The sequence below is a fragment of the Cibotium barometz genome, chromosome 61, assembly GCF_041138505.1.
Source record: "Cibotium barometz isolate CiBa-2024 chromosome 61, ASM4113850v1, whole genome shotgun sequence".
In the NCBI taxonomy this organism is placed as follows: Eukaryota; Viridiplantae; Streptophyta; class Polypodiopsida; order Cyatheales; family Cibotiaceae; genus Cibotium; species Cibotium barometz.
Genome location: NC_141106.1, coordinates 13,366,923 through 13,511,101, shown reverse-complemented (window position 1 = coordinate 13,511,101; position 144,179 = coordinate 13,366,923). Strand labels below are relative to the sequence as shown.

At 41.7% G+C, this 144,179-nt stretch overlaps 2 protein-coding genes across 2 annotated transcripts; both read right to left on the bottom strand.

The window, feature by feature from the left end:
• Positions 1-19,438: 19,438 nt before the first annotated feature.
• On the bottom strand, positions 19,439-22,671 carry LOC147604575 (uncharacterized). The gene is made up of 3 exons (XM_086794983.1): positions 22,346-22,671; positions 21,206-21,379; positions 19,439-21,122 (listed from the first exon to the last, which is right to left on the bottom strand). The coding sequence occupies exons 1-3, from the start codon at positions 22,556-22,558 to the stop codon at positions 20,055-20,057; spliced, it is 1,455 nt and encodes a 484-aa protein (XP_086651109.1). The 5' UTR covers positions 22,559-22,671; the 3' UTR covers positions 19,439-20,054.
• A 29,161-nt stretch (positions 22,672-51,832) lies between these two features.
• Positions 51,833-87,562, bottom strand: LOC147604574 (sm-like protein LSM1A). The gene is made up of 5 exons (XM_086794748.1): positions 87,082-87,562; positions 70,642-70,710; positions 70,428-70,543; positions 69,670-69,732; positions 51,833-52,297 (listed from the first exon to the last, which is right to left on the bottom strand). The coding sequence occupies exons 1-5, from the start codon at positions 87,137-87,139 to the stop codon at positions 52,220-52,222; spliced, it is 384 nt and encodes a 127-aa protein (XP_086650874.1). The 5' UTR covers positions 87,140-87,562; the 3' UTR covers positions 51,833-52,219.
• Positions 87,563-144,179: the final 56,617 nt, after the last annotated feature.

Below are 144,179 nucleotides of genomic sequence, written 5' to 3'. Positions count from 1 at the left end.
CTCTGCAATTGGATGTGGCCACAAGGGTCATAAAAAGCTATCTGCCCACATCACAACCTATGACCCGCTGGACAAATTGGTTCCAAGAGGCTGCAACATCATTGCAAATAATATGATCTACCCAAGGAAAGAGGGAGCATGTACTCACGCTCGACATTCTAATGCTTCCTCCTTAACCTTCTCCCCTGACCATGTAATTGCCAAATTCAAGGGGATGTATATATATAGCTTCATACATTTTTTTTTTAAAACAAAGAAAAGAAAAACAAAAAATAGTAAAAAGAGCAAGAGCACAAAAACAAGAGAAATATCCGTATACAATCAAGAACTAGATTGACCTGTCATAAACCTATTGATGCTATATCTGTGTTTGCAGATATGGCAGATGCCCGATCATCATACACTTCATCCACTCCTACCTTTGGTGAGAGGTATCATCTGTACTTTTCTTAGATATTCCACATGTGCTATCCTGTAATTGAAACTGAATGGGATCATATAGATGTACTAGCCAGAGAGGAAAATGTTGAGGAATTAGAATGGCTAATTTGCCTATTGACCATGACTGACCCCTACTCTGTAGAGGATATATCCCCGATAGCCCAATGCTTTCCTTTTCTACAAGATGACTATCCTCGCATGGTTACATTCTTGATGAGTTTATGTGGATAGAAAAATGACAAGGAAATATCTGACAATGATGAATGGACGGATGAAACTCATGGCACTACTGAGGTTGACTTTATTTGTTTGGATGATGCGGATAGAGGCTTAGCCTTAGGACTAGAGCCAGGACTCTACAACATCCTCTTACCGTATCCTCAGTAGTAGTGTGGTGACTAGTAGGTAGGTTAGTGTTTTCAAGTTTTTTCTAGTTTGGATTCCTTAAACACGAATCTTTAATTTTTCACACTGATGTGCCTCTCGAGGTATAGTGCTTGTTTACAGGTTGAAAAGTTTGAGGTGGGTTCGCTTTCAAGTCCTGAGACTGCCGCAACGTTCATCAAAATATATCTACATCAAATTGCAAGCTGTCTCGTCAAATCGAGGAGATCTCCAATTACAGGTGTAATTCTTCCATATCCACTCTCTTTCGTTTTTACTGTTCAATTAATTGCATAAACTATAATGCATGACCACATGGAAATTGTCAATGTACTACTTAGTTTTTGAAGTTGCTTGCATGCTAGTGTAAATCATTAATGAGCTCAACTTTATTGGAAATATTCCTAGGCAGCATGACATCTATAGTTAACCTAGAAATATGATTGTCTTAGGTCTAGGGTCAAACCATCTTAATGTTTGACACCTGGCCATGTGTGTGTTGACCTCTAGGACATAGCTATTACTCCTTTGTCGAAAGGATGCAAGACAAATTATAGTTCAGGAGCGAAGATCAAAACAAATAGATTTTAAAAAAAAGGAGATGCCTATAATAAATGGCAATACAAGTCTATGATGTGCTTTAATGTTGGCCTATCGCCTTATTGATACTTGGCAGGCGAGGAGTATTCTACTCTAGACCGATGTCTTGGTTGGTAGGGGGTAGCCTTGCCTAAAGTGAGATAATAGATTCCTGGATAATGCTTTGTGTTAAACATGGTACCAGGATCGATGTTAGTTTTGCCTTAGGAAGGTCGCCAGTGTGTGTAAAAATTGTCACGTGCATTAAAAAAATAAAGGTAAAAGGCTCCTGTAACTCTGATATTTCTTGTGTCCCTAGGCTTGTGGTATTAACTTGTTCTTAGAGTAGACATGGTGTGGTCAGCTGTTTATTTATTAAGCTTGGTTATTTTCCTTGACTTAGACCAGTTATAAACCTTGATTAACCTTTGACACCTTGCTTACTCTTGATTTACTTTCAATAATTTTAAACTCCTGTTAATTTGCTACACTAGCTCATTCATGTGACCCTTAAACTAAGTTCTCATAGCAACATCCATTGTGGTCTAACATGCTTGAATTTATACACTTTATATCTTTTGAATTCCAGCATACTTTCACTCTACTTCCCTGTGCTTCCGAGGAGGACGGAATCTACATCAGGAAGGGGGGCATGTTAAGACGGACATTGAGACGTACTATGTTTTACGTCATTAATTTAAATATTCTGAGTCATGGGTCGGGCTTGTCGGCACCATATGTTAAGGATGAAGGGATTGGGTGATTGTCGATGAGAGGCGCACCTTGAATATTAGTAGGATAAGGGTTAGGATCGGCCGGCCATGTATGGGCGCCCAAGTGTGAACGGCCAAGTTACCTATAAGAGTCAAATGTAACCCTAAAATCCTCATTCTCATGTGTTGTGAATACAAGAGTGCTCTTGCCTTATCTCCTTGGTTTCCTTCTCCTGCGTGTGAGAGAGAGAGAGAGAGAGAGAGAGAGAGAGAGAGAGCGATCGAGCATTGTGTAGCGACACGGTGGCGGAGAGGCAGTAGAGCGGCGACGGCGGCTCCTTCTTCACTGCGACGCGGGAATCCTTCAAGGCGGCGATTGAGCCACCTTTTGCATTCTGTTTGAGCTTCCTTCCCTGGTTGTATGCTTGCAGCCATTCGTGGCTCGCATACGGTGCTCGGTAAGTCCCCAGCTACGACCTGTGCGACAAAAGTGCACACTGTGTCGAGGATCTGGAATCTGAGATACGGAAGGAAAGGGAGGAGGAGATGGAAAACGCGACGCTAGAGAACGGGTACATTCTTCCAGAGCCAAAATCTGCGCCTTCTGCTCTTTCAACTTGGTTGTCCGATCTGCGATTGCTCGCATCATCTGCTGGAACATCTCTGCAACACTCAAGCCTGGTGCCCTAGCTGGGCTGCTTGGTGCACTCTGGTCCCAAGGTTCTTGGTCTCTCTCGTCGTCGAAGCTCGCCATAGCAAGAAAATGCACTTCCTTTCCGGAGCGCAATCTGACCATCCACTGTGTGTGGGAGACGTCCGGAGGCAGAAAACCAACCGTCCTTCTAGGGACATGAGTCACTCCGAAAAGGGTAGTCCACCGGCGTCTGAAAACCAACCACACGAGCGAGAAAAAATTCTGGTTTCTTTGCTGAATCTTTGCACTTGAAGTAGACTCTGATACCATTGTAACACGCGGAAGCTTTGAGAGTCTTCTTTCAGCCCTAAACACCACTTAGAACATGCTGATGCAAAAATGCAGACAGAAGGTAGAGAGAGAGATATAGCTGGAAATTCAGTATATTCATATGGTACAAAAAGGTACTCTAGATCTACAGCCATGGGCTGTCTTCCTGAAAATGTGGAAAACACCAAAACAGTCCTACACTTGGACCCACTCCCTAGTGGAGTGAATGAGTCTAACCTTGAGCACTATTGCCTATTTATAGGCCCTTTGGACCCTTGGAGTGCTGGCCGACTGCTGGTCAGCCAACCGACTGGACTATAAATCATAAAGTAGTGATGCGCATGTCTTCCATGCAGTCGACAGTCCTCTTTGTGCAGCCGACAGCAATCATCTTGCTCTTCTACGCATGACTGGTCCCCTTGGTCCTTCTCCTAGTCCAATGCTTCCCACTTCTGCACTTCAATTCCATATTCTAATCATTCTTTTTTTGGCTGCCTCCTTCTCTGGACTAGCTCTAGAGAATGTCCATGGCAATTCTTGCACATGACAAGCCTATTGCTACATAACATTATTTTCATTGTCTGATGTCTCTCTCTCTCTCTCTCTCTCTCTCTCTCTCTCTCTCTCTCTCTCTCTCTCTCTCTCCTTTGCTCTCCCTCTCTCCTATGTTTTGCTTTCGCATTGTGCAACTTTATCATGGTATCAACCGCTTCGGTGACCGGCACTTCAAGGCGGAGGCGGCGAGTTTCCTTATTCCAAGAAGTTTAGCGTTTTTGGGAGCAAAAGAAGGCTTGCGTTTTTGCTACATATGCAGAAGAGGGCTGCGTTTTGTGCAATTTTCCAAGCGGCTACGTTTTCCTCCTGAAGGCTGCGTTTTCACATTGGTGGCTGTATTTTTTCTTCTAGGGTGCTGTGCTTCAGCTTTGGTGGCTGCGTTTTTTGTGGTGGAAGCAACTCTCTCTCCTATGCTATCTTCTCCATCATCCGTTGGTGGTGGTGCGTGGGCTGTGTTTTCAGCCCTGGGCAATAGTGGAGGTGTTTCTTCCCATATGCTTCAACCTTGCCTTCGCTTGAGGGGGGACCGTCGGTCCTGTGCTTTCGCGGTGTTGGCGTTTGGAGCAGATCTCTTGACAGCAGCTGGTGGTCCTCTTCTTCGCGTGTGGAGCACACAGACTTGTGGCATCTTCAGCTTGCCTCTTCTTCGATGGATCTACCTACTTTGTGGGTGTTTTTCGGTAAGTTTTTGTGGACTGTTTGCTACTATCCAGCCCCTTCCTCTCTCAGTTTTGAGAGGGGACTGCTTGCTCCTCGTACCTAGTTCCGTTGGAGAAGTGTTGGAGATTGGTTGTCGAGTGTTCAAATCATTAGTGGCACAAGGGCTTGTTTGTAGAGGTGTGCTATTGCCGCGGATATGGGTTCCCTCTTGGAGGAGGCATCTATCCTTGTTTCTCAAGAGCAGGTAAGGTTCCCTCCTAGTGGACAGGATCAAGCACTTGCTACAGTGCAACAGACAGGGCGGTGTGATTGCTACTCTTCTGGAAAGCATGCTCATTTGGCCAAGGATTGCAAGACCAAAGGTACAGCCCAGGCTAGGACTAAGTTTTCAAACACGAGAAATGATCATATACAGGATGATGACTCTAATACTTCTAGTGTCCCCAAGGCTGCAAAAGCTAGGGGGGACTTGGATGTCAGCTTCTATAGTTATACAGATAGTTCTTCCCCATGTTCTTCCAGCCAGAGGAGGCTTGTGGCTAGGAGAGGGGGCTGTTAGTTCTGATGCATGGGAACTGTGAGTCGCAGTTCCAAGGATGTAAAATATATGGCGAGACAAGTTCATTTTTTGGAGCTATGGACTCGATGTGTCCCAAGTCTATTGCTTGGTGTAGTAGAGATTATGGACTAGATTAGTTCCAAGTTTATTATTCGAGGTTTTCTGGGACGTGATGTGTTCATTGTCCATTGTTGGGGGATAACAAGCACCATGTGTCTGATAGCTCATCATTCTATTATTGGAGTTCACTGCACACTGGTGTGGGAATTTAGAGCCAAGCAGATTTCTTTGTTGTTCAGGGTGGCATTTTGTTTTGAAGAGACAGGTTGGCAAGTGCATCTTCCGCTGTGTATTCAGTATCCGGCCGGTACTGGGGTATCCATGGTCACATCTTCTTCATTAGTTTTCTTCTTCCGACTTTTGCACACACTGAGTTGCAGAGGGGGTATTAGAATTTGTGCATCTAGTGGAATTTGTGCATCTACTGGAATTTGTGTGGGGTTACACATGTATTATCTCATTTGTGCTGGTCGTGGCGTTATCTCACTGTGTGTGGACACTGGAGACTGGGCCTTTATTGGCACACACATGTATTTATCTCATTTGTGCTGGTCATGGGGTTATTTGCTACACTCGGCCAGCTCCACAGGACAGTCGGCCAACTTCACTCCTTCCCTATATAAACGCCACTTCCCTTCTCACTTATTAACTCAGTTCAGTCATCCATAGGCACATGTTCTACACCATCTGCTGGTGGTATTGCCATTGTAAAAGCCTCTTTCTACATAACATGATGTTCGTTGTCTGATGTTTCTCTCTCTCTCTCTCCTTTTCTTGCTCTCTCCTATGTTTTACTTCCGCATTGTGCAACTTTATCATACTGGACAGAACTCTCTTTGCTTTTTGGCTATTGGCTGGCTGCGAGTGCAAGGACTGAACTGCTCTCTCTCTCTCTCTCTCTCTCTCTCTCTCTCTCTCTCTCTCTCTCTCTCTCTCTCTCTCTCTCTCTCTCTCTCTCTCTCTCTCTCTCTCTCTCTACTGGATGCATGCAGGTGGGCAGTTTGCTGGTGGCCACATAAGTGCCCAGTTGACAGGTTTCTGTAGGCATATGCTCACTTATGGTAGTGCTATACCATGCATCAACAAGAAGCCATCTCTGAGAGTATAATGATCATGCCGCTAACCCTCAAACATATGATCATAGACCCTGCCAAAATCCTCATCCTGGGCATACTGCTCTTTCATCTCATCAAGCTCATGATGATAAGCAAATGAAACTGTTGAGACCTATGGCTTGCGTGACAAAGCATCTACCACAACATTCTTTTTGCCTTCCACATGTACAATTTGAAAGTGGAACATAGACAAAAAGTTGGCCCATCACATATGCTTCTTAGAAAGTTTAGTTTGCGTGAGGAAATAACCCAAGGTCTGATGATCTGTCTGCACAATGAAATCAGCCCTAAGCAAATAGTGTTTCCATGTAGAAAGAGCATGAATTATAGCCAACATCTCTTTCTCATAAACTTGTAAATGCTTCTCGGCATTCTGTAATATACAACTCTCATAGGCTATCACATGTTCTTCCTGGATGAGAACTGCCTCGATGATGTTCCCACATGCATCACACTGGACAACAAAAGCCTTTCGGAGATCTGGCAGTACCAATACGGGATCTGAAGTAAGCTTTTCTTTAAGCTTCTTAAAGGCTGCGATTTCCCAATCAGCCCATCGAAACAGAGTTCCCTTCTTTGTTAAAGCATGAAGGGGCAAAGTAATCTCAACAAAATACCATATGTACCGTCTGTAATAAGAACACAATCCCAAAAAGCTGCGTACATCATGCACGGTCCTCAAATCTAGCCAATTGAGAATTGCTTCTACTTTCGAAGGATCCATATGGACTCCATCTTTAGACACGATGTGCCCCAAGAAGTGTATTTCTTCGAAGAAGAACTCTCTCTTCTTTCCATTTATGACCAACCTATGCTTCCGGAGTTCTTCAAACACTGTGGCCAAATGCTCCTCCTCCGAGCGTGATTGCACAATCATATCATCAAAGAATGTGTCCAAAAACGATCTATGAGGCCGGAAAATCCTATCCATCATCGTGTTAAAGGTGGCGGGAGCATTTGTCAAGCCAAAGGGCATGACCAAGAACTCATATAGCCCAAAGGTGGTCCGAAATACTGTCTTATGCACATCCTCGAGTCTGATGCGTATCTAATGATACCCGCTTTTCAAGTCTATCCGACTAAAAGTGTGGAGCCCTGTAAGCGGTCCAATATGTCATCGATCCTCGGAATAGGCAATCGATTCTTGATGGTGTTCTTGTTTAGTGTCCTGTAATCTATACACATGCGCCAAGAACCATCTTTCTTTTGCACTAAGAGCATAGGCGAGCAAAAGGGTGATGAGCTAGGTTGAATCAACCCCTTTTTCAACAACTCCTATACCTGGCTCATAATTTCCTCTTGTTGGGCTGCACTAATATGGTACGGTGGTCTATTTGGTGGGGTACTCCCCAAAAGAAGATCAATAGCATGATTTTCTGGCCTTTTCGGAGGAAGTTCTCATGGCAATGACTCGGAAAAGCAATCTTGATACTCACGTAGGAAATCAGTCCTGTCTTCATCTAACATAGACAAATTAGATTGAGATTCCTCATCTTTTGCATCCTTTACAAAAACCAAGTACGCGGAAAGATGCTTTTTCATTACTGATGAAATGGCCGAAGCCGATACAACAGGAACAGATTCCCCTTTAGCACCCTCTTCCACCGCTCATTGTACGTATTGCACACCCAGATTCAGCTTTTTAGTTCAGTACTTTTTCATTCTGTTCTTGAAAATGCATAATGCGTTTCATGTTGGCTTGCTGAGGCCCTATGTGGAACCATCTCCTATGGAACCAGTTTTGGAAGGTCCACTAGAAGTGGAAGGACTTGAGGAGGTATTGTAGCCTGAGCTGATAGTTTTTCATAAAGAGCGTAAGCATGCAAGTGGCAAGCTAGTACATAGGTATCTTGTGAAGTTTAAAAACTATTCGGCTATGGATGCAAAATGAGTGGACGAGGATTATTTTGTGGATTATCTGGAGCTTCTGAAGGCCTATTTGAAAGCTTTTCAGTTGCGGTAGGAATGTCACAAAATTCCTCACAACTTCTGTTTTTTACTGTTCATGTGTGGCATGTGGAGCCTGACATGACATACATGTATGGTTGGTGGAACCTAACATGGTGTGTCTGTGTGGCATATGGAGTCTGACATGACAGTATATGTATGGCTCATGGAGCCTGACATGATAGTACATGTGTGGCTTGTGGGGCCTGACATGGTATACATGTATGGCTCATGGAGCTCTGACATGATGTGATTCCCTGGGACTAGCTATCTTGGAGATTTTCTGTATTTATGTTCTGGGAAGGTTCCGGAAGGATCATGAGCCCTGGACATTTTAGCTGATACGACTGAGCAGATGTGTGTTTCTTCTAGTCTAGCTGCACTCGTGTGTGCATGACTTTGATTTTACCTTTGGATGACTTGTCTTGTTTGCCTGGACAATGCTTGAGATTATTGCCTGCGTTGTCCATGGGACCGAGGACGCCTGGGCACCTTGTGGACGTGTATGTGCACACCTGTTTGGGACTGACAGGTGGTCTACATGTGTTTTGCAGGTGGTAAGTGTCCCTAAAAACCCAATTTACAGCTTTACGTTTTCACATACTAATAATTATGGGTGCAGGTTCACACATACTTATAACCCTACTACTAAAACATGCAAGGTCCATAGTTTGAATCCAACTAATGAGCTGGCGCTATAACTATGTAATAACTCTTGTTACCAATGTGGTTGTCATACAACATGTAAACCACTGGTAGGAGCAAAATGGTTTTCAAAACCTTGTTGGTTTTGCTTTACTTAGAGGAAATTCACTAGAAATATTCGAAGGCACTTAAAAATGAACAAAATCACCAAGAGATAGTAGGGCGATTGACCAACCCTGGGTTAAATCTGCACTCCCCTGCATGGCTATCCTTTTATAGGAGGCAAGGCTGGACAGTAGTGTCCATATGTTGCAATCTGCGTGTAGCTCTGTCGAACATTGTTCCACACATCAAAAACTGCACCATTCTGTTGGCTGATTCTATTGCGTTTTTGGCGGCTCATGACATTTGGGGCCCAACTTTTTGTTCTAAGTTTGAAAGGCTATGTTTTAGGTTGTAAAGAAATTTTAAACTTGAAAGTCCCACACAATTTGAAATTCAAAAAGGCCTGACTTGCAAGCACTCATGAGTCATGATTATCTTGTCATATTTTGGAAAAGAGAAAGTGAGTAACTATGGTCCCTGGCTTTGAGACATAGTGGCTTTGAAAATGGACACGCTACCTCTTTTCCCATTGGTCTATCTTTTTGGCCTTTGTCATTAGGCATTTCACTAATAAAAGGCTCTTTCTGAGTCCATTTCACCCCTAATATAGGAGGGTCTAGGTGGTGTCTTCCCACCTACAAAGTGTGCTTATGTGTGGCTTCTCTAAGCATACACATTACAAATCTCATGTAAGTAGATTGTGTCGGAATGCACAACGAAAATGAGACAAACTGCCATGAGAGAGAAAACGCAGAACTGTAGGAGAGAGAAGCTGTATAAACTCTACTATATACACAAGATCCGATACAACAATGGTATGGCGGGCAAGGGTGGTATTTATACCACCTTGGGCTGCTGGTCGGCCCTAGCAAAACAGGCCGATGACAAGAAGACATCTCCACGACTGTAAAATACCAATCGGCCAACACAGAGCAGTCCCCCACGACCAGACAACAAGGGCAAAACATGGACAATGAGGAAAAATGGAGAATACTCATAATCGGGCAGGCACACCGACAACAGAGGCCCTCACTCCCTATTGAGTAATATGGTATAGAAAGGAGATGACTGCTAATACCCCCTCTCAACTCCTGGATGTAGAACCAACCCCAGTGAGCTAGAGTGCTGACGGAGCATCTACTGAGGTAGAGACTTCGTGAAGAGGTCCGCTGCATTGTCCTCCGTCGAACAAAACTCTAGCAAGATGTCACAAGACAAAATCTTCTCACAAACAAAGTGATATTGGATGACCGTGGGTTCCTTTTGTGGAAACCCAATCTTGCCAAGTAACCTCCACAGCCACACCACCTTGCAAGCAGCACCACAAGCAGCCCAATACTCTGCCTCAGTAGTAGCTCCTAAGACAAGGGTAAATCCGTAGCTTGATGTAGATCTCCTCCTGTTTGGATCTCCTCCCCAATCAGAGTCACTCCAACTCGGTCCTTCGTTCCCCATCCAGTGTCATAGAAGAGTCCAAGATCCTTCGTACCCTGTAGATACCACAAGATCCGCAATCCTACATCCCAATGAGTCTAAGCTCAATAGCCCCACTAGAAAACTCAAAGTCCAATCGGGTGTTCAGCAACCAAATCAATGAACCAACAAGCTTCCGATACAAGGAGGCATCAACCTGCTCACAAGGATCATGTACTATCAGTTTGGTATTCGGGTCCGTCGGAGATGAAATAGGCTTGGAGCTTTCCATCCCAAAGGCCTCTAGCAACTCATGAACATACTGCTGCTGAAAAGCAAGGAACCCCATGTGGGTCTGCCAAATCTCTAATCCCAAAAAGAAATGGAGTAAGCATAAATCCGTCATCTCAAACTCCTTTCACAAGGTAGCCTTCATCACAGCTATGTGCTCCACATGACCACCAGTGAGAATAAGATCATCCACATAGAGGATAATCAAGGTGACCATACCGCATTCTCGAAAGAGATACAAGTTCGGATCTACAATTGATCTTTGGAAACCCTTTCTAAGAAAGAAAGAATCAATCTTCTGATTCCAAGCCCTGGGAGCCTGTTTAAGACCATACAAGGTCTTCCTTAACCTGTAAACGATACCCTTTGATCCCGGAACCTCAAGGCGTGGAGGCTGCTCAACATACACCTCCTCCTATAAGTCACCATTCAGGAACACAGATTTCACATCCATCTGATACACCGGCCACCGCTGAGAAGAGGCAAGGGCAAGAACTGTCCGAATTGTGATCATCCTAGCTATCGGTGAAAAAGTGTCCTCATAGTTGATGCCAGGTCGCTGAGCATAGCCCTTAGCCACAAGTCTAGCCTTGTGCTTGTCCATCGACCCATCAAACGTATACTTGGTCTTGTAGACCCACTTGACACCAATGACTGACCGTTTTGACGGCCTTGGAACCAACTCCCAAATGTTATTCTTCTCTATGGCTTCAAGTTCCACTTGCATGGCTTTCGTCCAAGTCTCCTGGGAAAGAGCTTCCTTAACGGAAGTGGGCTCTGTCCCGAATGATACGAGACATCAAAGCATAGTTCACGTGTAATAGCTCCTCTGATTGACTTTCATCACGAACTCTTTACAATCTTCGAGGTCCATCCTCTATGGTCCACTTGAAGGGATACTCCGTAACTCCTGACTCCCAAATGGTGTCCAACAACCACTTTGGTACTAGAATAGAATACGGAGCCTCCTGCTATTGTTGGGGCTCATCTCCAACCTCGGGCTCAACCTCTACAATTGACCGAGGCTGGCTAGTTGGAACAATAGCTTGGGAATCATCCTCATACTCATCTGGTTCTCCAAGGAGTGGTGGCTTCTCAACAATGAGCTGAAACATGCTCATCAAAGACAAAATCTCCTCTGCTACTACTGACAACAATCTCGTTCTGCTTTGTGTCATATAACTTGTAGCCCTTTGGAAAGAGAGTTATATCCCACAAATACAAGCTTTTGGGACTTTGAGTCAAGCTTCCCCCTCTGCTTCTTTGGAATGTGAATATAGGCATCACTCCCAAAAACACGAAAATGGGAGACATCTAATTTCCTGCCAAAATAAGCCTCATATGGAGTCATCTTAGGTACTGAAGTCGTTGATCGATTGAGGGTATGGACAACCGTAGCCACAGCCTCTCCCCAAAGTGGACGAGGAAGATCACGATGCTTCAGCATAGTCCTCGCCATCTCCACCATAGTCCGGTTCTTACGCTCAACTACTCCATTCTCTGAAGGCAACCTTGTATTGGCCAGCTCTCGCTTGATGCCATGTTCCGCACAAAACGTACAAAATCATTAGAAGAAAACTCCGCTCCTTTGTCAGCCTGAATAGTTTGCACCTACAATCCAGACTCCTTTTCCACCATAACATGCCACTCCTTGAACCGAGCAAAGGCTTGGTCCTTTTGGGAAAGAAAATAAACCCATGTGAACCTACTACAATCATCCACAAGCAGCATGAAATACAAGGAACCTTCCAAAGATGAGGTCTGCATAGGTCCACACAAGTCAGTGTGTACCAACTCCAAAGGTTTCGAAGCCCGCCGAATAGCCTGGTTCGAAAAAGACTCCATGTGTTGCTTACTATGAATGCAAGAACTACAGTGTCCCTACTTGCTACCAACGTCTGGCAAGCCATCCACCATTTGGTCCCGGAAAGCCCGTCGCAGCTTATCCACATTCAAGTTGGCCAAAACGGAAATGCCACAAATCACCAATCTGAGTACCTATCAGAGAAGACAGTGCTGAGAGTTTGTAGATTTCCCAAATAGTTGCTTTGTCCCAAAAAAGAACAAAATGCTCATCAAACTCCACCTGCATGCCAGTCTTGCAAACCTCATGCACTAACAAAAGATGAAAGCCAAGGGATGGGACATAAAGAACCCAGGAGGCATGTTTTCTCCCTCTGCCATTGGGAATGATCTCCAACTTGCTCTCACTGTGAATCGGGATAGTGGGTTTGTCACCAATAAAGATGTGGCCTGTCTGCCATCGAAGATCCTGTAATAACTCTCGGGAAGGAGTCATGTGCCAAGAAGCACCATTGTTGAGAATCCATTCCCAAGCATCCCTAGCGGTGAGACCAACTGCCGAAGATGAAGCTTTGGTGTCCATAATCTCCAAGTGCACAAAAGTTGGCGTCTCTGTAGCTATAGCTTAGGAATCAGCACCTTTCTCGGTACTTCGTTGAGGACCCTTGTGGCTACAATGGTTACAGGTCCGCTCAGCCTTCAGAGCATCATGCTTTGAGTCGGGCTTCTTCTCATAAGACTTCGCCGGTGAAGACTTCCCTTTGCCCTTCTTGTTGTTGTTGTTGTGGCCCTTCGACCGCTGGCCAGTCAGGGCCTCAGAACCTCCGCCCTGTGGAGGGTTCGTAAACTGCTCTTCTTGATCCAAAACCATCAGCACAAGCTCCTCCCATGTGATGGTGTTGAGCCTCCCACTGGTGATCAAAGAAGAATAGAAAGCTGAGTACTGAGGGGTAAGTTGAGACAGCAAAGTGATGGCCATATCCTCTGAAGATATCTCCTTCCCAGCCTGAAGAACCTCTTGCTGAAGATCCGGGAGTTTGTTGATGTGCTCTCCCATCGTCGAAGACTTTGCAGGATTCATCACTCGCATATGCACTATCAAGGAAATCCTCTTCATGGGTGATACCCTGTTATACAAAGACGCTAACTGCTGCCAATTCCCTTAGGCCAGCGTCATGTGTTTAATGTTATTGATCACTCGAGGTGTGCAATTAAGGAAGATGAAAGAATGCACACGGGCATTGAAACGATCCCACAATTGTGCCTGAGTCTCCCACGCTTTCCTAGCAGAAAGTGAAAGCTCCTCTTCCAACTCTGGCCGTGGAACTCCAACCACAATGAAATCAACCAAATCATAAGACTCTAAGACAAACTCCATCATTACCTTCGAGCTGCCATAGTTGGTCCCGTCCAACTGTCAGTCCACCAGGAATGTCGGGAGGGTGGGGATCTTGACATGCTTCTCTGCCATCTTGGGGGTTCACAAGGTCTTGTGAAGGGAGGGTGGTTGGGAAAAAAAAATGAAAAAGAGGCTGCAACAACTGCTATGCAAGGTGGCTGTCCACTTGTCCTGATCCCATTTTTAAGCTAATGGCATATCCTAGACCAAGCTTTCTACTTGCAAAATGATTCTATATTGCACTTTGCTTAAGACTTTGTATGAATTAGGGTAACTTAATATATGTGAGAGAGGAATCGCATTGCTATCAAGCTTGCCAATAATGGGGGGAAAAAACACTTTAATTTTTTTTAAAGCCTTAGTTGACATAGGTCTGTTTTGAGCTGCTTAAATTGGCATACGTAGGGTCCAATGAGGGTTAATAATGTTTGTAGCGTGATTAATTTAGATTTTCCTTTTCCCTTGCAAATGTTATGTATAAACGTGGTTATTTATTTATTTAGTTATTTTTGACGGGATTGTGGGCATTTATCTTTTTTGATCTTTTATCAACCGAATGTTAGGCATGTGAACTTGGCTCAACTGATGTAAGAGTTATAAGTGAATGTCATGAAAGTCCTTGTAATAGTACACCAGGGGGTCAAGAAGACCATGGAGGCCATAATTTAGGGGCCTCAAAAATCTTTTGAGTGATTCTTCATTACCTGCTTGGAGAATTTTCTATATATAATTAGATGCAGATCACAAATCTTAATTTAAATCTTGATAAGTTTTGCTTCTTTTAGTGTCGTTTTTTATATACTTCACTATTTTCCTCACTGACTTGCACTTTTAGATAAAGTACTTATACAGAGTAGACTTTTGTCTGTTGAGGTTGTGTTTTTAAAGTGCAGCTTCTCCAACTCATTTGGTGGTTGACATTTTTAGCACAAAAAGTGTGTTTTAGTGCATAAATTGATGACTTCTTATAGGAAGCCTAAAAAATAATCCAAATTATATCGTTATTTTTACCTTATTGTGTGCTATCAAGACATGTAGAGCTTTCTATGCTCTTCTCTAAAGCATCAAGGTCATTCCATTCCATCTTTTATGTATTTTTCCCAAAAACATGCATTTTTAAGGTCCTCTAACAACCTATAAAATTGAGCTAATTTCTCCATAGTAATTCAAAAAAACTTTTGGGTGTCACCTCCAACTCAGTTGTAGCATTGATGAATCAAACACGTCATCGCTAGGTAAAGATTGTGGCACTTGGATCTCATCATTAACCTCTAGCAAGTAGAAGGGGCAAATACATGGGCCTGCTTTGGCCAATATGCCTTCAGTATTTCTTGTATACTAATAAAGGGTATGACATTATCATGCCAATCTAGGCACATCATCATCAAATGGGTCCTTTACCTTGAGCAATCTCTACTCTCTAGCATGCTTCAATCTAGTTATAACTAATGTAGCTCGTCATGACCCAACAAATCCACAACAATAGCCAAAATACACCATCATTATAGCAACAAAGAAATGCGTGTCTTTCGAAAAGAAACATACTGGACGTTTTTTACAATAAGAAATGTTTTTCATTAAAAAAAGGTGAGGTAAGGGTTAACGTTTTGATGTTTTCAATCCCATGCGCGCTCTCTGTGTGTTGCGTGTTCTCTGAGTCCCTCTCTCTCTGCTCTCTTGCGATTCTTCTTCTTCCTTCCCTCTTCTTCTTCTTCTTCTTCCCCCTTCTTCCTTCCTTCTTCCTCTTCTTCTTCTTCTTCTTCTTCCCTCTTCTTCCTCTTCATCCCCATATCATTCTCAATTGAAAATTGAAAGCTCCAATTTTTCCCAATTTTCAAACCCTAATTTTCCCAATTATGGGATTAGCCCCAATTTTTAGCCATTTCTCAAAATTGCTCCAATTTTGAGCAACTCCATCTACTAAGTGACAATGACAAGTTTTAGCTTCTTACTACTTTAGTGTTGCTATAATGTTTAGGTTGTTCGAAGCTAAAATTATATAGAAAATATTAAAAATCTTTTTAAAAAACAATGTTTCTTATTTTGGTTCGAATTTTAGAAACGTTTCTTACGTGTTTCATACGTTTCCATTTCATACATTTTTAGTTGCTATGACCATCGTGCAACAATGTTGTCACATAAATTTGAAGTTGATAACTATATGCAACATCAATATATCTTTGTTTGATACTTGCATATTAGCATATGCTACCTCACGTTTCAAAAAAAAATGTTCAAATTGTTGCATGAGTAAGCAAGATTATGGCTTATGTGTCCATTGACTTAGATATTCAATTGGTATCTTTCTTAATGATGGATCATGCAAGCTATCTTTAGCCATGGTTTATCTACTAAGGTGAAGTAGAGCCTTTCTCCTCTTTCACTTTAAGAACAACGAAAGTTATTTTGATAGTTAGAGCTTCTATAATGATTGCCACCTCATTGAGAATGGTAATAGGTGGAGCAAACCTTTGGTTAGCCATATTCATATTAAGGTGAGATTTTTGTAATCCTTGTAGCCTTTGCCAATGTATTAACTCCAACTTATCCAATATATTCACTTTGTTATATAAAATAATCCAAACAGTATGGGACATCTAGCAATTAATTAATAAATATTGGCAACTTCATACCTTTGAACCCTTTCCAAGCTACTCGGTATTTTGGAAATTCCACCTTTCTCTTCTTTTGATCTTCCAATCAAACAATTACCTATTCAAGTTCATAAATCTATTAATCCATTGTAACTTCTTGACCATATTCTTTGCACTTGGTATCTTTTAGCCCTTGATTAATTCAAGCTTTAGTTTTCAAAAAAAAAATCCATCTCCTCTATAGTTCTCTGTGCCATACTAGTGTTTCAACATGGTTTGTTTTAGACCTGTCTTCCTGTGTGTCTTTCAAATTTTGCTCAACTTCTTCAATTTTTTCTCAACTTCTTGCCTCTGATGTCCTAGATCTTTCAATAGGTTGAGTGTTCTTGACTTGTTCTCCAATTTCTTGACTTGACAAAACACCAACTCATTGGCCTCAATCTTGGATTCCACTTTCATTATCATATGAATTTGTCATAAATCTAGTGATTCACTTATCATAGCCACTTTTCTTTTCTTATTTTTTGTATTTTAAAATTTACTCTCTCACTAGTGATTGGCATGCCTAAAGGTGGGGACAATAGCCTAGAGGTGGGGACAATAGCCTAGCGACAAAGCTGGGAGCTTTACTTTGTTAGGCTATTGTTCTTTCCCCCACCACTCCACCAAGGGGTGGGTTAAAACCCAAAAAAAAAAACACATGCCTTAGGCTCATTGCTTCTTTATGTGCAAGCATGGAGTCAAAATATCAGGAGTCATATGAGGAGGAGTGCTACTTTGAAGAAGAAGACAATGATGCACGAGCAAGAAGATAAGAAGAGAAACGAAATCCGCAACAAGCAAGCATGCATGAACCTCACAAGGATGGCATGAACATCAAAGAGCAAGCCGAGGCCTCAAATGTTATGAATCCTTTTGTAGTTGCAAGTGTTGTTTTAACCAACATAACCAATCAATAAGTAAACAGGAGAAAGAGAAGAAGAATGTGAAGAGTTGAGGTGACAGAGGACAATCCCCCTGCTGCGGACATAGCACCTCTAGATGAGTATTCAGATCCCACCACTAATTCAACAATCCTCAGTCTGCTCCTGCATAGACCTCTTCACTGTCATATGCTCTTGAAGTCTACCTCGCTCTCAGCCTGCAAACTGCACAACTACCAAGATTCTTTTCCCTAACTATAACATTTCCATGTGTTCAATTGATTTGGAACGGTACGTCTTGTACTTACTGGGAGCCACATTTTGGCAGATGTACACTCACAACCATTCTAGGGGGAGAATAGGTGTTAGCATAGGAAAACATCTCTACCCACAAACATGAACACCTAGGAGTAATCTGCCACCACTAAAAGTTGTTCATTCAAGAACCTAGGAGATCATGCACATGATGGAATGTAATATGGCACGTCTAAGTAGGCAATTTGTGTGTGTGTGAACACTTACTCTTGCACCCTTTTGAGGAGTGTGGGGGAGAATCAAATCCGTTTCATCTACTGTCCCCTCCCCATAATGTAGGGCATATTGAGATTTATGTTGAAGATAAACAAGTGCAAGATGAGTGTTGGTTGGAACCATCTCTCTTGACACTTCTCCTTAATTGGAATAGTTTACAATATCTCGGCCTCTTCCAACAGCTCCTCTCCTAATGCTTTCACACTTTCTTTAAGTACATCTAAAATTTCATCTTGTTTATCTTCTCTGAGACTAACATATGGTGAGGAATCCCTCTCTTCCTGCTCAACTGTGTTCACTTCGCTCCTGTGGTCTTAAATGTCCTGTTTTAGGGGTTCTTTTCTCTCTTATAGTACCTTCCATTTACATCATTTTTATGCTCCATCTTGGACTTCTTTTATGCTTTATTCTACTAAGTAGATTTCTCATTTTTGCTCTTAATTTCTTCCTTCTACTAACTCTTGGATTCTAATGTTTTACTAAGCTTGTTGGACTACATTCCCCCTATTAATTCAAGACACAAATCTTAACTAAGAATATGCTTTGATCCACTTAAACTTCACAAACTTGTAAAAGAGTTAGCATTGGACACCACAAGATAAGCAAGAGACTTAGTCATAGAACTATAACGGGACATAGCACAAGAAAAACTAAATTGAAAAGTAAAAGAATTAGATTAAAAAGCAAGTACGAACGATACAGTTCACACAATTGAACATAAAAAAAAGATGGCCTCGTATAGCCTTACGGGTCTACTTGTTGTCCATGGTTTCCTGCCTGGAATCTCAATGGTAGTTGGACATAAATGAAGCTTCTTGGTTAAAGTACAATCCTTTAGTGAGGTAAATTGATGATTTAGATGATTATAGGGTCCCAAAGGCTTCTTGGTTCAATGGCCTACTGGGCCTGACTGATTTTCACTAGTGTAGCCCTTTCCACTCACCAACTCGAATGCTAATCCTTTGTGCTGGAGAAAGCCTAGATGGCAAATGTCCCAAATACGCTTGCGCTTGTGTTAAGTTTGGGAAGCTTGTGAATCTCATTCCGAGAGTGAGAGCGAGAGAGCATCTCTTCAATTTGGTTGTGGGCATTTTACACCATAAATGGCTGTTGGGGTTTGGACACTCTTGAGCTCCTCCTTTTTTACTTTGGATTGTAAAATAGAAGAATTTCCTTAAAATAAGTGGCAGATTTAAACATAAACACATTCTTTGCAAATGGTACAACACTTAGGTCAGGCTCCCATTTTCATCTAAGTGGAATAACACCTTAAAAAATTAAGCGTGTGAAGTATCCTCATCTACCTGGACATACATTAACATGATTCCCTTTAGATTCCCTGATCGAGCTGTAATACATGCGATTGTAACACACGCACCTGTGCACACACAGCACCCATGCACTCCAAGCACCTTGAACTTCATGCTTGTGTACTAGTTGGAACATGTTCCATGTGTCATAGGTAGGCCTAATTAACGTAAGTGTACCATCATACCTTTCTATCAATCTATTATATTTATGTGAAGTGCCTGCACAGCACATCATTTTAAATAAGCACATACCGTTTGGATGTGAAATAAATGCATAAGCAGGCCAGACTCAAGTCTCAGAAGGCCTGCAAAAGTGCAGGCAAAAAGTAGAGAATATGCCAATCATCATCTGCATCAAGGAGGTGTGATATCACACCAAAGCTCTCAAATCTACACTTATTTACACAGTAAGGAAGTATTCACATGTCTACCAGACAGAAGCCCTGCTTTCGTGAAAAAATACATTCAAACATAATGTCAGCCACTTTTCATCTTTACATATTCCTCAGACATGTGAAGAAGGGCCCGATATCCCTGTGCAATCACAGACAGTGTGACTTAGAAACTTGTTTGGTATGGGCAGGCCAGAAGCACTGCCGACATAGTCAATGGTGGGGTTCGGGCCACCGTCTTCACCAATTCAAGGCAAGAGCTTCAACCACTTGGCCCACCAAGCCTTGTTGAAAAGGAGAGTCGAGGTATCATTGATAACCTGTGTCCTTGCAGCCTTGTAAAAAGGGGGACACAAATAAATCAGTCCAGGATACGTGCCAGACATCTTGTCAGTGGGCTTCACCTGTCTGCAGAAGTTTGTTTTCTCCCTCCCTCTCTCTTTCTAAACGCTGCCTATAGCGCGACAAGACAATGGAACATGCTTATTAAGATCTTGACAAGTAAAGAGCTAATCCTGTTAAAAAGTAGGTGTCCATGCAGATTACCTTACCCCTGCACTAAAGTGTCGGACCACTTCCAATCAAAGACTCAAAACTCTACCAAAGCAAGATGTCTATGACACTTGATAAGCTAAACTCATCCAGGAAAGAAATCATATTTAAGACCAGAATTAAATACTTCTGAAGACATCCTTGGCAGCAGCTATTGTGAACTTAATGTCATCCTCTGAGTGGGCCAGACTGGTGAATCCGGCCTCGTACTGAGATGGGGCAAGATACACACCCCTTTCAAGCATTCCTCTGTGGAACCGAGCAAACTTTTGTGTGTCACTCTTCTTTGCATCAGCAAAGCTGTACACTGGACCCGCAGTAAAGAAAAAACCAAACATACCACGGATATGGCCTCCACAGAGCTCATGCCCAGCTTCTCGTCCCACCTCAAGTAACCCTGATACCAGCTTTCCTGTAATGTTATCAAGATACTCATATGTTCCAGGATTTTGAAGACGATTTAGAGTCATAATTCCAGCAGTCATTGCTAAGGGATTGCCACTTAATGTGCCTGCTTGGTACATGGGTCCAGCTGGGGCAACCATCTCCATGATCTCCTTGCTTCCACCATATGCTCCTACTGGCAGCCCACCACCAATGATCTTCCCCAAAGTTGTAAGGTCAGGAGTAATATCAAAGTATTCCTGGGCACCCCCATAGGCAAGCCTGAAGCCAGTCATGACCTCATCAAAGACTAAAAGAGCCCCATCAGCTTTGGTGACCTCACGCAAGCCTTCCAAAAACTCCCGCTTGGGAACAATGAAACCTGAGTTGCCCACCACAGGTTCCAGGACCACGGCCGCAATCTGCCCCTTGTGAAGCTCAAAAAGCTCCTTCACAGCATCCAAGTCATTGTATGACGCGGTCAGAGTAGCGGCAGTGGCCGCCTTGGGGACGCCCGGGGAGTCTGGAAGGCCAAGAGTGGCCACCCCACTTCCTGCTTTGACTAGAAAAGAATCTGCATGGCCGTGATAGCAACCTTCAAATTTGATTATCTTCTCGCGTCCTGTATAGGCTCTTGCCAGCCTCAGCATGCCCATGCAAGCTTCAGTGCCCGAGTTGACAAAGCGTACCATTTCAATACTAGGCACCGCCTTGATGACCATTTCGGCAAGAGTGTTCTCCAACAAGCAAGGTGCTCCAAAGCTAGTACCTTTCTTCAAAGCTTCTATCAAGGCTGCATTCACCTGTGCCAACAAACCTCTTGATAGCAGTGAAGACAGGACACATGCTACATGAAAGAGACTGAAATATGAGACTGCAAGATTACCTCATCATCTGAATGGCCAATGATTGCCGGACCCCATGTGCCCACATAGTCAACATACTTGTTGCCGTCCACATCCCATGCCTTAGATCCTTTTACCCTATCGAAAACAATAGGCTGACCTCCAACTGACTTGAAGGCTCTTACGGGTGAGCTCACACCACCAGGCATCAAGTCCTGCACTAAAAGTGGTCTTGAGAGAGCTGCATAGATTCAGGCATTCTATACAATCACATAATCAACATCCAACTAAAAAAATGAAAGAAAGTGAAAAATAACTCCATCTGAGACCCCCTTCACGGCCACTCAAAGGGTGTCTGCCACCGCTGCACAGACCCCTCATCTGCTCAAGATGGACAAGCTGAATGAAGTTTTTCTCAATGGTTTTCTTGACACACATGATGTGTGGGCCAAGTAGTTGGATGACAGAGGTTCACAAGTTCAAAACTTGCTGGATTCACAATCAAATCTGTCCAACGTGTGACCCAGGTGTCCGAGCTGGATGAATATTTGTAAAAGTCATCCTATGACTTGGCAACTTTAGTGGGGCCATGCAGCTGACATCCACGGAAAGTGTTGAACTTTGAAGTCCCATGCAAATGGGTGTTCCTTTTGAACAATTACACAGGTGCTTTACACACACGCTTAAGAGAGGCATCTTGGGTAAAAGCCATTAATCTACATTGCTATATTTATGGAAGGCCATATAGAGGAATTGTTGAAAATAGCTCGATCAGAAAAACCACAGTTCCACACCAACAAGCAGGTTGATTCTGTGATTGCAAGCCATTTAGACGAAGTGGGCACTGGGTTCTCCCACTCAACACCACCTCATGGCATGTATGTATTTGCAAGGGGGTGAAAAGAATAAACCCAGATGGGAGGAATGGGGAAATTTGGAAAATGGGATGCATAAACCCACACTGAAAAGGAGGCATAAACCCACAATGAGAAAGAGGAGATATGCTGCAAAATAGACTGTAATTTTAAAAGCATAAGCCCACACTGCCAAATCAGGAAAACAGGATGTAATTGTAAAAGGCACAAATCCACGATGGAGATTCTGAGAATCAGAGTGTAATTAAGAAAAAGAAAATCATACGCCCAAATTGAAAAATAGGGAAAATTAGAAGAAGAACCAACCTTGGCAGCGGTGAAGATCTCTTCTGATTTCTGGGTCACATATTTCTTCTCCACGGAGACGGCCATGCGGACTTCGAATCTGGAGGGAAGAGGGGTCTGCCTCCTGCTGCTGCTTGTCGATGCTCTGCAGGCGGAAGCCTCCCGCGGCCGGAGGCCTGCCCAATCACAGGCTAGAGTAGAAGTGGCAGACGAGCTCGCCAAATGGGTCGCCATGAGAAGCAGGAGATCAAAGATGCGACAGCTTCTTCTCCCTGTCTTGATGTAGGCCTCCTTCCCTCCTGCTCACACAGGGCAAAATGCAACCCCGTTTTCCTTTATTACCACCATATCTTCCTCCCTCCAATGAGGTTGTAGAAAAGTATCACCCGTTTCACACATTGGACTTGTCATGGCCGCCCACCCGCACCAAGCCCTCTTTACTTTAATCTAATTATAAAATTATCACTAAATCTTGAATTTCATAAGGATGAATTTTTCCTTCTCCAATCAAAAAATAAATAAATTTCATGAGGCCTTATTCCATTCTTAGTCGCACACGGGAATTTCACCCGGCTACTAACCCCCTCCCAAGTACCACAAGGGGGTACCACCCTTCCAAATATTGGCCACTTTATAGGCGATGGACAAGCCGCAGGACGAACCCCACAAGTTAGTCACTCAGCCGATTGGAGTGAACACCCTGCACGGCTTTGGTAGAATTGGGCGTCGCAAGTTGAGTCATCATCTTTGATGTCCATGGCAACCATCGTCCCCAATCTAGAGCGTGAGCTTGAAGGGTAACCATTGCACACTGTTGTCGCCGCATGATCACCGAAGAGGAAAGTAGAAGCAAGCGCTATGATGATCGAACAATGACGACCTAAGGAGTACGGATGGCTGTCTACGTGGCCACCTGCACGTGAACACAGCCTTAGTATAAGATGTCCCAAAGAGGATTTGAACCCAAGACCTTCGGCAAAAGGTCCAAAGTCTTATCCTCTAGGCTACCGCCTTGGGGACCTTCTCCCATCAATTTTGAAAAGGCTTTTTTCAAGATTGAGCAAGTTCTTGGCTAAGTTGAACCTATCTTTCCTCGCATGCTCCTCTGCAGCCTCCAAACCTGACCTTATGGACCTTATTCCTCTCACTACACATGTTCCAAACTTGTCCAGCAAGTCTAGCCATGATAGCATCAAACCCCATCATGGTAGGACATGCATGCACCCCAAGCATGTGTGTAATGAGCCTACTAACACGTGTGCACAATGTCTCCTGACACAACATGTTTAGAAATTAGTAGCATTAGTAGCCTATACTACTCGACCTACACACTAATAACTCGTAATCTAGGTATGTGCTCAACCTTGGATTATATCAATTCCAAAGTTTAAGATTGATGAGTGAAACTAGAATAAAGACAATAGACTTCCTTTGCTCATATCTCACCTCTATAAGTGAATCTTCTCTTTTTTAAGAGCACCCTTCCAACAACCTTAATGATCAAATAGATTTGTCTTAGTCTTCTATTCTAACCTAAAACAAAATTTAGTTCATGAGGTGTTCTCTGAATCAAAACTCTCATCCTAGCTAGCTTCTCTGTGATAAATCAATATATTTAAACTTTTTCATGGAGTTGGAGCTTATATGTTGCTTTACTGAGTATCGAGAATGATAACCCTACAGTCTGTCCATAGTTTACTTTTAGTGGTCAAGATTAGAAGTTTAAGGGTTGTCAAGTGATTAGAGATTACCCTAGCTCCACCCATAGGAGGATGGGAAATTCTAGATCGGAATTTGTTGAAATTGTACATGAAAACTCATAACCCTTGTCTTAGATTTGAGTGACCAATTAGGTGACCGATTTGTATAAGTGTAGGTATGTCTAAAAGTGGTAAAAAATGCATAGTAATCTAGTGACTTCTTAGTTATATTGATAAGAGTTATGCATAAGTAATTCTATAATGATGGCAAGGTATGATTAAGAGAAAGTAAAGGCTAATGAGAAGCTTGGGAATTTAGTGTTAATTTGGTGTTCTAGTCATAGTTTTGATGTAAGGAGATTAGAGAAATGACCTTAAGATAAGAGATTAGTTAGAGTGAGATGTGTGGCACCTTTAGTTCAAAAGCTTATATTGTAGAAAGGAGAAGTTGTGGACTATCTAAAAAGGTAAATTCTAGGTAGGTAGGGTAGTCCCCTTGTGCCTAAGATCCCTAAGGAAAGATTTAAGATGTCTATGGCCCTTAATGAAAGTCTATTATTATACTCATGAGGCTATAATTAAAAGCTAAACAAAAAGAATGATAAAGGACACAACTCGCCTTGTAGACCCTTGACACAACTCACCTTATAGACCCTTGAATGATTGCCTTTAAGGGGTCTAGAAATGAAATTCTTGAGTCCAGTACTCCTATGGACTCATATTGTTTGACCTCAACACTTAGTTTAACATTTTGTTTGCAATACATGATTTGAGTGTACCATTCACTTGACTTTCATATGTGGATGCTTATTCACTTCTCACTTCAAGCAGCATGAAAGTTGACCTTACAAATCCATGATTGTCCTTGAAATAGTATATGAACTTGACATAACTTGAGAAAGTCATTTAATACTAGAAGTTCTAGTGAAATAATGGGTACCACATAGGTTGGACTGATGTCATGTGGATGTTATCACAAGGTGCATTACATGAAGGAGGTCGCTCGAGACCTTAACCCCTCTCAATCAAATGTGGGTGGACTCAGTTCATAGATTTTATCAGGTGTATGTGCGTTAAAAAAAAGCAACTGAGTAGAAAAGTGATAGTAGAAATAAGTAGTGCTAGAAGTTAACTTGGAGGAATTGCCTATGATTCTCAGCGTCGAGGAACATTTCTAGTTGAGCCTTGGGTGTAGCTATTGCTACTCTTCCTAGAAATTGTAGGGTAGTCCCTGAGTGAGTGAGTCACTCTACCCCTATAGAACAGTTTCGCTGCCCAATAGTTTGAAATTAGGGGGTAGGGATCTCACATTCGGTGTCAGAGCATGGTTTTTGAATTTTAAAATTGAAACTTACAATTTTGTTACTAGGTTTCTTTTTTAGATGGCTCAATAGATAATGTGGCCGAGTTTAACCAAAGTCCCAAGGATTTTAGAGGACAACATGATAGCATTTACTTTTTAGCACCTTTCCTTCTAGAGATTACAAGGCTCAAGTGGAGGTTGCGAGACATTCCAAGGACATCTACTTTCCCACCTCAACACAGCAAAGACTCAAGTGGTGGTCGGGACAATGGGTTCTTGCTTGCATAGACAAACAGATTAAGGGAGTATTTCCCTTATCATGATTTTAGAGAGGCTGGGAGTTACACAACAATTGGTACTTCATGGATCTCGATCCCATAGTCTCAGACTCCATTATCAAATGTACAACGCTATTAGTTAGTTTATTACTCCATATATGGTTATGGCTGCTATAGCCATAACCATATGGTTATGGCTGCTATAGCCATGCTTCAATCTATGTTTAGCAAGGGGTGTCATCTTATTTGTATCGTCGTCGCTCCATGAGATTGAGACACAGACTTTGAGATCTAAAACCATAATGTCTTTTGTAAATATATAAACATAATAAAGAAACGTCTTGTTTTTCAACACACATTGGATTTCTTTATGTTTTCTTCAATATATATAGTCTTCTCAACATAAAAATTGCACATAGGTATTATGGCCACCTTATCACACCTCCCTAGGATTAATGAGTGGCAGGAAGATGGGATAGCCTACCAAAGGTTATCCCATAGCCCTCAATTAACTAGGCGACGTGTTATGAAAAATATATGAGATAGCCTTTTTATTTCAAGATCCCAAGATAACACTTCATGTGGGAGAAGCTAGGAGAGTCGAGCCTCAAATAGATTTGTTCTTAATATAGACATAAGTTCTTAATCTTATATTTAAGAAAACCTAATTCTTACAATGATTATGGAAAAGTTGAAGCTAATAAAGTGATATTTAATTTTGGAAACCAATCCTTGACTATGGGCAAAAGTTTAGAGACTCCATTATTTAAGCCTATATCCCCCATAGGATAAGTTTACTTGAATTAAGAAAATATATTACCTACAAGTAGAAGTTTTGACGTATAAATGGGTTGTGAGTGATTGCATACTCTTAGTTATGGCCCAAGTTAGTCTCTTACCCTTGAGAATTGGCGAAGCTTTTGAACATATGGGCAACTAGAAAATAAATTACCTATAAGTAGAAGTTTTAATGTATAAATGGGTTGTGAATGATTTCATACTCTTAGTTATGGCCCAAGCTAGTCTCTTACACTTGAGCAATAGGCATAGCTTTTGAACATATGATTCAAGATAAACACCTAGTTATGAAGATGTATCTCAAGCTTAAGGAATTTTCTTTTGGAGAACCTTTCATACTTTTTTTAAGGTGACACGAGTGGGTCTCTCAAAGGGCTAAGCTCATCCTAGATATAGATGTAGATTTCATACCACACTAAACATCTAATGTACTTTTAGCTATGCTTATGGATTTAAAGCTAGATCTAGTAAAAGAGAATAGGATCTTAGGCACGGTGGTCCTCTTGTACCTAAGCTCCCTAATTAAAGATTCAAGATGTCTATGGCCCTTCATGAAAGTCTTTTATTATAATCATGAGGCTAGAATCAAAATGGTAGACAAAAAGAATGATAAAGGACACAACTCACCTTATGGACTCTTGATACAACTCACCTTATAGACCCTTGAATGATTGCCTTTAAGGGGTCTAGAAATGAGATTCTTGAGTCTGGAAATGATTGCTTTACGAGGGGTCTAGAAATGAGACACAACTCACCTTATTTACCCTTGAATGATTACCTTTAAGGGGTCTGGAAATGAGATTCTTGAGTCTAGTACTCCTATGGACTCATATTATTTGACCTCAACACTTAGTTTAACATTTTGTTTTCAATACATGATTTGAGGGTACCATTCACTTGACTTTCATATGTGGATGCTTATTCATTTCTCACTTTAAGCAAAGTGAAAGTTAACCTTACAAATCTACTACGATTGGTCCTTGAAACAGTATATGAACTTGACATAACTTGAGAAAGTCATTTAATACTAGAAGTGCTAGTGAAATAATGTTAGTGAAGTAAAATTCTTCTAGAGTGCTATTTAAGACCTTAAAAGAGACCATGGTATCGAAACTACTATAAGAGTGCTTGGAAGCACTAAAGTTACAATTAGGTAATTTTGAAGACCGCTATCATACCATTGAAGAACATCTATCATACCTATTGGGTAGTTGGGTAATTTTGAAGACCACTATAAAACCTATTGACATCTTACCCAAGATGAGAACATTATTGAAAGAAATGGAGTCTTATTTCTTGTCCTATTAGCACTTGAATATCTTCCATGGATCTTAGTCTTGATTTAAAATCTAAATCCTAATAAGTTGGGTAAGGTGGTTGGTATTTTAAGACTATGAGAGGTTGAGATGATTCTTCTCGTAGTGATTGAGGAATTTCTTATGAGAAAAGGGCATCTAGGATGTTGACCTTGGAAAAAGACTAAAGAAACCTTGTTGAATCCTTGAAGCATATGAACTAGTGTTGTTATGGAATGTTCTGTCACACCCTCACATTGGCTAGAAGGGGTACCACATAGGTTGCATTAATGTTGTGTGGATGTCATCTACATGCTTGCACGAAGGAGGTCACTTGAGACTTAATCCCTGTAGATCAAATGTGGGTGTTATCTTGGTACGTTTGAGTAATGGCTTGGCTAGAAGGGGTACCACATAGGTTGCATTAATGTTGTGTGGATGTCATCTACATGCTTGCATGAAGGAGGTCACTTGAGACCTTAATCCCTGTAGATCAAATGTGGGTGTTATCTTGGTATGTTTGAGTAATGGCTTGGCTAGATGAAGTGGACAATCTCCCTAGTGATGGCTTGGCTAGATGAAGTGGACAATCGCCCTAGTGATGGCTTGGCTAGACCAAGTGGACAATCGCCCTAGTGATGGCTTGGCTAGACGAAGAGCTGACTAAAGAAGTGTTAGGTTAAGAGCTATCTAAATCTAAGATGTCAAACAAGGAGTCGTCAAACAAGGAGCTGTCAGATTAGAAGCTGGTCAGGTCAAGAGTTAGTAACATTAAGATTGTGTAGAGCAAGATTGTCCAGAGTAGGGTAGTATCTGAAGCAAGAAAATGTAGCTAGTGTAAAAGCTGAGGAAGCAAGGACTACTAAGCTGAAGAGAGAGGCAAGCCAAGACCTTCGTAATGAAATCTGTTTTATGATAAAGGATAATGTTTATTAAGACTGAATCAGAACTAGTAGAAGCGATAAGTGTTAGGATTAGAAACATTAGAATCATGAGCTTTCTAATTCAAGAAGAGTGTCTAAGGGGGTTTAGGAGTCGTCTGAACTAGGAAGGTGTATGATTCAGGAGCTGTCAGGATCATGAGGTGTCCGGAGCTGCATTTAAGCAAGAACCATTGAGCTGAAGAGAGAGGCAAGCCAAGACCTTCAGTTTGTGTGGTTGTTTTGTTTGGTGTTTGGGAGTGGTGTCTTGTATACCTGATCTCATCAAGCCTTCTTATAGTTGTAGCTAGTTATTGCTAGTGTGGGAGTTAAAAAATCTCTCATCAGATCCATGCCACAGGCACCAAGGATAGAACCAATAGTTCTTAGTAATTCAAATGCCCACAAGCTATCAAGGTAAGGATTTCAATCTTTCAGTTGATTTTGATAGTACTACCCATTCATTCATATCACATAACATATCACCTAGATTCTTGTGTAAATTAGTTTTAGATCAAAAGGCAAGAAAATTCAATGCAAGTGGAATTGGCTAGTGGGAAACTTCTTCACTCGCCCATGAGATAGACAAGATTCAATTTCTTACTATATGGTAACTCTAGTGAATGAAAATTCAAGGTCTTAACTTTAGGATTGTATAATGGAATACTTAGAATGGATTGGATCACACTGAGAGCCAAGCTAACATCCATTGTCACAAAGGACTATTTCCTTTCTAGATATTAGTGAAAATAACATGCGAGAGTTTGGGAAATCAGGATCTCCACTAGGTTGCCAAATTACTGATAAGACTTTAAAAAAAAACTATATGTGGTCACACAAAAACTTAATAGGCAAAGAGGCAGATACCAAAGAACGAGAATGGTTAAGTGAGTATGTGGATGTATTTTCTAAAGAATTGACTGTGATGCCACATGCTAATTGGATGTTCCTAAAACAATAGAACTCAAGGAGCAATTAAGGAAACTTCTCAAACAAGGGTTCATACAGCCTAGTGTATCACCATGGGGAGAAATAGTCCTCTTTCAAAAGAAAAAGGATGGAACACTTAGGTTATGTATTGATTACAGGGGATTGAATTAGTTGACCGTCAAAAACAAATAATATATCCCTAGGATTGATGAAATTCTACATTGACTATATGGTTCTCATATGTTCATCAAGATTGATCTAAATTCAGTATTATCAAACAAGATCAAAAGCAGCAAAATCTCCTAAAGATGATCTTTAATACTTCTAGGATTGATGAACTTCTAGACCAACTACATGGTTCCTGTTCATCAAGATTGATCTGAAGTCAGGATATTATCAAATCAAGATCAAAAGTAGCAAGATATCCTAGAGGTGATCTTCAATACTAGATACGGACATTATGAATTTATAGTGATGCCCTATAGATTAACAAACTGATGCAAGAAATCTTCAGAGAACACTTGGATGATTTTGTTCTGATCTTCTTTGACAATATTCTGGTCTCTAAGATGTTGCCGATCATGAGAAACATGTATGCAAGGTCTTAGAAATTCTCATAAAGCATAAGCTCTTTGCTTTATAAAAAAAGTAGTAGAATGAGCATGGCCTCTTCTTGCGTCAACAGGCTTATGGGTGGTTTTCAGGAAGAAAACTAAGGGTGGCCTCCTTTCATGCCAAATTGTGCTCCTCCTTGGGCTTCGATTTTGACCCTTGTCCCAACATTTTGGCTTATATTTCAAAACCGATTAAACGATTGTAACTCCCAAGAAAATCATGTGTATTTGGAGTGGGGGTTATGGGGTTATGGGAAGTTTTTGGGAAGAAGAATGAGTGTGGCCTCTTTTGACATCAATGGGATTATGGGAGGTTTTCCAAAAAGGGAGTGAGCTTTAAGAATGGAAGTATGACACTTGGTGCACCTTCTTACTCACATTTTCGGAAATAGGGACACCTATATGGGCACAACTAGGGTTCTATTTTTGTCTTAAATCCTTTTTCTTTTAGTTCAAAACTTCTCATTTAAACCTTTACACCATACAGCTTAACCTTAATTTTATGTATTCTATAAAAATGAAGTAAGGGAGTGCATATACACGTAGCCCATCAGGTTTTTAGGAGGCCTATATACTGGAATTCATCCCATTTTATGCTTCAAGAACCATGTAAATTTGCATTTTCCCCACACAAGATATTTCCCAAATCCCATTTAATTAAATTAACTCCTCCTAATATTGGTACTTTTTGGATGTCTATTTTTTTAATTTTTGATCGACCCCGACATTGGGTTCTCGTTAAAGTTGTAACTTTAAAAATATAAGTCAAATGAGGTCCAAATTGGAAAATTAAGCACATGCACATATTTCTTAAGATGAGGAATTCTCCAAATGAACACTTTGTCAAATCTACACATTGTCTCTCCAAACTCATTTTCTCTCTCTAAAAATTTTGACTAAAAAAGATGATCATTTACACCTTTATGGTATGCTTGGGAAGGGATCTTACATTCTCTCCCTCTTGAAGATTCAAGATGGTTCCTCGTCTCATAAGTTGGGGACGGTCCTTCAGCAACTCTACCTCTTTTTCTCAAGTGGTATCCTCAATTGGATAGAATTTCCAAGTGATGAGATATTCCATGAAGACTCAATTCCTAAAGATTTCCCCCAAATGTCCAAGATGGTTTCTAGAACTAAATTTATCTAACCTTGGTATGGAAAAGCTCATCATTAAGGATTTGGTACATACTTCTTGAGTAAGCTGATATGAAATACATTGTGAACTTGAAGATGTGGTGGAAGCAAAAGTTCATAAGCTGGACCTCTAACCTTCACATATGGTTCACAATGTCTTCGTGATAACTTTTTATTTTTTCCTAAGGAGATAGAACTTCTCTTTGGTTGTATGCTAAGAAATACCATGTCACCCTCTTTAAAATCTCAATGAGTCCTCATTGGATTGGCATACTGCTTTGACCTATCTTAGGTAGCCTTGATATCCTTTTTGAATGGACAAAAACTGATAATCCATCTCATCTAGCATTTGCTTAGGTACCTCAACTTTAATCATTAGATCTAACCAAGTCAAGGGTGTCAAGAAATCTTCTTTTGTTAAACGCTAAGAAAAACCACGTCACCCTCTTCAAACTCAATGAGTCCTCATTAGATTGGCATACTACTTTGACCTATCCCCCAGGTAGCCTTAATATCCTTTCGAATGGATAAAATTTGATGATCCATCTCATCTAACATTTGCTTAGATACCTCAACTTTAATCATTTAGTCTAACCAAGTCAAGGGTGTGATGCAATCTTGATTATAAAGTGCCCTAATTGTACTTATCCCAATAGTGTAGTGATAAGAATTATTTTAGGCAAATTTAACCAAATACAAGTAATTCATCCTCGGCCATAATAAGATCAAAGGATATCACTTAATTCACCCTTTTTATTTAGTCATACCCACCACTACTACAAAGAATGCTATCCTCTAGACACAATAAGATCAAAGGATATTACTTAATTCACCCTTTTCATTTAGACGTACCCACCACTAGTACAAAGAATGCTATCCTCTATACAATCTATGGCCCTATTTTGACCATTGATGTTCCATGTGTGAAATTACCTCATAATAGGAGGAAAGGAAACAAATAGCATGTGTGCTTACAAAGGAAGCCACTCAAACAAATAGCATGTGTGCTTACAAAGGAAGCCACTCAAACAAGCACAAAAGGAACCTTCAAATAGAAATGGAACCCTTGGTTAGGATACCATCCAAGAGTAAGAAAACTAATGGAAACCGTGCATGGATTGCATCAAAATTCACTTAAAACCCCATGGATTCTATGACAAAAATGAGAGATTATGGCTAATACCCTAAAGATAAGAGTATACAAATGATCAATCTCTTAGAGCTTTGATTGAGTCCCGTAGACCTTCTCACACTCTCAAAAGTGATAAAAAGATCTCCTTAATTGGAGTTATGATCTCGCCAATTGTCTTCCCTCCGCCCCTCCATGGTGCTCACCATGGCCAATCATCATCATTATTTCATCATCACCATTTCAGCATTATTATTTCATCATCATCATTTTATCATCATTAACAACATCATCACTATTATCACCCTAAACACAAACACCTTCACTATTATCATCATCACCCTAAACACAAACACCTTCATTATAAAAAAAAGGTGCCTCAGAGGAGGCCATGCCGACACGGCCTCCTTTGACGGAATTTAAAAGAAAATGAAGGTGTTGGCGTTGTGGTGATGAGATGATGATAATGGTGCAACAGTGCCATTTTTTGCAAAAAAAAAGGCCTTGGGGAGGCCGCGCTAACGTGCCCTCCCCATGGCTATTTTTTTGGCAAAAAAATTTGTCTTCCCTCTGCCCCTCCATGGTGCTCACTATGGCCAATCATCATCATTACCACCATCATCACTATTTCAGCATCATTATTTTATCACCATCATTTTATCATCATTACCACCATCATCACAATTATCATCATCTCATCATCATCACCCTAGACACAAACACCTTCATTTAAAAAGCAAAGCCCTAAAGGAGGCCGCGCTGACATGGCCTCCTTTGAGGTAGTTTTTTTAAAACATGAAGGTGTTGGTGTGTAGGGTGATGAGATGATGATAATGGTGCAACAAAGCCAATTTTCTACAAAAAAAAAGGTCGTGGAGCAGCCATGCCGACACGGCCTCCCCATGGCCAATTTTTTTGCTAAAAAGAATGTTCCCCCCCCGCTCCTCCATGGTGCTCACCATGGCCAATCATCGTCATTACCATCATCATTTTCAAGGCAAGCATCATTTACATCATCATCATTACCACCATCATCACATTATCATTATCTCATCATTATCACCCTAAACACCAACACCTTCATTTTAAAAAAATTACCTCAAAGGAGGCCGAGCTACTGGGCCTTTTTTTTCAAAAAAAAACCCTCTGCCCGTGGCAACCATGCCTTGGCATAGCCATGGCTTTCCACATGGGGGGGAGAATGTTAGCACATTCATCCCCAGTTTTTGCCCATTTCTGGTGTCCTTTTGGTCCCATTTGTATGTGCGGGGGGCCTTGGGCTCCCTTCCGTCCGTCACCCCTGCTCACAACCAACCTACTTTCGTCTTGAAATGCCGCCTTCTAAGGGCACTTTCCTCTCACTAAGTGGAAAGAAAGGGGGTTTGGGAACGCTAGAAAACTCACTCCAAATTGGAAAGGACCTCTTCAAAAGCAAACCAATGGTATGCTAATTCACTTGGTCCTATCGATTTCCCACGTTAATAATAACCAAACGTGAAGCAGATGGCCCTTGATTGTGGGCTAGCCACCCCTTTTTTCCATATTTTTTGGGATTTTTCCCAGCCTCTGGCATTTTCCAGTTAGCCAATCCAGTGGCTCTAGTCGGCCAGTCTAGTAGCTCTAGTCGGTCTATTCTGCAGCTCCAATCGGCTAGCTCAACTCAACTATAAATAGCTCCAGTCGGTCTATTCTGCAGCTCCAGTCGGCCAGCTCAACTCAACTATAAATAGCTCTAGTCGGTCTATTCTGCAGCTCCAATCAGCCAGCTGTTTCTTGGGATTGTTTTGCTTCAGTATATTCAGCATAGTTTGCTCCATATCTCTCTCTCTCTCTTGCACTCTCTGTTCAGCACATTCTAGTGCCCCTTTGCTTCCACTTTGTGCACTCTTTCATGGTATCATTGGTCTCGATTTAGCAACCTCTTTTGCTACCCTAGATTCAGCCCTGTTTTCCACACTCTCTCCATTGCGTTTTCTCACAAATCTGCAGCCCTTTACTACTGCGTTTTCTGGATTGAACCTACTGGTCACTTCACCTTCATATTGGCTTCATCAACTCAGCCATCAGGTACTTGTTGACTAGCGTTTTCTTTTCCACGTGGAGTTTGGGACATAGGTGGCCTATTTTCAGGACAGCAGCCTTATGTGCTACGTTTTCCTCTCCAGTGGGCTTGCTCCTTTACAGAGGGGGTCTTTGGTGTTGCAAGCTTTGGTGGCACTCTTTTTAGGCTGAACTAAGTAACAAGAGCACCAATTAGCCATAAAAGTACATCGCAACCACATAAAAGTATAACATTAAGCTTGTCCTTAAGACTATCACCCTTAAGAATATAACTATTATCTAATGTCATTATCCAAGGCCATACCTCCAAGTTTACCGCAATATACATAGTCAAGCACAACATCCAGTAGTGTAATAGGCTACCTTTAAGTATAAAATCCATTGAGAAAGAGATCCCTAATAGAAAAACTCTTATAACCAAAAAGAAACCACACTATCTTTGTCTACTAACAAGAAACAAAGAATTAAGGACATAATAATACGCATCCTATCCCAACCAAGCATAATAATTAGAATGATCAACGGTAACCAAATCAAGATCTCAAAAATCATGCCCTCACAATGAGAGGACCAAACTCTCTGAAGTAAGGTTTGGCATGCCCTCATAATGAGAGGACAAAAGACCAAAGACTCTTTGAAGCAAGGTTTGACATGCCACATGTAAAAAAAAACAAGAAAAACATTTATAAGGACCCCTCATATAAAACATTTATAAGGACCCCTCATATAAAACATTCATAACCTACAGTGACCCCCAATACCCCCATGTGCAAACCACATCAGTTGTTATTAAGAAAACAAAAGCCATTACCAAGTAGAGAAAACACCCAACATTCTACACATTAGTTGATTACCACTACAAACTAAACTAGTAGCTGTATAAGTTCCCATAGCAATATGCAAACTAAACCAATAGCCCCATAAGTTCCCATAGCACTATGTAAATTGAACTAGTAGCCCTATAAGTTCTCATAACACACATAATGCAACAAATTGACTAGAGAGCTCTAGGTCCATATTAGCAATATGCCAATTCCTAATAACATGTAGTAGACCTTACAAGCTAAGAAATAGAGGTCATAGTGTCTAGTGGATATCAATGCTCCACTCTCATGTTGTATTGCCTAGGCACCAGGGGGATAGCTCATGTTTTTATGGCCCCCATTATGAGGAGTATCCCATATTTACATAAGAAGGTGGCTTAGGATGCGAGATGGTTTTAGAGATATCTTGGATTATATTTGGCACCCTATCTTCACATTGTGAGGTCTACACAGGACCCAAGATAAGCCTGAAAAATCATGAGAGGTGGTGAAATTGCATTTACATATAGTAATTACTAGTTCATCTTTATGGTCCGAGTGTACATTATGGACAATGACACTGACTATGACCATGGGATGGGGCAATTTCGCACATACACCTTAGCGTTGTTCTAGATTAGCAACCATCTTCGTGTGGGGCTTTGCCATCTATTGTATATCACTTCAGTAATATCACTTGAATAATACAGTATACTCTTCTCTATCTTTGTTATTGTATCCTTTGTTATTATACAATTTGAGTTTTTAAGTTTTTTTAATGAAATATCCTACTTCATATGTTCTTTATCTTGTATATACCACACATTGTATCCTCTTACAATGTCTTTGCGCCTAATAATCCAATCCAATAACAATAGAATAGTGTCTTACAATGTATCCTATTATAATGTCTTTGTGCCTAATAAGCCAATAACAATAGAATAGTCACTATCAACCAAGCACCCTATTTGAGAATCCACCCTCTAAATCAATACCCAATGTCTTAGTCTCCTAAGTGAATCCTACTTAGATCTATACAACATGGTTTAAAAATCGAAGCACTACCATAACTGAGTCTATCAATACCACATAAGCCTTTACAAAAAGAAATCCCCATCGCTTATCATATTTGATCCCAATACTTCTAGTCTTTTTTAAACTACTATGGCCCTCAAAAAATAAACCCACATTCCAGTAGCATCCCATCTACCATAGCGAAACCTAATAAGACCTAGCACCCAAAGAGATAGCCAATAAAATAGAGCCCTACACATGAAGTCCATGGAGCATGGTTATCCAATATTACCTTTGTTTATGGAGCCAGTAAAAAACAAAGGAACCACCAATTAAAAGACCAAAGTACTACCCTTCCTTCACATATTTTATCTCATAACCAAGAACTAATGTGGTAGCAATACTATTATTCCTATTTTATCTCATAACCAAGAACAAATGTGGTAGCAATACTATTGTTCCTATTCATTTCAGATAAATTTCAGAGAGAATCCACCATGCACACCATCAAGACCTTGAAACCACCTATAAACATCTTCACAAACTTTGCACTCCTTTTGCACCAAAACCTGGAAGGCCATAGAATACCATCTGCATTAAAGTACGAATATTATTCTTGAGAAGACAAGGGAAATCTTCACAAACTTTGCACTCCTTTTGCACCAAAACCTGGAAGGCCATAGAATACCATCTGCATTAAAGTACGAATATTATTCTTGAGAAGACAAGGGAAATCTACATACACTCCTTGAAAAGAGGCACCACCAAAAAGAATTTCATTCTTCATAGATCATGCCTCCCATAAGCATTTATATCAAATAGTAGTAAATAATATATTAGTTGCCCAATTCTCTTCTTTATTAGCCAATTTGACCAAGAAACTGACAATTATACATATTTCTACACCATGGCATGTACTCGTGTGAGCACATGCCCCTCAAAGCAAGACAACTCTAAAGCCCACCATGACAAAAATCTTCTACTACAACTTTACATGTATAAAACATGTTGCTTCATGAAATTCCCTATTATAGCTTACACTAAAGGCAAATCTCTCACCAAATTCTTCCAAATTACACTAAAGAAAAAGCTCTCACCAAATTTTTCCCAGCTTACACTATAGGCAAAGCTCTCACCAAATTCTTCCATAAGAATTCTCCCATGTGGAGAGCAAGCCTAGATTCCATATAATGGCATCCACACTTTATCCTTTGTTGGGGTAAAGGCGTTATGCCCACCCTCATAGTGTGTACAAGCCCATAAGTTATAGTACATAGTACACTTAGTACTTTTAATGTACTAAGTGCACTATGTGTACTAGTGCAATATACATGTGTGATAGGGGAGTCACACACTCACTTGATGAGTTGACTTATCCCCACAACTCTCTCTCTCTCTCTCCCTTGCTTCTCTGTGTATGTCTCCCACATGACCTAACCCTGTTTCTCCCCTTCAACTGGTATCAGAGCTTAGTGATCCCTCCCTCTTCCCTCTTCTCCTTGATAGCTGAACGAGCTGCTTGCTTTGCTGCTGTCATACTACAGCTGTGGTGGCAGAGAGCGCTGAGTAGCTTGCATCAGGGTCACAGCATCCAGGCGGACAAGGAGTCAGTCGCAGCCAATCAAGCGAAGAGAGCTGTCGACTTCAGGCGTGTAGAAGGCGCACGGCGAAGCAAAGCGAAAGCAGCAAGCGATCGACTTCAGGCGTGTAGAAGGCGCACGGCGAAGCAAAGCGCAGCCAGCCCACGTGGCTGCCCAACCATTTACTAGGCCAACATACGCTAGGCGATCGAAGGCTGGCGGGCGTTGAGCCATTGGCGAAGGCAGCAGCACAAGGCGAAATTGAAACGCCCGGCGTTGAGCGAAGGCTGCTGGGCATATGGAGTCGGCCGGCCACCTAGGCGAGTAGCGCTAGGCGAATACGTCAGGCGAACGTGAAGCGAAGGCTATCACGTCATCTGCAGTTCAGCACTACTAGGCGAAGGCAGGCGTTGGCGCTCAGCAGCGAGTGAACCAGGCGAAGCGGGTGGCCCTTCAGCGTGAGCAGCGAGCGAATACACAGGCGACACATCAACTGGTAGTTCGCCTCTTCGAGTTCCTTCAGTCACGTCTGCAAGCGCTCCTGGCTCCACAAAACGATGGTAGTCCCCGGGAAGGGCAAACGCAGGCCTTGAAGAGGTGAAGAGGCTGATACATTCATTACTCAATTCCAAAGCATCCAATGCCCATCAAATTTCTGCAGAGCAGCACCAAATTCATCACCCCCTTTCCTGCAACAGAAAATCAGAAATCAAGGTATTTGCCTCAATTTTTTTTTGGGGGATTTGCAATTGAGCAGGTGCAATCATTAATTGAGCGAATACAGGCGCCGAATTGCTCAATTTTTTGAGCAAAATTGGCAAAATTGGGTGACATTGGTCACAATCAGGATAAATTTGCAGGAAATTGGTCAAATCAGGATCAATTTGCAGGAAATTGGATGTCGAAATTTGGGGCTTTTGATGTAATTGTGCAATTAAGCACTCATACATGCTGTATGATGTGAGAAATCGCACATTTGGGCAAAATTGCAGCAAATTGCAGTGCAAATCAAGGGGCTTTTGTGCCGATTTGGTTGATTTGCATGCAGGCAATCGCATTTGATGCTCTGGAAAATGTGCTGATGCCTTACAAGCACTCAATGTGCCTATAAATCAAGGGGCTTTCATGTATTTGATGTATATGTGGCTAGGGGGAAGCATCGTGAACACTCTGGATGCCTTCATGTGCGTCAATGTACCATGTATGATCAGAAATTGATCTTAAATCAAGGGGCTTTTCAAGTTTGTATGCTTGTTGAGCTTGGCAAAGCAGCAGGCAAGACATTTATGCCTTGAATCCTCAAAAATCAGCTTGCAGTCAAGGGGCTTTTGCCCAATTTCTGTTCGGGACTGTTGTATACAGTGTTCAAGACTGTAAAAGTCTGATTTTCACTCATTTGGACAGCCAGGAGAGCATTTATTGCTATTGTACCTGCTGGTACAGATTTGGCACAGCTTTGTGCATGTTTTGGCATGGCTGTACACTGTTTTGAGTGACCAAAAGGTTCAATTTCAGCTGCTGAAATTGCCGGTACAGGTTTGGTACATCATTGGTGAGCACTTGGTACTGCTGTACAGTACTTTGGAAGGGCAAAAGAGCACATTTAAGGTGCTGTCCAAAATCTGCAGCAACCAGATTTTGATGTTTTCATCACATAAAGTGGGAGAAAAGTTGCATTCTTGCTTCCGCAGTGGGAGATAAAGCTTGGGAGAACAACTGTGAGCACTTTGTGTGCTTTTGGTGCAGTGTTTGCACATTTTGCAGGGAGTCAGGCATTGACAGGTTGCATATTGCTATGGCAACCACAGGTGAGAGCTCTTCATTGCTTCACATCAAGAAGCTTGAAGGCTCGCATAACTATGATATTTGGCAAACCCAGTGCTACAATGTGTTGCTCCAAAAAAAGCAGCACAAGCCTATCAAAGAAAGGGGTGTGATGCCCGCTTCTCTTACTGCTGAAGAGTGGGAAGATATGGATGAGCTGGCAAGATCTACTATCATGTTGTCTGTGTCAGACTCATTACTTTTCAGCATTCGTGAAGAGAAGACAGCTTGGGGAATGTGGCAGAGATTGCAGGACTTGTATGCCCAACAAAGTGCCTCAAGCAAAGTGTATTGGTTGAAGAAACTCATAGGCCTTCAGATGAAGGAAGGGGCTTCTATGACAGCCCATCTAAATGAGTTTAATGGTATTGTCAGCCAGGTCATTAATCAAAAGTTGGCAATGGACGATGAGTTCAAAGCCACTTTTTTGTTATGCACTTTGCCAGAGAGTTGGGACACATTCAGGACAGCCACTAGCAATTCGAATGCTATGCTGTCATATGCAGATGTTGAGGGTGCTCTTCTTCAAGAAGAGATGAACAGGAAAAACAACTCTGTTGGCAAGTCCAATGCAATGAATGCACGTGGGAGATCCCAGCAAAGGGAGAAAAGCCAAGAAAGGGGAAGGAGCAAGTCTCGCTCCAAAAAGGATTTGGAATGCCATTATTGTGGCAAGAAGGGACACATTAAAAAGCAATGCTACAAATGGAAAAATGATCAAAAAGAAAAGGGAAAAGGCAAAGACAAAGAGAAAGATGAAGCCAAAGATGTAAAGCCAAAGGGCAAAAGTGGAGTCAAGATTGAAGAAATCAATGTGTCACATGCAGGTGGCAGTGAGGATGAGGTCCTATTTACTTCTTCACTTGATGCCCATTCACTTCTTACAGGTGGTCATGGTATGCACTCATGGATCATTGATTCAGGTGCCTCCTTTCATGTCACAGGTTGTAGAGACTTGTTTGTCAGGTATACTGCTGGCAATGAAGGAGTGGTTTATTTGGGTGATAACCATGCATGCAAAATTCTTGGCAGAGGTGATGTGAGGCTTGTGTTTTCAGATGGCTCACAGCTTATGCTCCATGATGTCAGGCATGTGCCTGAGATCAAGAAGAATCTGCTTTCTACTGGACAGCTTGATGATGCTGATTATGTTACCACATTTGGTAGTGGAAAGTGGAAAATTAGTAAGGGCTCACTGGTTGTTGCCAGAGGCTCTAAGGTGGACACTCTTTACTTTATGCATGCAGGTGTTTGTCACCATGCTAATGTAAATGCAACCGAGCTGCCGGAAATATCTCTATGTGGCATAGCCGGTTGGGACACATGAGTGTCAAAGGAATGGAGCAATTGTCTCGTTTGGGTTACTTGCCTTCTCTAAAGTTTTCAAGTTTTCAGTTTTGTGAGCATTGTATATATGGTAGGCAACTACAGTGCCCCCACAAGAAAGCTCTTGGACAGAAAGATGCTCAGTTAGAGCTTGTGCATACAGATGTATGTGAGATGCCTCAGCTTTCTTTGGGAGGGGCAAAATATTTTGTGTCTTTTATAGATGATGCCACACGCAAGGTGTGGGTTTATCCTCTTCGTTTGAAGAGTGATACATTCTCAGTGTTTGAGAAATTTGTTGCTCTTGTTGAGAATCAAACTGGCAAAACACTGAAGGCTTTGCGTTCCGACAATGGTGGAGAGTACATGTCCAAACAGTTTCAGGACTTTTGTGATGCTAAAGGCATCAAGAGGGAGCTCTCTACTCCTTATGATCCTCCACAAAACGGGACAGCAGAGAGGATGAACAGGACCATACAGGAGAAGGTCCGTTCTATGTTGTCACATGCTGCATTACCTCATGGTTTTTGGGCTGAAGCTGTTATGACAGCCGTTCACCTTATAAATAGGTCACCTAACACGAGGCTTGGTGGGAAAGTGCCAGAAGAAGTATGGACAGGGAAGCCTCCGTCATACAAGCACTTGAGAGTGTTTGGTTGCGTTGCGTACGTGCACATATGCAGGGAAATGCGCACCAAACTTGATCCTAAGTCTCACAAATGCATATTCCTAGGATATGGTCACAGAGGTGAAATGGGGTATAGACTTTGGGATCCCATGAATAGAAAGATCATACGCAGCAATGATGTCATTTTTGATGAAACATGCATGTATAAGGAGCCTGCAAGGCAACAGGAGCCTGGCAGAGTCATCTTTGATGATGATGGACATCATGGACAACAACAAAGGGCTGTAAATCAGCCATTACAGCAGGAAAACCAGCCCTTAAATGGTGCTGAAAATGGTCCAAATGGACAGCCAGATATGGCAGAAGATATCCCTATGGATATACCACAGTTGGAGGAGATACCGGGCATGATATTTCAGCCTTATGGCATGGAACAGGAGCCACCAATGGGTGATATGCAGGCTGGACAGCAACCTGCAAATGATGGTCATTGGGTACGGAGGTCCACAAGACCCTCCAGAGCCCCTGACAGGTTTGTTCCAGGGGTTGACTACTTGATGCTCACTGACTGTGGGGAGCCCTCATGTTATAAAGAGGCTTTACAGAGGGCAGACAAAGCTCTATGGGAGCGTGCCATGAAGTCAGAGATGGATTCTCTGCACAAAAATGGAACTTGGAAGTTAGTGCCTTTGCCTGTAGGCAAGAAGGTTTTGCCATGCAAGTGGGTATACAGGCTCAAAGTTGCACCAGATGCAAAGCCAAGATACAAAGCCAGGTTAGTGGCTAAGGGCTTCAAGCAGGAATATGGTGTGGACTTTGAGGAGATCTTCTCTCCAGTGGTCAAAATGACCACACTTAGAGCTGTGTTAGCTTTGGTTGCACATGATGATCTGGACTTGATTCAGATGGATGTGAAGACTGCTTTTCTTCACGGTGATCTCCATGAGGAGATATATATGCAGCAGCCAGAGGGTTATGCAGTAAGTGGAAAGGAGAAGCTTGTATGCAAGCTGAAAAAGAGTCTTTATGGGCTCAAACAGGCACCAAGAGAATGGTATCATAAATTTGATACATTCATGAAATCTCAGAAATTCAGGAGAAGTGACATAGATCATTGCTTATACACCAAGAAAGCTTTGGATGGCAGTCTATTGATCCTCATCTTGTATGTTGATGATATGTTGATTGCCGGGAAATCTCGTAAGGAGATGGATGCCTTGAAGAAGAGGCTGCATGAAACCTTTGATATGAAGGATTTGGGTGATGCAAATCACATCTTGGGTATGCGGATACTTCGGGACAGAAATCAGCATGTGTTGTATTTGTCTCAGAAGGAATACATTGGCAAAGTCTTGCAGAGGTTCAATATGGATGGGGGGAAGAAGACTAGTACTCCTTTGCCTCCATATGTGAAACTCAGTGCCATGGACAGCCCACAGTCGGATAGTGACAGGGCTGATATGGCCAAAATTCCGTATGCTTCAGCTTGTGGCAGTCTCATGTATGCCATGGTTGCTACTAGGCCGGACATTGCATTTGCAGTGGGAGTGGTTTCTAGATACATGGCCAACCCTGGCAAGAAGCATTGGGAAGCAGTGAAAGGTGTCATGAGATACCTGAAGGGCACACAGGATATGTGCATTTGCTTTGGCAAACAGGATGCATTAGTGCATGGTTACACGGATTCTGATTATGCTGGTCATCCAGATAACCGGAAGTCTACTACCGGTTATGTGTTTACATTCACAGGAGGTGCTGTGTCATGGATATCCAGGATGTAGAAGTGCACAGCCTTATCTACTACAGAGGCCGAGTATATTGCAGCCACAGAGGCTTGCAAGGAGGCATTATGGCTATCTCGGTTAGTGGTTGATTTGGGCTATACAGGGGATATTCCATTGTTGCATTGTGACAGTCAGAGTGCCATCCAGTTGGCAAAGAACCCTGTCTTTCATGCAAAGACGAAGCATGTGGATGTGAAGTATCACTTCATCAGAGAGGTGATAGAGAACAAGCAAATTCAGCTTGTTAAGATTCACACGGATGACAACCCGGCTGATCTGTTGACAAAGAGTTTGCCTCCGGAGCGGTTTGCTCATTGCAGACACTTGATGGGCATTGGATGAGGCCATTTTCAGCCTTGATATGGCCTTGTATATTATCATGTACATGCTGATTTTTTCTTTTCCTTTACTTAAGGGCACTTTGCCTTTAAGTGGGAGGTTGTTGGGGTAAAGGCGTTATGCCCACCCTCATAGTGTGTACAAGCCCATAAGTTATAGTACATAGTACACTTAGTACTTCTAATGTACTAAGTGCACTATGTATACTAGTGCAATATACATGTGTGATAGGGGAGTCACACACTCACTTGATGAGTTGACTTATCCCCACAACTCTCTCTCTCTCTCTCCCTTGCTTCTCTGTGTATGTCTCCCACATGACCTAACCCTGTTTCTCCCCTTCATCCTTCATCTTCACACATAGGTCCAACTATCTGGATTCAACCAAGAAAATTCACTTCTCTGTTCGTCCCTTAAATTTCAAACCATTGTTTTTTCAAGTCTTTTCCCTAATATTTTTGTGATTTCGCTTTTATATGTGTGCCTAGTGCGAGCAATGATCCAATAGTGCAGAGCGTGAGGTGATCATAGAGGTGAATCACCTAGGTATCATGATTAGTACATCTTCTCAGATAGCCACACCACAACCCACTATACGGATACCTATTTTTGGTGTGATTTCCTTGATATTAGGGACACCAAGCTCCCTCTCTCCTAGGCTAAACTACAAGATCCCTAGGGCGTACTTTCTAATTTTCCTCCATCTTTTTTAGCACAACAACATGCGACCATGTCCTCAAACTGGCCTTAATCTACTTGAAGATATGTGATCTTTCAAACCCTTTAGTACCATACATATTATCATCAAAATCAATGGTGTCTATATGACATTGGTAGGTTGTTTGCCTCTATAAGTAAAGATAGCTATGTAGATTTTGGTCTCATAAACCCTTGAGAAACAACAAGATCAAACAAGGTTGGCTTGGTTTTATCGATTGAACAACAAAAATAGTAGTATCTTATGCATCAAATGTACTCATGTACAGACTTGGTTTCTTGTTATTTGACATTGTTCAGTTGGTGGGGATGGGATCCCATCACTCAGGATTAGTCTTAGAGAATTCCACCCTAAAAGCATTTTTCAAGGCATCATACATAGCCTTGTAAAACGAGGCTCTAGAGTTCGGAATGAACATCTAGCTACTCCATCCAAGGTTAAGCCAAAAGCTAAGATTTGGGTAGACTCATCAAAGACACCTACAACTTTGCAAATTTGCTCAAAAACTTCTAGGTGGTCTACTGCATCTTGTGTATGCCATCATACTTGTTCATCAATATTTGAACTTGTTGAGCTTTTGCCATGTGTTACTCCCAAGGTTCTTTAGGAGCAACGTGTGTTGTTCCTGTCCTCAAACCTTGACCCAGAGCTTCTACAAAAAGCTAGAGTTTTTGGAGATATTTCTTGAGGGAATGCTGGTCCAAAAGGAGACATTGGTGACACAGGAGGTATCACTGGGTTTAACAAAATTTTGGGCACATTGATGAGGTGGAACAAACACAGGTCTTGGTTGAGATATGGCAACTAATCTTGGTGGATAACCACACTACTCATGGGTATTCCAATAGATGCACTTTGGGTCTCAAATTGGTCCAATTTGAGGGTGTAGAATCACAAGAAGTCCCAAAGTTTTGTCTTGGAATAAATAGAGCATGAGTTAGGTTTCTCAAGAAGTCTAATGGCTCATAATAAAAGTGTGGGATGTCTCAAACTCACTTGAATGATAGAAAGCCCTGACATCATAGCTTAAAAGGCAAATGCTTCTGCATCATGTGAGTTATCATCAGCCACATTTTAGGGGTCAGAAGAAAGAGGATCAAATATGTCCAATAAAGCTCTCTCCAAGAGGATCAAATATATAAAGCTCTCTCCAAGGGGTCAATGGTTGGCAACCCGCCCATCGACATTCATGACCATCCTCTCTCTTTCTCAGCATTAACATGAACTATTGGTGTCTCTCCCATGAGGATTTTTGGGTGGAAAAATATTTTTGAACGTGTTAGTGTACATATTCTAAAACAATCTCGGTCAGGGGATCTTCTAGCCTTGGGGTTAAAAGGCTCAACCAAATTTTCTAGATCAACCCCTTTAGGTCACGCAATCTCATAGATTTGGTGATTGCCATCCACATATTCCAATTTATGCATGATCGGTTGTTGGACTATCTATTTAAGGATGCCAATAAACCACCCATCACTGGATACATAGAGGTTCCATGGGATGTCTTCGATTGCGTGGAAGAGTGGGTGTCTACTTTAAAGGTCAATGTTTTGCCACTCGAGGAAGGGAATGTGTTTTTGAAACTTGGCCCTTATTTAAGGCCCTAGCTAGTCATCTCGGTGATTTCAATCAACCATGTGGATGTTTGATGGACCAGCTAACTTCTTTGAAGATTGCCAAAAGAGACACATCACTCATGCTTTTCAAGTTGGTAAAGAGGGGGGTTTTGAAGGAGGTGATAAGAAATGGTGTGACTATGTTACACGATTTTCTTATTGGGAAATGGCAAGTGAGAAGAGGTGGCCATAGATCTACCAGTTGTTGTGTGTTGCCATTGGATGATTGTCTAATAACTCCCTCACTTGTAGACGACATGCTATCGAGGTCAAAGAAAGGGTTTCTTAGGAGATGAGGGGTCATTAATTTTTCAATTCGAGTTCCACTATTTCCAGCAAGAGCTGAAGAGGTAGCCTAGCTATCACTGTCCTCATACAGAAGATTCTCAAACAACGATGACTGATATAACACCTTGCCGGACTGCAAGTACATTAGTATGGCTAGGATAGTCTAATAAGTAAAATCTAGTGTTCACCACAGAGGGTCTAGAGTTCATCATGTTGAGTTGAGGAGTCAAGGGGTTATCTTTATCAATTTCAAGTCACAGAAGCGTCAGCTTCTTTTGATCTCTCAGTCAAGGTGTGAGGGGTCTACATTCACCCAAGAAAAATCATTGTTTTTCCCTTCAATTTCAAACTACTGTTTTTTGAACTCTTTTCCCCAAAAATTTTGTGATTTCTCTTTTATGTGTGTACCTAGTGTGAGCTGTGATCCAACAGTGCGGATCGTGAGGTGATCGAAGAGGTGGATCGTGAAGGTGAGTTATGCAATTGAGGCTATGATGTGGTGAGTTGTCAAATCTTGAGGTGAGTAATGAAGTGGAATTATGAGGTGGGGTCATGGGGATCGCGAGCCGTGAGATTGTGAGGTTGGGTCATTAAGTGCAATCATGAAGTTGGATCATGAGAGGTGGTGATCCGTGAGGTGGCAATTTGTGAGGTGAGTCATGAACTAGAATCCTGAGGTGGGATCATGAAGTCAAACTATGAAGTCGGATTGTGAGGTGATCATTCCATCAAGTGATTAGTTCATCATGAGTGGGATTGTGAGGTGATCAGTCCATCAAGTGATTAGTTCATCACATGAGTGGGATTGTGAGGTGCGATCCGTGATGTAGGATCATGAGGTGGCCAAAAATTGTGAGATGGGATTTGTGAGGTGGCATCGACCATGAGGTGGTCAATCATGATATCATGTTGTAAGGTGGAATCATGAGGTGGTGATCCATGAGGGGGAATCATGAGGTGGTGATCCGTGAGGGGGCGTAATGAGGTGGCAATCCATTAGGTGATTAGTCGTCGTCCGTGAGGTGGGATTGTGAAGTTAAATCATGAGATCGAATTGTGAGGCAAGGATACATGAGGTGAGATCATGAGGTGGAATTGTGAGGTGGCAATATGTGAAGTAAAATCATAAGATCTAATCGTGAGAAAGGTGGGGCCAGATTGTGAGGTGATCAATCGTGAAGCTTATTGCCTATAGTCACATAGCCTTGCAGAGAACATGTGGATCTGGACATAGGCTTCATTTCATCACAAGTCGATTACAGTAGGAACCAATAGGATGCTAATTAAACCATGATTAAATTAATCTTAATCTAAAGTAACAACAGCCTAAGCAATTGCAAGAACTACCTTTGATAGTATAGCCTTGCAGAGAACATGTGGATCTGGACATAGGCTTCATTTCATCACAAGTCGATTACAATAGGAACCAATAGGATGCTAATTAAACCATGATTAACTTAATCTTGATCTTAAGTAACAACAGCCTAAGCAATTGCAAGAACTACCTTTGATAGTATCTTGGGAACCTTCTCTCCCATGATTTCTCCTTTGATTTACTCGCTGGCCTCATCTACACTTTCGATCTCCACATCTTCCATCGACAGTGGGGAAAGATTTGTAGTCGACTACAAGGGAGTGACCACAATTTGATCTCCTTTTAGACAGAGGAATGCCTTCAGTGTTCTACTCCTTGAGCATTCAGCATCCTAATGCTGCAAATTTCCTTGGTCTAATGCACTACTACTTTGATAAAACTAAAAAACTAATGATAGAAATCCTACTAACACTCTCACACACTTAATGTAAAAAATAAGCAAAATCATACACACACTAACTAATACTAATAATAAGTAAAAATCATAACAACCACAACAAATTCTTTTCTAATTGTCCTTTCAACCAAATCAAACCCCACACTAGATCTTTCACCGAATGCAACAACAGAAGCAAATCTCAACACCAAGTCTTTCACTGAATGGCTACAAGAAAAACAAGCTTTACACAAGGGTCTAATCAAACGTTAAGGTAAAGCAACCATGCTCCCTAGATGGAAAGCCCAAATACATTACACTCAATACCACAAGACTAACCAAGTGGAGTGCACTCACCTTTCTCTTGTGGGAAACTTGGATGTTGCTCACCTAGCATCTTGGAGAAGAAGAAACCACATTGATGCTAGCTAGCAGTTGAGAAGACCCACCTCTCATTGTCACCGCCATAATGTAGAGCTTGGGAGTCTCAAGAGCGAAGAGACCATGCTAACCCCTCAAGAAACCAATCCTCTCTCACTCTCTCTCACACATCCACTCTTATGCTAGCCAAGGATGGGCAAGAAGGTAAGTGGTGGATCACACACAGACTCATGCGCACAAGCAATAAAATGTACACAAAGAGGCAAGAGGGAAAGAGAACTTGAGCACGAGGAAGCAAGAGCACACTCTCATTCAACACTCTCAAGGGATCCTCCCTTTCTCATTATAGAAATTAACTTATATACAAGAGAGTTATAATCTTGGGCGTCCACACCTAATAACTAATTGGGCACCTAACTTATTGCATAACCATATCCAAGCAAGTCTAAGCACACATTGGGTGGATGTTGGCTCTTTTACTTGGCTCAGTCATCCCTTAAGTACATCATTAATAAGTGCAATCACATGGGAATTACAATGATTGGAAATAGTTATTAATCCCACTTGGACAGACAACACATTCTTGAGGGTGGACAAACATCTTTTAGGTGATGCCCATTATGTGCGTATGTCTCCTTTGCTAAGACGGCTGTTCTTCACTCATGGGCCAATGCACACATATTAATTCCCACTTGAGCAGACAACACGTTCTTAAGGAAGGACAAAGATCTTTTAGGTGATGCCCATTATGTGCGTATGTCTCCTTTGGTGCGGCTCTTCTTCACTCATGGTGGCCAATGCACACGTAAACGAGCTAAGAACATGAAACACTTGATGTTTCTTCCTGTTCTTAGCTCGTTTGTAGATGGCTCTTCTTCAGTGGCCAATGCACACATCCCCATTGTGGTGGTGTAAACTTGTTGTTGTCAATGCATGTAGGTGGTCCTTGTTACTCTCTCAGGTTAACAAGATCTTAAGGCACATCATTGATTTCTATATATTTTGCTCAATGCATTAGCTACTCATACCATGGTTGTAGTACGTGCATCAATGTCAACATAATGAGAACGTCTCCCTCATATCTAAGTTTTTCTTTCCTCTCTTGCTCTCTAAAAGGGTGTTTGCAATCTAGCTTATCATACAAATCTATGTCTCTATTGGGGGGAGAGAGGGGGGAGGGGGGGTAGTGGGTGTGGATAAGCTTGAAAGATGATTTGAGCTACAAGTTGTGAACTAGTACTTTTAATGCCTTTCTTTGTAGGTAATACCTATTAAATCCCTTTGCATTGAGTCCCCTCGTGTTCAACTCTAAACCTTGGGGATTAGTCTAAGATCATAAGAAATCTGTTTATCATTGTCCAATTGGATGTTAACTCTTAATTCCATGTTCACAACAAAAAATGTATTTTAATGATTGTAGGATCACAAAGCAAGAGAAAACAAAGACTCCTTCAAATCAAGTGGTCGCAATTCATGATAGCATCAAAACAATTAATCCATTTCCCTTACCAATTGATAGTGTACAAAATAATAATCGTCATGAAAAGGTGGCGATACATCACCAATTGGAGGTGTGCATGTTTGCACCAACATTGGTTCTCCATGTGTGTACACGTGTTTGAGTGATCAAAATAAAGTGGGATCTTAAGGTCCCATGGAAAAATGTATTCTTCCTCTAAAAGTTGGCCATACAATTCTTCATCTTTTAAAGGTGTAGATGATGGAAAATGACCAATAGACCATAGTATTTGTAGTAATATTATGTCTTAACGTACATGCAATAATCAAAGCGTTCTAAAAATTCCTTTTGTTTATGCTTGACTAGAAAATTCATATGAGTATGGACTTAGTAATGTATTAAAGACCTTACAAGGCTATCATTCACACACACGCACTTGCATACATTGTTTGAAGGTGGTTATGAATGTGTTAAATGAAAGGGGCTACCACCTTCCAACCTTTAATGATCAAGGTTGACTTTGAAGACTAGAGAATGTTAGAGAAAAAAAGCATCCTCATGGCTATGTTATGCATTATCATGTTGAGAATGTTATAATAATTCAAGTTTTCATTTTTAGAGCATGAAATTATAATGAATTAAAAATCTTTGAAATCTTTGAAACAATAGAATGGGCACCTCTTGGCACATAGAACTACATTGGCGATTGATATTGACAACACTAATATAATATTGTTAAAAATGTGGGTTGATCACAAACAAAAACAAATTGTAATGCTTGTTCTCTCCTCGCAACACCCATGCCTAAAATGCAACGCTTGTTTTCCAAGCCTTATACAACAAGGTTGGGGAGGAAAGGTGAGGTCCACCAACATTTTGGCTTCTAACAAAGGTTTGGATTACCTAGCAAATTGAAGGATTCAACATAATATGATTTTTTTTACACTCATGACCTCTCAAGATGCAAAGAGATAAGTCAATAACCTCCCCACCATGCCACCTAGCAAGGGGACTAAGTTCACAAACCTAAATGTAATATAACAAGAAGAAAGCTATAGATAAGTTGGCATGAAGTAGAGGAGAAACCCAAATATGATACAACTCATACCACCACAAAAGCTAGAGAAGAGTTGGCATGAACTAAGTTAAGAAACCTGACTTCCTCTAGAATACACACAGCTTTTCTTTTTGCCCGAAACTATTCCCCCAGAGGCCTCTTTCTTGAAAAGCCTTACTAATACTCATTCTACACAAGGATGGAGGAGAGATGATACATTATACCATTGCCTTGTGTAGCTGTAAGATTGAATTTATATTTGTAAAGAACCAAAATAAATGGAAGCATGAAAGCCATTCATGCTGCCTACGGTATCATCGTGCTACCTCCTCCTCTTGTCCTTCTCTCTTCACTTCCTATTGGTTTTCAAACACCATTTCCGATATTTTCAGAACTCCATAAGTTTTGATTCTAACTAGCTCCATTTTTTGAGTTCTCCATATTTCCCCCAACTTAGATTATGCTCAAGGTCATGTACTGCATGCACAGACATAATATTCGAGTGTTCGGCTGCTTAGATTGGAAAATCACATCGTATGCCCTATATTCTATTCACAATTCCCCTTGCAACATGGTATAGCATACACACAAAACTAGTAGAGGAATCCTAACATAAAAAGAATGAACTGCATCCCTTCAAAAAGTCATCGGTTATATACCATTTCCCCTACTCATAAATAGCAAGGACATTTATTCAATTGTGTATCCCCTATTCATATATAGCAAAGATCATCATTCAGCCGAATAAACAATGTGCACGGCATACACACACTATAAAAACATGACAAAAAACATTTTTCAATAACACTAATCAAAACTTATTTACAAACAATGAAGATTGCTTGGGATCATCAAGAATACCCAAATACGCCTGCCTGTAGTTAGAATACCGTAGTATGAAGTCCCCAACAACTAGTGTTGTATCATCAAGTGTCGTACAGTCGTGAAACATGTTTCCAACACATGCCATTTCCAATGAGCTAGTCAAATGAGCTACCCGCATTTAAAAACTTGCGGGGTCAGAAGGCTTTTAAAATTCACCAGCTGACAAGCGCCTTCCTAGCAACAACTAGGGCATGAAGTGTTTGCCACATCCTATTGGAAACCAGACCATTCACAAACCAAGAAAGGAAGCCAGACACCAGAAACCAGAAACCAGAAACCGTCAATCCAAATCAAGAAACTCCATCCGTTTCATCATGGAGCCTTTCAGTTCAGTGGCTTCTCTTTCTGCCTTTTGTGCCTGCAATAAAGCCACAAATTATGCACTCACTGTACCTTGCTAGGCAGGTGCCAAGAGATTATTAAGAATCTCTCTCTCTCTCTCTCTCTCATACTACGAGAGATCATCATTGGTTAGCTGAGGGTGTCTGCCCTGTTAAAAACACAGATCTAGCATCTAGGCTATGGTGGATCAAAGCAACAAAACGCCATTAAGATTGAAATTGGAATAAGGAGGAGATGCTCAAACATAAGCTCAAAAAGAACACAAGACGCACTCACAACCAATTACTAAATTGCCTTGCAAAATGCGCTTACACAAGGTGAAGCCAAGTACATCATATTTAGCCACAAATGCTTACCTTGACATCATTGCTTATATCACCCATTTGACAACATCCCTTGCATCACTCAATCTTATCTATCCTACTCACTCTCTATCCAATTCACCCAATCACTTTTATACACTCACACAGTCAAACCATTCACACTCTCACGCACGCACATGGTGCACAAACACAAACACGTGAAAACCCACTCCTATTGGATCTTATTTTTCAACATGCCCATCACCTTAAATCAGGGAGAGCTGAGGGCATCCCACACAAGTGGGGAGATGGAGACGGAGGAGCATTACTTGTTAAGATGCCCAGTTTCGATAAGATGCAAAAGAGATTCCATTGCCATCAACAGGGATGGCTCTGACCCTCTCTTGCCAGTGATGCATTTTAGAAATCAGAGATGTTTGGGCCTGCACTTGCTCGAGCTCTATCGTCACCAAGAGGCCTCGACGAGGCTACACTCCTGACACCAGCCAGAACAACCATTACAGACTTCTTTGACCCTCACCAGCTGGAAACGATGATAATTCCTCAGCCCCAACAGGATCACAAGGAGTAGACAAATCAAGGACGACACATCTGACCTCGTGATCATGGAGTCATCCGAGAAGGCCCAATCCTTTTCTTGAAGATAAGCTAAGTACCCGCCGTGCCACAGCCCTTTCGAAGGCCTGTTATATGTCTCATCCAAAAATACCCGAGCGCCCCAAAAATAATGAGTGTGAATGCTTTTACTCATGAGGGGCCCAAAATGTGAATTGCCCAGCCTTTCACAATAAACACGTCCACCCTCATAAATAATGATGTGACCACACTGAAACGGCCTGTTTTGAGCCTATTACGCAGACATCAATGACCTGTTGGGCACGTGCCCTCCGTGATTCAAAGCTTGAGTTCTGTTCCTGGGCACTATAAAGATGTCTAGGGTGCTAGAGAGAGAGTATATTAAAGCTACTAGAGAACCAAAGGGTATGCGAGACAAAAAGTGATACATCCAACATAGAGGTTGCGGGTTTGACCCCCGCTCATCACTGCAGCTGGGAGGGATGTGTTAAATAAAGTGAGGCTAAATAACCCGTGTTGAAAAACCCTCTCAAAAAATCTGGGTGCCAATTGAAGGCCTTTGGGGTGTTAGGGTTAGGGTTTGGAGGTGCTGCAAATACAAGCGTGGGAAGCAGAGAGAGAGAACACGACTCTTGTGTATTCAGATGATAAAATGTGAAGTACAATAGCCACATAATAAGTGACCTAAAAAGATGTGTTCACATGTCCGGCCATAAAATGTGCCGGGTGGACCAAAACACTTATAAACTGCTTATAAGTGAAACTAAGCTAAACTGGGGGAAAAAACCTCCACTAACTGAAGTAAAAAGTGCCCCAGTAATCTACTGATGATCACTAGCACTCCTCTGGGTGCATACACAGCATAAAACCCAACAAACCCCCCTGGAGTGATATGTGATCACTGTACATCATCCACCAAAAGGAAACAAATTCAAAGCAGTGCGGAATGCTTCGAATTTCGGACGTGGTAATGCCTTGGTGAAGATGTCTGCCACATTCTGATCTGTAGGACAGTAGATCAGACTGATATCTCCTGCCTGGAGTCTCTCCCGAACAAAATGATAGTGAATCTCAATGTGTTTCGTGCGAGCATGAAACACAGGATTCCTGGCCACAGCAATGGCACTCTGACTATCAGTATAGATAGGTGTAGGCTCCTCCACTGAAATATCCATATCAGTCATGAGACGACGCAGCCAAACACACTCAACAGTAGTAGTGTAGGCTGCTCTGTACTCTGCCTCACAAGACGAAGTGGCCACTGTGGTCTGTTTCTTGCTTAGCCAAGAAATGCATGAAGAGCCAAGAAAGAAACAATTTCCACTAGTGGAATGTCTGGTATCAAAATCACCAGCCCAATCTGAATCACTGTAAGCGTATAACTGCATGTCACCCCCCTCAGGATAAAGCAATCCAAGAGACAAGGTACCCTGCAAATACCGGAATATACGCTTCACAGCTTGCCAATGTGACAACCGTGGGCTGTGCATGAATCTGCTCAACTGAGAGACTGCATACTGAATATCTGGCCGTGTAGTACACAAGTAAATAAGGCACCCAACAGCCTGAGCATATGTAGTGGCATCAAAGGAAATACTGTCATCTTGTAGTGACAGTTTCATCCCAGGCTCCACAGGAGTACTAATAGGATTGCAATCCTGAAATTTAAACTTCTCCAAAAGTTTAGCAACATACCGAGATTGCAACAACCCAATGCCTCTGTTATCCTGCACAAACTGTATGCCCAAATAGTAGTGTACAAGCCCCAAATCAGACATGTCAAATGTATGTTGCAGTATCTCTTTAAAAGTTGCAATTTTGTCATCATTAGATCCCATGAGCAAGAGATCATCTACATAAAGACTGATGACCAGCAGATCTGTCTCTTCTTTCTTTACATACAAAGTGGCTTCTGATGGACTGTTCACAAATCCTTGAGTGAGTAGGAAAGCATCTATCTTTGCATACCAAGCTCGTGGAGCTTGTTTCAAACCATACAAGGCCTTTTTCAGCCTGCATACTTTCCCTTCAGGACCATGTTCTGCAAAACAGATGGTCGATGTGCAGCCAATGCAATGACACACCTAAGTGTCGACATACAGGATGTAGGAGCAAATGTCTCCTCATAATCAATGCCCTTCTTCTGTGCATAGCCCTTTGCAACTAGACAGGCTTTGTACCTGTCAATGGATCCATCTGCATGTCTTTTCAACTTATAGACCCACTTAGTACCAATTGCTTTCTTGCCTTTGGGCAGATCAACCAAATCCCATGTTTGATTCCTTTTAATAGAATCAAGCTCATCCTGCATGGCTTTGTTCCAATGCACATTATCTCGTGCATCCACAAATGAATCAGGCTCATCATCATCCTGTAAACTGGCTGCCATAACCAGATTCAAATCCATGATGTGTGCATGCTCATTGGTCCGTGTCTCCCTACGAGTACGACCAGCAAGAGGACCCTCTAAATGGCTGTCCTGTAATGTCCTCAAATACCATCTAGGTATGTGTCTGACCTGTGGTGCCTGCTGCCCCATATTTCGTTCAGCTTCTGGCTCAATTTGCTGCTGAATTTCTGCACCACCTTCATCATTTGCTGGCTGTCCTGTACCCTCATGAGTTGGATCACCAACTGTGGAATGAAACTCCATAGGTAATAGACCTTCAAACACATCATTTTCAGCCTGATTTGCATCATAACCAGCCATGGATATTTCTGATTTTTCATCAAAAATCACATCCCGACTAGTGAATATCTTCCTGGATAGGGGGTCATATAACCGGTAGCCCTTGCTCTCACGGCTATACCCAACAAAAATGCATTTTGTGGCTTTATCATCCAACTTCCTCCTCAACTCTTTGGGTATGTGTGTATATGCAAGACACCCAAAGATACGAAAATGTGATACAGAAGGCTTGTGGCCATGCCAAGCCTCAAAAGGAGTAATGGAAACCAATGCCTTTGTGGGACATCGATTCAAAATATGACAAGCACACATGACAGCTTCCACCCAAAAGATATGTGGTAGCCTCTTTGCCTTTAGCATACATCTGGCCATCTCCATGAGTGACCGATTCTTCCTTTCTGCAACCCCATTCTGCTGTGGAGTATAAGGAGTAGTATACTGATGTTTTATACCTCTACTCTCAAGAAAGGAATTCAACATGTGTGACATATAGTCCCCCCCTCGGTCAGAACGGAGAGTCTTAACTTTGCATCCTAACTCTGTTTCAGCAAGTGCTACAAAGGCCAAAAATGCATCATATACCTGTGATTTCTGTGTCAAAGGATAGACCCAGCATATACGAGAGAAGTCATCAATAAATGTTGCAAAATAGAAGCAACCACCTAATGACTTCGTCTGCATGGGACCACAAAGATCACTGTGTATAAGCTGCAACTTTGCAGTTGCTCGTAGAGCCTGATCACGTGGGAAGAAAAACCTATGCATTTTTCCCAAAATGCATCCTTCACAAATGTGATCTGGAGGCTTCTCCATGGGAGATAGATCTATAAACATGTTATGTCGCTACATAAGCATAAGACTACCAAAATTTACATGCCCCATGCGAGCATGCCATAACTCCGCGTCAACCATAGCTGGAGTAAGAGTGAATGCATTATAAGCAGACTGATCCACTGGCTGAAATGAATCCAACTGATAAAGTCCATGACATAATGTACCAGTAAGCATCAAGGTCAAAGCATTAGCTTTGTCTCTGACCATGCATTTATCATCATCAAAGTGGACTTGCATTCCACAATGTGCTAAAGAAGAAATGGACAACAAATTCTTCTTTATCCCTAGTACATATAAGGCATCTGTAAGGCGGAGAATGGAGCCATCAATGGCTGTGAGCTGAATCTCCCCAATGCCACGAACTGGATATGAAGCATTGTTGGCACACTGAACAGTTTTGCCAACAGGGGCAGGGCCAACATGACAAAACAAATCCCTGCGAGGCACCACTATCAAAGTACCAAGTACATGCATGCTCTGTCATACTGAGTGCCTGAGAAGACCAAGAGGCATCGTAGCTGCATGTATAGAAACAGTAATCCCTGTCCTCAACAAAAGAAGCAGTCTCTAGAGGAGCTTTAGAAGCATCATTAACAGACATCCCAGATTCTTTTGCCTTCTCTTTGGCAATCCTCTTTCTACATTCTGTGATGTAGTGACCTGGCTTCTTACAGTAATGACATTTGCCCTTCTTCTTGGGCCGTCCATCACCTTTCTTGGTATCCTGAGATGAACCACCATCACCTGAATTCTGATTTGAACTCTTTGGCTGAGTTTTTCCTTTCTCCTTTTGACCTGTAGTAAATGCTTGTTCAGCACTCGTGTTCATATTCATATTCTTCCTCATTTGCTCTTCTTGTAGCAAGAGAGCAACAAGTTCCTGATACTTAAGGGGTTCAGCAGCATTCCTCATGCTGAGGTTCAAAGAGGTATGAAAAGCCAAGTAAGATCTTGGCAAAGAGTGCAATATGGTGGACACAAGCTGTGTCTCAGGAATAATCTCATCCACATTGATGAGTTGCTCTCTCAAATCCTGCAGCTTGTTTAAGTGGCTAGACATATCATCTCCTTCATGCATTTTCTGATTTTCCAGCTCTCTTTTCAAAAATGAGATCCGAGCCTCATTACGAGTAGCATACATCTGCTCCAAAGTCACCCATGCATTCTGTGAAGAGCCAGCTGAACGAATATGAGGTATAATAGACCTCTGTACTGACAATGCAATGAGTAACAAGGCTTGTGCATCCCTGGCATCCCATGTCTTCTGAGCCTTTGTTCTTTGAACAGGCAATGGCTGCCCTGGAGCCTGTACCTGTTGTCCTCGTCCACGAGCACCCCCTTGGGGAGGAGTCTCTGGAGCCAATGGACCTGGACGTGGTTAATCACCACTAACAAAATCCCAAAGACCTTTTGCCACAAGCACATTTTTCAGCATAAAACTCCACAAGGAGTAGTTCGTGCCGTCCAATTTGTCTTCCTTAGACAAATACGTGAATAAATCACTCTGCTGTTGATTTGCCATTATGCCTATGCACAATGTTGTCCCTGTGTATCAAAAAACCCAATAGCAAGAACCCTGATAGCAACTGTACTCCACTGAATACAGTTCACCCAAATATGCCTGCACTCTCAATCCTCTGAATGTGCAGCTCAATGCACCAATGACTGAGTAGAGCAGCAAAAATGGCTTACAGAGTGCCAAAATGCCCAAAATTACTGCACCCAAAAACTTGCAAAAAACCTATAGATTTCTTTGCAAGAAAGTCTGCCTGTAGTGCCTGTAGATTTTCACAGAGAAAATAGAAATGCCCAAAAATCAAAATTTGTAATGCTTACCACAGTTGTACTGAGTAGGTTGTGGTACCAAATGAACAAGTACAGTTGACTGTACTGTGCAGGTACAGTCGACCGGTACTGTACGGAAGTAGTACTGAAGCAGGTACAGTACGAAAGCTGGAGGAAAATGCAGTCGAATGCACTGCAGGTACTGTTGACTGGTACGGAACAGGTACGAAACTCCGTTTGCTGCTGGTCGCCTGTACTGACAGCTATACGGCTGTGTACAGAGGACTGTACGGAGCAGGGCGACCACAGTACAGTACGGTACTGAAACAGTCGACTGTATTAGTACCAAATGAAGGCGGCGCTGACAGGTGCAGTACTGTACTGAAGGCTGCTGTCGGCGAACTGGTACGGAAGCTGCACTGTACCTGCTGAAGGCGGCGCTGACTGTGTACGGGCAGGTACTGATGTACGGGCTGGACAGAACCTGAAGGCAGCAGTGTACGGGCAGGGCAAGGGCAGGCCAACGATGCTCTGATACCAAATGAAGGCCTTTGGGGTGTTAGGGTTAGGGTTTGGAGATGCTGCAAATACAAGCGTGGGAAGCAGAGAGAGAGAACACGACTCTTGTGTATTCAGATGATAAAATGTGAAGTATAATAGCCACATAATAAGTGACCTAAAAAGATGTGTTCACATGTTCGGCCATAAAATGGGCCGAGTGGACCAAAACACTTATAAACTGCTTATAAGTGAAACTAAGCTAAACTGGGGGAAAAACCTCCACTAACTGAAGTAAAAAGTGCCCCAGTAATCTACTGATGATCACTAGCACTCCTCTGGGTGCATACACAGCATAAAACCCAACACCAATAATATTGAAATGGGGAACTCTTCATGGAGTACAAAGCATCAATGTCCACCTCCTTCGACGGTGCCTTCACGCATAAAATCTTGAGAAAATCTGAAAATAAACAAAAGAGAGAGTAGAGAGAGGACACCACACTAGGGGTCGGAATAGCTTTGGGCCACCTACCCACTCCCTCCCCCCCCTCTCCGAGTTATATTAGATAAAACCCCTTGGAGGAGTCTTGAGTACAAGTTCTTAGAGCTAGAGAGCTCTCTTGTCTTTTTACATGTCTCAACAACGAGAGAATAGCTGAATTTATAGTTGTTGCCCAAAAGCACTTGAGAAAAGCGCTTTAAAACTCACTTATAGCCCAAAAAGCATCTTTTTCATAATAAAAGCTCTTCTCTTTTTAGTATTTGAAAAGCTTTTAATCTTTTTCTTTCCAAAAGCTAGTCCAAGCCTGTAAGGTGGCCTTGCGTTGCTATCCTACCACGTATCAATGCCACGTCACTTTTTTTCCAAAACCTTTCTTTTTTTCTTTTTTTTCTTTTTTTTGGCGTTACGATAATGAAATCCATTGTAATACTTTCCCATGGCTACGTGGGAATAGGTAATGGCTGAAGCAAACCTAGTGCCTTTTACCTATCAAATTTCACCTTTTGACATGTGTAATTCCACCGGTCAGTGTGGAATGGTTGGATGAACACAATGCTAATCAATACACTTAAATACACCAAGATTTAATGGACAACAAGTACAACACAAGATGTAATTTGCTGAATTGACAAGAGTCACACAATGAACCGGAACAACCAACCTCTCCCTCAAATAGTGTATATTAATCTTGGGAGAATCTAGTACATACTGCGCATTTCTGACCAAGTTTCCATGCCAATGCATATGAATAGAGTATTGCAAACAATATGGCTATCGGTGAAGATCTGCAACTCACATTACCCTCTCAAGTGCCCATGTTCCCTACCATCTGTGCTCTATTGTTCCACCAACACATGGTAGAAACAATCTGCAAGAGAGCATATAGGACAAGAGAACACTACACAGGGTATGTGAACATGGAGTCCTACTCCTCCCTCCTAATACTTGCTTTTATAATTGAGCATTAAAGCTTACCAATTGCAAGTAGAGTCGATGACAGCAGAAGTCTTCACGATGGAAGCGTTTGGAGTGTTGAAATCTTCAATCTGTTTGTTGCGATCCTTCACGACAAAAGTCTTCAAGAGGATGAAGGGAACCCTCGAAAAGCTTTGCCTATGATTCAACTTGAGAAAGGAAGGCTGAAATCAAGGTTTTCAGCCAAAAGGCCAGAAATTACAACAAAAGAAATGGCTGTTTTGCTGAATTTCAGTCATTGGGAGTGTGTAGGAGAGTGAATACCACCTAGAAACACTCTTGGAAGCTTGGAAAACACACTAGCAAGCTTGGATATGGAGTTGGGAAGAAAAGTGCATAAAATACAGACAAGGAGCCTCAAGAATGAGGGCACCAACTTCTAGAGAGAGGAGGAAGAGAGAGATGATGAGATATCCACCCTGGGTGTCCGATAGAGAGGAAAAGTGACTTGTGGTGCAAGCTCGAATGGACACAATGACACATGGTAGGTTGCTCTCTTTGTACAAAAGAGATAAGGTCTATGCAGTGGGGGTATTGAGCTTTGTCCGCGTCGGGATATCAGTGTGTGCAAACACAAGGCTAGTAATAATTTACAAGTGAGTTTTGGTTGCCCAAAACTTAATGAAGTGTGTACACATTATAAATTAATGCTAATTCCTAAGGCTAAGTTTTGACCAATACTTACCACCTGTCATAGTTGCCACACGTTTTTTGAAACGCGTTTTTGAAACGTGTTTGAAACGTTTCAAAAACGTTTCAAACAAATTTCCAAAAGTTTTTTAAAAGTTTTTTTCAAATTTTTTTTCAGGTGTTTTTTCCAGGTTTTTTTTAGGGGGGTGTCCATAAATTTATGTTTGGTACAGTTTAATGCTAAAATCTACATTCAACTTTCATATACATGAATCATGATACATCATGAATGATGAATCCATGATTCAAATTTCATACTGAATCCTGATTCTTAATACATCATACATGATTACAATTTACATCATACAATGATGATATGATCATACATGTAACATGAATCATGATACATCATACATGATACATGGCAGTCTTCAGGAATCAGGAATTAGATCATAGATGGCAAAAACCCATATAATTATTAATAGCATAACCAGTTTGAAGTTACAAGTTACAACTTACAACATACTAAGCAACATACTAAGCACTAGTGAATAGTGTCAAATGATAAATCTGAAATCTGAAATACAGATGTCTGTACCGAAAGACCAAATACAAAAACTCTGAAAAAACAAATGGTCTCCAATGTCTGGAGTCTGGACTCTCAACTCTAGACTCAAGTGTCAAGAGTCAAGAGTCACTAGTAGTAACTAGTAACTACTCAGCATCATCCTCCTCTGAGGAATGTGAGTCTGTGTCGTAAGAAGATGAAGCCTCAGCCTCACCCACCTGCTTGACTCTGCAAATCATCCTCTGTCCTAGCTCTTTTGGACACATCACCTACAGAATCTGTATCCTGTACATCATCATCAATAGGCTGAATTCCCTTTGCTGCTTCATGTTCTCTCTTCCATTGCTGAAGAGACGCTACAACCTCTCTTGGTACTTGACTGCAAGGGCCAATGCCTTCCCCTCTTACTCCTGTAAAATGGGCCTTTACCCTAATAATAGACCCACCTGACACTTTGGCACAAAAATTGCATTTCCACCTTTCTGTGCCTGAACCCCCATATCTGCTCACAGGAGTTACGTGGTTCCACATGGCATCCTTAGCCCGAGGCATGATGAATGAATGAAGAAATTTGGGCAACCTGGCAAGAAATGCCCAAATTTCAAATCTGAAATTTGGTCCAAAATCAGAAAAAATCAGCATTTAGGGTTATTAAAAACCTGAGAAGCAGGGTGCGTAGGGGCCGGAGGAGTAGGCTTGGTGCGTAGGCAAGGTGTGCATGCACCAATGTAGGCAACCTGGCAAAAAATGCCCAAATTTCAAATCTGAAATTTGGTCCAAAATCAAAAAAAATCAGGATTTAGGGTTAGTACAAACCTGTTACCTACGGTGCGTAGGGGCCGGGGGAGAAGGACTGGTGCGTAGGTAGGGGTGCAAGCAAACCTGGAAGACTTCAAAGGCTGGAAACGTCTCTTTCAAGCGTCACTTTCAAAACTGAAATGCCAGGAGATACTGCATCGTACGTTTTCTATCATAAAAAAAAACTGGCCCAGCAAAAAAACGCGTTTCAAACGTTTGAAACGTTTGCACGTTTCAAACGAGTAGCCTAAAGTTTGAAACGCGTTTTTTTGCAACTATGCCACCTGTCACATGCCACATAACCATGTCAGCAGATAATTTCACACGCACAGTTTACAGGCGGGCATCCCCTTATCTTAAACTACACATTAGTCAAGCATGCATGAAAACAGCATGTAAATTCAATTTACAAGCAAGCACATAAAGATGCTATACAATGCAGCATTGGTATGGACAATCCCCATTCATGAGACTATACCAAAATAGACGGGTTCCAAGCAAGTACACGAGGTACCATACCCAATGGAATACCAATCCTCCAAGCATGTACTCACAAGCACAAGTGCCAACAGAAAGCCAAGTCTACAGTATCACATGAGTGGCATCAATCCCTGACATATGCAACTGCCATGGATGCCAGTCCAATGTATATACATAATGAGAAAGCACAAGTGTACGAGTTGGGTGGCTAAATGGTGACAACAACCTTTTCATTGAAAACCTTAACATGTCTTTGATTCCACTCCAAATCTGGTGTTGAGATTTGGGCATTTGTTCTGCTTTGCTTTGCCTTGCCTTCATGCCCTCTACTACCTAGACATTACAATGGCCTCCTTCCTGAGGTCGATCATGGCATCCTTGCTCCACTCCATAGTCACATGGAACGTCGTTCCCGAATGCTTGGAATGTGGGAATGCCACTTAGCACATGTGGGGAGTGTGGGAACGTCATGGAATGTGTGAGGCGGCTGGTCACACAACTCACGTTCCGGAAACGGATGGAACGCATTCCGGGAACGGATGTATGTGGGGAGCGTGGAATGGAACGGAATGTCATAACCTCTCATTCCTATAGGAGAATGTCCACATTTTCTATCTTGCAATCTCTCTCTCTCTCTACTAGCTCACTCTACTCTTCAGAGTTTAGACTCTCTCTCTGCTCTGTGCGCCGCCGCCGCCGCCCCCTCTCTCTTCATGCTGCTCTGCTCGCACTGCGCACCCTGACTGTGCTGCAGATGTTAATACAAGAGGCCCATTTCGCCTCTTGCCCGCCCTACTCCCGCATTCGCTCTCTGCTTTGTGTGCCGCCGCCGCCGCCCCCTCTCTGTTCATGCTGCTCTGCTCGCGCTGCGCACCCTGGCTATGCTACGCCTAGCGCTGCCCTGTCCACGCTGTGCTGCGCCTATTCGTACCCACCGCAGCGAGCAGAAGGCACAGTCAGTGGGCGGCGGAGAGAGAGAGAGAGGGAGAGAGAGAGAGAGAGAGAGAGAGAGAGAGAGAGAGGGCAAACAGTGAAGCGGCAGCGCAAGCAGGCCAGCACAGTGCGAGCACAGCAACGCCAGGCGCAGCACAGTAGGGCAGCTCAAGGTGGTTCCAAACGTTATGTACTGTACGGATCCGTACGTACTGTACGTTGTTTGGTACGGAAAAAAATTTTAAGGTACGTAAAAATACGTACCATTGGTAAAAATACATAAAATCTCAAAAATTTCAGCCACCTACACGGTATTTCAGTCCATGTCCACATTGACATATAAAACTTTCGAAATAGAGACACAACAAGGTCAAAAACCTACTAATTCAAAAGTGAGAAATTAGAATCACAAGTCAATGCATGATTGCTCTGACAAATTCAGTGCACAATGCCATACAATTTCAATCAGGATTCAACAATCATGCAATGCATAATATTTAGTGGGCAGCTCAGCTTAGAGAGAGAGAGAGAGAGAGAGAGAGAGAGAGAGAGAGAGAGAGAGAGAGACTTGAAGGAGAGAGAGGCTGAGAGCTCTATGCACGGTCCACAGAGGGTGGGCTAAGGCTCTGAGAGAGAGAGAGAGAAAGAGAGAGAGAGTTATGTTGCTGCCTTGGGGGCCTGAGCAAGGGTGGGTGGTGAAAAGGGACCGAGACCAGGCGAACACAGAAGATGAGCAAGGGTGGCGAGGCGCCGAGAAGGAGGCGAAGCGAAAGGAAGGCGGCGGCGACAGTAGCGACGGTGACAGTAGCGAAGAGAGAGAGAGAGAGAGAGAGAGAGAGAGAGAGAGAGAGAGAGAGAGAGAGAGAGAGAGAGAGAGAGAGAGAGAGAGTGTGTGACTGTAGAGGCCCTTACCGGAAGGTGTGCGCCGTACGGAGTCCAGACGCTATCGCAGGCGAAACCCAAAAAAAAAAACGTTTATCCAGGCGAAACGTTTATTGAAGGCAAGCAAAGCCCAAAAAATAAAAAATAATAAAAATAAAAATAAAAAATCGCGTACAGATCGATCCGTACGTACGAAACCCCGTACGGTACAGATGTACGGTACGGATTGGATCCGTACGTACGTTTTGATCCAACCTTGGGGCAGCTCAAGCAGGGCAGCTCGGGCTGGTGGGTTCGAATAGGCGCAGCACAACGTGGACAGGGCAACGCTAGGCGCAGCACAGCCAGGGTGCGCAGCGAACAACGAGCAGAAGGCGCAGTCAGTGGTGGGCGGCGAAGAGAGAGAGAGAGAGAGAGAGGGGGCGAACAATGAAGCGGGCAGCGCAAGCAAGCCAGCACAGTGCGAGCACAGCAGCGCCAGGCGCAGCACAGTAGGGCAGCTCAAGAAGGGCACAAAGGACATGGAGGGAAAACTCGAAGCCAAGCAGTCAGGATGGGTTGAGGTGGTGAAGAAGAACATCCGTAAAGAAGTGAGGGAGGAGACTCAAAGGGAAGAACTGGCAGAGTAGAGGATGGGCGTCTACTCATGGATCCCCTAGCACCTATGGATACCATTATAGCCCAGCTGGCATCACTCCTACACACGGCTGCATTACAAAGCTTCCCACATCGTGTCCACTCAAGAGAGCCCGCGAGATCTGGGACTATGCCCCAGAACAGATGGTATGATGACGAGTGCAGAGCCCTATACTCACGGCTCCGCATCCATCACAGAGCAGGAGTCAAGGAGAGAGATGAGGAGACTTACTTGCCGCAAAAGGCGGGCCTTCGCAGAGATACAGGAGCTAGAGATCTTTCATTTCTTCATGAGAGTAGAGATAGCCCTGTCTCATGGCGGCACTTCAGAGAGCCTCGGACACCGACACCTAGTGCAGACCCACAGACATGGCACACATATGTAGAGGGCCTATACCACGCCCCACAACAGCCACCTATACCTCAGCCCCACAGGAGCCTCAACCTACCATAGCTAGCTTCTTTACCCACTCGATGATACAGGAAGCTATCCGCGCCTACAGCATGGACGGGCCGCCGACCATATGGGCCTGCAGGGTGAGCATCTCCATCTCTTCTTCTTGTCCCCTCCTTGGGCTGAAGACTTGTACCTTTCTTGGGCTGAGAGCTAGATCCCTTCTTGGAAACCTGCAACACCTTCATCCTTGAACCATGGCTCCCGGGCTGAGCATCTAGAGACTTCATACCCCATGATACCCACCTAGGGACTCTATACCCCATGGCTGCTCTCATTCTGGCACCACCAGGATACCTGATGTTGAAGAACCACTTGGCTGTATTTTCTTGTCTGGACCAAAAAGAAAACAAAGACTAGAGCATGCATGCATGGGTTGCTCATAGATTCTTTTGTACCATGATGAGATTTCTTTTGGTCTCATAGACCCACTGGGTCTTTTGAAGACGTTTAATATAACTCTCTCTCTCTCTCTCTCTCTCTCTCTCTCTTGTTAGCACATTCATCCCCAGTTTTTGCCCATTTCTGGTGTCCTTTTGGTCCCTTTTGCATGCCCCTTGATTGTGGGCTGGCCACCCCTATTTTATATATTTTTTGGGGATTTTTCCCAGCCTGTATGGTTTTTTCCCAGTCGGCCAGCTACTGTAGCTCCAGTGGCCAGCTCTCCCCACCTATAAATAGGTGGGCTAGCCTCTCACTTTTTCATCTTGCCTTCTATATCTTTTGCTCCCTCACTTATGAGACTGCTTGTGTCTCTTGCTTGGGACTGTATTGCTTCAGTATATTTAGCATAGTTGCTCCATATCTCTCTCTCTCTTGCACTCTCTATTCAGCACACTCTAGTGCTCTATTTGCTTCCGCTCTGTGCACTCTTTCATGGTATCATCGCTCCCGGTTCAGCGATTCCATCTGCTGCCCCAGATTTAGCCCTATTTACAACCCCTTATCCTCTCCGTTTTTCTCAGATTTGCAGCCTTCTTCTTGCTGCGTTTTCTGGACAGCTTCTGTTGGTTGGTTCTCCTTCAGTTTGGCTTCATCGCTTGCAGCCACAAGGTAATTTTTTCATCAGCGTTTCTTTTCTACTTGGAGTTTGGATCTAGGCGGCCTGTTTTTTCAGGACAGCAGCCCCTCTTTGGCTGTGTTTTCCTCTCCAATGGACATTCCCTTTTGCAGAGGGGGTATTGTGGTGGTTCGGGATTTGGTGGCAACCTTGGTACCTGTGGTCGACACTACTTCGTCTGAGATTGTGCGTTCTTTTTCTTGAGGAGAGCCCAAGCGACAGTCCTAGTTGATGCCTTTCCCTCTTGCACCCTCTTACAACATATTCCCAGGCCCTGTGTGGCTGCCTTTTCTCTCTCTTATCAAATCCGCATTTTTTGCTTCCCTCTTCTGGTGGCCTCAAGGTTGGAGGTACAGTCGACAAAAGCTTCTGCGTTTTTTGCTACAGGACGATTTTTCGGGTGTTGTCCAGCCTCTTAAAGCTGCGTTTTGGTGGGAGGAAGGGACCTACATCAGCGTTTTCTGATTTGGACAGTTTTTTATCTTATGAGGTTTGGTCCTATTGGTTGGATCAATGATCACAGCTTCAGATTTGGCTCCTGTACCACTTTCTTGTTATTTCCTTGATGAGGCAAACAAGTTGGATGGTGGTAACTTTCAGTCATGGAAGTCACAGGTTATGGAGTTTCTCTCGTACAAGAATCGGTGCTTGTCAGACCTTGCCTCTATGGAGGATGTGTGTCGGTGGAGGAAGACTGACGAACAGATCTATGGCCTTCTCCTCCTGAATTGTTAGGATTCGGTTCTTCAACACTTCATCTATGCTCCTGATGATGCTTCTACTTTCTATGTGTGGCAATTGCTTTGTGACCTTTATGGTGATGCCAGTGATCAGCTAATGGTTTCTGCATTTGGGTGCTATGCAGCCAGTGATCTTATGGATACTTCTTTTGGATATGTTCCTACAGCAAAGGATAGTGGGCCAGTTTTGCTCACTGCATCCGAGGAGTTTGTTTCTCCTGTTGCCTTGCCTTCAGTTTCTGTGCATATTTCTCCTTGCCAGGATGATATATTTGGTAATGTTTCTGAGGAAGATAGTGGGCTATCTTTGCTCACAACTTCTGAGGGGAATTTGTCTCCTATTGCTTCGCCTCCGACTCTTTCTTCGACAACCAGTGACCAAGATGTGTTGCTAGTCCCTTTGCCTTCTATGGAGAAGCCTGCTTCTACGTTGTGTGATGCTATTGAGGAGGCTTTTACTTCAGTTCCCACTACTATGAATGTTCCTATTTCCCTTACTCTGTGTGAGGATTCTGGATTGTGGTCAGGTGTGTCCGTGACCATGCCTAGGCGGCACAGTGATACTTCCAGGGCTTGAAGGATTGGGATTTGGATTTGGTTGGGCCTGTGGAGTCCCGACATCAGTTTTCAAAGGGGGCAGTTGGGTTCTTACATTTGGCGATGCCGATCTTCGAGGAGGATGCTATTGTACAGCATTTGGCTACTCTTGGTACAGAGTTGGAGTTGAAGCAGATTGACTCTATTTCTTTTGAGGATATTATCTTCTTGGAGCTACAGGCTTCTAGGGATTTCTGTGGCACTGTGTTTACATTTGGGTTTGGCACCGATATTTGGAGCAACGCGACACAACCTACATGGTTGTTTTCTTCTAGAGGAGCAGTGTACTTGGCAGCTTGTTCTATTGCTTTTGTATAGCTGAGTTGCTGTGGAGATTGCTTGTGGAGCTTTCTTGGTACCTGTTGTTGCTACATTCTTTTTTTCTTTGACAAAGGATGACTTCTTCGGCTTCTTGGACTTTGTTCACCATCTGGTGCTGAGAGGGGGTGTTAGCACATTCATCCCCAGTTTCTGCCCATTTTTGGTGTCCTTTTGGTCCCTTTCGCATGGCCCCTGATTGTGGGCTGGCCACCCCTATTTTATATATTTTTTGGGGATTTTTCCCAGCCTGTATGGTTTTTTCCCAGTCGGCCAGCTACCTACTGATGTCCAGTCGGCCAGCATATGTAGCTCCAATCGGCCAACTCTCCCCACCTATAAATAGGTGGCCTAGCCTCTCACTTTTTCATCTTGCCTTGTATATCTTTTGCTCCCTCACTTATGAGACTGCTTGCGTCTCTTGCTTGGGACTGTATTGCTTCAGTATATTCAGCATAGTTGCTCCATATTTCTCTCTCTCTTGCACTCTCTATTCAGCACACTCTAGTGCTCTGTTTGCTTCCGCTCTGTGCACTCTTTCATCTCTCTCTACATATATATATTCTAGTCGTCTCTTCTGCCTCTGTTATAGCTTCTCCCCCTTGGGCACAACCCTAATGCCCAAGGGGAGAGGGTGCGGTGTTGAGAGCATGCGTGCATGGGTTGCTCAAGGCACCCCCATTAAACGACACATATGCCTTGACCAACCACCTAAACCCATAGATATCCCAAACCCATGTTTTTTATGGCTTCCTCATATCATGGCCTCAACACAATATTTCCCATCCAAAAGCAAGTACCCATTTGCCAAGGGCTGAAGAGGAGCACTAAGAGGATTGAGAACACAGGAACCTGAGCAAGAGGACATGCATGGTTCATGCATGACCGTTCCACCTTAGATACCTGTTTTCCCAGTGGGAACCATTATCAACTCTCTCAAGTTGTTTTAATGTCTCAAGAGTAGCATGTTGAGACAGCTTGATGTGAAGGAATTACATTGTTATAGCACTATATAAATATATCACATGAGTTTTTAGGGAATACATTCTGATCTAAAGGGGAGTATTTTTTACCAGATTAATTCGGATAGAGAAAAGTGATTCTCACCTGCCGTATTTCTTTAGGAGTGACATTTATCATGTGAGCTGGCAACTCATCCCTTGCCAAATCCTGCATAAAAGAAACAAAGGTTGAAGAAACATTTAATGATATTTTCTCTGATTTTTACTTCTCAAAGACGTGACAAACTTTAGCTGCCAATGAATGCATATACATGAACACACACACACATATGGTGTATATGTCTGGCATGCATGCATATAAACATACATACATATGCATAGAAATATATACATGTAACACACACACACACACACATTTTTTCATATATATGCACAAACACAGACACATATATATGTATACATACACATATATACACACACGCGCACACACATATATTACATACATAGGTAACACATACACATATACATGTATGCATGTGCGTGTACACGCACACATGAGTGTGTGTGTGTGTGGGTGGGTGAGTGGGTGCCCGTGTGGGTGCACGCGCATACATCTTTACATGCACACGTATGTGTGTGTGTGTTTGTGTGTGTGGAGAGAGAGAGAGAGTTCACATCTACAAAAGACCAACGGGTCTATGAGACCAAAAGTGTTACAATGTGTCCATGAAGTGACTGAATCATGGAAAAAACATAAAAAAACGAGCTGAAAGAAAAGACAGCCATGAAGGGGGGGGGGAGAGAGAGAAAGAGAGAGAGAGAGAGAGAGAGAGAGAGAGATCTTCCCCCCAAAAAAAAAGGAACAAGTATGCAGTGGCAACGTAGGAAAGAATTAGAACATACCAGCTCACCAATAAGCACCACATTTTCCCCGCGAATGATGTACAGTCCGAGAGGCAAATCACAAAAGAGATCTCCAACAATTATTCTCTCCATGGCTCTTTCAAGAACAACATTTGCTGAGAAAGGTGAAAAATCAAGAAAAAAATCCCCCTATTACCAAAGTGGCAAGTTTCGTAACTTAACAGATTGCTTTCACACCAATAGCTCTACGTACCAAACTGGTCAAAGGACCGAAGAATGCCTATCAGCTTGCGTCCATCCCGTAATATGACAAGCAGTTTCTCTGAAACGGGCAGTCCAGTGCAGTAATCAAGACTGACATGTCACCAACTAGCGTTGTAGCCCACTCTTCAGAACCCCTACTTAAGCCCCTAGTAACTTTTCAGATTTCACAAGACAAATGTGATGTTAATGCAAAACCCAATGCATGCATCACACCTGTATCCCTGCCCCTGTGTGCTTGCATATGGGAGAAATCACCGTTCTCTCAAAAGTACAACGACAAAAGTGCAATCACAACTCCATGTGGGTGTCCATACAAGCAGTAGAAATAACCCTCTTTCAAGCATAACAAGGACAAAAGTGCAATCGTAACTCCATGAGAGTCTTCTTGTCAAGTACTCTAACAAAAACTAAGCATTGAATCTATTTAGACAGCGGTAAAACCGAAACCGACCATCCACACATTACCGGCACTGAGTCCCACTCATCAGAAACCCTCCCCTCCTCTCTCTTCCCACAGGCCCCCACTGCAGCAGAGTATTTGAGAAAAGTACAAGGGAAAGGCTGTCTGAAAGCTCAAATAATCTCTCACCATGCTCTCTATACAATGCCCTAACTTGAGTGCCCCAACTTCCATCTTCTGTTGCTCATGTTTCCCGGTCTACTTATTCTCATGGGCAAATGCCTCCAGGCACTATTTCCTATTCTATCTGTTTGCATTCCATACTCTCACCGTCTACTAAATGGCCTTGTTCCTTTCTCAAATAAGCCTCACAAAGGTCTTTCTTCTCACTTAAACTACCCTCCTTAATAGTTATGACACGCACATAGAGCCTGATGCAAATCATACTATTGAAACTTTGTTATCAAGTCCATTTTGCATATTAAAATCTAGATGCTATGACAACTCACCTGCTCCCAAGAGTGAATATGGTTTTAGATAATAATTATAACCAAGTTGATTTTCATGTAAGGACATCCATGAGGAGTCACTATCCTCTACAAACCAACTTCCAACTTGGATGAAGAAGTTCCAATAATCACCAGCTTAACAATGACAAGAAGGAAATTCAGATGCAGACCAACTCTGCCATGCATAACCAAGACTGCATGCTATGGTATCCCTATAGGTGCCGAATTATGCCATTCTAATACTCATTTTGCCATTCGGCATGAGTAACTAAAAGGCCTGGTCTAGACCATCAATGCATATTAAACATTAAACATGACCAAATAACCAAAATCCACATGTAACTGAGAATGAAAGCTACTTGAAGCATTCACAATGCTGAAAATAGAGATAAAAGAGCTCGTTGCTTTCCAGCAACTTAAGAACTTTCTCCACATCAATGTCATGCTGCTTAACCGTAGCTGAAAATACCAGTATGTCGTCCAGAAATATGAGCACACACTTTCCAATCAAATCCCGGAAAACACGCATCATCATGCGGTTAAATGTAACTGGGGCGTTCGTCAAGCCAAATGGCATGACCACAAATTCATAGTGAGCCCACTCTGTACGGAAGGCTGTCTTGGAGATGTCCCCCTCCACAATCCGCACCTGGTGGTACCCACTCTTTAAATCAAGTTTCGAGAAAACCTTTGCTCCATTCAGCCTCTCGAGAATATAATCAATTCGAGGCATCGGGAATCTGCTCTCAATAGTCAGCTTGTTGAGTGCACGATAATCGACACACATACGGGAAGACCCATCTTTCTTCTTGACAAATAAGATCGGGGCTGCAAATGGTGACACGCTGCGACGGATGAAGCCAAATTGCAACAATTCTTGGAGTTGGCAGTCCAACTCCGATTCCATTGCCTTGGAAGGGCGATACGGAAACTTGCTCGGGGGTTCCGAGCCTGGGAGGAGGTCAATCTTGTGGTCCTCTGGTCTGGACGGGGGGAGCTGTGGGGAGGGAGGTTGTCCCAAAGAAAAATCTTCTGGAACTTTTCATGGAGAACCGAGTACTTCTCGGAGGCACTGGCCACCGTCGTTTGGGCTGTCTGGATGTAAATCATCGCACATTGTGCGCCTTTCCTGACTGCTCGCTTAGCCTGTAAGTGGCTTATGAGCGGAAAGTTCAGAATTCCTGGCTCACACTCAATGGTCACCGAGGCGTTTGACACATTCCGATTGATCTGGAACGTGTGCTTGTCCCACTTGACATCACGAAGAAACTTGTGAAACCATTGAATACCCAAAATTATGTTTGCTCCTACAAGAGGGGCAACCATAAAATCACGCACAAATTCTATGCCCTGAGTAACTAACTTAGCACCTAGAGCTTCATACTTGATGCTCGTCGTCATGCTATGCTAAAACCCTCAACCTATTTGTCCACCGAAGTCAGGTCGAAACAGGCACGCCTAGCGACCTATTCTGTGACCACATCCTCCGTGCTGCCGCTGTCAAACAAGACAACGACTCTCTGGCCACCTATGTAGCCAAAGGACTTGAGCAATTCATTGCGCTCATACTGCTGGTCAGGGATGCCCTTCTGCTTATCTTCGAGCTCCCGGCTAATAATTGCTCCAACTAAAGCACCGGGGTTTGACGAACTAGGGGTTGCCGCTGGGGTCTGTGTGGGAGCTGAGCTCACCACGGAAGCTGTGGAGGCAGCGGCGGCGGGATTTGGAGGCTTCTTAGGACAATCCCGAGAAGTATGTCCTTTTGTACGACAAAAGAAACATCTACCCTCCTTCTTGTACTGAGAAAGCTCCTCAGCACTCAACTTGCCACTTGTCTTGACTGCCTCCGCTTTCTCGTCTGGAGTAAGCTTAGACGCATTGTTCGAGTTCTTGGAGCCAGAGGCTCCCGGGCTCTGTCGTCCTGGGGAAGACCCCGTCTGGTTCTGGCCTTTGCCCCCGAGGCGGTAGCCTTGGGAGAAGCCGGCTGGGAAGTCTTGGGCTTGCCACCATTATGTTTCATGTCTGCACTCTGCACAAGCAAGAGTGCGTCTTCAAAGGTGGCTGGCCCAAACATACGCACCTCCCATTGGATTTGCGTGTCAAGGCCATACAAAAACCGCCCTTTCTTGTCCGAATCAGATAAGCCTAATTGCAAACATAAGGTCGAAATTCTATTGGCAAACTGAAGGACTGGTTGCGCGTTCTGACGCGCTCCCCTGAACTCGTCTTCGAGTCGCTCAAGGTAGTGGGGCGGTAGAAACCGCTACTTAAGGTCGCGGACAAACTCGTCCCACACATGAGCTGCCATACCTAATCTGGTGTGGGCATGAGTCCACTGAGTCCACCAAGGAATGGCCTCAGCTTCCAAGTACCAACTGGCTAAGATCACTCTGTCAGGATCTGTTTTTCTAACTGCGGCAAAGTAGGCTTCAAACTGATGTAACCATGAATAAAGAGTTGTGGAATCGAGCTTACCATTATACTTACTGAATTCGTTTTCTCAGGAAAATGATTCGAGGGCGCCGCCGGTGTCAATCTGGCGTCCAAAGCTGCTAGGTAACGCTCGTGCTCCACGCGTCGCATGGCTTCATCTTCACGTTGTCGGATCTCCAATGCACGCATCTGCAACTCAAGCAAAGAGCTCGGCTGCGGCTGTCACCCCGCAAAAGGGTCCCTGTGTCGAGGATCTGGAATCTGGGATACGGAAGGAGGAGGAGGAGATGGAAAACACGACGCTAGAGAACGGGTACGCTCTTCCAGAGCCAAGATCTACGCCTTCTGCTCGTCCAACTTGGTTGTCTGGTCTACGATTGCTCGCATCATCTGCTGGAACATATCTATAACACTCAAGCCTGGTGCCCTAGCTGGGCTGCATGGTGCAGTCTGGTCCCATGGTTCTTGGTTTCTCTCGTCGTCGAAACTTGCCATAGCAAAAAAATGCACTTCCTTTCCGAAAAAGCAATCTGACGATCCACTATCTGTGTGGGAGACGTCCGGAGGCTTCCGGAGGCTGAAAACCAACCGTCCTTCGAGGGACAGGAGTCACTCCCAAAAGGGTAGTCCACCGGCGTCTGAAAACCAACCACACGAGCGAGAAAAAATTCTGGTTTCTTTGCTGAATCCTTGCACTTGAAGTAGGCTCTCATACCACTGTAACATACGGAAGCTTCGGAGAGGATCAGTAACTTCAATGCTCAGAAATCAGCACTCTTTTCACAACGGAATTAACGCACAAACTGAATGAAGATGTGCAGAAAATAGAGAGAGAGAGAGAGAGAGAGAGAGAGGGAGAGATGGAGAGATGGAGAGGACACAATATTGGGTCCCAAATACCCTCTATAGGGCCCCCACCATGGATGGTGTATTTGCTTTATTAGAATGATGTGAATTTGAAAAGAAAATACAGAAATCTTGACCTTTCTTGGCCAAGAAAACTCTGCCCTTGACCTTCACCCCTTTGCTTAGCACCTTCTTGGCTTGTCTAGCCCTTGTATGCTTGAGCTCATGGTGAAAAATGAGATAAAACAATGGGATTGTGGGCTCACTATTTCTACTACTCTATCAACAGCAGTCGGCCAGCATTAATTCAAGCGGCCAGCAATAAATGTCCCACGACTGAGTACTTCAGCATTTAATGCTGAAAAAATCACATAAATTCCAGCGCTTCTTTCCCTTGTTGGATGGGCATCATGCGCATGCTTCTACATAGGCTGGACACTGATTTGCAAACAGTCTGAGGGCTGGGCAGCCTGCATGGGCTGCCCTATAGCCATACAAAGGCTGCATCTCCTGAATGTTTGCCCTTAGGGCTGCTGGTGGGCAGCCAGGGCCTTCCTGGCCCTCATGGGGGTGGTTTCACACTATCCCCATGCCCACACAAAGACCCGGGGTAGCCCTATGGGCTGGCCCCTTGTTCTAAAAGAAAACCCTAACTAACTACACAATGATCTGGCATCTGGTACCATACCGGTGTCAAATCCCCAAAGGATCTCCTCGTAGAACGCTCCTGGTACGAGACTCAAAACCTGCAAACAAACAAGAAGGGGATGCAGGCCTGACTCACCTCCCAACCACGACAACCGTGGGCAAGCCCACAGACTTGGCTGTCCCCACCGAGCCACGAGCTGAGCTAACTAGATGGACGTACCGACCAATCTCTACCTCGCGACGTCCCATACCGCCACGAACCTACCCTCACGGGCCTCGAGACTGCTGCCGGCCTCAACTGCATGAAGCAGGTGCACGTCTGCACTAGATCCAGGCTCCAGACCATAGAGCTCTCACAAAACATGCGAGACTCTATATGACTAATGACTAATCTTGGCCACCCTTTTATAGGCTCTTGGCCGGTCATCGAGCGTCCACATTTGGGCGCCCGCCCGTCCATACTTGGGTGCCCACCCGTTAGTCTATCCCTAACTCAGCTCGCCAATCAACCTGCCTAGCTCCAACCTTCCTCAAACCTCGAAGTTAGTGTTGTGTGCGTGTAGCACACGGTAGATACACACTGTGCACATGACATACTCCCCTTCCTCTAAGAGCTCACTCCTGAGCTCACTAAAAAGCCAAGGTAATCTCTCTGAAGAGTAGTCAATGTCTCCCATGTAGCGTCCTCCTCAACACGATCCTTCCACTTGATCTTGTATTCCGTGATAAGCGTATTAGCAATCTTCTTTCACGAAATCCACGAATCTTTTCAAGTTCGTGTGAAATAAATGTCATGTCCTCGACATCTATGATTTCTTGAGGAGTAACTAACTGGTCAGTTCCACCCAATAATTCCTTAAGTCTACTGACATGAAATACAGGATGAACTTTCACATGAGAAGGCAAATCCAATTCATATGCAACTGAACCAATCCGTCGTGTAATACGAAATGGTCCATAGTATCTAGGGGATAATTTCGGAGATCGACCTATCCATAAAATCTCGGAATCTTTCGGAACTCGCAAATACACCATCGTTCCTTCAGAGAACTCTCTGGGTGAACGATGTCTATTAGAATAAAATCTGTCTCGGTCTTGAGCACTTCTAATAGATTCCTTTGCAACTTGTAACATTTCTTGCATATCTTGCAAAAAATTACGTGTTGCATCATGCTGAAGTCCTGAGAATCCTATTGTAACAGGTGATCTAGGTTGAAAACCATACATAAGCATGAAAGGACTAAAACCTGTACTCGTATGCTTAGTACTGTTATATGCAAATTCTAACATAGAAAGATAATCCTCACACGAATTCTGTCTTGTGGATACATATGCTCGACGCATATCCTCCAAATCGGATTCACTCTTTGAGTCTGGCCATCAGATTGAGGATGATCTGAGGAACTCAAATTCAAAGTTATTTCCAACTTCTCAAAAACAAGTTTCCAAAAATCACTCGTAAACTTAAGAGTCCCTATCATTGACTATGTCCTATGGTAACCCGTACAGTCTAAACAATTGCTCGATAAACTGCCTTGCTAATTGCGTAGCTGTAATAGTCTTTCGAGTTGGTAAAATGTCAAACGATCTACCACAACCCAAATAGAATCGTGGCCTTGATGTGTTCTTGGCAATCCGGTAATAAAATCCATGGAAATACTTTCCTATTTATTACCTGGGATTTGCAAAGGATGCAACAACCCAACCTATCTAAAGCGTTCAGCTTTATTTGCTTGACAAACTTGACACTTGAGAACATAATCTTCTACATACCCTTTCATCTTTGGCCAATAAAAAGTGTGTTTCACTGACGATAGTGTCCTGTGTACCCCAGGGTGTCCAGCAGAAGGGGCGTCGTGACACTCCTTAAGAATCTTGGACCTAATGTCCGAGATTTGTGGTACACAAATTTTGTCATTACGGAATAGTAAACCATTCCGAATCATCCACTGGTCTCCTACAGCCTGAATGGTAGGCTGTTCAGTCATTGAGTCTTGGTCAATCATCAATGAGCTCCCGTCCTGGATCTTGTGCCAAAATGGACCAAAATAACTATCAGTCCTGCAAAGCCCTCTCAATGACTAAAATAAGTCAGTAGAAATCTCAGTGAACGACAAAGTATTCACCTCTTTAATTCGACTAAGCGCATCTGCAACACTATTCATGGACCCTTTCCGATAACGAATCTCAAAATCAAAATCTTGCATTAACTCAGCCCAACAAGCTTTCCTTCCTCTCAAATCATCCGCATCACACACATACTTGATTGACTGATAATCAGTCAATACCACAAACTTGGAGCCATATAAATAATGTCTCCAAACCTTGAGAGCATGAATCACAGCATAAAGCTCCTTCTCAAGGGTTGGCCAACGAGATTGAGTGTCGTCTAGCTTTTTACTTTCAAAAGCAACAGGTCTACCATCTTGAAATAAAGCAGCCCCGATGGCATAGTCACTGGCATCAGTTTCAAGAACATAAGGCCAACTAGGATCGGGTAATGCCAAGATAGGTGCTTCCTTGACTTTATCTTTCAAAAGTCTGAAGGCCATATCCAAATCGTTATTCCAAGTGATAGGCTAATTTGACTTATGTCCACGACCTTTCAACAAGTCGGTCATCGGTAGTGTGAGCTAAGAGTACTCCCGCACAGATTTCCGAAGAAAAACAACAAAACCGAGAAAAGAACGAAGTTGTTTCATTGTTCGCAGTATAGGCCAGGCCAGAACCTTCTGAACTCGGTCATAGTCAATGCTCAATCCATCTCTAGTGATCTTGTGTCCCAAGTAAATGATGTCTGTCATAAAAAACTCACATTTACTTAATTTAGCATATAGTCGATTCTGTCTTAAAATAGATAAGACAATCGTGAGGTGTCTAATATGATCCTCAAGAGTACGACTATATACCAAAATATCATCCAGGAACACCACCACAAATTTCCCCAAATGTTCACGAAAAAAGATCGTTCATCATTTGCTGGAAAGTCGCTAGAGCATTGGTTAACCCAAAAGGTAATATAAGAAACTTGTAATGGCCATACCTAGTCCGAAAGGCGGTTCTTTCGACATGCCTTTCATGAATACGTATCTGGTGATAGCCAGTATGTAAATCTATCTTCGTGAAATATTTCGCTCCTGCTAACCTGTCAATCAGGTCATCTGATCTAGAGAGAGGATAACAGTTTTAAATTGTCAACTTGTTCAATCTCTTGTAATTTATACACATTCTCCAAGTGTTGTCCTTCTTTCTCCTAAGCAACACAGGTGCACCCCGAGGTGATTTACTTGGACGGATCTGGCCCATCCTCAAATAATCTTCGAGTTGTTTAGCCAACTCATCTTCCTCAGCTTGGCTCATCCTGTAAGGTGGAATACTGACAGGATGAGCACTAGGGATCAAGTCAATACGATGATCTACTACCCTTTTAGATGGTAAGCCCGATGGCAATTTCTAATCCATTATATTTCCAAAATCAACTGTATTTACAAGAGGTCCCTGAGAGGGATGTATACAATCACCTAAGATACTATACTGGGTGTTCCTATGTTGAAAAGAAAAAATATGACTAGATCAATCTATCTAGACTTGAAGAGTCTTAAACCACTCAATCCCTAATAACAAGTCTACATGTTCTAGGTGCATAATATAGCATTCCAGAGTATCTTTGTAGTCCTGAATCCGGATTGGTAGCATCTCCACCTTTCGATCCCTACTTGCCAACCCGGGTAGACGTACCTCATAGGTATGATCCGTGCGTGTCGTATCAAGACCAATTTCTGCACAAGTTTATAGTTAACAAAGTTGTGTGAGCTGCCAGGGTCTAGAAGAATGTGGATTCTATGGCCATTCACTTCTCCATAAACTCGGAGAAGATCATGCAAGCCAAAAACTTTAGAGTTGAACAATCAAAACAGTAACTGACGTACCTGTCAAAGACAACTGGTTAGCTGCCTTTGGCTTGGGTCCTACGTTGGTCTTAGCACCCTGTTGCTTCGGGCACTCGTTACGCATGTGTCCTTTTTCTTCACAGATGAAACAACGTCCCTCCTCCTTGAGCTTCAAAGCCTTAAGGAGTCGTTTCTTCTTCGCTGGTGTCGAACCAAGGTTGGATCAAAACGTACGTATGGATCCAATCCGTACCGTACATCCGTACCATACGGGGTTCCGTACGTACGGATCGATCCGTACGCTCCTTTTTTTTTTTTGGGGGGCTTTGCATGCCTGCAATAAACGTTTCGCCTGGATAAACGTTTTTTTTTTTGGGTTTCGCTTGTGATAGCGTCTGGACTCCGTACGGCGCACACCTTCCGATAAGGGCCTCTACAGTCTCTCCCCCCCCCCCGCTACTGTCACCGTCGCTACTGTCGCCGCCACCTTCCTTTCACTTCGCCTCCTTCCCGGCGCCCACCCACCCTTGCTCATCTTCTGTGTTCGCCTGGTCTCGGCCCCTTTTCACCACCCACCCTTGCTCAGTCCCCCAAGGCAGCAACATAACTCTCTCTCTCTTTCTCTCTCTCTTAGAGCCTTAGCCCACCCTCTGTGGACCGTGCATAGAGCTCTCAGCCTCTCTCTCCTTCAAGTCTCTCTCTCTCTCTCTCTCTCTCTCTCTAAGCTGAGCTGCCCACTAAATATTATGCATTGCATGATTGTTGAATCCTGATTGAAATTGTATGGCATTGTGCACTGAATTTGTCAGAGCAATCATGCATTGACTTGTGATTCTAATTTCTCACTTTTGAATTAGTAGGTTTTTGACCTTGTTGTGTCTCTATTTCGAAAGTTTTATATGTCAATGTGGACATGGACTGAAATACCGTGTAGGTGGCTGAAATTTTTGAGATTTTATGTATTTTTACCAATGGTACGTATTTTTACGTACCTTAAAATTTTTTTCCGTACCAAACAACGTACAGTACGTACGGATCCGTACGGTACATAACGTTTGGAACCACCGTGTCGAACTGAAATTCTTCGAAGGTTGGTCCGAAGACTTTCCTTCAGTCGTGTGTTAGCCATTGGTGCGAAGAACTTTCTTTTGTGCTTGTTCTCCTGCTCGGTAACAGGTTTAGACTTAGAAGAGACCATTGTATCATCATAGATACGAGCTAAACCTCGTCCAAAGTTTTGCATTTGTTATTTTTAACCCGTAAATGGTATGAGTCTAGTAAACCGGCTACAAAGAACCCCAAAAGAGTAGTGGGATCCATCTTTGTAGCTTTCATCTGCAAATCCCTAAACTTCTGGAGGTAGACCTCATAAGTGAGGTGCTGCGAGGTCATGGTCAAAGCGGTAAACCGGGCAACATCACAATCATCCTCTTTCTTGAGGAATTCCTTCTTGAAGACGTCTTCAAATTGTGCCCAAGTTGTTGGCTTAGGATTGAGTTCCTTCCACCAAAGCAAAGCTTTGCCTGAGAGGAAACTTGCTGCTAACTGGATCTTTTTTCCATCATCATATGAATGAAACTGAAAATGAACTTGCCACTTATGTAGCCAAGTGTCCACGATCTCCTTGGTACGCTACTTTTGCTCGCCCCCGAACTGTTCTAGAGTAATGTTGGGGCCTAAAGCAGAGGCCAAGGTATCCATACCCGAAAGAATAGATAGGGTAGTGGTCAAAAGAGAGATGGAGTTCTGCAAAGCTTGCATCTGGCCGGCGATTTGTGCCTAACGTTCCGAAGAAGAAGCTTCGAGAGCTACTTTGAACTCTTGGAAATCACATTTAGACAGATAATCGTCAAAAAGATCGGCATCGGTATCTTTCGTAGCCTGCAAGCCTTCACATTCGACAAGGGGCTCCAACTCGGATACTTGGGTCGACATCGTGAAGAGGGCAAGTGGAGAGAAAATTCGATCTTGCACAAGAAAGTGCTAGAGAACTTGAGAGCTTGAGAGCTTGAAAACTTGAGAGATGTGTGGCAAAAAGCCCACTTAAGGGGTTTATATAATCTTCCCCAAAAGCAACTTGAGCTGTTGCTTTTGTGTTTTTTTTTTTTTACAAACATACATACATACACACACACACACATATATATATATATTCTGTTTTCTTTTTTTTAAAAACACCTTTAAACCTGAAGGAACTTTAAACTCTTTTAAAAAAAAGGTTAATCTAAAAAAAACGAAAGCAGTGAATTTGGCGTGTCAATGCTTTTACTGGGTTTTTTTTCACCCCTCCTGGATTTAGCGCCGCCGGCCTGTATGCAGCCGTCGCCTGACTGGGTACCGTCACCTGCGTTTCTGCCGGCACCGCCTTCACTCAGGTGGCCTGTGCCGGCCTGTGCCAGCCTACGCCTGGGCTTAGCCGCCAGCCTGCGTAGGCCTAGGCGCATGCCAGCCTGGTCGCCTGCGTAGGCCTGGTCGCCTGCGTAGGCCTGGTCGCCTGCGTAGGCCTAGGCGCCTGCCTGCGTCGTAGGCCGCCTACGTAGGCCTGGCTAGCTGCCAGCCTGGCCGCCTACGTAGGCCTGTATGCCTACACGCCTACGCCTACAACAACCGGCAGCCCGCGACCAGCACCGCCAACGATCGCTTCTCGTTCTCTCTCTCTCTCGTTCAAACAAAAGCGAACATGCTTTTTTCTCTCTCTCTCACAACCGTTCATGCGACTGCACAAAACCTGCAAACACACAAACAAACAAGAAGGGGGTGCAGGCCTGACTCACCTCCCAACCACGACAGCCGTGGGCAAGCCCACAGACTTGGCTGTCCCCACCGAGCCACGAGCTGAGCTAACTAGATGGACGTACCAACCAATCTCTACCTCACGACGTCCCATACCGCCACGAAGCTACCCTCGCGGGCCTCGAGATTGCTGCCAACCTCAGCTGCATGAAGCAGATGCACATCTGCACTAGATCCACCCTCCAGACCATAGAGCTCTCACAAAACATGCGAGACTCTATATGACTAATGACTAATCTTGGCCACCCTTTTATAGGCTCTTGGGCGGCGGTCACCGGGCGTCCACACTTGGGCGCCCGCCCGTCCATACTTGGGTGCCCGCCCGTTAGTCTATCCCTAACTCAGCTCGCCAATCAAGCTGCCTAGCTCCAAGCTTCCCCAAACCTCGAAGCTAGTCTTGTGTGCATGTAGCACACGGTAGATACACACTGTGCACATGACAACCAGATACACAGAATCACTGACATCATTCCAGAGGGAGACTCACAGCGCGGACTGGCACTGTTTCATGTGCAGGACAGTGCAAACCTGACCTTGGACTCCTGTGCAGGACAATGCACACCTGACCTCGGACAACTAAGACGGATCCCTGACTGACTCTGGGACTAGTTCATCGTCCCAGGTCCTACACCTTCTGTACAGATATGTCTTCGTGGCATCCAAGTGCGGGATGCACGTGACAGGAGGATATCCAAACACGAGGAGATCTACTTCAAGTGACAGTTTTTCCCTCAGCTCAAGAGCAATTTTATGGAGCAGTAAGAGGCAGTCATCTATTGCCTTGTTGTCAACAGAGGCACAGTACCGCGCTGCTTGTGGTGCTGCTTGTGAGGTGGTGAGGTTGCAGAGGAGGTTACTTGGCAGGATTGGGTTTCCACTCATGGAATCCTTAGTCATCCAGAGGCACTTTGTTCGTGAAAAGATCGTTGCTGATGACATCTTGCTAGAGTTCTGTTCGACGGAGGACAGTGCGGTGGACCTCTTCACGGTCGCTATCTCAAGCGTTGCTCTGGCGGCACTCCAGCTCCCTGGGGATGGTTCCATAGCCACCACGAGCTGAGGGGGGGTTTTAGAAGTCATCTCCTGTCTATACCTATACACTAGGGCCTCTGTTGTGGGTGTGCCCGCCCTTATTAGGTGTTTTCTCATTTTTCTCCACTCTCTGTATTTTTTTCCATTTTTCCTATTTTTTTGTGGCTTGGGGGGCAATCCTGTGGTGGCAGGAGGTCTTATTTGGTAGCCGACTGCATCTGTGTGATGGTTGGTGCTGGCCGACTGTATGTAACAGGTCGTGGATACCTTCTTGATGCTAGCTGACTCAGCACACCTGGCCAACTGGGTGTTTTTGCTGGTCGTGGAGATATGGACTCCTGTCAGCTGTCCTAGAGCAGGCCGACTGCTGTTTGGGGGCCATATAAAATGGCCCCTTGCCACTTTGTGTGTTGTATTCGGGATCTTCTTGTGTATATAGAGCAAAGTTACACGCCTATCTCTCTACTTCTCTTGTGCTGTTTATTTTTTGCACTGTTCTTGCTCTAGTGTTTCCAGATTTTGTCATCATCTCCGCTGCATATTCTGACAGTCTAACCCGTGCTGGAGCTAAGAGGAGGTGTTGGACATGTAATCTCTAGCTCTCTTTTACTCCATTTTATGCCCCTTTTTATCCAGATATTTATCTGATATTTTTAGGGATTTTTTCCATATTTCTTAGGCTATTTTAGGCATTTTTATCAATCGTGGACATGTCCTCCAATGCTACTGGCCAACTGCTCTACATGAGATGTATATAAGCATGGGCATTGTGCCTTCATAATTTATTCAATACTTTTCAGTTCTTGACTCAAATGTTGGATCTCTCTTGGCTATCTACTCTCTCGTGTTATCTCTATTTGCTTCCACTTCATATTCACGTATTCTCACATCTTCATCATATTTGGAGTGGATTTGGAGACCGGGCAGGGTTTCAGTGAAAATGTTGCCAGGAAGGAAATGATGACAAGTTGGGGAGTCCATGTGGAGACAAGGGGATGCTGACAGTCATCCAGGGTCAAAGGTTGGAATCTCGTCATCAAAGCTTAGCAGGGGGGATGTCATGTGCATGATATGTACATGCTAATCCCTGAAGGGCAACGGGATAAATAGAACCACTAGGGCTAGAACAGGGTAGTGGAGGATGACAAAAGGGCATCCTATGGATGCAAGATCAGGTCAGCAGGTTGATCAAAGTGTTAAAAATGATATTATGCTGACAGCAGTCTGCGAGACAACCTTTTATGGGGCAACCTATGGCTTGCCAAGTTGTACACCTTTTTGTACTATATTGAATATATTGAAACTCAGCTATCTCTCTCTCTCTCTTCTCTCCATCTTCTATTTGCGTTTGCATCAAGCATGTTCCATGAAAGGTGTGGGCTGAAAGAAGACTCCCAGCACTTTCGCATGTGACACCTACTCTATGACCCAGCCCATAAAGGATTGAATGTCCCTAATGATCATAGCTTAGCCTTTTTATAGGCTCTCCACATGCAAGAGACCTTGGCCGACCTGTTGTCGGCCAGCAGATAATCCACCCAACCTGTTGTCCATAATCTGTGTCGGCCACATATAGTAGCTACAAGCCAACAGCCTTCTTGTAATGCCAGGGTTCTTCTGCACACACTTGAGCCTCGCTAGCCTTAATTCACATGTTTATCTACTACCTCTCAAGGATTAGCACTGGCATTTTGCATGTCCATGTGCATGCACATGACATCTCCTTCTGCTAAACTTGATGACGGGATTCCAACTTCTAACCCTAGATGACTGTCATCATCCCCTTGTTTTCTTACCCTATCCCTGAACAATTTCTTTGGTCTTCTTTTCCTAAGTATTGAGTCTGGCACTCTCACTCCACCCCTTTGACGATCATCATTCCTTGGAACCATTTTCCTGAAAGCCTTCCCTAGTATGCCCCAAGTGGCACCCGACTCACAGAGCTGCCATTCCCCTTGGGTCTTGTGGAACACCACCAACCAACCTCCTGGAAACTTCATCCATGTCTTGTGTTACTCTCCTTGGACTGTGCGCCTTCATCTGGGACACCATCAGTGTTTAGCCTAAGCCTGATGCTCTCAATGTCACATGTGGAAGCTCTGGGAGTCTACTTTTAGCCCTAAACACCATTTATGAACATCTTGATGCAAAGCGCAAATAGAAGATGGAGAGAAGAGAGAGAGATAGCTGAGTTTTCAGTATATTCAATATAGTACAAAAAGCTACATGCTCTTGGCAAGCTCTAGGCTGCTCCATAAAAGTCCTACTCTATGACCCAGCCCATAAAGGACCGAATGCCCCTAATGATCTTGGCTTAGCCTTTTTATAGGCTCTCCACATGCAAGAGACCTGGCCGACTTGCTGTCAGCTGTGCTGCCAGATAATCCACCTAACATATTGTCCATAATCTGTGTTGACCAGCTATAGTAATTTCATTCAGCACTTTGCATGGATTGCTTCTCCTTTGCATGACTTGACAAAAAAGAAAGTTATATTTAAATGGACCAATGTAGAGAGAGATGCATTCGTCAAATTGAAAGATGCAAGTACACATGGTCCGATGTTGATCATTCAAGATTTACAAAAGCCATTCAATGTGGAATGTGATGCATCTAGAAACTACATAGAAGCTATTCTAAATCAAGAGGGACATGTTGTGACTTACGAGAACCATAGATTGCATGATGCAGAGCTCTCTCTTAGCATTTATGAGAAAGAGCTCTTGGTTATAATTCATGCACTAACCATATGGAAACATTACTTTCTTGGGACTAATTTCACTGTGAAGACAGCTCACCAAAGTTTGAGGTATTTTCTTACCCAAACTAAATTGTCAAAGAAGCATATGAGGATGGCCAATTTCCTCTCTATGTTTCATTTTCAGATCTTGCACACCCCACAAAAGAAAAATGTAATGGCAAATGCATTGTCACGAAAGCCATATGTATCTCGATTGCCTCTCGTGGGGACTTGCCTACCATGCATGATTTGTATCTACGGATGCTAGATGCTGATTTTGCCACTGTTTGTGCTGATTTGATGGCTAGTCATGCACATGCCTCATATGTGATCAAAGAGGGTTATCTTATGAAAGATAATTGTCTATGTGTGGTGTCTAACAATAGGCAAAAGGTTTTGGATGAGTGCCATGCTCCTCCATATGCTGGTCATAGAGGCATAATGCCTACTACACGCATGATTGAGCAGTATTTCTTTTGGCCTTTTGGCCAGGTAGGCTTCCAAAAGGGCAAATCAAATGTCCAACCAAACAACACTTGTCCCCAAACAGTGGTAGAAAGAGAGAGAGAGAGAGAGAGAGAGTAATATTAACGACTATGAAAAAGGCTCCAAGGGTCTATGAGACCAAAAGTGATACAATACAAAGACCATGAAGGTCTTAAGCCAAATATGTGGTCCACCCCTCCAAACTGATTCTTGATCTCTTGCTATAGCCATTGGGGACATAACAAGAGGGCTCTCTTAAAGTAGGCTGATTTTTGTTGGTGGCAGACAGAGTGGCGGGTCTTTAAGAAACCTATCCTTGAAACAGAGAAGCCACTGTCTAGGCAACCATGTGGAACTGACTGCCGAATGTCGCGAAAATAAAAAATGCACCCATCTCCCCTCCGTCCAGTTGGCAAGCTCACCATACTACAGTGAAGGCAAATCAGCGGCTGCATTGCAAGGGATGAGCAGTCTCCTCAAAAGAGTCCATCATCCTCAAGCACAATCAGCGCCTAGGATGGTAATAATGCTTGAACACCTCCAGCTCTCCATGCATCATAAATACAGATTCAGGATCAGACTTCTTTTTTCCCCAGTTGAGTCCACCCCACATAGTTGAGAAAAGCAAAAAGCAAAAAGCAAAAGCAACTTACTGTCGAGGTTATTTGCAAGGGAGGTTCCGGGGAAAGCTTCAGGTCCCGCCCACGACATCCCCCTTACGTAAACCTCCTGTGCGTATGTTCAGCAACAACAGCGCCAAGTCATGTCTCACTGCGGTCCGCCCAAAACTGTCCCGCCAAAATTCGAAATTGTTTCCCTGCAAGCTTTCTCTGTGTCTATCGCAATCGTAATAATCCTTGATTTTTTCCCAAAAAAGCCAGCCAAACCCTCTCTCTCTCTCTCTCTCTCTCTCTCTCAGACGTTAGCAAACCTAATTTTTCTCACATCTACAGAAACCCCATAAACCCAAATGCAAAATTAATCAAACCCAAGAGCCCCAATTGGTCATCGATGGAAAAATCTATGCAGAATTTGGCCCTCTCTCAATTCGGTCTGCTCAAAAACCCCTCTTTCTACAATTGCCTTTTTAACTCTGCAAGGAGAAGGAGACCCTCCTGCAGAAAAACAAAAAAAAAAAATTTGCCCTTTTAAGATTCACTCCACTCGTATATTTTATTAAAAATTGCCCCTCTTGGAAAAAGTATTTTTTTTTATTTTTTTAAAAAAACCCATTAACCGCCCCCTATTTACCTAGAATATAGTATTCAATGTTATTTCATAGGCCACACACCCACCATGTGTAACTTATGAGCATTCATGTGGGTGAGTCGTAAGCATTCATGTGGTGAGTCTATGCGCCTTTTAGGGTTTGTTCACAAGCCCCTTACCTCGCGACTCCGGCTCGGCTCGGCCAGGTGAGAACAAGAATCCTCAAAAAGGGGGGTTAATGAATAAATCTTCTTAACATTAGGATCTCTATAAGGGTTTATAAAAAAATATTGCCCTAGAAATGGTAGCAAACCCTCAAGGATTTCACACAAAGTGGCGAATTCACCTTATGCTTGATTTAATGGTTTTACGAGAGAGAGAGAGAGAGAGAGAGAAGCGCAAAACAACCGGGAAGACAAAAATAGTATTTACTTGGTTTGTAGCCCATAGATGAGTAGTTCAATGATAAGGGTGAAGGGTTTCCATGATAAGGGACCTGCGTTTGATCCCTCCTTGTGACCACTCTCATGGGTGAGCTTGTAAGCCTCAACTCTCATAAATTGTATAATAATCTTCTTCTTTGTAAAATGAGAAGGGTGTTAATCGTTTGATCCCCCCTTGCCCAGTCTCATGGGTGACGCTTGTAAACTTCTATACTTATAAATTGTATGTATCTTTTTTTAATTATTTAGTTTCTCTAGTTTTCCCTAAGAAGTCATACCGTTTGGTATTTAGGATTTTAATCATTTAGTTTCTCTAGTCATAACATTTGGTATTCTTTTTTTTATGTAGGGTTTTAATTGTTTAATTACTCTAGTTTTCCATGACCTTGAATGTTTAAAGAATCTTTTGCATTTGAACATACCAGAAACTCAAAAGAAATTATATTTCCTAATAAATAAAGAATATACATAGCTTCAAAGTTTAATAGTTCATTTTCCAATAATATTTTGCAGATGATAATGCTACAATTAAAAAATAAGTCAAACCTTGATTGTAATTGTTTATGCATGTGTTTGATTTTTTGTGTATGCATGTGTTCGAACGTATCCTTGTTTATGCCAGGATATGTGTCAAAATTCTATAGTATATACACATCACATATATTGATGCAATCTTCATGCATGCATATGTGTGCAAATCTATGTGTTTTTTTTCTCTCACTCTCTCTCTTTCCTCTTTATGTCCAACATGTTGTCCCAAAAGTACTAATCAAATCTATTCAAAATGCTGCAAGTTTTTACTTTTTTACTTTTGAAAGATGTGGAGAGAGACTCATTGAAAGCACTCAAATTATATTTCATATAATTTTATGATGTTTTATTTGCATGGAATGGCTTTTCCTCATCCCTTTATCCTTGGGTGTGATATTTCCACATATATAGGTTGACAAGGTACACCATGGCTTTAAAAAGAGTGAATATAGAAATGTTAGTGTCAAAGCTCTTATGACCTTTTTTGAAGCTTTATGAAACCATGTATCTCTCATCTCTCATGTACTCTTTACTAATTTGGGAGTTGGTGACCCATCAATTTCAATCACAAAATCAATCTCTCTCTCTCTCTCTCTCTCTCTCTCTCTCTCTCTCTCTCTCTCTCTCTCTCTCTCTCTCTCTCTCTCTAGCATGCACACACACACACACACACACACACACACACACACATTCCTAAAACAAATCAAAACTCAAAAGAATGAGCTAATTGCTTTAGTCACAAGCTTGTAGATGAGAAAAAGATATCTTGATAGTGAAACCGATCGAGTATATGGGGGAATACTTTAAAAGCTTAAATTTTTAAATTTAAAGACTTTTAGGGAGTGGGTAGTGCAATCTAGAATAGTTATAAACATATGAATTCCATACAAGCTTGCATGGTTTTTAGAGAAAAAAGTAGGATGGAGTGAATCTTGGATGAAAAAGCCTTAGATTAAAAGGCACCAATGCTACCCTTTATTTGCAAGCCTTCATAAGGGGAATATTTGTAATACATGAAATGTGAAAGCCTTACCATGACTTAAAACCATGTTCCTTGATTAATACTATGTATATGCTTAGCTAAGAATGGAAAATCTAAGGAAGGAAACCTTCAAATGATCATAAGAATATGTGACCATTTACAAACCCTTGATCAAGCATGATTATTTACAAACCCTTAATCAAGACATGCAAAAAATGTTCAAGGGGGCTTAAAGATGTGATAACATCGTTTCTCTCTATTTTAGCTCAAGTGTGGGGTATGTTACAACTTGAAAGGGATGCTTTTAAAATTTTAAATATTAAACACATGTTTCTTCTCATTATTTTTGAAAGATTGTATATTTAATTATTTTTTTATGTTTATAGAGAGAGAGATTAATAAATATCCAACAAAGACTAATAGAATGAGTGAGATAATACCAGTTGATCTAAAATCAAAGAGAGCATAGGGATGAGTGAGACAATATCAATGAATCTAAATCAAAGTTGCATGCAGCTTGTAAAGGAAATTACAACTACATATTGTAAGGCATCTAAACAACTGAAACAAATGTGTAAGGCTGCAAGGATGAGTGAGACAATATTGATTGATCTAAAATCAAAGTTGTATGTAGCATGTAAGGGAAATGATAACTACATATTGTAAGGCAACTAAAAATTTGGAACAAATGTGTATATAGGATTGTTATAATGTAAGGCCTTGCGAAGAACTCTTTGTGTGCACACACGTGTTAATACATTGAGTTATTCTTTGAGTTAATCATTGAGTTATTGCATGTATGTTTAATTCCAAAAAGAGTTATTTGTTGAGTTAATCATTGAGTTATGTCATGTATGTCTCTCGAGTGAGCACATGTATACAAAAGGTGTTATGAGGAGCCTTGGGTGATTTTTAAAGGTATATGTAACATGTGAGGGAAATGATAACTGCATACCATAAGGCAGATTAAAAATTGAAACAAATGTGTATATATGATTGTTATAACGTAAGGTCTTATTAGCAAAAAACTCTTTGTGTGCACACACACGTTTTGATTCATTGAGTTATTCTTTGAGTTAATCATTGAGTTATGCCATCTATGTTTAATTCTAAAAAGAGTTATTCTTTGAGTTAATCATTGAGTTATGCCATGTATGTTTAACTTTAAAAGGAGTTATTCATTGAGTTATGTCGTGTATGTTTAATTCTAACAACATTCCTCAAAAGAAAGTCTCTCGAGTGAGCACATGCATATAAAAGGTGTTATGAGGAACCTTGGGGTAATTTTTAAATTTGTGATGTTTTATTGCCTAAGGTTGACACCTTCATACAATTGAGAAGCCCCCTTACTCGACATGTCACATCAACGAGTTTAAGGTTAATTGGTTAATTTTTAAAGTTTTATTACCTGAGGTGGTGGAAACCTTAGCAAGAAGCCCCCCCTTTCTCGACATGCCAGATCTATGTCATGTTGAAGACCATGACATTGTTGTCTGCATCACGAATAATTTATTAATGTTTAATGTTTTATTGCCTAAGGTGGACACTTGTGTGAGAAGCCCCCACCCCCTCTCCACCTTTGATGTTTGATCACAACATTACCATTATTGTCAACATCACTAGCTAACTGCACCTTCATATCATCGATGGCATTTTGAGTAGTGAGACGAGCTTCGACATCTCTAGTCCGCCACCTTTCTTTGTCAACAGTGTACTCAACAATCAAACAACCCCTAGCTATCTCCACGACCCATCTCCTACACAACAAATCTTACATTCTCCATCATCTTCACTGAGGTCGACTAGACTTTTCTCTAATGTAGTAACCTCCCATGATGATGAAAACAATGACAATGATGATAATGGTGATGACTCACATAATGTGCACTCTAAGAATAACTATCTCCAAATGCAACCACATCTTTAACTTCATCCCTCTACAGGAGTTGTTCTCATGCATACCAGTAGTGGTCTCAATGTCATCATATGGTCAGTTTTTTGAACCCCTTGCCAACTGATGTCATGGCCCAACCGGCCACCATCACCCACCAGTGCCCAGTATGTGCACAGCCTAATTATAGCGTATCGTTGCATCTTTCAATGCTTCTCATTTATGCTACATCTCTAGCCCCCACCTTTAGCTATCGTATCCAAAGTGACACCAGACCAGCACACACATCTTTTGCGTGTGGCACATGTTTACACAATAATTCTTATTAAGACTATATTAAAAAGAAAAGGAGACTCCAAAGTGAATAATTTATTCATCCTCTATGCTACTCATCCATATGAAGTAATTTTTGGCGTTTGGTCCACATCATCCAATCAAATGTTTTGGGCATTTGAATTTGGTGTTAACCATGGTTAGAATCATTAATTTAGTGTTATAACATTCTCACCTATGCAACGTTTGCACTTCTTCTTTATCAGCTGTTTTGCATCAGTGACACTTGATCTTCATAAACATTTTGACATCGATATATTGATATCTTGGCTTCCTTAGCAATCTTTCATCATCCTTGCAAGTATCACATACATAACTTGATATCCATACAAGTATCACTTGCATAACAAGAGCATGCATGTGTTAGGAGAATGTAATTATCACATTATGAGAGAAGAACACATCCATATAAGAAGGCCTCTTGTCCACAGGGGTCTTGGAGATTCTCCATGAACAAAACATAAAGAAGAGAGCTTTGGAGCTCTTGAGATAATTATCCTCAGCATGGTGAGCCATTAACATTGCAGTTTACTTTAAAGGTTGGTGTTACAAGCTTTCATTGTTTTTCATATGTTTATCATTTTTCCAAGATTAGAACAAAATGTGTCAAAACTCAGTTTAAATATTTTAAAAAATGTTACAACATAAGGTGACTTAGAATACACTAAACATACAAGGGGGAATTATAGCCATTTATATGGTAGTGATGTGTGGACATAGGCTAATAATGAGCTAAGGCATTTTTTCTTAGGAGGTTTTTTTCCCCTAAGCGAGTGTACAAACTCTTATAAGTGTGTGTGTAAGTGACCTTATCATGTCACTTCAATTACACTTCACTTATTTATTTATCAATCTACTCTGAGTCTTATGCTTCTCATTATCTCTCCTTGCTTATTGCATCTATGTATGCGTTGCTACCTCACCCCCCTGATTATCTCACATTGAGCTATCCTCTTAGGTGGAGAAGGTATACTCACTAGTGTATTATTAACTATGATAGCATAGTTTTTTATACATTTTAGGGCTCATTCGCATATTGTAAGGTTTCCACAGACACCTCGGGGAGTGTCGGTTCCAACTATCTTTATTCGATTCTGGGTTTTCTACACTGCAACACCATTTGGTGTGTAGATAGGTCTGTCACATTAGCTTTAACATAGCTCATCATCAATAGCTTTAACATAGCTCATCATCAATAGCTTCGACATCATCGTCATTATTATCATCGATTTCTACATTCCTACTAGTAAAATTTATACGTTGCCATTTTTCATACACTTTGCAGGTTTCCTTCATCATCGATGATCTACTTGCAGAGCCATCTTATAGTCTTTCTCAGCAGGTATTGGCATAGCTGCAAGTAGTTGGGATATTTTCATTTTGTGTCAGAGATACGTTATTTGTAGGCTGAAATGGCATGCATGATGTATTTGGGATGCTTTTCGTTGAGTATAATCTTGACGAGACCAACTACCCATTTTGGTTCTATATACGTCATGCATTGGTTGCCAAAGGGATTTGGAATGTTTTTTATTAGCATTGAGGCATGCCCTGCCTCCCTAGCATAGGACACTATAGGTACTTTGGGTGGTGATACTAGTTCATATGTAACTGTGGTATCTGCCTCCACACCTCCTACAATGGAACAAGCTAGGGGGGATGGCAAGGATGCACGTGCACATGCATTGGTGGCACTTTTTGTGAAAAGGAGCATTATTCCTCATATTCACTCATGTAAAACTGCCAAGTAATCTTGGCATGTGGCTGTTGCGCTTTACCACGTGCACAATGAGACATAAGTGGCCTACTCGTGTAAGTAGTTAGAGTCTGAGCATATGAATGAGAGAGATTTAATGGATGAGTTCCTCATTAGTATCAAAGATCTCAAAGAGCAATTGACATGTATTGATTAGGTCTATCTAGATAAATTATTGGTATCTATTTTTCTCCAAATTCATACCAAGGTTTTTCATCTACACTTCAACCCTAATGCCCTTATATTTGATGAGTTGATCGTAGTGCTCTTGTTTTGCAAGAAGATAAATCTTGGCAAAATTGAACTAGTATGTGGCTATCACTACCAGTCAAAAAGGTAAATGTAAAGCCTTTTCTTAGGGAGACAGTAAGCCAAAGACAAAAGTAGCTCAGTCTTCTAGCAAGAATGTCAAAAAGGGGGTTTATAAGCCTAAGAAGAAAGGTAGCTATAGCTATTGTTGGAAGCCAAACCATTATATCAATGAATGTAGCAAAAGACTGGAGAAGGAGAAGGAGTAAGATTTAAGCATGGCCGATATATAAGAACCTAGTGCTAAAAAAAAGGAATCAAAGAACTATGCACAAGATGATCGGGCATTCATTGTGCACTACAGTTATGACCCTTCTGTCCATGATGTATGTATGGTATTGAGAGATGACCATGTCTAGTATTTTGATAGTGGTGCTAGCAAGCACATTACTTCTCAACATGGTTTGTTTTCCTCCCTTAGCTAAAGGAGGCATAGTCACATATGTGTGGAGGATTCATGGCATGAATCTTGAATGTGTGTGGAGGATTCACGGGCAAAAATCTTGAGTATGTTTGGTGTTTAGATATAAAAAAAATACGATGAAAGTTTTGTTTATCCTTTAATTAAAGAAAAAGATGTGTGATGCTTGTCAATGCAAAAATGCCCTAGGAAAAACTTTATTTAAAATGATGTTATGGTTATTAATATCTTAGAGCTAGTTCATTGAGAGACCATTGTGACCAATAAATACTACACAACCAATAAATGCAAAAAATGCCCTAGATAAAACTTCATTTAAAATGAAGTTATGGTTACCAATGTCCTTGAGCTAGTGTATCGAGAGACCATTGTTGACTAATAATTACTACCACAATTAATGGCACGTATTGTTTTATCTTTTTTTTAATAAATGATTTCTATAGGGCAACATGTATTTATTTCCTTAAGGATTTCACATTTTAGGCAAATTAGAACAATGATAGAGAAAGAAATTATAAAACTAATCAAATTGCCAAGGTTAAATGGAGGGGAAGAATACACCTCCAATAAAATTCAAGGAATCAAGAGCATGGCATGAAATAATAGCACTACATGTCATTCTCCTCACTAGCCTTTGTTAAAAAAGCATGTAAGATGTTGAAAGCAACAAATTACCCAATCTATTTAGGTGGACAAAAATTGTGTGGCAAGAACTATGTATCTCCAAGAAATAAAGGCACTATGTATCACAATATAGCTCTAAAGTGGCTTTTGCAAAAGAAGCTACATTATTTGCCTTAACTATATATATTAATGCAATTATTGTTAGTTATTTTACTATTTCTTGAATAATTGGCCAAATGGTGAATATTATTTGGGTATTTTGTATAAGATAATTTATTGTTGAAAAATTATTATACAAAAGATTCATTGTAAACAAAAAATCCAAAATGAGCATTACTTTCTCAAACACATCTAAAATAGTCATGTTTATAAGGTCAAACCAGCATAATCTAATCGATTTTACTATAAACATGACTATACTTTGAAGACTTGTTCTTTAATTTTATGACCCATGTTAAAATTTAAACCTATGATGAGTGAACATCTTTACATGGTGTGCATCAGTTACACCACAAAAGATACTATTTCTATCCCTTATGATTTAAAATACTCAAAATAATGGAGTTAAAAAATATACTTTTGGTGTTGGCTGCATAGCCTTGCTATTCACAATGGTATCTTTAAATAGTACACTATTTATTGGGCTTCAATCAAGAGGATTCTTAGCTATAGCTTAACATTGGATATGAGTAGCTTAGAAAACCTCAAATATCCATTACTTATAATGTTCTAAAAAAAGATAAAGTTATCATTGCAGATAATATTGATGATATGATTGTAGATTGTGCAATCATCAATATTGAAGATTGACACATATCAAGCTCTTTGCAAAAACATAACTTCACTAAAGATAATATCGATGATTGATTGCAAATCATGCAACTTGTCAAAAATTTTAAAATATACAACATGGTTTATTTTTGTGCAAATGTAACTTAATACTATGCTATTTCATTGATAAATATAAAGCAAACTTAACACATATCAAAGTTCTTAACATTTACAAAAGCTAAAGGACATCAACTCCATTAGTTTTCTAAAAAAATGCACTATTTGTATTAAAAGAGACATGCTTCTTAGCTATCCTCTTTGAAATAATGTCAATACCCAAGGAACAATGGTAGAAGAGTTTTGATGACTCGCAAATATATATATATATATATATATATATATATATATATATATATATATATATATATATATATATATATATATAACATTTTTTTTGAAATCAACACCATTTCTAAGTTTGTGATGTGATAGCAAATAATTTTACTATAAATGAAGAATTTGGACATTATTTGTACATAATTCAAGCCATCAAATTTGAAAAATGCAACTTAGCAAAAGAAAAGCATCATATCTCTCATATACAATTGTTTGGAAACATTGTTTAAGTGGAATTCGATTATCCTAATGGTGATATTCCATCGACCAACTCAAATGACATCCTTGAGAACAAAAGTGTTTCTTGAAACTCCAAGGAACCACTAGTAGTCCCTATCATATTAACAAGGCCAAGTTTACCACTTGATTGATTCAATTTTTGTCATATCTTAATGACAAGTATCATGAAGCTTGAACCAAGAAGCTACAAATAATATCATTAAGAATATTTAGGAATGAAATAATCAAGTGCATCCAAGATAAAAACACAGGGAGTGAGTAGTCTAACCCGGGTAAATTCACTATTGGAAATCAATATGTTTATAAGAGAAAGCTTAAAAGAGTGATGAAAGTATAAAAAACTACAAAGTTAGATTGGTAGAAAAAGGTTGAGCCCACCTTATGAGTATTTAGCACAGCATAACACAATTAGGATAATTGCCGACACTTCAATTTGCCAAGCATAACACAATCAAGATGATTGCCACACACTTCAAGTTGTTTAAAAAGGCTTGTTATATCTTGAAACAAACTACATAAGCTTGATATAGCAAGATTAATACACTTAATATCTGAAGAATTTAAGAAAAGCATACCAAATTCTAATCTTTATGTATAAAAAAAGGGGTAATCTCATCACACTTGTGCTATAAATTTATGACATTATTGTCATATGACAAAAATGGTGAGATCGTGTGTGCCAAGCTTGCATTGTGAGGAAACCCACAAAGAAGGTTAATCATATGTAAAAGAGCTAGAACTAGAAAATGGGCACCCTCCAATCATTTACTCTCGAGAGGCCTGATGGGGTGAGAGATGACTTATGGAGTTTATAAGTTATTTTCCTTATGTTGTAATCATCTTCCCATTTGTGCAATAGAATTGAGTGCTCTCTCTCTCTCTCTCTCTCTCTCTCTCTCTCTCTCTCTCTCTCTCTCTGTCTCGTAGCGCAGCCTTATGTAAATTTAAGTGGAATCTCATTGTTGAGGGCTAGGGAAGACAATGTCCTCTTCTAGATTGTGTGATCTCTTTCTTGTCATCTCCTCTCTAGGTTACATGATCTCTTCCTTGTCATCTCCTCTCTTCTTCACTCTAATTTCTTCTTATAGGTCTAGGTATCACTACCTTGGAGCTTTTGGCATCACACACAAGCCATTGTGTTTCATCAAATTGCACCACCTAGGACACTTAGAGCATCTTTGTTGGTGTGACAACCAATGAATATAACAACAAGCATAACAACAACACTTGATGAGAAAGCATTTCACACAAGAAGGTAAAGATGAAGGTGATGGAGTCACCATCCTCACAAAGCGTCTATAAGAATGAAAAGTAGACCACCATTTAAAGAACAAATCTTGTGGTTAGATTGGCTAATGAGATTATAGCCCACTGTTAGGAATCTTGCACAACCTTGAGATTAAAGAAATTCGCTTAAGCTTCACCTTTGTTCTTATGGACTTCCAAAGCTATTTGGAATGCTTAATGTAATTCTTGATTATCCATTCATGAGAGAAGTGTGACTGGTCTAAAATTGGGACACCAATTTGCATATAAAAAGAGGACCAAATAGTGAAAGTCAACCTACAGACATGGAAAACTCACCCCATTGGATAAAGAGTTATTTATAGATGAGTTTGATATAACGGTGAGTAGCACCCCAATAAATGTGGGGGTGTTCAAACCTATAATGAACACTTAGAGGATAAGCACAATGAGCTAGTATGTGCACCACTACCTAATATAGATTTTATAATAATTTGGATGCATTGATTTAGTAACAATTAGTGTTCCTCGAAAGCAAGGGCACTCAGTTCATGGATGCACACCATAATGAATTTAACTTAATTTCTTAATTGCACCACTTAACACCTCAACATTTGTTAATGAAAAAACTTGTCACCTAAGACCTTGTATGTTAGGATTTGGCAAGATTTTGTTGTTGGGAAGACCTTAGAAAAAAGGTAAATACTCGTCAATGCAAAAGCTAGTCACATGACATCATGACTTAGGATTTTATTTTTATTTCAAAAGCGTTATTTTCATTAAAATTGATTTTGTCAAGCGGAAAACGCCATAAGTATTCTGTCACACCATTTCTAGCGCCCGTCCAAGCTGTAGCTTTGGACACCATTGCTTCATATCTTGAATGTATGACCTTTTGGTGTATCTACCTTGACTCCTTGATATAAGATAATGGTAGTAGCTCTTGTTAACCCTAAGAATATGTTAACATTCCCCCCTTCCTGATGGCGATTGCGTCCTCGTGATTGTGGTGGAAGACCTTTGTGTGGGGAGAAATGGAAAGCTTTGTTATTGATGGCTTTAGATGTTGAGTGATGTTCAGTGGTTTTTGTTCCGTCGGAGGGAATAAGAAAGGCTAGTTAGTAAATGAAAAGGTTAGAGGTTAGTATAAATTCCTATTGGGGTGGGTGGGTCGGGGTATTTGCGAATGATTGCATTTTATATTTTAGTGAGCTTTTTTTTTTTGCTTACTTTGTTTTTGGCACTTATAAGCAAGGTTACATGTGATTTGTGTTAGTGGGGAAGCTAAGATATGTTAATGAAGGGAGATAAGAGAAGGAAAGATCCGAAGGAACATAGACGTAATCACCAGAATGAGATTGTGTTTCTCAATTCCTCATTTGATTCATTGAAGCGACATTCATCATTTGAATATGCCTTCGATGAAGTCTCTTTTTGAGGTAGGATTCTTGTCAAATGTTGTTGAGTAGGACCTGTTCTTGTCAAATGTTGTTGAGTAGGACCTGTTCTTGCATGCTATTTCCCATGTGCTTTTTATGCTTTTATGTATATTTAAGTGCTCTTATGAAGCAAATATGCATGAAGTACAAGAATTAAGTCATATAAACTCTTATGGAGCTGTTGCTTGTTGATGTGGCCACTTATTGGGGTGAGGCATGAAAGAATTATGTCTACTTGCGAGGCTTTGATAGATATCATCACAAAGGATTATGTATCATTATATTGTGAAGACTCTAGCTTCGTTTGGAGAGGTTTGCAATTTGAAAGAAAGTTCTAGGTGATGGGTTGTACCATTGACTAGGCTTTCGCCCTCCATGGCCCCCCATCTAGAGATGTACCTGGAAAGTTGTTAATGGTAAGGCTTTGGTGGTGCAAATCTTCTCCAGTGCTGCATGAGTATGGATTGGTACTCATGGAGCAGTTGCTACATTAATTTAGCCAAAATAATAGTAAGCTATAAGCTTAACAAAAATGTATTGGGTATTGAAGATCGTTGGGAGTTGCTTGGGTCATTCTACCATTTTTAGGTAGGCCATATGTGTGACTCCTTGGTGTTTGTATTTTTCTCTCTATCTCTTTTTTGGGTTACCACCTTGCGAGCAACAAGGTCTTGTGTCTACTCTCCTTTTTGAGAGAATAGGTTCTTATGTCTGCCGCATAGCTTCTGCATTTATACTTCACGTCTAGAGGGGTGAAAAGAGAATAATGAGTTTGTCTTTGATGCGCTCATAAGTCTCCGTTTGCAGATGTGGGAATTGAATCTTGAATTTTTGGCGCAAGTGTTGTTGAGGGGGAATCTTCTGGTTTGTTGCCATTGGGTTTGAATGAACACACAAGCTTTTGTGTAGGTGTTGAATGCAAGGAGGGGTTGAGTAACTTGCTTGGGCCTCCATTCTTATCGAACTTTAGGTGAAGCTGTTGGTGTTGAAGTCGGTGGTGAGTCTTTCTTCACTTTGTTCGATTTTGGCAACCACATGACGGGATTACCATCATAGTACCCTTGCTTCTGAAGCATGTGCATAGGCATCCATGTGGGATGAACATTATAAATTGGTGTGGCTGATGGTTTTGGTGCTGAGGTTTCTTTCTTTTTGCAGGCTTAGGGGACTTTTTGATGCGCTTGGGAATCCAAGCTTTGGTATTTCCTTGGTAGTACCCTTGTGCTTGCAGTAATCTTCTTGGTACCCACACTTGTTGACTTGTTGGAGTTCTTTTAGGAACTCGCATAGGCTTTTGTGGATGGTGTTGTGGAGTACTTTTATTTTTTCCTTGGCCTCTGAGTGCTGCGTTGAGGAAGAGGCTTTAATGATTGAGGCACCCAAATTGGATTAGTGCCTTCATAGTAGCCTTGGGCTACAAGTAGCTTCTTCTCCACCCATATTTTGATACCATTAAGATACCTGGCTTTTGGTTGTCTTGGTGGATTTTTCTTTTTGGTGGAAGTGGAAGGTTTTGGGCCCTCCTTCACATTGGTTGGCACTAAGGCTGCAGGTTTGAGACTCATAGGCATTGATGATGAGGTTCGAGTCTCTTTCTCTTATAGTTACTAATGTGCAGGCTTTTGAGCATGCAGCCTCTTCTTTTGGGCGAGGTTGGTTGATGAAGAGGCGTTTGCTCCGGGACTTTTCCCTTGAGTTCCTTCTTTGAGATAAATGAGTTCAGTTGGGGATCTTCTTTTGGAATAGCAGTTGATTGCGTGGTTTTGACATTAGTCTTTGTTGGTGAGGATGGAGTGGAAGGGGTAGATGCTTTGTCCGAGTTGGTCATTAATGCAGATGGTAGGTCATTGTGTAGAGGGGCTTCTGTGGAAGAGAATTGTAACTTTTTGCGTTTAGCATCATAGAAATCCATAAGGGTTGGATCCTCTTCCATGCAGTATGGTATTGTCAACTTTGTGTCATTGACTGTCATGATGACCCTATCGCTAGTAAAGCATAGTGGCGCTTGGACAGCAATGGTCCATTTATGCCCCAAGATAAAATCTGCTTCCAACACATACTCATCCATAAAAAACTTGCAAGTAAGGGGATTAAATTCAATACAAATTGTATGCTTAAAGTACCCTGGACATGGCATGTTCAAGTCTTGTGTAAATGGAATTCTTTTAGGATGAGCCGTGAGTGTTGGTTGACCTAATAAATCCCATAACTCGAGGATCATGATATTGCACTCACGTGTTGGATAAAGTTGTGCTTGTATTGTGGTGCTTTGTTTGGAAAGTTCTAATCCCACCATAATTCTTGGGATTTTCTCAATAAGATATGTTGGAAGTTTCAACTCCTCGAAGGTCTCTTCCTCCCTGCAGGAGCAATTGCTCAATGCCTATAGGAGTGTTTAAGTTGATTGTTTGTATGGATTCATTAAGTGAATACAACGAGACATGTATCCAAGTTCCACCAAGGACGACATCATGCTCTAGGGGATCTAGGGTAACATGGAATCTAAATTTCACATTTCCACCGATTGCTTGAGTAGCATAGCTAAAGTAACTTGGAACTTCAATGTTTTGTCCATTAGCTCCTCTTGCAAGACCATTGTCTTTAGGGATGATTTTAGGTTGTCCCAATGACACCCAAGTGTCTAATGTCATGATGTTATGACTAGCTTGAGGGCTAAACAATGCGCATTTGCACTTATCATCATTGTTTGTAGGGAAATCTAACCATACCATGATAGAATCTTCAAGTGGAACCATGGATGTTTCAGTTTTTGTTTCAGCTTTAGATCCCATTTCTGTTTCATATTCCCATTCACTTTCATCCTCTTTTTGGTTCTCAGCTTGTTCAAGAGTACCCAATGTATACAATGGCACACTTGGTCCTCGGACAATTCTAATTATGGCCGGGTTGGAAACTTGTGAATCCTCACAGTCTTGTTCTATGTAGCTCTTGATGTCTTTGTATAACTCATGTTTAGCCTTTAAAGGTGCAAGTGCTGACGCTATATTGGCTTCACCCCATGAGACAAGAGCACTCCTCCAATTGAGGATTTGAGAGATTGCTTAAATTTCGTAAGGGATTCATTGAATTCCTCATGTGATTTTTTAATTACATTATTTGTGCAATCTGTCCCTAATGACTCTTCTATAGAGAGTACGTCCTCCTCTTTAAAGGGGAATTGATATTCCTGTGGTTCTTGTATTTGGGTTGCTTTTTTAGGCTTGGCATTATGAGGTTCAATCACAACTGGTGATCCTGTATGACACTCAACCATGCTAAGCATGCTCTCCTGAGAGCTTGCCTTTTGCGTTCTACATATGTCATGTGATCATGATTTTCAATTTGGGGTGGTTGGGCGGGTTCTAGTTTCTTGATTGGTCTGTGAGGTGCACTTAGTGCGCCAAATTAGAACTTTTTTCATCCTCACTTAGCGACATACTAGAACTTGTTTCATCTTTTGAATTTCTTTGGATCGTCAGATTTTCATTATGTTTACCCATGCGATGAGAAAAAACATTCTTTCGGGCTTTTGTTTCCTATGTCGCACATATGGGTCTTATGGTTTATGTCGTAGCCTTTGAGGTGAATGCTTCTGCATCATGTGTAGTTTTTAGCTCTTTTGGGGTTAGGTCCTCCCCACAGGCTTCTTTTCCCTGTCCTTTATTTCAACCTTGGTGTCGACAGTTTGTTGCCCCTTATTTTTCTTAGGTTTTGAAGGTTTTGCTTTCTCTTTTGGTTTATACTTTAAAGCATGTTACTCTACCCATTTCGAGGTATTCTCTTTTGCGTTCTTTTTTACCATTTCGCATGCCCTGGCTTGTAAACATGTAAGCACATTCAAGGGTACCTTGGCTTGTAAACATGTAAGCACATTCAAGGGTACCATGGATAATTACCTGTTTTGTACACTTAAGATGTTAAGAGCTGTATTTTGTGAGATAGGTTGTGAAGCAACGCGTCTTGGCCAATCTTGGAATACGTGATTGATGCCACATCGCTTACATAAGGGTTGCAAGGTGTCAGTGACTATGGGCATGGAAGTATTCCAAACTACGTAATTTGCCACCTTGTGCAGTCCATGATAATAGAAACGCTAAAGTGTTTGCTTAACCACTTCCTGAGCAGTTTCTACCCTTTGGACTGTTTCTACTTAGTGCACGGGAGGTGAAGGTTTTGAGGTAATTGTTGATGAATTGGGACATTGGGTAGTGCCATGACCAAAGGTTTTGCAATATATGCCATACATAAAAACAGGTGCCTTGTTCTCACAATGGGGATTGGGATGGTCGTAGTGATTGCACTGAACACAAGACATTTCGCTCATCACTTGGAGAGGCATTAAGGATGTTTTGTTTTGAGGGAGCTCACCCTCTCTTAGAGATGTCGGTTGTAAGCTTTTAAGCAAGGCTGCATAGAATTTGGGGAATGATAATTCCGAGATCAATTTTTCTTTAGCCATTGCTTCACTTGGTTTAGATGAGAAACATCTCGTATCATGGTCATCTTCCATCTTGTTTTCATCTAAAGGTATTGCTTGTTTACAACATTGATTGAATGTTTCCAAATTGGATACAATGATCAAATTGTGTAAGCTGTTGTTCTTTACGCCCATCATGAAACATCTCTTGAATTGAGAATCATTTAATTTTTCCTATGCCTCACATTGTGAGTCTAAGTGTTTTATTCGAAGGATAAAGTCTCTAATAGTTTCGTTTGGTTTACACTCAATTGAATAGAGTTATTTCCCTGCACTCCACTGATCACCCTATTCTTGAAAAGCCGTGGATAAGGCTTTTTTCAAGGTCCTAAAGTTTGTCTTGATTGCCGGTATCAATGTGATGAACCATCGACTAGCCTTTCCCACTAAGCATAGGTTCAACGCATTTACTTGGTGGGGCAGTTTGGATTTCCAAAGGCTTCACATCTTTGTTCAAACATTTGAATGAATTGAATAGGATTAGTTGTTCAAACATTTGAATGAATTGAATAGGATTAGTATTTCCATCATATTTGCCCATGATTTTTGAAATCTGTATGGCTATGTTTTTGTATGAGTCACTGAGGCCATGTGTGAGTGCTCTTGTGGTGGGTAGGGGTTTACTTAGTCCTTGGGAAACCCCCCTTCCTAGATTAGTCAATATATCCAAGGTGTGGGCATCCAAGGTTTGTAAAGTGTTGGTACCTATATGATTTGTGGGAATGTTAGGTAAAGGACCAAATCCCGATGGGATTGAAGTGACATGGGCTGTAAAACCCGATGACACGCTTGTTTTTGGCATGGCCAATGGTATTAGGAGGTGCATTTGGGGCATTGATCTCAATGGCTCGAAGACGTTGTGAGGTGAAAAAAAGAAGAAAGAACCTGCCTCTATAGCCCTTCCACCTCGCAAACTTGGAATAACACACACGAACGGGGGCACCACCAGCCACCGGCTGGAACAATTCTCTCACGCTTCACCACCCAACCCACGCCAGACAGACAGCCCAAAACAGGGGCACCATACACAACACAAACACCCAGCAATATATTTCCAGATCAAAACATTTTACAAGCTTCTCTCGACACAGAAGCCTTACTCACACAACCATAAACAAAACACTCAGGCCTGTCAGCCGAGGATACACCACATCCCCAATCACCACATAACTCGCCTGCCTGCTGTACCAACCACACCAGAATGAACCCGGTCACTCACTCCAGAAGGCGCCCACACCAGCTAACCCTCGAGTCCTCTGCGACCCATCACTTCTGCAATGTGTCGTCAGCAGCAGCTACACCATCATCTCTCTCTCTCACTCTCTGTGCTGATCCTCTGTCAGCTCGCAACAAACCCAGGCAGCTTATCTGCCTTGCTACCGGCCCACCACCAAGCAGCAACACTCGTCTCACTGTGCTTCACTCGGCACCCACTCTGTCCACTGTCCTGTCTCCTAGGCGGCCCACACCATCCTGCCTGTCCCTTTCAACACCCGCCAGTGCTTCCACTAGCTCCCATACGGCTTCACCAAGCTTGTCAGCGCCTCTCTTCCACGAGGCGGCCACACCACATCACCCCGTCATCTTTAACGCCAGCCACTCCAGCAGCTCTGGAGGTCCTCACACTTCAACCCACGCTCAGCTCCTCTTGCACCTACAGCAGCCTGGCCACCAACTTCAAGGCAGCCTCCCTGCGTTTTATCTTCAGCTGCGCTAAACCTTGCCATAGGCGACCTGTCCCACTGGCTCCCATAGTCGTCACACCAGCAGCCCAAGGCGGCTTTTCTCAGTAGCCGTCGCCTTCCACACCACAGACAGCAACCCTTCTGCCGCCAGCCTTACGGTCTCCTCTGGCATGAACCTGCAGCTGCCTCTCTCAGTACTCCAGAGCGCCTTCCAGCTGTTTTCAACCAGCTAACATGTCTTTACGCCAGCCTGCTAATCCCAGCAGCTCTTACGGCCAACCTCGCAGCTCCACTAGCTACGGCTGTTTCCGCTAGGGAGGCCCCCGGCTCTACGATGGCCACACGCTTTCTTATATCTCTCTCTGCACTGCGTTTGTGGCTGCACATGCCCGAGAACCCCTGGCCTCTCCCAGTCGCCGCTTCCATATCAAAGACTTGCCCGGTGGAACTCCAGGCCACTCTCACAACTGGCGCCCTCAGCTGCGCTCTAGTTACTCTACACCACGGCCTTTCCTCTCGCACCTGCAGCAGCCATGCCACCAACTTCAAGGCCGCCTCCCTGTGGTCTCTCTCTTTTACTGCACTTGAGAGCCCCTCCTCTGCTTGTCTGCGTCCGAGAGACCCCTGCAACAAGGCGACGTTCACTTGCTTTTGTCTTCGCCAGCTTTACACAGCTTACAGCATTCGCCAAGCTTCTGGAGGACATGCGCTGGCGGCCATTCCAAGCTCCACGCTGCTTTGCCAGCTGGCCACCCACTTCTTTTTTATTGTATTCTTCGAATGCCTAAAGATAGCCACCCCCCATACCTTCTTTTTCACACCAACACAGGCAACATTGGCCACATCAATGGTTGCTTTCCCATGCTCTACACACCTTCACTCTCAAGGCAACATCGGCCCCTCTTGTCTTTAATGCCCATGCCTCCATACACACTTCACATACAACCTTTCGATGCCCGCTTCATTCTTGGAGACACACACCAAGAGCTGCCAAATGGTTGATATCAACCCAGCGAGCTTCTCACCAGACAGGCCTGCAACCAGCCCAAAACCAAAAGCATCCACCCAGAACATCTAAAGACGCATTCAAAGCCAACCTCTACACACAAACCATGCACACGTATATACACGGACCCAAAAGACCTCTCAAAAAAACGCCTGACATACTTTGCCACCCCCCCCCATCTGCTAGAGCATTCATGCTCAGCAGCAAAAGCACAAATTCCATAGCTATCCACCAGGATCAAAAGGAAACAACAACTCACCATCCCAGTCCCCAGCATCCATCGAACACCATGGCTGCATCACTGCACACCAAACATCAACCACGCGCATCACCAAATCATCTCCATGTACTTCACCCACAACCAACCTCCCTGTCTTCAAAACCTGTGGCATTCCAGCATCTAGCATCCCATTCACCAACACCTGTGAAGGCCAGGTTCCAGCATCTTGACCTTTCTGCACAGAGGAATCCACATCCTCTCCATCATCAGCGTCCATCAGCACTTCCAGCTCCTGTACTTCAGGCATCTCATCACAACCATCCAGCTCAACTGGCTCAGAATCCTTGTCATCCATGGACTTTGCCTTCAGCATCTCAGCAATCCGCAAAGAAGCCTTCGCCACATTCTCGACCATGTCAGCATCCATCTCCACCTCTGGTTCCTGCTCATCCAGGCTAGCAATTTCCCAGATATCATCCTCTGGCACACTACTCTCCTCACAACGTTCTTCATCAGCCAAATCCACATGCATACCTTCTTCAGTGTTGCCAACCCCCCTGGTATCATCGTCCAAAGACTCCCCAGCACCTAATCCATCAGATGGAACAACATCCACTTCATCCATCGCAGGTACCATACCATCATCCAGCTGTCCAAGAAAATCCATAATGATGGAGTCTTCCTCCACGTTCTCCACATCTGCATCCAGAGCCATCTTCACTTCATCAGAAGTCTCTACCCCATCCTCCTCCCTTTCTGTATCCAACAAAGAATCATCCTCAAAGCACCCTGTATCCAGCTCCTCTTCTTTCTCATCATCAGCCAATCCCAAAGCATCATCCTCTTTCCTTCCCTGTGTATGCAAGTCATCCAGATCATCCAAATGGTCTTCAATAGAACCTTCCAACTCACTGTCCTGTACAGCCATGACCTCCCTATCCAGAGAAGAATCCACTGGCAACTCCTCATCTTCACTTTGCTCCTTCACCTGCTTCTCATCCACCTGCACATGCTTTTCAAACTTTGGAAAAAAATCAGAAGGCATATAAAACATACCCCTTTGCACCTGTCTCGGCCTTTGAAGTTCCTGTCTCATCAAACCTTGCATAGGACTCTTATCCACCTCAACCAAATTCACCTGCTTATCTCTCACAGACACAACACCTTCATACGGATATATACCCATCTCCATCTGCTTCAAAACCTTGCCTTCCTTTTCCCTAGCAACCCTAACTGCATCATCAAATGACCTGGGATTCTTCAACTCAACCCTGACCTTTAAATGGGGTAACAGACCATCAATAAACAAGCTTTTCTTCAAAAACATTGGAGGAACTTCCTGCTTCAATGTCATGCACCACTTACTCCACAAACACGTAAATACCTACACAAAATCATCCAGTGATTGTCCACGAACCTGCTTCAAGATGCTCAGCTCCTGCCAAAGCACACCAGAATCCTCCACTTGCTGAAATCGCTCCAAAAGCCCTTCCTTCAACCTGTCCAAGGTCAAAACACCAGCATCCTGTGCTTCAAAACCCTTCAGCCAGCTTCGGGCATCTCCCTTCAAGAAAATCTTCATCAGCCTCAGAACCTGCTCTTCATCTGTGACATGATTGCTAATGCATGCCAGCTCCATCTGCTCCAAGAAATCAACCACATCTTCACCCTTCCTGCCATGAAACTCTGGATAAGACCACATCATGACAGCTTGTAACAATCCCTGAGCTCAACTCAGCGGAACACACGCCCTTCTAGGCAACGAACAACGCCTGAGCCACCCCTCAGTCACAGTATACCAGAAAGAGCCACTCCTCAGTGGGGGCACCAGAAGGATGTGAGGTGAAAAAAAGAAGAAAGAACCTGCCTCTATAGCCCTTCCACCTCGCAAACTTGGAATAACACACACGAACGGGGGCACCACCAGCCACCGGCTGGAACAATTCTCTCACGCTTCACCACCCAACCCACGCCAGATAGACAGCCCAAAACAGGGGCACCATACACAACACAAACACCCAGCAATATATTTCCAGATCAAAACATTTTACAAGCTTCTCTCGACACAGAAGCCTTACTCACACAACCATAAACAAAACACTCAGGCCTGTCAGCCGAGGATACACCACATCCCCAATCACCACATAACTCGCCTGCCTGCTGTACCAACCACACCAGAATGAACCCGGTCACTCACTCCAGAAGGCGCCCACACCAGCTAACCCTCGAGTCCTCTGCGACCCATCACTTCTGCAATGTGTCGTCAGCAGCAGCTACACCATCATCTCTCTCTCTCACTCTCTGTGCTGATCCTCTGTCAGCTCGCAACAAACCCAGGCAGCTTATCTGCCTTGCTACCGGCCCACCACCAAGCAGCAACACTCGTCTCACTGTGCTTCACTCGGCACCCACTCTGTCCACTGTCCTGTCTCCTAGGCGGCCCACACCAGCCTGCCTGTCCCTTTCAACACCCGCCAGTGCTTCCACTAGCTCCCATACGGCTTCACCAAGCTTGTCAGCGCCTCTCTTCCACGAGGCGGCCACACCACATCACCCCGTCGTCTTTAACGCCAGCCACTCCAGCAGCTCTGGAGGTCCTCACACTTCAACCCACGCTCAGCTCCTCTTGCACCTACAGCAGCCTGGCCACCAACTTCAAGGCAGCCTCCCTGCGTTTTATCTTCAGCTGCGCTAAACCTTGCCATAGGCGACCTGTCCCACTGGCTCCCATAGTCGTCACACCAGCAGCCCAAGGCGGCTTTTCTCAGTAGCCGTCGCCTTCCACACCACAGACAGCAACCCTTCTGCCGCCAGCCTTACGGTCTCCTCTGGCATGAACCTGCAGCTGCCTCTCTCAGTACTCCAGAGCGCCTTCCAGCTGTTTTCAACCAGCTAACATGTCTTTACGCCAGCCTGCTAATCCCAGCAGCTCTTACGGCCAACCTCGCAGCTCCACTAGCTACGGCTGTTTCCGCTAGGGAGGCCCCCAGCTCTACGATGGCCACACGCTTTCTTATATCTCTCTCTGCACTGCGTTTGTGGCTGCACATGCCCGAGAACCCCTGGCCTCTCCCAGCCGCCGCTTCCATATCAAAGACTTGCCCGGTGGAACTCCAGGCCACTCTCACAACTGGCGCCCTCACCTGCGCTCCAGTTACTCTACACCACGGCCTTTCCTCTCGCACCTGCAGCAGCCATGCCACCAACTTCAAGGCCGCCTCCCTGTGGTCTCTCTCTTTTACTGCACTTGAGAGCCCCTCCTCTGCTTGTCTGCGTCCGAGAGACCCCTGCAACAAGGCGACGTTCACTTGCTTTTGTCTTCGCCAGCTTTACACAGCTTACAGCATTCGCCAAGCTTCTGGAGGACATGTGCTGGCGGCCATTCCAAGCTCCACGCTGCTTTGCCAGCTGGCCACCCACTTCTTTTTTATTGTATTCTTCGAATGCCTAAAGATAGCCACCCCCCATACCTTCTTTTTCACACCAACACAGGCAACATTGGCCACATCAATGGTTGCTTTCCCATGCTCTACACACCTTCACTCTCAAGGCAACATCGGCCCCTCTTGTCTTTAATGCCCATGCCTCCATACACACTTCACATACAACCTTTCGATGTCCGCTTCATTCTTGGAGACACACACCAAGAGCTGCCAAATGGTTGATATCAACCCAGCGAGCTTCTCACCAGACAGGCCTGCAACCAGCCCAAAACCAAAAGCATCCACCCAGAACATCTAAAGACGCATTCAAAGCCAACCTCTACACACAAACCATGCACACGTATATACACGGACCCAAAAGACCTCTCAAAAAAACGCCTGACAACGTCAGTCCATTAGGTTTATTGAGGGTGTCGGCCAACGTAGTCCCTCTATCATTGCCATGTTTGATGTTGCCAATTGCTCCTTAATGAGTAAGCACATATGTTTTTTTCTTTTCTTTTTAGGATTGATGACAGCCTATTATAGCCCGTTATAATCTCAGGAGGCCTAGCGTACCCTTCATTGGGTCAAACGAGTGTCCGCCGCCGTTTGCCCAAATTAGCTTAGATGCTACACATACGTAGACTTCTTAGAGATATTTTTCTGGAAAAAGTGCATGTTATTAGCATCCCAAGTGGAAGAGGAGGTCCTAAAACCTATTTTTCATTATTGTCTCAAGATAAATAAAAAAATTATGAAATTTTTTTCCATGTTTCACAGCCCGATATTGAAGGTGTTCTAAAAGGAATTTGGAAAAACTTTGTATAAGAGAGTTGTAGTATTTTTGGAGTACTACAACTTTGTCTCTCTAAGTTTTTTGTGATTTTGTCGTTTAGACCCTCATAAAGTAGCTTGAACATGGTTTGCAATTATTTTTGTACTATTTTCGGTGATTTTTAGTGATTTAAGGATCGTTTTTTGCCTCGATTTTCGAGTCGAATTTTGAGGCTGCTGGTCGGAGGCCAAAATGATGGACTTTCCCCCTCGGACGCTCAAAACCAATTTCGAAGAGCTCGATGCCCGCTTTCCAATGAGCACTAGAGCACCTTTAACGGATTCACGGTTTAGGAGATACGAGCCTCCAAATTGGGATGTTTTCCAGAGTTTTTTTTTTGGGCTGACGGTCCCCCTTTCACGGCCTGAACTAGTAGGGTGCAGTTCACGACATGAAATGGACTTCACCAATTTTATCAAATTTGATTATTATTATTTTGGCACCACGGGGACTGTTTCACGCCGTGAGATGCTTAAGGGTTTCACGCCATGAACCGTTAAAGCGTGAGATGGACTTCACGAAATTTATTAAATTTGATTAAATTTTTTGTCTTCGCTAACGCATGAGCTATTTTTTTCCCTACGTGTGAGGCCTTAAGGCGCGAGATGCTTAAGGCGGGAGCCGTTTTTTTAATTTTTTTTTATTTTTTTGCGTGAAGCCTTAAGATGTGAGCCCCTTAAGGCGTGAGCCATTTTTTTTTTTGCGTGAGGTCTTAAGGCATGAGACACTTAAGTAGTGAGCCGTAAGACATGTGGCTCACACGATTTTTTTATTTTTATTTTTAGATTTTAGAGGGAAATTTGAATTTCTTTGTTTGGGGGGGTATTTTTTGAATTTTAAATTAGGGAGATATTGGCATTTTCCAAAAAAAAAACTCAACCCTTTTATGACACCCTCTTACACTCTTTATAAATGACCCCCCAAAATGGGCAATTTGACAACTCATTGACATCTTCTCATTCAATGCTCATTAGCCTTAATGAGTTATGTAAGAAAGTGATTAGAAATTAATCAAAGATTAATTATTTCACTAATCTTTTTCTCTTTTTAAACTAATCTAGGACTCTAATTAACCACTAATTAATTCATACCATCGAGCACATCATTGGATAGAGCATGGAATTACAAAGCTATGTGTATCAACTAATAACTCTTAATTAATGTCTCTTCTCTTTATGCAAAATAAGCAAAAAAGAGTCAATTTCTTCCAATTGATGAAAAAATTAATATAAGTAGGTGTTTTGATGCATTTAGATGCTCTCAAAACACTCAAAAAGACTAACTTTGACCTCTTACATGATCAATTTTAACTGCAAAAAACATATTTTCTAAAAAATTTTACCTCTTGAACAAGATTAATCACCCTTAATGACAAAAATTAGTCAATTAAGGAGAGATTAGTCGATTTCAAGAGTTTTTTGATGGTTTTGAGAAAAATTTTCAATGATTAAGCTACTCCTAATGCTTGCTAACCCTCAAATACATACAATTTAAATAAAAAACACACAAATTAAATAAAAATTAACAATTTTAGCTCTATGTTTAATTCTAAAGAGAGCTAAAAATTCTTAAAAATTACATTCTATTGCATTGTTTGATGCAATGGATACAAACTAAACCCAATAAACTCTATGTGCAAGTCCTAGGAACATTAAAATCCATATTATCAACAACACAAATAACAAATTAAGCTAAAAATTAAGCAAAAATCATTCTTTGCGCAAAACCAAAAAAGAGCTATTTCTCACAAAATCTCCATCAAATCCACATCTTTTTCATGGGAAACCATTAATTAAGACAATGGGCAATGGGTAATGTGTAGATTAGAGAAAATGGATGGAAAAAGCCAAGGGATGGCTCTCGGGCAACGGTGCCAAAAATGTTAATGGCTCACCCTAACCCTCTTTGAAACACATACAACAAGAGATTACCTAGTGAACCGCAACTGTCATGAGGATCTTTCCAATGGCGGAGCTCGTAACCCTTGAGGTCTCCAAGCTCTACAACTCCTTGAAAAGCAATTCCACCCGAGCGTTGTCACACCGTCGCATTGCATTGCGTGTACTCATCCCTCCTCTCTCTTCACATCACTCATACATACTCACTAGCATGTATTAGAGAGAGAGATTAGCAAGAGCAAGACTCTCTTGCACAATGGGAGAGTATCCTTGTATTATGAGAGATATTCACTTAAATACATGGCTATTAGTGCTCACACTCACTTAAACTGTGGCCAATTGGGCACTTTAGGCTCATAAGAGGCCTAATGCTATCACTCACTTAAATACATGGCTATTAGTGTTCACACTCACTTAAACTATGGCCAACTGGGCACTTTAGGCTCATAAGAGGCCTAATGCTATCACAATGACTACTCTCATAATATATCCTTAAGTATATTATGACTATTCTCATAATATATCCATTAAGTACATCACTTGGGACTTCATCTCCTAACTTGCTACCACACGCTCTTGAAGAGGGAATCGCCCATAAGTATTCTGTCACACCATTATGGGCGCTTGTCCAAGTTGTAGCTTTGGACACCATTGCTTCATATCTTGAATGTATGACCTTTTGGTGTATCTACCTTGACTCCTTGATATAATATAATGGTAGTAGCTCTTGTTAACCCTAAGAATGGGTTAATAAAAATGAATATCTCTCTCTCTTGCTTGCAGCCATATGTAAATTTAATTGGGAATCTCATTGTTGAGGGCTAGGGAAGACAATGTCCTCTTCTAGATTGCGTGATCTCTTTCTTGTCATCTCCTCTCTAGATTACATGATCTCTTCATTGTCATCTCCTCTCTTCTTCACTCTAATTTCTTCTTTATAGGTCTAGGTATTGCTAGCTTGGAGCTTTTGGCATCACACACAAGCCATTGTGTTTCATCAACTTGCACCACCTAGGACACTTGGAGCATCTTTGGTGTGACAATGAGCATATCAACACCACTTGATGAGAAAGCATTTCACACAAGAACGTAACGATGAAGGTGATGGAGTCACCATCCTCACAAAGAGTCTATAGGAATGAAAAGTAGACCACCATTTAAAGAACAAATCTTGTGGTTAGATTGGTTAATGAGATTATAGCCCACTGTTAGGAATCTTACATAGCCTTGAGATTAAAGTAATTAGCTTAAGCTTCAAACACACCTTTGTTCTTATGGACTTCCAAAGCTATTTGGAATACTTAATGTAATTCTTGATTATCCATTCATGAATTGGGGCACCAATCTACATACAAAAAGAGGACCAAATAGTGAAAGTCAACCTCGAGACATGGAAAACTCACCCCATTGGATAAAGAGTTATTTATAGATGAGTTTGATACCTAATAAATGTGTGGGTTTTCAAACCTATAATGAACACCTAGAGGATAAGCATAATGAACTAGGATATGCACCACTACCTAATATATAGATTTTATAATAATTTGGATGCATTGATGATTAGTAACAATTAGTGTCCCGCAAAGCAAGGGCACTCAGTTCACGGATGCACACCAGAATGAATTTAACTTAATTACTTAATTGCACCACTTAACACCTCAACATTTGTTAATAAAAAAACTTGTCACATGAGACCTTGTATGTTAGGATTAGGCAAGATTTTCTTGTTGGGAAGACCTTAGAAAGAAGGTAAATACTCGTCAATGCAAAAGCTAGTCATGACATCATGTCTTAGGAAACATGGATATCTCTAGACTAGCTAATCCTCAAATTGGTAAACACCTATGAGCATGTTACACATCAATGCAAAGAAAAATGTTTAGGGTGTTTCACATAACTTGTTCACACTTGGCATCATATGCAAGTTCTATGCAGTAGCAGCAACCTTGTGCTGTGCACTTGACAGTGTGCACTTAAAGAAGAGGTCATTCTAGGAGGAAATTAGTTGATTGAGGCACAATATAAAATCAAATTCCTTATTAATATAACAATATTATATCTCACTAGCATGGCAACAATCCTTCTCTATAGCAGGGATTTCCCAACAATATAAAATCAACTTCCTTATCAATATAACAATATTATATCTCACTAGCATGGCAACAATGCTTCTCTATAGTAGGGATTTCCCAAAAAAATTTGTTCCTCCAACCCCTTTTGTAACTTAGGTCTCAATGTTGTTCCTGTAGAAGGTAAGTCTCTAACTAGCCTCACAAAAGGTGTCTCTAACTTAGGTCTCCTGTAGAAGGTAAACAACCAGCAAGAGGTTACTCCCTCAAGGGTGTGGCTCAAGTTTCCAACCAAGAAATAAATAGAGTGACTCATACCATAATAAATAGAGTGGCTCAAGTTTCCAACCAAGAAATAAATAGAGTGACTCATAATATCATGTTATTGAAGCTTGAGAATCCATAAGCAAACCAACACTCACTTTATCCCATTCCTACATTCCATTATCGAATGGCATTATTGTGTGAAAAAAAAGTACCTAGTGTTGATTTTTTTAAACAAATTATATAAACTAGTAGAAACCCATTTGGGAATGAAGTTTTTTTAATAATTTATGCCAATGCACTCCAAGACGTGGTGATCCTCAAAAGGAAGCTAGATAGCACCCAATGCCACATAATATATCACTACACTATATCTCCTCACCAAAATAACGACTATGCAGCTTTGTGTGACAAATAAGAGCCACTCCTTACCATTAACCCTTCTCTAAGAGTAAGCCTTGCCATTGGTGGGTGGACGATTCCCCCTTTGAACTATTTTTATGGTCGTTGATTCCATCTAGGCAAGAAGCCTTCACAACCTATGCACTCAATTGAAAGCCTCACTACCAAGGTGTTAAGCCTTAACATAGACAACCACTCCTTACTTTAATCCAACCTTGCCCATTGAAAACCTCCACCAACTTCAAGGGCTCTACTTTTAACATACCTCTACAAACTCCTTAGTACAAACTCCTTAGAAGCAATCCTCTTCTATTGTTTGCCAACCAAAAAGTGCACCCAAACCTCTTACATAATAAGAATAACTAACCATGAGTACCAAGAAGCCTATGGTGGATGTAGCTATTAGCTTTTAAGGCATCAAATCAATCATTTGATATCTTAATAATAAAGCTCACATGCCAACACCTTCAACTTCAACTATCAATGAAACTTCTTTGATAGCTTGAATGGTCTAGTAGCCAAATAAAAGGCCAAAGAAAATGCAAGTAGAATAGAAGAATGTGTCAACCAATGACACAAATGCAAGAACCTACTTGTGGTTAACAAGGAAAAGGAAAAGAAAGATAATCACAAGTTACACAAGAACCTATCCTAAAAAATGGGGTAGTTTATCCTAAAAAATGGGATAGTTGCACAAGAACTTGCATGTTATCACCTCTCAATCTCTCATCAATGAGAGTAGAACCATAAGAAACTTTTCTAAAAATGGCAAAGATATAAAAAAACCAACATATAAGAGGGGTTCACAAAAGAAAAACTAAAGAAATGAGCAATAGATAAATCTTCACACAAAAATGGAAATTTTTAAAACAAGAACCTTGCGTGCTCCCAAAAGACACAAAACAAAATTAAAAAGAGCTTCATAGAGTAAGTCAATCATCAACAAAGGCATGAACCATTCACCTCACAAAGAGGTAGTATGGTCTACAATACTAACCTACACCCCAATTTATCTTTACCTTGAGTTAGCTAGCACACCATGTATATATAACTGATTGGCCCCAACAAAAACACCATTCTTCTATCAAAATCACCAAGTGAATTTAGGAACTATGCCAATGTTAACACCCTTTTGGGTTTAACACATTTTGGGTTGTACATACATGCCCTTGATATATTATTGGAAAGCCAAAAAGTCTATCCAAGAGTATCACCTCTTAAATCCATGTAAAAGCTAATGTTTTTGGTCTAGTATTTTGAGTGATGATGACTAGTAATGTCCAAGCACACAATGAATATAACTCTTGTATGAAAAACACTTCTTATGCATAATTGAAATGCTATTGACTACTAGCTTGTGTGTGTGAGAGAGTAATTAGGTTATACATTATGCATCTTGTTGTCTTGAATGTGTGTGAGAGCTTGATCAAGAGAGTACACCATTTTGTGTGATGGAGAAACATTGGTAAAAGCCACACACTATTGGAGCAAACAGAGGAGAGGAAAAACCAAATGGAAGTTGCACTATAAAGAACACTCACTGTCAAGTAGCAACAAGTAAGTTCCTAATGGCAATTGCAATATAATTGTAGCTTAAGGTTGTAAGGGGTTAATTTATTTGGTGAGCATTTGGCATGAGCTTTGGTTCCATGGATTTTTCTTATGTGGACTATTCTAAGGATGTGGCACTTGACATGTCCATGTCACATGTGACATGGCATGGACATACATGCATTATAGATATACATTCTATCATGGACATACATGCTACCATGCGCACCATGGACACACGTGCATCATCCACATCATGGCTATGCATGATGCCATAGATCATGGCCTTGTATGGTCCATATGGTTATAATGGGCTCTATGTGATTGGAATGGGCTCTATGGCCTTAGATGGTCCATATGGTTAGCATGGGCTCTATGTGATCTCTATATGCTTGGTGGGGTCTATACTGTCTATATGTCTAGCACATGGTTGGAATGGGCTCTATGGAATCTCTATAGATGCTCGGTGTCATCCTAATGTTATCTAAAAGGTGCATATGTGTTGTACATGGTCAAGATAGGTAGCTTGAGATCTTCACATGCTCAGTATTATTTGTAGTAGGGCCTGTATGGTTAGGATAGGATGCATGTGAAATTTACTTGGTTGGTATATTCCTTGTGCAATTTGTATCATTTAAATGCTCTAAATGGTCTGCATGTGTGGTCCTATATGTGCTTTATATCTAGTTAGTATGCATGTTGTGAACATGGGTTTTAATGATTTGTATGCTATACATATGACTGTATCATTTGAATGCTCTAAATGGTATGTGTATGTGGCCCTATATGTGGCCCTATATGTGCTTTATATCTAGTCATTGTGCATGTTACAAAAGTGGGTTTCAAGTGATTTATTTTACGAATGTGGGTTTAAAGTGATTTATATGCTAAACAAGTGATCTTTAACTAGTCCATTTTGCACCCATTTGGTCCTTGAGGTCTATATGGTATGTGTATGGTACATGTATTATTATAATGTATTATGTGTGATCCTTGTGTGAGTGCTTACTATGGCTCTTGTGTGGTTGTATGATTTATATGGTCCTTTACAAGTGCTTACTACGATCCTTATGTGCTTACTATGGCTCTTGTGTGGTTGTATGATTTATATGGTCCTTTACAAGTGGGAATGTGTTGCATATGATCTTTATATAGCTGGTATTTCTCCCTCATAGTTTACATGGTGCATACAGAACATGTGTAATTGGGATTCCAATAAAACTAATCTTATAGTGCTTGGTATAGCCATTAGGTGGTATGTATCTATATGGTAATGGCCTGTGTGCGTATAAGATCTCCATGAGACCTCCATGAGACCTCCATGAGACCTCCTAGTAGAGAGAATAGGGTAACTCTCCACCCAACCATCGGATATAGACCCTAGCCGGCTAACTATAGCCCTGGCCATCCACACTAGTCCAAACTCCCATGAACCGCCCAACACCCCCTAGCCCTACCCTTGTCTTGACATTACTCCCCCCTTTTGGAAGAGTTCTTATCCTCGAAAACAAAGGTAGGATACCGAGTCTTGAGAGTACTAATATCCTCCCAAGTTAAACCTTCTTCTGGCATATCCTTCCACTTAACCAGACACTGTTGTCTAATTCTGCGACTTCACTTCTCTTGAAAATCCAAGATGCCCTTTGGCTTGTGTGGAAAAACCAGAGGCTCAATTAAATCTACAACAAGAACACCTGTATCTGCGCTGCCAGATTGGCATCTTTGCCTAGTCGTTTTTCAGATGACTAACATGAAAAATTGGGTGATTGGATTGTTCTGGCAGAGCTAACTTATAGGCAACATCACCTACATGCCTAAGTATTGTGAAAGGTCCACAATACCTAGGCAACAACTTTGGCACCTTGGCCATCCTTAAATTTTCCAAACTTAGGGGAACCTTGAGAAACACTTGGTCACCTTTTTCAAATGTGACCACTTTGCGGTCTTCGTCCACATAATGCTTATAATGATCTTGGGCCCGTTTAACATTTTCCTTAGCGATCTTTAGCGCATATCATGATGATCTTGGAAAAAATCTTTAACCTTTTGAATTCTTTTAGTAGCTAATCCCACAGCTACTAGGGATCGAGGTAAAGGCCATACATAAGGATGAAAGGACTAAAGCCCGTAAGCAGCATGCTTCGCACTAGTATAGGCAAATTTTAAAATTGGTAAGTAATCTTTCCAATTCATTTGTTGTTTACTCACATATTCCCTTAGCATATCCTCACGTACTTGGTTGACCCTTTCTGTTTGACCATCACTCTGGGGGTGGTCATAAGCAGTGCTCATACTAAGCATTGTGTCCAACCTTTTGAACATTGTAACTATTAAACTTTTGATCTTTATCACTGACTATATTTGTTTGGTAGCCCATAGAGCTGATATATATTCTCAATGAAAAGCTGAGCGAACTCTGGCATTTTCACCATGGTTTTAGTCATGATGATAAACCGAGACATCTTGGTCAACCTGTCCACTACAACCCAAATGGCATCATGGCCTCTGCTAGTTGTAGGTAGACCTATAGTAAAATCCATAGAGATGCTTTCTCACTTACCACATGAAGGTTGTAACAGCCCACCTATCTTAAGATGCTCATCCTTATTGACTTAGCATTTTTGACAATGCAAAACATATTCTTGGACGTCCCTATGAAGTCTACGCCAATAGAATTATCTTCTTACTAAGGCATAGGTCTGCAAGATGAAGACTAGTACCTGACCAAAATCGGCTCACCGAAAATTGGACTTTTGTTGCTAACTTTGAAGTGATGTGGCTCATCTACACATGCTCCTTGTTGTTGTCTGGGGCAGCCTTACTTTTGATGCCATTACAATGCAGCTGTGTTGTGTGGGGCTTGGCCCATCCCCTTGTTGTGTGCGGGCTGTAGAGAAATAGAGAGAAAAAGCCTCTCCTCTCTGACGTGACTGTAGAGAAAGCAAGAGAGAGGTTGCTGTTGAGCACCCCTTCCTGTGTAGACGAGTAACAGGAGAGAGAGAGAGAGAGAGAGAGAGAGAGAGAGAGAATAAAAAAGCTGGTTGCTGTACGTTCTCCTCGACCTTGCTGTTAACGTTACTGTAGTCGGCCGTGTTGTGTGGGTCTTTGTCAGCCGTGTGCAGGCGGACCATGCTATTGCATGTGAAGAGCGCCGGTATCGTGTTGTTGCCGGTGGCTCTCTTGTGGACACTCTCACACCTGCGGATGCGCGACGAGCTACAGCGCTGTCGGGCATTGTCGCGGTTCTCTTGGTATCTCTTAGTATTCGTCTGGGGCTGTTGTGGTTACTCTTGTGGCCGGCTGTGCAACGGCTAAGAACAGCCGTATGCTATGGCTGTTGTGCGTTTCCATGGCTGATGTGGACAAGGCAAGGGGTTGCTGCATTGTTGTGATGGTGGCCCAGTTGGCTAGCGCGTAGATCTCACAGCTTGATACCACTATAAGATCTCCAGAAGAGAATAGGGCAACTCTCCACCCGCGCCGGATATAGACCCTAGCCGGCTAACTATAGCCCTAGCCATCCACACTAGTCCAGACTCCCCTGAACTGCCCAACTCCCCCTAGCCCTACCCTTGTCCTGGACAGTGCATGGACTAGACAATCTATGCAGCACGTGCATGATTAGATAGCCCATAAGTGACCTTAATATGGTCAATATAGTTAGAATGGACACAAGCTAAATGGTGTTTATTGTTTGCATAAGGTGGGAGTGGGCTACATGTGAATCTTATGTGCTTTGATATAGCTTGTATATATTAAAAGTGGTCCTTATAAAACGTGTATGATTGGGATGGGGCCTGCAACCATGTGTTATCCACATGGTTTATATGCTCTTTATAAGGTGGGAATGGTTTCTATGTGATCCTTATGTGGTGTTTTAGAGGTGTTACCAATGTGTGCTCTATACGGTCTATGTAATATGCATATGGTGTTAGAATGGGTTCTATGTGATGTCCACCAGCATGGTCTTCTCATGGTGTGCTTTGCATGGTCCAAGTGGTCTCCATGTACATGGTTGTGATGGGCTACACTAAGATCATCTTAGTGTAGCCTGTACTATCCATGTGTCCATGCATGGGTGGAGTGGACTCTATGTGATCTTTATATTCTCTCTCTTCTCACAATGTGTTATGCATGTGGTCTATACATGGTTGGAACGGGTTGCCTGAGATCTTACATGTCATCTTGATGTGGTCTGTTGGTGTATGTGATCCACATATATTTGGAACAAAAGCTTCTACAAATCTTTACACGCTCATTGTTGCCTTGGTTTGCCTTGTCTCTGCTAGAGACATCATGTACATGGTCAAAATGGATTACTCAAGATCTTTACATGCTTTTAGTATCATCCACATACATGTGTGAAATCGGTTGTATCATCCATATGGTCCATACATGTGTGGAATGGGTTGTATCATCCATAGTTCATGGCCTTAGATGGTCCATACATCTAGGCAATGGATGCATAGGATCTTCACATGCTTGGTCTTCTCCAGATGTGCTCTGTTTAGTCTATGTGATCCGTATATGGTTGGAATGGGTGTCTATATGCTTGGTCTTCTCACAGTATGATCTAATGCATGGTTCATATGGTCTATATATGCTTATAGTATAGCTTCTATGTGTGGTCTGTATGATATATATGGCTTATATAAGGTGGGAATGGGTTGGATATCATCTTTATGTAGGTATTATTATCCTTAAATGGTATGCATAGTGTATACAACACATGTATGATTCAAATGGCCTATAAATGACCTTTATGTGCTCATCATATCCATTATAGTCGTTGTTTGGTCCCTTACATTTCTCATTATAGTTGTTGTTTCGTCCATATGGTTTATATGATCTATATGATCCCTATAACATTGTTTGGTCCCTTAACGTTTCTTGTTATAGTTGTTGTTTCGTCCATATGGTCTACATCTTTATGTAGGTATTATTATCCTTAAATGGTATGCATAGTGTATACAACACATGTATGATTCAAATGGCCTATAAATGACCTTTATGTGCTCATCATATCCATTATAGTTGTTGTTTGGTCCCTTACATTTCTCATTATAGTTGTTGTTTGGTCCCTTACATTTCTCATTATAGTTGTTGTTTCGTCCATATGGTCTATATGATCTATATGTCCCTTCTTGTTATAGTTGTTGTTTCGTCCATATGGTCCACATGATGCCTATAAGATGGTGATGGGTTGTGTGCATGGCCTATGTGGTCTATATAGCACACATGTATGATTGTTGATGGCCCCTCCAAATGACATATATGTGCTTAGTATATCCCATGGTTAGGTTTGCATGGTTTGTATAGGATGGCAATATGCTACATGTGATCTTTATGTGGTTAGCATTATCCCCATGTGGTCTATATGGTCAATACGCCATGCATAAAGTCTTGTTATAATGTGATCTTGATATGGTCCCCCTTGAGGTATGCTCTACATATAATCCATGTGATTTGTATTCGATATAATGGGCTCTGTGGGATCTCTGTGTGCTTGGATCACTCATGGTGTGTGCTCATCTCATCATGGTCCATGTGGGCTATACATGGTCAGAGCGTATTGTTTGGAGATCTTTACACGGCTGGAGTTCCTGATGTGCTTATTATAATCAATATGGTCCTCACATAGTCCGAACAACAAGATTCTCAAGATCTTATATGCTCCGTGTCATCATGGTGTAGCATGTATAATCTATATAGTTTGTGTGGCCTATATGATCAGGACAAACTACTTGGGATATTTACATGCTTAGTATCATCTTGGTCTAGACTATATGGTTAGAATGGGATATATGTGATCTTATTATATTCCATGTGTGGTCTGTATTATATTCCATGTGTGGTCTATATGGTCTAAGTGGAGATCACATGTGTGTGGTGGGGCATTTATTCCTTATGGTTTGTATGGTGTAAATGGTTCGTATAGTCCTTGTGGTTTTTATGGTCTAGATGGTTTGTATGTGTGCGGCTCTATAACTGTGCTTTGTAATTAGTCAATGCACATGTTGTGAATGTGATTTACGTGTTGTTTGTATGGTCCATATGGTCTACACATTGTTGGAATGGGTTACATGTGGTGGTATTGTTCTTATTTATTTTGTACAGCTCATATGATATGTGCATTATCAAAATTGGTGCCATGTGATCTTTATGTCCTTAATATAGTCTTTGTGTGGTCTAGATGGTTTATCTGGTCTTTATAAGTTGGGAAATGGTTGCATGCAATATTTAATATGGTTTGTATTGTCCCCATAGGTGCATATGGTATGTGCATCATCTGAATTGCTACATGTGATATTGATATTCTTAGTATGATGCCTAGGATCTTTATGTGGTGGTATAGACAATGCAATCCGTGTATTGTCACTATATATATCCACCAAGGTGTTTTCAATAAACATCCCTGGCATTTTAACCCGTCATTGATGCCACCCCAGAAAATTGTTCATCACATTCAAAGAACTTAAAACATGCTTTTAGCACTCAAATACAAGGCACTTTTGGAGAAAAAAAACCTTTAGCACTCAAATATATCAAAACAGAGATAGAAAGGTTGTATTTAGCGCACTAAAAACCTTGCAAAGTCAAATATTTACATCTTTTAGAGTCACAAAGATAAAAAGGTTGTGTTCATAGTGTCAAATATTTACATCTTTTAGAGTCAAACAGAGATGGAATATTTATAGCTTTTAGAGTCGAATATTTACATCTTGGAGAGTCAAAAATATTTATAGCTTTTAGAGTCGAATATTTACATCTTGGAGAGTCAAGAATATTTACATCTTGGAGAGTCAAAAATGTGATATTAAGGGTTTACTATCATTTTGCATAACTGCAAGAAAGCAAGAAGTGCACATTAACCTCGAGGGGAGCAAAAAGGCACTTGGATATGATTTTGGGATTCAAAGTTCTATTCTCTTCTTGGAGAGCGCAATCATGAGTTGATTTTTTGGGAGGATAGGTTGATGTGCATGAAAATGTTCTCATTTTGATCCCATAACATGCAAGTATATGCAGTACATGTGCTTGCATGCAACGAAAGAGCTTTCTTTGTCCACTCAGCCCTAGAAATCAGGGCAATCACAAGGGCTTCTTTGAAATGCACACCGCATACAATTTCCCTTGAGATTTTTATCCTTCTATTTGCATATAAAAGAATTCACAAAGCCCTAGTTTCACCACAATTTTCTCCACTACCTGCGCATCAAGAGGGAGAGTCTTGTTGATGCGATCTTTGGATTTTCAAGAGATGCTTGGTTGATACTTTGGATGAATGTCTTCCCTACATACTGTTGTGTGGACTGAAGGAGGTGCACCTTTGCTTATGCATTGTTTGCTATTATATTGGCTACCTTTTCAGATACATTAGAGGGTGCTGATAATTTTATCCTTGATTCAATGAGACAAAACCTCCTCTTATTAGAGATCCAACCCCTCATTCACAAATAAGGTTTGAGCTAAGGGCTATAGGCTGCACAATTGGCTGTTATGGGCTACCACACCTCTAAGAGGGAACTCAATGCATTCACCTAAGGGAAGAGCAATAGAATACAACTATCGTAGGGCACTTACCAATGCTTTGAACTTGTGTCCCTTGAGGCCTCTAAGCTCACTTGAGAAGCTCCAATCCTCCAAGCTCCACCTTCATGCTGTCACCATAGAGCCGCTCGCACCACCATATAAGGCAATCACTCTCTCTCACTCCACAAGCAAGTATAGAAGAGGCACAAGTGCTAGAATACTCTCTCTCAATCTCTCTCTCAAGACACAAACAAGAGCTCTCAATAGCATAAAGGGGGATTGTGTCCATTCATCATGAGAAAATGTCTTATATACGATTGGCCCTTATTCACACTTGGGCGCAAGACTTACTTAACTAAGGCCTTGGGTGGCCAATATCTCATAATGTATGACTTTTATAGTGCCTTTTCATGACACTTATTAATGTCTTGAAATGGAGGAGCATATTTGTTAATCCAAAATGGGATTAACATCCCCCCTACCTGATGTAGGTTATGTCCTCAGAACTTATTACCGAGGTCGAAAGTCCTGATCACCGAAATCGTGGATGGTAGAAGTTACGGTGTGATTGAAGCTTTTCTGAATGCCGAGTTGTGATCTCCAAAGCCCGGTGTTGACTACGTCTTCGAATGTGACATGCATATAGGCTAGAACACCTGAGGCGATGATAATACAACTTCATGCCTTTGTCAGAGGGTCCTTGATTCATGTCAAACTGCAGCTTCTCGGCATCATACCCATCATACCGTTCCTTAGGTTGATCTATCAGGACCACGAGCAATTTTAGGAATCGAAAGCTGGCCACTATTACTGGGTCCAAGATATGGCGCCATGCCTATATCTAATTTAACATTTGCTTCCTTTGTTCTCTTATGTCTGTAAATGTGAATGGCATGAAGATGGGGAAGTTATAACATACATGTGAATCCCGTTGCTTGGCCTCTTGAAACTCCAAAGGTATCCATCCTCTCTTCAGTGGCATGTACAAGGGATCCACTCTTTGAGTTGGTGGCACACACATATATTCATGGCTATATTGTGGGATTCTGAGGTACTCTTTCCTCCAATCTGGCTGTATGCCGAAATCTTCCAACTTGGGGTTTGCATCATCTGTGATCATTGTTGTATACCCCCCTCTTGTGTGGACTGGATGAGCCTTCCTCCACCTGTGGAAGCAATAACTGATCATAAATGTCACCATTTTTATTTCCAACAGATCGGCCAATTGTGAATTTGCTAACTTGGTGTGACGTGCCACGTTAAAGTGACCTCTCCAGCCAAAGGTATGAGTTCTTCTAATTCCAGGCGAGGTGCTTGGAGAGGGTATAGTACATACGGTTACTTTACCGATGTGACATCTGAGTATGCTTTTGGTAAAATCCGTCGAGTTGGTTCAAAGGGTGTTATTTGCATTAACACCTTGAACATAAGTTTTGGCTTTAGTAGTGGATTCCCAGCCCTTATGAATCCTTCGTACTCTACACACCAGACAAGGACTGTAGAATAGTATCATTAGTAAAAGATTTAATGGTTTCTTGTGGGAGAGTGTGACGTACCTCCTGAGTTTTTTGTGGGGGAGATGGGTCAGGTGCCAGTACCTGCTCGGGGGCGAGAGTGTTACTAGGAAATTCTAAGGGTTGAGATGGGAGAGTAGAAAAAATGCAGTCTGCTTGAGACTTGTTAGTAGGCGGAGCATTAGGATATGGATTAAGTAATTTACTGGCGACATTAGAATACACGGGGTAAGTAGGGTTAAATAATGAACTTGAAGTTTCTTCCTGACCATGGCCCGAACTTAGGGGTGGGGGGCTAGGTTTGTGGAGTTTCATAAAATCTTGGAGCTCAGTTATATCCTCAGGATTTATGTTAGGATATTCAATATGTGTTTTATAAAAAGTGTAAAGGACATTTGTTAACATTGCCTCTAGATGCTTGTAGATGTTATGATATAGTTTTAGAATACCAAAAGGGTGATATAAAGAGGAGTTACATAGGTTTAAGTGCTGGTGAGTATTGTATACCTCTAGCCACCCATGGCTTATGATCCATTGATAACTTTGGGCTACAACCTCGTATAGTAGCTGGCCGGTGTGTCAAGAATATCATCTGGAACAAAGAGGTTTTATTTATATGCTGTTGTCAAGGATTTTAGAGTTCTGGAGCACCCGACACCAACTACAAAGGTTTAGCACAGTTGGGTGCAAGGGATAAAAATACATATCAAGAGGATCAGTTAGTACTCCGTCCCCCCAAAAAATTCCCATGATGATAGTGGGATCAACATCACGTTCCATATTTTGCTTAATGAGTATTAGTTCTCCTAGGCTTAGGTCCTCGGACAGGTTTATATCATATTGAAGCAATGAGAGGGTTAGTCTAGACAAAAAGAGAGTAAGAGTTTGAGGAGGGGCCCGAGGAGTTACTGGCAACTATCTCCGAGGCTCGCTCAAGGAGTAGACGCATCTCATCTATGGGTTCTTGTCTCGTTGACTTCATTCTTGGATGGCCAGTTGTCATTCCAATTCTCGGATGTGTGAATCCTTGGTGTGCTGAGAAGGTTTGAAATTGATGTTTCTTTGACCATCCTAGCATCATCTAGCTCCTCAAAGTGCCTTGTTGCTTCTTCTTGCGCTTGTTTGGGGCGGTAACCTCTCTTCCCTGAGCCTCAGTGTTCCTTTGAAGTCTTTCTCTATAGCCAATTGTTAATTGTCTTGTAGCTATTGTGTGACTTGCACCATCGCTTCTTGGTGTGTAATCATCATTCTCTGTATCTCATCCTGATTGGTGCTGATGGTGTCATTAAGCGCTTTAGTCTTGTCCGCAATTGCTTTGTTGTTCTGTTCTCTTTCTTGTTGCAAGTGAGTTACTATGTTTTCTGCTTCTTTCAAAGTGAAGGAGAGTGTATGGATTTGGCCTTATAGCTCTTCTTCTTTTGCTAGGGAAGTGTGCTTGAGCTCCTATACCTGCTGGGCATGGATAGCTGCTAGCTCCTAGTTATGTGTGACTTCCTTTTGAAGTTGCTCTTTGTCTTGCTCCACCTGTGCTTTCAAATTTGTATTCTCTTTAATTCTTTTTACAATAGTTTGTCTTAGAACCAGATTATTATTTTCCAATTCTTGGTACTTGGCTTCCTTCTCCTCGGTTGCCTTTAAACTCTTTAGGATCATATCCCTATGGGTTGCCTCTGTCGCTGTTAGGTGTTCTTGCAATGTCTATACTTGGTTGTTTTCCTCTTGAACCTGCTTCTAGGGTGTGGCATTACGATCATGAAGCATGTGGGTTGTGAGGAGATGGCATCGCCATACTCGTTGTTCTTACTCCCACAGTGAAGTACTTGTGGCCGTGCGGCCCCTTCCAATCTAGCTTGTGGCAAATTCAGGAGCTCATCCAGTCTTTCCCACGGTTTCTTAAAAGAATTTTTCATAATCCAGATTATGTAAGAATGAAGTTTCTAGTATCACCTCCTCATCCTCCAAATGTCACCTATTGCTTGGACTCGGTGTATCTTCAGCCCGTGGCCTTTTGCCTATATCCAATGGCTCTTCTATGACTTGCACTGGGAGTGATGTATTGTCTTCAAGTCCTTGGGGTTCTACTACTGGCACTACTTTTGCTTCTAACTCTGACTGTAACCTCGCAGGCAGGTGTGTTTGACATCGTGGAATTCTTCAGGGGAGATAGATTTTTGAAGATTAATTGGGCCGAGCTTTGAGGAGGAGTCATGTGTTGTACTTTCGTCCTCTCTTCTTGTGTTGCCTAGATGACATTGGTTTCGTGCTGCCCTAGTACTTGTTGGTATCTCTGTGTTTCTTTAGCAATATCTAGTATGAAGCCTCTCATATTTCTTTTATTCTTCTTTTTCCTTCCTTCATTATCTCTTTAGTCTCCATGAGCACCGTTTGTCCTTCTTGCATTTCCGAAGCAGTCAGTGCCAGTTGCTTTGTTAGAAGTGCCAATTGCATTCTCTCTTCTAGTTCTACTTCTGGGAGAGGTCTCTGAGCCACATGGTTTAGGACCTATGTCATCAGGGTACGGGTTGCAAATCTTTGATTGATGGGCCTTAAGGTAGTTCTCCATCTCCCTGTGGATGTAGTATGCCCAATCATCTCCTTTTCTTCATGCACCGTTGGCGATTTAGTTAAGTGGTACCCTGTTGTACCTATCCAATGGCTTCACTTGCATTATTAGTGACATTGCCCTGCATGCTTTTTCTGTGACTTCATCCTTGATATTCTCGTATTCAGCTCCATTAGAGTTGTACGAGCTCTTCTTCAGCTAGGGGCATCTTGTCAAAGTCATGTGTATGTATTTTCACTGGTGGTTGGAGCTACAGAGCCTTACGTATTAAGTTTTCTATGATCAATACTTTCTTCATGGTGCCATCTCCTTTTGTCATTATCCTCCTCTTGGTGGCTTAGTCGTACGTCTTTAGGGGGGGAGAGAATCTATGCCATCCACGCCCGAGGCCCACCTTCTCCACCCCTTGTCTTTAACTTCTACATCTTCCAGAATCTGGAGGCACTCCGGGCTGTGGTACTGCAAAGCCACCTTTCCATGTGCCGTATGGATATCTTTGTTGATTATGGCACCATGGAAAGCCTGGGCGTATTGACCCAGGTACCTCATCTTTGGGCCCCGTGTTGGTGTTTTCTTTTGGCTCACCAGGGATCCCGTTGCACTCGCTTGTGTCGCGGGGGTCTCTGCGACTTTTGGGTCAGAGGTTGCTAAGGTTGACGTCTGTACATGTAGAAAATGGTAAGTCCCATAGACTAGTGGGGCATGTGCCACGCCTTGTTTTTTTTTGGGTAACAAGGTTAATTGTGATGGGAAGTGTGTTAGTGGTGTGTGCAATTAACGAGTATAAGTGCTGTGACGTGATCGGGTCTAAATACTGGCAATTGGGTTAAGACTGTGAAAGTGCACGCCATGAAGGGTAAACCCGTGAGATGGGGTAAACTCGTGAGAGTTAGTATCATGAATTGGAATTCCGTGAGTTTGCAGGTTTTTGGTTATAGCTATAGCCACGTGATCTTGCAGGTTTTGTGGCTCTAGCCGTGATCTTGTAGATTTTTTGGCTCTGAATTATTTAGGTTTCGTTTTCTATAAATTTGATGAATGAATGATTTGATCGAACCGCAGAGTGGGGTTTTGTGCAAGGATGATCATGAGGGTAATCAATGATTATGACATTGTTTGACAATCAAAGACATTGTTCGACAAAAGCATTCATTGATTATAATCAATGATTTCAACACATGAAAGAAAAGAAAACACAAGGAAAAGGACCAAGCTCCCACCTCAACCCGTATGGCGTGAAGCTTTTAAGACCAGTTCACGGCATGAATTGTTTTGTACTAGCTCACGGCGTGAAGCTCTTAAGATCAGTTCATGGCATGAAGCTCTTAAGATCAGTTCACAGTGTGAAGCTTTTTGGACCATGTGTGTGCAAGATTGATACCTTATATTTTTTTTCATGCTGCTCAGACACTTAACCATGCATTCAAAGAAGTGAATGATACCCAGTTTACCTTGTATCTGATACCTTATATTTTTTTTCATGCTGCTCAGACACTTAACCATGCATTCAAAGAAGTGAATGATACCCAGTTTACCTTGTATCCATTTTGTGAGTAATGGATACCTTTATCTTTTTATTACCATGGAAACCAAGGTGGTACTTTGGCACTTCTGGGTAGGTGTTGTTGTAGTAGGCATTTTAACTCCATGTGAGAGTGCTTGATTATTCCCTCCACCCAACTAAACAGTGTTTCTATTGAGTCTTGTGGAGTGGGGCTTGTGCTCGATTTTTTCTTTTGTAAGCTCCTGTGTCGGTGTTTTAAAAGATGTTCTTGCAAGAGCATCGCTTGGGTCCGTGGTCCAAAATATTTTTTAAGTTTGCTCCCATGGACATAACCCTCCATTTGTATGCCCTCAATTGTCTCAATTCTAACCGACCCTTGAGGTGTGATCTCGGACACTCGAAAGTGTCCTAGGCCTTTGTACTTGAGTTTCTTTTTTTTGGTGCTCCCTATACCATACATGAGGACAAGGTCCCCTGTTTCCAATTCTTTTTGTTTTAAGTTATTGTCGAACCAATGTTTTCTTCGTAGTTTTTCAACCATAAGTCCATGCAATGTAATTAATTTGGTCTCATCAAGCTTTTCTAAATCCATTAGTCTTTCAGCTTTCTAATGCATTTTTCGTCAACGTTCTTGCACTGTAATCCTTAAGCTTGGAACTAGGTATTCAATAGGCATTACTACCTCAACACCATAAGTTAGACGAAAGGGAGTGTATCTCGTCGCTACCTTATATGATGTTTGGTATGCCCATAAGGCTGCTACTAGCTTATGCACCCAATCTATTCAACTTGCTTCCAATGTTTTCGTTAAGATAGTACTCTCTGCTTGACCATTAGCCCATGGATAATAAGGTGACGTTCCGGTGGACTACTAGGAATCCAGCAAGTAAGTGATCAATCAATTCATTAATGAAATGTGAACCGCGTCACTGACTAACTCTAATGGGCAGCCGAATCTTGAGATAATTTGCTCATATAAGAATTTTGCTATTGTTCGTGCATCAGCTCGCTTAAAGGCTCTAGCTTCTGCCCATTTTGTGAAATAGTATGTGGTCACAATTACATATTGGGCTTGTGAGATGGATGCACCGCTGGACTAATAGGTCCAACAAAATCAATCCCCCATTTCTCGAAAGGTTGTCTTACAATAACAAGGGTAAGTGGCATCCTATCCCTTTGTTGGTGGAATAACAAAATCAATCCCCCATTTCTCGAAAGGTTGTCTTACAATAACAAGGGTAAGTGGCATCCTATCCCTTTGTTGGTGGAATAGCAAATCGGTGACATTCCTTGCACCTTGACAAACTCTAAGGCATCCCCGAACAACGTAGGCCACCATAGTAAATCGGTGACATTCCTTGCACCTTGCACCTTGACAAACTCTAAGGCATCCCCGAACAACGTAGGCCACCATAGTCCTACTTTTAAAGCACCTTGCGAGCCATAATCTCTCCAGCAAAATGTCCTCCGCCGGCTATCCCTGAATGTGCTTCATCCAATATCGTGGTGGTGAACTGATCTTCTCTCACGCATCTTCTTAGGACATTGTCCTTACCTAGCTTATATAGTTCTCCTGCCAATTAATTGTGTGATAAGGTGCAACAAGCTTAATAAGTCGCCACATTTTATCTTTATTCAAGGGTCGTTTTTACGAAAAACCATAAGCCGGATAATCAGATATTTCCTCGCTTCATTCGGGCACACCATGTTCAGTTTAAACAAACAAGCATGAGGAAGGTCATTATCAACACCAGTTGTTGCCGGTTCCCCATTTGGAATTCTCGACATATGATCGGCCAACACATGTTGTGTCCCCTTTCTCATTGTAACTGTGAAGTCAAATTCCAATAGTAATAGCAACTAGTGTGTGATTCTTCTTGAGTGGTGTAAGGCTTGTTCACTAAATAGAATAAGGCCTGATGGTCCACAAATTTGTTAGCCAATAGGTAGGTAATGTCAATACTTCTTGACTGCATAAACCATGGCCAACCCTTCTCGCTCTGTGGTAACATGTTCAGTATATCCACCTACCATTTGTTCCTATAAAACATCCTTCAAATCATCCAAACACTGCAACCTCTTAAAATTCTCTACATCTTGAATGCCATCATCAAATTTTTCACACATATAGCCGATTGAAAACCCACCTTGTCAACATCTAAAGACTGGCTATCATCTGCAGGCAACACTCTCGTCTCATCACAAAAAATGTCCCAGCCAGACCTTCTTCAACACTGTGGTACAAAGAGCCTATGTCAGCAACTTGCAACATGTCCTGGTCATGTCAATAGTTTCTTCACTCCACAACCTGCTCATAGCACTCCAAAGCTCATCATCATCTACACTCACTCTTGTATCCACATGACCCTCAGCCTACTTACCATCACCTATATCCACAAGTAATTCACCTCTGCATTATTCAATTTATGACTAGCGAAGCATGGGTAGTCCAATTTGAACTCACCAGGCTGTGCCAATACGCATCCAATAGCAAAATGCGATGCATCAATATGCACATGAAATATAAGGTCCCAATTAAGTGGTCTTAGAATTGGTGCGCTAGCCAATGCCTGCTCTTCAATCGATCATATGCTTCTTGGAATTCCTCAGTCCATTAAAAAATAATGAGTAGCTTGTGGCAATTTCAGCATAGAAGATTATGAAGCGGTGGTAATACCCTACGTGGCCCATAAATCTTTGCAAACCTTTGTAATTAGTGGGTGGTGGCAGTTCCAAGATCAACTTGACCTTGCAATCATCTGAGGATATACCGTTCTTAGAGACAGTGTCCCAATATCACACTGTGTTTGACCCAAAATTGGCACTTTATTGGTTCTTATAAAATGATATAATTGACATCGCTCAAACACCTTCCTTAAGCAAGCCAAATGGTCTTTCCATCGAGAGTGTGCACACATATCATCAATGAATACCTCCAACCACTTCTGCAAGTAGTCTTTGAAGGCTGTGCACATTAATTGTTGGAATGTTGCTGAGGCATTGGTGAGACCGAAAGGCATAACTTTGTATAAGCAAACGTCCCTCACATTGTATTGAAGGCTATCTTATGCTGGTCTTTTGGTGCTATAGACACCTAATTGTAGCTTGAAAATCCGTCCAAGAAGCTGTAAGCTTCTTCACCAGCTACTCTCTCCAAATGTGTTCCATATAGGGAAATGGATAATGGTCTTTCCTAGTAGCTGCGTTGACCTTTTTAAGATCAACACATACCCTAAATTTCCCATTCTTCTTTGGCACTATTACGATTGGTGACAACCAATCCTTATGTTCTATCTCATAGATGAAATCCGCATCAATGAGTTTATTGATTTCCTCCTTTACAATTGTCGCATATTTAGGATTCATCTGGTATGGTTTTTTTGTGGTTGGTCTTGATCCTTCCATGATTGGGATCATATGTTGCACCACCTCAAGTGGTATACCCTTCATCTCATCGTAGTTCCAAAGGAAGCGAAACAAACCTTAAACTCCTTAAGGAGAGTAACGAGCTCATTTTCTTCAACCAAAGTCAAGTCCTTAGCGATATAAACATGTTTGGCTTCCTTCCTTGGTCCCATAATATCAACTTCCTTGACTTTAGCTGGGCCATTGTATGATGTGGATAACCCATCTTCCTTAACTCTTTTTGCCATCAAGATCAAACCACCTTTCGTTCGTCAACTGTGTAGGTTTTGAAATGGTTTGGTACTGAAAGCAAGTCTGGTTTATCCTCATTCTCGCCTTTTATTTTAGCCATAACTTTCCTGGCCTCTCGCTCAGCTTTTTCCAAAGCTTTGTTTCATTTTTGATGCCCAGATTTCGTAAGCTTAGGCGTTTCGCTTAGGCATTTCTGGTTCTTGAAGGATGACTTCCTCCTTATGTTTCCCTTCAAGTGATATCCTACTCAATTCCTCACCCCAATCCTTATAAAACTCATCGTGTACCTTAGTGGCTTCGAGGTATCTCAGCCATTGGGCATCCTTGGGTTTTCTTCATAGTAGGGCATTTCGTTGAGCAATATATCGTTTCTGCTTTCGCCATATTCTAAGGCATTGGGCAGTGGTACGGCCCTGTGATCTAGTCCCTTCTATGCTAGATGAAAGTAATCAAGGTGGGAAGAGATTTGAGCCATTCATAATATGAAAAATAACCGCATTGCTTTATAACCAATGTGAGTGCTACATGGGCTTTATATAGCCTTTGGATCCAATCTTGGATGACATCATTGATGATGTATATGAGCTAGGTGCTTCTCCTAAAGATGCTCCATGACTCCTTTGATGTAAGGATGCCCCTTGACATAAGGATGGACATGTGGAGTGATACTACACACTTTGATTTTAGCTTAGGCTAACATTCATCCTATGCACATTTGTTTTATGGCTAAAGGACAAGTTGGGCTTTATATTTCTAACACCCCCCTTAAGCCAAACTTGACACTCTAGTAAAATTTTTGAGCCTAACAACATCCTCTCTTGATATATTAGAGTCTCAACCATACACAATAACAAGGTTTGAGTACTCTTTACAAACAACAAGGGAAAGAAAACAACTAAGGCTTTTTGACCATACAAGAGTGGACAATGACAACCTTTTTACAAAACATAGGAGAATCATCATCATCTCTAGGTCCAACAATACCAGAGACTTCTACAAAGTGATTTTCTTCAACAGTGTTGACCTTCTCTTTCTTCTTGTCCTTAAGATAGCATCTTTGTGATGGATGATTTGTCTTTCCACAGTGCACACTAGGGTTGTTGGTGAAGCAATCCTTTGTTTGGTGAGATTAGTCCTTCCACACACATAGGTTGCACATTTCTTCTTGTGTTGATGGCAAAGATGGCATAGGAATCTTCTTGGAAGTCTTTGAATTGTTTTTTTTCTTCTTCTTGCAAAGATTTTATCACACTTTCTAAAGAAGGAATAGGTTCCCTCTCTTTAAGCATAGTGACAAGTTGATCAAATTTTGAAGGCATAGTCTTCAACAAGATGGCAACACCATCTTCATTAGGTACAAGAGATTGGACATACACAAGTTGAGTCATAAGACTCTTTAACCTATTGATGAATGAAGCCACTCCTTCATTTGTTTCTATTATGAGTCCATAGAGTTGCATTTTAAGACTAATCTTAGAATGCTTTGCTTTAGCACCAAATATTTTCTCAAGTGTTTTCCAAGCTTAAACTACAATGTTAGCATCATCTATATAATGTATAAAATTATCATCTAATGTTGTGATTATTATCCCTAAAGCTTGTTCATCCTTTGCTTGCAAAGCAATGGTGGTAGCTCTAGTGATGACAACTCCTTCCCCTCTCCTTCTACTTGTGGTTTGACTAAGCTCCATAAGTTCTTTCTCATTAAATGACCCTTGGCCTTTGTTTGTTGCTAGGTGTGAAACCCTATGCCATTGAACTTATCTGGACACTTAGAATTAGAATCCATAATAGATGTGGATGCCATAGATAGGGAGGTCTTACCCAACTGAGAAGATAGACTCAGAGCAGTGTCTATAATCCCTTTACAAGAGGTGGCATTCAAGCTTCATAACCACATACACATATATTATCTATGTGGATAATGAGATCATTACCACCAAGCATTAAAAAAAGGCTTATGTAAAAAATCTACAGTAGAACCTCCGTCTACAAATCGACTTGGCATTGGAGATTGGCTACACCATTTGGCAAGCCCTTTTAGGGGAAGGTAGAGAACCTTGGGGCGCAATTATAGCTTAGAGGAATTGATGCAATTGCTTTTGTGGAGAGAGAACAAGGCTATGCAGCATTCGCCTATTCAAAAACCATGATGATTTGGGAGAAACAACCATCGGGTCGAAAAATAGAGAAATCAAATAATTGAAGTGATGGCGACCTATGCCCTGAGTAAAGGAAGATTCCTTGTGAAGAAATTGTGCCACGATATTGCCTGTAGAAGGCGGTGGAAGCCCTCCAATGCAAGTAGGTGCTATTTTGGAAAAGCCTATTTTGGCTCCACTAATGGTGGGTGATTAATAACTTAATAAATATGCTAAATAACTAATAAATTAACTTAATGAGGGCCTTGAGAACGTAATTAGCTCTGATACCATGAAAGAAATCAAGGTGGGAAGAGATTTGAGCCATTCATAATATGAAAAATAACTGCATTGCTTTATAACTAATGTGAGTGCTACATGGGCTTTATATAACCTTTGGATCCAATCCTGGATGACATCATTGATGATGTAGATGAGCTAGATGCTTCTCCTAAAGATGCTCCACAACTCCTTTGATGTAGGGATGCCCCTTGACATATGGATGGACATGTGGAATGATGCTACACACTTTGATTTTAGCTTAGGCTAACATTTCATCCTATGCACATTTGTTTTATGGCTAAGGGACAAGTTGGGCTTATATTTCTAACACTAGAGACCTCCTCTTCTGATTCCTCATCAATGGTTTGCCAATTGACCATACAGATAGAGGTAGTGGGAACAGTTCCAGATTCCACGTATTGGGTTTCTCGGGGTTGCATCACATTTATGGTAGCTAGCACATGCATCCAGTTCTCACTGAAATCCGGAGGAGGAAGTGATGCATACATTTTTCGTTTCCTCTTCCTCTTTGGAATTTTCCACCGTGGGCTAGCATATTTGTATAGATATGGTCTGCCAAGTTAACCGAATAGTTGCCCTTCCATGGGGTGGTGTGCTCTCCACGTTCTCAGATCTATCTTTAAAATTTGTGAATCCCTACGCACATACACATGATCTAATGCCCAATCATGTACCAATTTGGATTCCCTCATGAAGGGTCTCCCCAATATTATGTCATATGAGTTTGGTTGGTGCAAAAAGTCCATTACTACAAATGTACGATGGTAGCAAAACATAAGGAGTTTGAGTCTCGCATTCTCTAAAAGCCCAATGGGCCTTGAAGATGTTCCATCTGCCATTTTAACGATAAGATCTGCTCTTTTTAGATTGGGTTTTCCCTAGTTTTTTCAACACCATTTTGTGATGATGCTAACCCCCGCCCCACCATCCAGGATAGCCAGTGCTGGTACTCGTTATGATGAATTGGGATTGTAACATTAGTGTCGTCACACTTTCATAATAATGCCCCAATTGATTAACAGTATCTTGACAACTCTGGTTGTTCTTTCCCTTGAACATGTGTAAAAAGCTTTCTTGGACAGCTTCAATGGTGCCCATGTGAACAACCTCTTAAGGGATGGCTAAGGTTTTAAAAACTTTTATATGATTTTCAACCACAAAAAAAAAAAGATAATGCTTTGGAAACGTAGCGGATGATGCAGAGAAATTCTCTCTCTCTGTCTCTTATGATGATGGCGGTTCTTTCCTCTCCTATAAATGATGGCGAAGGTGCTTGCAGAGGGCACTAAGCCGCGTGCTTGCACAGGCTGAAAGACTTTTTGCCACATGCTGCTACACCTCTGGTGCCTTATTCTTCTTTAGAGGTAGCTGCCTGGAGGAAAGAGTCTTGATGTGGCGGTGCACCGTCGCCCTCTTATTTGTTGTGCTCACTTTGATAAAAAGTTGCCTTGGTACGTAGCAGCATGCACTCTCATGCGCTTCTTTGTTGGCCCCCTCCTTCCTTAGGATGTTGTGCTTCTCTATAGTAGTCCAAGACCCTTTTCATGATACTGGCCATGGTGTCTTCACAACTTGACTAGTTTTAATTTGTTTGATGGTGAGATTTTGACCTCTCTATGCTTGCCTGCTGCTTCTTGTCTACCGTGTAGTTCGTGTGCAGTTGTAGAGTGGACTGTCAGAGTTGCATATAGAGGCTTCTTCAATGATACATAATAAGCTAGCCTTTCTCTTCTTTACTCTACTGTTGAAATGGTTGCTTTGCTTTTTCTTTCGTGTGCTCTGAAAGCTTCAATGCTTAAGGCATAGATAAAAAGTCATCATATCGTAAGCAATCTCTCTCCACATAAGAAAACAACTCTACCCCATAAATTCAGTCATGGAAGGCTAAAAGAGATATTTAATCCAAATTCTAATTACTCCCTAAACTTCCTAACTTATTCTTTTTCTAATAATGACTAAACCTAAACTAGGACAGCAAGACCTAAGCTCTGATACCATGTTGAAATCATGGATCGAGCTCTCCTAAACAACTTTCTAATAACAAGACATTTACCTAATCATAAACTAATTCTACACTAATCATAAACTTAATCTACTCTAATGACATTGCTAATCATAAACTAATTCTACACTAATCATAAACTTAATCTACTCTAATGACATTGCTAATCTAAGGTGGATAAAAATGAAAGAAACTCATTGTGATGAGTGTGTGCTAATTAAGTTTAGACTCAAGCTCAATTAGGTTACATGATGGAAAAAGACTCAAGTTCAATTAGGTTACATGATGGAAACATGTACTCATAAAAAGACTTGAGATGTTGTGCTTGTATTCCAATACTTGAAATGTCTTCCTTTTATATGAGGAGAATACAACTTGGCCTTTCTCTTGCATGTGAGATAATTCTCACTAGGTGATGAGTGTGTGCTAATTAAGTTTAGACTCAAGTTCAATTAGGTTACATGATGGAAACATGTACTCATAAAAAGACTTGAGATGTTGTGCTTGTATTCCAATACTTGAAATGTCTTCCTTTTATATGAGGAGAATACAACTTGGCCTTTCTCTTGCATGTGAGATAATTCTCACTAGGTGATGAGTGTGTGCTAATTAAGTTTAGACTCAAGTTCAATTAGGTTACATGATGGAAACATGTACTCATAAAAAGACTTGAGATGTTGTGCTTGTATTCCAATACTTGAAATGTATTCCTTTTATATGAGGAGAATACAACTTGGCCTTTCTCTTGCATGTGAGATAATTCTCACTAGGTGATGTGGCTTCTCACACTCACTCCATATTTTCCTTGTGCTCCATGGCACTATATTTCTCAACACCCCCCGTTGGGGCCAAATCTTTGGGCTACTCAAGGCGGTTGGATATCGGTTACAAAGTTTTCTTTGACCTTTTACTTTCTACATTCCCCTATGTTCTGTAAGCAACTTTGGCCCATGTGCTACTTTGGCACTTTCCCCCCCTTAATGCAACTTTGGCTCTTAGGTGAGGGATTAATTTCCATCTTGGGTACATCATTGGTCCCAGAGGCTAGTTATTTGTTTAAAAGATCGGCAGTGTTGATGCGTGGATTTTTGATTGCGTGCTCATTTGGCTACTTACAATATATTTGAGAATTATTTTTTTATGATGATGGGATGGCCAACGTTCTTGGCTTGCATTGATATTTTAAAGTCCATGAGAAAATTTTATTATTGTTTGATAAGCTTAGTGTTGATCTTGCTGCGATGATTGCCATGATGAACATGTGTAAAAAGCTTTCTTAAATAGCTTCAATGGTGCCAATGTGAACAACCTCTTAAGGGATGGCTAAGGTTTTAAAAACTTTTGTATGATTTTCAACCACACAAAAAAAGATAATGCTTTGGAAACGTGGTGGATGATGCGGAGAATTTCTCTCTCCCTCTTATGATGATGGCGGTTCTTTCCTCTCCTATAAATGATGGCGAAAGGTTCTCGCAGGGCACTAAGCCGCGTGCTTGCACAGGCTGAAAGATATTTTGCCACATGTTGCTACACCTCTCGTGCCTTATTATTCTTTAGAGGTAGCCGCCTGGTGGACAGAGTTATGGTAGTTTGCATTGATGTGGCAGTGCACCGTCGCCCTCTTATTTGTTGTGCTCACTTTGAGAAAAAGATGCCTTGGTACGTAGTTGCAACATGCGCTTCTTTGCTGGCCCGCTCCTTAATATTTTGTGCTTCTCTATAGCCCGAGACCCTTTGCACGATGCTGGCCACCACGGTGTCTTCATGACCTGACTAGTTTTAATTTGTTTGAGGTGAGCTTTTGACCTTTCTATGCTTGCATGCTGCTTCCTATCTATCGTGTAGTTCATGTGCAGTTGTAGAGTGGACTATCAAAGTTGCATATAGAAGCTTCTTCAATGATACGTAATAGGCTAGCCTTTCTCTTCTTCACTCTACTGTTGAAATGGCTGTTTTGCTTTTTCTTTCATGTGCTCTAAAAGCTTCAATGCTTAAGCTATAGATAAAAACTCATCATAATGTAAGCAAGCTCTCTCCATATAAGAAAACAACCCTAGGACACCATAAATTCAGTCGTGGAAGGCTAAAAGAGATATTTAATCCAAATTCTAATTACTCTCTAAACCTCGGGGGGTTCACCTTTAAAAAATGTTGCATATCACGTGCGTTCAAGAGGTAATAAAAAACCCCCTCTACTTACATGTCACACGCTAATAAAATGACCCCTCTTTCTTAAGAAACTTACAACTTTTTTTCAAAATTGGATAAAAAAGCCCCTCCTGTATATGTAAACCTGTAACTTTTTGGAATTTAAATACCCCTCTTAGATGAACTGACGTGCTACACTTACATACTTTTAGGTGAACCCCCCGGGTCTCTAAACTTCCTAACCTCCTATGCTTTTTCTAATGACTAAACCTAAACTAGGAGAGCAAGACCTAAGCTCTTATACCATGCTGAAATCATGGATCGAGCTCTCCTAAAAACAACTTCCTAATATAACAAGACATTTACCTAATTACAAACTAATTCTACATTAATCACAACACTAATCTACTCTAATGACATTGCTAATCTAAGGTGGATAAAAATGAAAGAAACTCATTTTGTGATGAGTGTGTGCTAATTAAGTTTAGACTCAAGTTTAATTAGGTTACATGATGGAAACATGCCAATAAAAAGACTTGAGATGGCTGCTTTGCTTTTTCTTTCATGTGCTCTGAAAGCTTCAATGCTTAAGGCATAGATAAAAACTCATCATATTGTAAGCAAGCAGCAAGCTCTCTCCACATAAGAAAACAACCCTAGACCATAAATTCAATTGTTGAAGGCTAAAAGAGATATTTAATCCAAATTCTAATTACTCCCTAAACTTCCTAACGTATGCTTTTTCTAATGACTAAACCTAAACTAGGAGAGCAAGACCTAAGCTTTGATACCATGTTGAAATCATGGATCAAGCTCTCCTAAACAACTTCCTAATAATAAGACGTTTACCTAATCATAAACTAATTCTATACTAATCATAACACTAATCTACTCTAATGACATTGCTAATCTAAGGTGGATAAAAATGAAAGAACCTCATTGTGATGAGTGTGTGCTAATTAAGTTTGGACTCAAGTTCAGTTAGGTTACATGATGGAAACATGTACTCATAAAAAGACTTGAGATGTTGTGCTTGTATTCCAATGCTTGAAATGTCCTCCTTTTATATGAGGAGAATACAACTTGGCCTTTCTCTTGCATGTGGGATAATTCTCACTAGTTAATGTGGCTTCTCACACTCGCTCCATATTTTCCTTGTGCTCCATGGCACCATATTTCTCAACATACAAGGCCTTATGAAGCTTACATACATACTCTAGGTGAGGTGTATAGAAATCAATTCTACCCATATTTCCACTTTTTATAAATAATCATAAATTGAATTATACTAAAAATTCCTCTTCTTTTCATTTGATTTCTTGGATCTCAAATACCATGGAAATTCCTCTTTTTTGCATTTAATTATTTGCATTCCAATGTTATGGGAATTTCTCTTTTATCATCAATATTTCTCATAATAAATTCCCATCTAAATGATGGAATTTCAAATGTCATAGGAATTCCTCTTTTGCCATTTAAATATTTCTCATAGATAAAATAAATTTATCTAAAATTTATCTTTGAATTTAAATAAAATACCCATTAATTTCAATATGCTTCTCATTTAAATATTTGAATTCCAATATGGTGGGAATTCCTCTTTCATCATTTAAATTTATCTATGCAAAAAGATAAATTTAACTAAAATCTTTCTTTAATTTTTAAATAAAATATACATTATTTTAGCGTTCCAATTTTTCTCTTACTTCATTGGAATACATGGATTTCCATTGTCATGGGGATTACTCTTTTAACATAAAAATGAATTACTAGAAATTTCTCTTTTTTCTAATTAACTATTTATGCCTAAACATAAAAATCAAATTTTCCATGTTTATATAAAGAGATTCATTCAATTAATCTAGGATGATTAATCCTAGAATATGGTAGGAAGTCCTCTTTTCATATTATGAATGAAAATGATTTATGTGTTGATTTTTTAGAAATTTTGTCATAAATTCGCTATATTACTGATAATTCTCAATAATTTTGGAAATATAAAGTTTAGTAATATCATATGATAGAATAACCATTAATTGGATCAATATCCAATTATGGACTTGATTCCTACTTTTTTCATAAATTAAATAGCATAAAAGCATTAAAAAGCCACTTATTTGGCCTCAATTTGACAAGCATAGAAATTACTTTTAGATTAGAGATTTGCTTCATGAGAAGCTTCATTTGAATATAGAAAAGGTCATAGGAATTACCATTCTTAGGGGGAGAGAGAGACATGCTTTAAAAAAATATTTAATTTAAGCATAAATAAAAATTTATGTGTTTTATCACTACAATTCATTAAAGAACTTCAATTGTATTAAAAAGCCATTCAATTGAATGCTTCTCAAGCTTGACAGGGGTTGAGAAGAGAGAAACATTTGGAGATTTAAAAAAAAAGACCATAAACCACACTTTACCTCCTAGATTACTTGATTCTTTAATCAAAGTAGAGGCCCCCAACCAATCAATTCGTTTGGTATGTTGATGAAGACTCCAAGGAAGATTGAAGAGAGAGAGGAACTCCAATCTCTCTAATTTGTAGAGGATTTTTAGAGGATAATAGAAAATATCATTATTTCAGTATAATACTGGCATGGTATAGTTCTCATATTTTTTTACAAAGGGCTAAGGATCTATTTATAGGTGAGGGAGGCCTCTAACCAAGTCCAACTAGTTTTTAGAATTTTCCAGGTTTAGTTTTGGCTGAATTTGGACCTAGTTTGGCTCCCTTTTGATTTGGTTTGATCCAGGAGAGAGGAGAGATAAAAATATCACAATATTTTTGAGTTTAAAACTCCACCACACATGTGAAATAGGTGCCTCATTGAAGAGCCCCCTTCTCCTTACCAAGGTGTCAAAATTGAATCATTATACCTAAAATATCTCATTTTTAAAAGTAATATTCATAGTTTTTTACTAATAAACCTTATCCTTAGTCAACTCTTCATCTTATGTGAGTATTTACTCATTTTTTAGGGTTTTTCTTTTAATTCTTCAATTTATCTCCTCCCTACATTTGGATTAATCTTATTGGTCCATAGGAACCTTAATTGGACCATAATCCAAAAATTCTAAAAATATGGACCCTTAGGCTAAGGTCCTTTTTACCTATTTTCAATTAATTCCAATTGCACATTAGAGAGTTCTTTTTGAATTTCTATTTTAGGGAAAACCATTTTAGACACTAGGAGGATTTTTATATCCAAAAATATCTCAATTTTGGATTACCTCTCTCTAGGACAAAACAGGGTAAAACATGATCTTTCTTTTATTTCAGAGAGGGGAATAATTATAAGATCAGAAGGGGAGGTTCTTACACCTGTACAGCTCAAAAGCTGGAGGGAGGAATCTTACATTGTCACTCATAGAAAGTCCTCCCCCCCATTACCCCCAAGCGAATGGCCAAGCGAAGAGCACGAACAAGGTTTTGTGTGCCATTCTAACTAAAACTGTGGAGGCCAGCCGGACCAATGCCACCCCCTTCAGTTTGACCTATGGTATTGAAGTGGTCATGCCAATGGAATTCTTGGTCCCCAGCTTACGCATCAATAGTGCAAGAGAAGCTCACAGGAAACGTCTTAGGCTATTGCCTTTTTGAGTTGGAAAAGCTCGACACGCCTTCTAACTATATTCAACATGATTGTCAAAAAGCTAAGGCGCAAACAATGGTTTGACACAACCAGGTAAAAGACAAACAAATGAACGAGGGCGACATGGTCCTACTATTCAGTACGAAGATGCACAAAAAGAAGCTCAAGCTCAAAGGGGCTTAGGACCCTTCCTAGCCATTGAGATAACACCACAAGGTGATGTGCACATCGAGACGCTTGATGGTGTCGAAATGGCTGGTTATTTCAATGGTAGAAAATTAAAATGCTATTATGGCCCCCTCATCACACTGAAGCCACCTTAAGAGCCATCCATGAAAAGAAACAATGTAAAAAGGACCATGAAGACATGA

What these genes read in the sequence shown, in the direction of transcription:
- LOC147604575 (XM_086794983.1), bottom strand. Translation starts at nt 22,558, where the DNA reads ATGGCGACCCATTTGGCGAGCTCGTCTGCCACTTCTACTCTAGCCTGT. An exon ending in AGATCTTCACCGCTGCCAAG is followed by an intron (nt 21,380 to 22,345) that starts GTTGGTTCTTCT and finishes CTTTTAGTGCAG; the next exon opens with GACTTGATGCCTGGTGGTGT. An exon ending in TTGGCCATTCAGATGATGAG is followed by an intron (nt 21,123 to 21,205) that starts GTAATCTTGCAG and finishes TTGTTGGCACAG; the next exon opens with GTGAATGCAGCCTTGATAGA.
- LOC147604574 (XM_086794748.1), bottom strand. Translation starts at nt 87,139, where the DNA reads ATGTCGTGGGCGGGACCTGAAGCTTTCCCCGGAACCTCCCTTGCAAAT. An exon ending in CCTTGCAAATAACCTCGACA is followed by an intron (nt 70,711 to 87,081) that starts GTAAGTTGCTTT and finishes TGCCCGTTTCAG; the next exon opens with AGAAACTGCTTGTCATATTA. An exon ending in TCGGTCCTTTGACCAGTTTG is followed by an intron (nt 70,544 to 70,641) that starts GTACGTAGAGCT and finishes CACCTTTCTCAG; the next exon opens with CAAATGTTGTTCTTGAAAGA.